This window comes from Dermacentor variabilis, unplaced genomic scaffold, assembly GCF_050947875.1.
Source record: "Dermacentor variabilis isolate Ectoservices unplaced genomic scaffold, ASM5094787v1 scaffold_23, whole genome shotgun sequence".
Lineage (NCBI taxonomy): Eukaryota > Metazoa > Arthropoda > Arachnida > Ixodida > Ixodidae > Dermacentor > Dermacentor variabilis.
In genome coordinates, this window is record NW_027460401.1 from 884,107 (window position 1) to 1,028,285 (window position 144,179).

General features: G+C 48.3%; 1 protein-coding gene, 1 long non-coding RNA gene and 1 pseudogene across 2 annotated transcripts; 1 reads left to right on the top strand and 2 right to left on the bottom strand.

Annotated features, from left to right (window-relative positions):
* Positions 1–47,948: 47,948 nt before the first annotated feature.
* LOC142568604 (uncharacterized) lies at positions 47,949–51,397 on the bottom strand. Its single transcript, XM_075678484.1, has 2 exons — positions 51,035–51,397; positions 47,949–48,254 (listed from the first exon to the last, which is right to left on the bottom strand). Exons 1-2 carry the CDS (start codon positions 51,395–51,397, stop codon positions 47,949–47,951), a joined length of 669 nt encoding a protein of 222 aa, XP_075534599.1.
* A 3,649-nt stretch (positions 51,398–55,046) lies between these two features.
* LOC142568605 (uncharacterized) lies at positions 55,047–57,093 on the top strand. The gene is made up of 3 exons (XR_012825478.1): positions 55,047–55,237; positions 55,399–55,500; positions 56,999–57,093. It is a non-coding gene; the product is annotated as an uncharacterized LOC142568605 (long non-coding RNA).
* A 15,293-nt stretch (positions 57,094–72,386) lies between these two features.
* LOC142568610 (uncharacterized) lies at positions 72,387–118,619 on the bottom strand (annotated as a pseudogene).
* Positions 118,620–144,179: the final 25,560 nt, after the last annotated feature.

Genomic DNA, 144,179 nt, shown 5'->3' on the forward strand with positions numbered 1-144,179 from the left:
GACAGGCAGAAGGCCCAACTTTTGTTGTAAAAACACCCTCAACGGCTTTTTATTCAGACACCCTAAAGGCCCTTATGGGCATTACATAGGGGGGGGGGGGGTTAACAGCAGGATATGTCAAACACAATTAGGGGGGGGGAAGGCAATATAGAACACCGTGGTAAAGAGCACCGAATACAACAAGAAAATATAAAAAGAAAAAAAGGAAAGAGAATTGCATACATGATGAAAACAACAACAACAACACTCTGTACAAAGCATGTAGATACACTTACAATGCGTCAAAGGCATAAAATTCTGCTTTTACACAACATGCGTAAAACTGCGCTTCAAATTACAAACAAATGAGTCATGATCACGTATAGAAGCATACCGTAATTGCCAAGTATCAATTTCTGACACAACAACCCGTAACGGAACACCAGGTTTAAGCGTTTTGGCACTGAAGAAAACTTGTAGATGATCTCGCTTGCTGTTTTCAAATGCTTTGGTTAATTTTTGCGCATTAAGTCTGTTGCACATGCGCTTTGCCACAGCCTTTACCTTGGCCAGCGACACCTCCCTATGACAGTTAAACGTGGCACTGGTGGCTTCTAGAGCCTTGACGTTAAAGTCTTCAGCAGGTAACACAGCTAAACCGCATTCTTTCTCGGCAGGAATTACACACAGCGAATTGTCAACCAGTGAAGAGGCCACCCGATTCACCGAAATCCTCGCCTTCGGTTGCTTGCACCTTTGTAGTACATCAACACCTTCCGATACGATACGGCCTACCTCGTGGTCTGGGACAAGCCTTGAGACACCTCGAACGTAGGACAGAAGTCCTCTGGGGGGCCTCTTGGTTTGGAAGGCAAACTTCGGCCCGAGAGATAGGACCTCTGGAATCTTTTCAGGCAAATCAACAGACTCTGGAATATGGACGACGTTCTGCGGGACCGACCGCTTCTTTTGTGGCTGCTGTTCTCGGTGTCTACGTAGTTTTTGCTGCCATAGGAATTCAGTTGTCTGGTCCACCAACCGAAAGTACTCGCGATGCAGACCATTAGCTGTGAGGCGCCCTGCACCGCTCTGAAGTTGTACCGAAAGGTACTGCCTGTAGAGTCGCGCTTGGTGGTTCCACTCGGAACGCAGGATCTTGCAGATTCTGGTGGAGTGTCCCACTGAAGGAAGAAAGCCTCCCAACAGGGAAACCAAGTCCGGAGGGGTGGTCTTCATGCGTAAACAATAGGAGAGCGTCCGTGCTTTGCAAACGATAGCGGCAATGAGGGAAACAGTGGCACAGGGATCACGAAGAACATTTAGGAAAGGGCCCGTTGAACTACAAATGAACTTAGTCAAGTGTTCGACGAAAACTCGTCTGGCGAGGAAACATAATGGTGCCAAAAAACGTGCACTCACCAAGAATGAAATAAAAAATAAAGAACCGACGTTTCGGGCCCCGTACGGGTCCTTTGATCACAATGAAGATGTAAGCATGGGCGCACGGCTATTTATGGGTGAGGTGGCGCAGTGTTCGGGTAATCTTCCCGAGATATACACCCGAACACTGCGCCACCTCACCCATAAATAGCCGCGCGCCCATGCTTACATCTTCATTGTGATCAAGGGACCCGTACGGGGCCCGAAACGTCGGTTCTTTATTTTTTATTTCATTCTTGGCGAGTGCACGTTTTTTGGCACCACAAATGAACTTAATGAGAGCGTTAGAAACGTTTCAGAAGTGCTTAGTCACCCTTCAAACTACTCATGAGATGCCGGTAGCTCTTCGTTTCCTTGATCTTGGCCTGAGCTTTCAGGAAAGCCACATGTGTTGGTCGTATGAGCCGAGAGCCAACAAGCCACTTATACGTCCGCGAATTCTAAGCTTGTTAAGCGGGCCATTATCAGTTTGTGCTTCAAGAATGCCCTTAGCAAGTCTTGCTGTCATGTAGTGGACGTAAGCTTTGAAAAGCAAACTCTACGTTTGTCCTTGGCTGGATATCCTAGGGTGGTGCTAGTGTCTGTCGCGGAACGCATTTTAAGAGAAGCGCGATCCAGCACGCAGAAGTCAGTTGCCGATGACCCTCCCGGCATACGCCCTAAAGTCAGTGTCATACCTTACATGCACGGGATGCCCCATAACTTGAAGAAGATGACCCAAAGGGCGAATGTAAGAGTCGTTTTTTCTGTTCCCAACAAGCTCGGCAGGCTTTGCAGGCTAACGGATCGAAATGCCGTCCCTTCCGATAAGTGCAGAAAGCGTCACCGCAAAAAAATTGTCGAGTGTGTCCACCGGGTGGTGTACAACCTCCCGCTTTCATGTGGGAAGAAATATATCGGACATACTGGGCGTTGCCTCAATGATCGGCTCTGCGAACACAGCAACAATATAAAAAACGGCTCTGGTGGTTTCTTGGCGATCCACTGTCGCGATCATGGATGCAAACCTCTTGAGGATCAATGCACGATTGTCTCCCGTGGCAGCACGCAGCTCATCCGTGAAATATCTGAAGCGCAGATGATCGCGAAATTGGGTGATAAGTGTGTTAGCTTCCGGTCTCTGGCTCTCACAGAAAAAGAATTAAATTTCTTGGACGCGGCATCACATGACTCTAACTATGTTACATATGAATTCGCAATTCATTTTCTTGTAAGTGCATGCGCGCTATACACTACCTCCCATGTATAAAATCGACGCAGTGGCACAATAAACTTTGCTGAAAGTTTGCGCTTGGTGTGTCATCTTCTCTCACGTCCCTGTCGTTTTTTTTGTCGCGCAATATCATTTAAGTAATGGATTACCAACTTTCCCGGAATGCTGCTCTCATTAACACACGCTAGTTGAGAGTAAACGATAACCACAGTTACTTCTCCTAGCTTGCGATCTTCACGCGTTACCAAGAATCGAACCCAGTTTGGTGCTAGGTTACAGCCGTCGCTTTCATGGGTGCCGCCATGTCTGCTGACGCAAAGCTTTTGGGGCCGCAATTTGGGCTCCCGCTAAATCGGTGAAATAGAGTTCCCAAAGCAAAACCCAAACGCAGTTGGCGTCTCACACATGCGGAGTGGCTTCGACGCTATTTCTTTGGGGCCCGAAAACATTTAGGGCCGCTATTCTAAAACCCTCTATAAACTCAAGCTGATGAAGGAACTTTAGCGTAGATGTACGTGAGCTGCCTGATCGGTCTCCACGGTCCAGCCACCCGTTGGCGCAGAGCTTAACCAGCCAAAGAAAGAGCTAATATTGCTCTAACCAAGTGTAAAACATTTTAAACATTTACAAAACAACGTGTTAACGATTACACTTCTGCGAAAAATTTACACCAGCAGAATATATTTTGTTACTGCTACTGTGTGTGGTTGAGCTCTTAGCCACCAGGTGGCTGCACCGTGCAGCCATTCACATTTGCGCTTCAGTTCATCCCCTGAAACGACACGCAAGGGCACACAGCCAGGCCATGTCCCCTTGCGCTTGCGTTTACCCTAATACCGGACTCGCGAAACGCTATTGCGTTAGTAATCTTACCGGTGTAAAGTGACGGCCACAATCGCGCAGGTCCTGGCGCCGATCGGATATCGGCAGTCCGATGCGCTGCAGCCAGTCCGCTCGTCTATTGGCTTGCAGAGGGACACGATGTCGCAGCTTGACATATTGCCACTCGCTACGTTTGCAGTCCACAACTCAAAAAAGTCGAACCATAGCGCTCGCGAAAACACGGACCGACACTGACGGCGGAGCTCTCCTCAAAGACGCAGCACGTTGTAACACAAGCAGACGACACTACCTGTGTGCCGGAAGTGCTTAAGGGTACTGAAAAATTGTTCTTGTGCATTCTCTTTATGTTACTTTTCTATAAAAACAAATTAACTAACATTGCAACTATTACGAACATCATTTGTTTATCATAAAGTTGGAAAAATTATCTATCACGCGCCCTGGTCAGCCAATCAGATAGCTCGTCCCACTGACGTCATATGGGCGATTTTCGTCATATAGGTAGAGCCGGCTTAAAATTCCGCCGAGCAGTTTGCTGCGATCGGCAGCGATGTGCATTTTTAAAACCTTACAATAAATTGCCCGCTTTACGCCGAGCACTTAGATGTGTCAATTAATGACCAGAAGGACCTACTCTAACGACTCAGTACGTTTGTAGAAAATCGTCAAAATTGTTTAGGGTCCCTTTAAATTCATTTTCCATGACGCACACCAACGTGATATGTGGTGGAGGTCTTGCTGAGGTGCACTATGGTCACTGCTTGAGCGAACATTTCTGTACAACGCACTGCCATCGCTGAAAATTATGACTTTTTTTTGTCGAAATCAGATTCTCAATTAACATATTGTCACGTGGTGGTGACGTTGAAGAACACAGTAGCAACATTGTGAAAGACAAAACTAACTTTTATTGGCCGAGCCTGTACCCACAAGAACAGGCTACACTTATAATACAACGATAGCGGCGAACACGGTCGGTGATCGTCGAAAATCTGATCAACGGGTCAAGCGCGTCGGCTTTTATACATCAATCGTCAAATGTTCCAGACTAATCGCTGGGAGCCGCGTGTCTTCCACAAAGTTCTACACTATTCGCGTCGCGCATACATGTAATCAGAGCCGCTATCTTGTACACGTTCGAAAAGCCGACGTTCGATTTCGCCTCACGCGATTGGACTAGATTGGCCTAGGCAGCAATATCGGCGCAGCCAGGACAATCGCGCGAGGCGAAATCGAACGTCGCCTTTTCGAACGTGTAGAAGATAGCGGCCCAGATTACGTAAGGTTCGGTGACAGACAGCGGATGAAACCCTCGATAACATTCTAGAAACTTCCAATACATGCAGGCGCGTCCTGCGCTGTGTGATCACATTTGTTAAGCGGTGAAACGTGGTCACTCGAGAAAGATAAACATGTGCACCTGTCAATACCCCCCCTCTTAAAAAGCATCGAACCGATGCTGCAAACAAACTAAAGTAACAAACAAAACACCCGTAGCAAAGAAACAACAAACTAAGGAAGTTTGTCAGCGTGCGTTAAAGGGCTTAAGACGCACCACCTGGACCAATTCAGATCGTGCGCGGCGCCGCTGTGAATGCGGAATGCCGTCTGGCACGACCTCATATTCTAGTGTGCCAATACGTCGGATGACCCAGTAGGGCCCGAAATAGCGTCACAATAGTTTCTCACTGAATCCTCGTCGGCGTATCGGGGTCCAAACCCAAACACGCTCACCGGCCGCCTGGTACTCGAAGTAGCGTCGTCGGAGGTTGTAGTGTCGGCTGTCGGTATGCTGCTGGTTCTTGATCCGTAGGCGGGCGAGCTGTCGGGCTTCTTCGGCATGCTGGAGATAGGTAGCGATGTCAAGATTCTCCTCGTCAGTGACGTGCGGCAGCATGGCGTCGAGCGTCGTCGTCGGGTTCCTGCCGTAAACCAACTTGAACGGCGTGATCTGTGTTGTTTTTTGCACCACCGTGTTGTAAGCGAAGGTTACATACGGCAGGACCGCGTCCCACGTCTTGTGCTTGACGTCGACGTACATTGCTAGAATGTCGGTGAGGTTCTTGTTCAGGCGCTCCGTGAAACTATTCGTTTGCGGATGGTAGGGAGTTGTCCTCCTATGACTTGTCTGGCTGTATTGAAGAATGGTTTGGGTGAGCTCTGCTGTAAAGGCCGTTCCTCTGTCGGTGATGAGGACTTCTGGGACACCATGTCGCAGCACGATGTTTTCGGCGAAAAATTTCGCCACTTCGGCTGCGCTACCTTTCGGCAGTGCTTTAGTTTCAGCGAAGCGGGTGAGGTAGTCCGTCGCCACGACGATCCACTTATTTACGGATGCTGGCGTCGGAAACGGTCCCAACAAATCCATTCCGATCTGCTGAAATGATCGGCAAGGAGGTTTGATTGGCTGTAGTAGTCCTGCTTGCCTTGTTGGTGGTGTCTTGCGTCGCTGATAGTCTCGGCATGTCTTGACGTAACGGGCGACGTCGGCGGTCAGACGCGGCCAGTAGTACCTTTCCTGTATCCTCGACAGCGTCCGGGAGAATCCGAGGTGCCCAGCGGTTCGATCGTCATGTAGGGCGTGCAATACTTCAGGACGCAGCGCTGACGGTATAACAAGAAGGTTGCTGGCGCGGACGGGTGAGAAGTTCTTCTCCACAAGCCCGTTGTTTCTTAGCGTGAACGAAGACAACCCGCGCATAAATGCTCTAGGGACAACGTTCGTGTTCCCTTCCAGATACTCGACGAGGCCTTTCAGCTCCGGGTCTGCTCGTTGCTGTTGAGTGAAGTCTTCCGCGCTTATTATTCCAAGGAAGGCGTCGTCGTCCTCGTCGTCTTGCGGCGGGGGATCGATGGGGGCGCGTGATAGGCAGTCGGCGTCAGAGTGTTTTCTTCCAGACTTGTAGATTACCGTGACGTCATATTCTTGCAATCTGAGGCTCCATCGTGCCAGCCGTCCTGAAGGGTCCTTTAATTTAGCTAGCCAACACAACGCGTGATGGTCGCTGATGACTTTGAATGGCATGCCATAGAGGTAAGGGCGGAATTTCGCTGTAGCCCAAATGATGGCGAGGCATTCCTTTTCAGTCGTAGAATCATTGCCGTACGCTTTTGACAGCGACAGGCTAGCATAAGATATCACCCATTCAAGTCCGTCTTTCCTCTGGACTAGGACGACACCAAGGCCTAGGCTACTGGCGCCAGTCTGTATTTCGGTATCGGCGCCCTCGTCGAATGGTACAAGTACCGGCGGCGACTGCATGCGTCGTTTGAGTTCTTGAAATTCGTCGGCCTACGCGTTTCCCACTTGAACTCGACATCGCATTTGGTTAGATGCGTTAGCGGCTCCGCGATGCGTGCAATGTCCCTGACAAAGCGCCTATAGTAGGCACACATGCCAAGGAATCTGCGCACTGCCTTCTTGTCGACTGGCGGGGGGAACGTTGCGATGGCAGCTGTCTTCTGCGGGTCGGGGCGTACTCCAGATTTGCTGATGACGTGGCCTAGGAATAGAAGCTCATCGTAAGCGAAGCAGCACTTTTCCGGCTTCAGAGTGAGCCTTGATGACTTGATGGCCTCTAATACTGTCGCAAGCCGCCTAAGGTGATCGTCGAAATTTCCAGTGAAGACAACGACGTCATCCAAGTAAACAAGACACGTCTGCCACTTCAATCCTGCTAACACCGTGCCCATGATGCACTGAAACGTTGCAGGCTCCGAGCACAGTCCGAATGGCATGACCTTGAACTCGTAGAGGCCGTCTGGCGTGATGAAAGCGGTCTTTTCGCAATCTCTCTCGTCGACTTCTATTTGCCAGTAGCCAGACTTCAGGTCCATCGACGAGAAGTATTTAGCGTTGCAGAGTCGATCCAATGCGTTGTCTATCCGTGGAAGGCGGTACACGTCCTTCTTCGTGATCTTGTTCAGTCGACGATAATCGACGCAGAAGCGTAGGGTTCCGTCTTTTTTCTTCACCAGGACTACAGGAGATGCCCACGGGCTTTTCGACGGCTGTAATATGTCGTCGCTCAGCATTTCATTGACTTGTTGCCTAATAGCTTCACGTTCTCATGTCGAAACTCGGTAAGGGCTCTGGCGGAGTGGTCGAGTGCACTCTTCGGTTATTATGCGATGCTTTGCAACTGGTGTTTGTCGAATCCTCGATGACGTCGAAAAGCAGTCTATGTATCGTCGGAGAAGACTTCTGATCTGTTGCTGCTTACACATAGGAAGACTTGGATTCACGTCGAAGTTTGGTTCTGGGACTATGTTCATCGGGGGAGCTGCGGCAAAATCCGAGAGGACAAAGGCAATACTGGTTTCCACAATTTCCTCGATGTACGCGATTGTCGTGCCCTTGTTGATGTGCTTGAACTCTTGGCTGAAGTTGGTTAGCGTCACTTCCGCTTTCGCTCCGTGGAGTCGAGCGATTCACGGCCTAGCAGTAGAAGTTGGTCGCGCTCGATAACGCCTTCTACATCAGCGTGTGTTTCGGTGCCTACGGAAACAATAATGCTGGAGCGCGGTGGGATGCTCGGTTGATCTTCGAGCGCAGTCAAGGCGTGGTGTCTGCGAGAGCTCTCCGGTGGTAGCGCTTGATCTTCCGACAGCGTTATCGATTTCGACTTCAGGTCTATGATTGCGTCGTGTTCTTTCAGGAAGTCCATGCCGAGAATGACGTCTCGTAAACCCTGTTGGAGGATAACGAAGGTGGCAAAGTCCGTTTATGAATGGTAATTCTTGCCGTACATATTCCAGTCGGCGTAATGAGGTGTCGTCCAGCGGTCCGAATTTGAAATGAAATGAAAGTTTATTTTCCATCTTGTAAGGTACAGATCTTGTAAGATACAGATGGGGGGTGGAGGAAAAAAAGCTGTCCATTGGACAGCTTGACAAGTCCACCATCCCTCATTTGGGCAGAGGCAGCATCGCATTCTTTCATTCATTCAAGTATGCACATGTATACCGTACATACATAATATTGCACATCATATACATTACTGAAAAAGTCACGAAGATCATGAAGGAAAAATATACATATAATGGTCATAGAAGTATTACAAATCAATCACATACATCAGCCGGAGCTCATTGAGGGACGAAGAGAGGAGATTCAAACCAACCGAATTGTAATAGTTTAGGAGTGTGCGTAATGTATACCTCAGACACTGTTTCCCATAGTTTGACTGTGGTGTCGTTACGGCCCACTCTTCGAAGTGTCTTGTGCTATAATTTGGTGCTCTAGTTTGCAATTGGGCGAGTTTATGCAGATTAAAAATATTCTTATTGAAAGGGGGTTTATTGCATCTCGTACGCGGGATCGCAATATGCGTTGATCGCGAGTCCTAGGCGTTCGCATCAGCAGCCCGAGCTCGGGTCTCGCGCCGCAGCGGTGGCAGTCCGCACAGCGCCACATGCATATTGCCCACTACAATTGCCCCCGCGGCGAAGAGGAGCCATCCTGGCGACCTCAGGGGATGATACGATAAGGGGGTCGTCGTACGGCTTCAGGCGGCTGACTTGAACCGTCTCGCGGCCACGGCTGCGTTTGTCCGAAGATGGCTTCACCGGTTCGACCAGATAATTCACAGGCGATGTACACGCGACGACCCGGTACGGACTGATATTTCGGAGCAAGCTTTGGGCTAAGGTCTGGAGATTGGAAGGGCAGCGGAAGCCAGACGTGAGAGTCCACGGCGAAGGACTGTGTGGGCTGCCCGTTGTCGTGGCGATCTTAGTGAATTCCTTGTGTAGCCGACGTGAACGAGCGAGCCAGTTGGCGGTACTCTTCAGCATGCGAGCAACTTCGGAAAGAGGGGTGAATTCAGAGGCATCCGGATGATATGGTAGCACGGTGTCGAGGGTAGTGGATGGTTCACGTCCATAAAGAAGGAAAAATGGTAAGAAGCCTGTGGTAGCCTGAATGGCGGTATTATACGCGTACGTCACAAAAGGGAGGGCATCGTCCCAATTGCAATGAACAGACGCAACATACGTAGTGAGCATGTCACCAAAAGTGCGGTTGAAGCGTTCCGTTCGACCGTTAGTCTGTGGGTGATACGTCGTAGTGGTGCAGTGAATAGTGCGGCAAGCGGCGAGTAGCTCATTAATAACTTCGGAGAAGAAGACACGGCCTCTGTCGCTGAGCAGTTATCGCGGTGCGCCATGCCGTAAGATGAAATGCCGTAACATGAATGCGGCGACGTCACGAGCAGCAGCCGAAGCAAGCGCAGCAGTTTCGGCATATCTTGTAAGGTGCTCTACTGCGACAATTATCCAACGATTTCGGAAGAGGCCCATAAAGGTCAATGCCAATCCGATCAAAAGGACGTGCAAAACACGGTAAAGGTTGCAGAGGGCTTGTCGTATGAGATGTCTTGCGACGCTGACAGGCTACACATGACAGAATGTATTTGCGGACATTAGAATACATGCCGCTCCAGTTGTAGCGCTGGCGGAGCCGCTCGTATGTTTTCAGGACGCCAGCAATTCTGCGACAGCACGAAGTTTGTCAGGGTCGGGAAGGACGCCGTCTTTGGACTTCTGCCTTATAGGCACGACTTAATCGATATTTGTGCAGATTATACGCTGGAATTACACCGGTGTTCATGAAGAAAGTTATTGTCGATGCAGTGTAGGGAGCATTATATGTATGTCGGAGATATTTTTTCTGTACTAACTGAATATGCTCTAGATTGTTGGATGTCGTGTTTCCCCACACTAAGTGACAATAGTTCAAGTGTGAATAAAAAAGAGAATTATATAGCAAGAGTTTCATGCGCGTAGAAAGAATATACCTTAAGCGGCCTATTACACCTGTTATTTGGCTGAATTTGATTACAACATTTTTGACGTGATTATCCCAAGACATGTTCGCGGAAAAGATGACACCCAGACATTTGAAATTCTCAACTATTTCAATACTTCGCGAGTTTAATTTAATACCTTGATGCAGAGGTATATGTTTGTTTTTCGGCTTAAATATAACTGCTTTCGTTTTGCTCTCATTTACCTTCATTAGATTAAGTTTCGACCATTCCTCTAAGGATTTCATTGTACTGTTACATTGTTTAATGAGAGTATGGATGTGATTACTGCGAAAGAAATACTGGTGTCATCTGCATAGATAATAAATCTTGTCTGAGGGTTTATGCTGACGATATCGTTAATATAAATATTAAAAAGTATAGCGCATAAAATACTTCCCTGGGGCACTCCGCTACGGGCAGTCTTGGCTTTTAAAGTAAAAGTATCTATTTTAACCACTTGGGCTCTGTTGAAAGGTACGATTTTATGAGAGATAGTGACTGTCCTCGTTTCCCATAATTCTGTAATTTCTCCAGCAAAACATTATGGTCAACTAAATCAAATGCTTTTGAAAAGTCTACGAAAATACCAACAACTATTGCTTTGTTCTCGAACTCTGTTAGTATATATTCTTTCTGTTCTAGTAATGCTAATTCGACTGATTTGTTCTTACGGAAACCGTATTGATGTGGTGTTAACAAGTTATGTTTTTCAATGAAGTTTGTCATCCTTGAACACAAAATTTTTTCAAACACTTTTGAAAACACGGGTAGGATGGATACCGGCCTGTAATTTCCCAGATCATTACGATCTCCTTTTTTATAAATAACAGTAACCTTTGCACACTGCATTTTCGCCGGAAAAATTGCTGATTGCAAGCACGTGTTAAAAATATGAGCGATTACTGGGGCAATAATGTCAACCACGTGTTTAATAGGGCCAACTTGAAGACCGTCTATGTCACAACTAGTGCTGTTGTTCAAGGCTTTTATAACGGACGCAACTTCATTCAGTGTTACAGGATGAAGGTACATTGTGTTGTCATTATGAGCGCATACGTAGTTACTAGCCTGAGGGGCTGGAGACCGAGTCTTACCGATACTTGTGAAAAAATTATTAAATACGTCAGCGAGCTTAACACCAGATAAATCTTTGCCATTAATGTGTAATTTCGTTAAAGGCCTGTGTGAGTGATTTCGATTTAGGAGAGTATTCAACCTCGACCATATCAAACTATGTTGACGACACTCAATGTCCAGCAAAGATGAATAGTACACTGTGCGTGCGTGTCGCAACTTTTTGTTAGCTTATTGCGATACTTCTTCAATACGACAAGGTCATCGGTTGATCGTGTCTGAAGGAAATGTTGATATAACTTGTCCCTAATTTTCATTTCATTGAGTAATCCATGGTTTCCGCGTTTTCTTTCTTTTTCTACGTGTTCTGAAAGGGAAGCTATTGTGGTATAGTTGGGTCAGTATATCCAAGAACTTGTCGTAAGCCTCATTGGCATCTGTAAGGTTAGTGATAGTGTCCCATTTTGTTGACATCAGGGCGTCGCGAAAAGACTTCAATGTTTTATCTGTAATTAGCTGGTACAATACTGGTGGCAACTTTTTTCCTTTTGACTCGCTTAATTCTACACACAGAAACACCGGCAGGTGATCACTGATTGAACACGATAATGCTCCGAATTTAACGCTTGACCACATGGAATTAGTGATAAATAAATCAAGGGTTGACTCGCCTTACGGTGTAACCCTAGTTGGTACATTAATTAAGTTGGCAAAACCATTTGATAATATACCCATGTTGAAAGCGTTTGAAAAATAACTGTTTATACTCATGTCAATGTTAAAATCTCCACTGGCTATTATTGTCTTAGAATTATGATTATGAGCCACAAATGCTAGAAATTGGTCATAAAACTCTAGAAACGCTGATATATCAGTGGACGGTGGCCGATAACACACTGAAAATACATGCTTATCTGTGCACAATGACAACAGTTCATAGTCTGGAGACACTGATTACGGTATGAGGCTCAATGATTTCACATTCAGCATCACCCGTAATGAGCAGCGCTACTCCACCCCCTCTCGAGTGTGACCTGTTTAAATAATAGGTATTATAATTAGGCAACCTAAAAACATCACAGTCATTAGTACTCCATGTCCATGCAGGGCCTTCCCATGCAGTTTTAACTTTCTTCAACTGGGCGGCGATGTGTCCACTCATTACGGAGTAATCAGCCCGTGTGTCCACTAAGGCGGTGACTGCGTGGCCGTCGAGAAGCACGTCGAGGTCTGTGGTTCTTTGTCTTGCGTTACATTTAGGTTTTGGCGTCGGATCGTGGCTGCGTCGCGTTGATCTGTGGCTGGTATGTTGCGTCGTCAGGTCGTTTTTCGTCGGCGTAGTCTTTGCTTCCTGACTTCGTCGGGACGGTGGCGTGTCGTTATTATGTCGTCGAGATGGTCTCTTCGGCGTCTTTGTCGGCGGCGGAGGATCTTCGTCAGTTTGACGAACATCAACCGCACTTCCATCGGTTGATGCTTTTAGTTTTCCGGATATGGGCTCGCAGACCGGCTCCGGGCTGGGCCAGTGTATGGTCGGTGCTGCCGCGACATGTAGCGGCCTGGTGACGGCGAACGGGCTGGTCGTCGAGGGCTGCACTGAGTAGCGGCGAGGTAGCCGGCGATGTCAGGAGGGCGTTCACCTTCCCTCGGGCGCCGTGCGTTGACGGCGAAGCCTCGCAATCCCTGGTAGCGGTATGGGCATCGGCGGTAGACATGGCCGGCTTCGCCGCAGTGGTAACATAGTGGGCGGTGGTCAAGAGCGCGCCAAACATCTGTCTTCCTCGAGTAGCTGCACTGGGCGACGGGTGGGCGTGCTGGCGACGGCGGCGGTGGTCGACAGAATTGCGGCGTTACAGGGCCCTGGCGCGGTCGCGGAGGGGGACCTTGACGGCTTGCGACGGCGGCGTATGTCATCGCTTCTGGCTGGGGCTGAGGTAATTGTGGTTGCACCTCAGGAACTCCAAGCGATCGCTGCACCTCTTCTTTCACGATGTCAGCGATCGAGGCCACTTGAGGCTGCGACGAAGGCAAGACCTTGCGCAGTTCTTCGCGCAAAATGGTCCTGATGGTCTCGCGCAGATCGTCCGTGGCCAGTGATTGAATTCCTGCGCAGTTTTAGAGTTTGTGCGGCGGTTGAATTACCAGTTCCGCATTTCGAGTGTCTTCTCGATGCTGGTGGCCTCGCGAAGGAACTCTGCTACGATCTTCGGCGGACTTCGCATCATTGCGCCGAAAGTTTCTTCGTTGACACCACGCATGAGAAGGCGGAATTTCTTCTCCTCGGGCGTATCCGCGTCGGCGTGGCGGAACAGACGGCTGATTTCTTCCGTAAAGATGGCAACGTTCTCGTTAGGTAGCTGCACTCCGGCGTCCAGCATAGCTTCGGCCCTTTCCTTGCGCACGACGCTCGTAAAGGTGCGCATGAAGCCGCTACGGAACAGGTCCCATGTTGTCATGGCCGACTCCCGGTTCTCAAACCACGTTCTGGCGGCGCCTTCTAAGGCGAAGTATACATGCCGCAGCTTGACGTCGGAGTCCCAGTTGTTGAAAGTCACGATCCGTTCATAGGTCTCCAGCCAGGATTACTGGTCTTCAGTAGCTGCTCCATGGAAGGTCGGTGGGTCCCGAGGTTGTTGCAGGATAACGAGGGATGCTGAGGCCGCCATTGGGGTTGTCTTGGCCACAATCTTCTTTGTCGTCTCAGGTACAAGTCCGTGCTCTGGGGGCAGTCCTTGCAGTCGGCGGCTAGCACGCTGGTCTTTGGCGACGTTGGTGTTGTCTTTGGGTTTCGGGCTTGGATCGCGACTTTGCTGGGGCGTTCGGTACATGAATGCCGTAGCACCTCCACCAGATGTCACATTGTAGTGACGGTGAAGAAGGAAGCAAAACTGTGATTAACGAAACTAGTGTTTTATCGGACAAACTTGTGCTCTCAAAAGCAGGCTACACTCGAAGAACAACGATAGCGGCGAACAGACTCGGCGATCGTCGAAAATCTCATTAGCGGGAAAGCACGTCGGCTTTCATACATCAATCGTCGAATTTTCCAGACTAATCGCTGGGACCCACGTGTCTTCCACAAAGTTCTACAATATTCGCGTCGCGCATACATGCAATCAGATTACACAAGGTTGGGTGACTGACAGCGGATGGAACCATCGATAACATTCCATAAACTTCCTATACATGCAGACGCGTCCTGCGCTGTGCGATAACATTTTTAAGCGGTGAAACGGGGTCGCCCGAGAAAGATAAACATGTGCACGTGTGAATATTCTCAAATCGAAATAAATCAGGGTATTGCTTGACATATTTTACCGGAAAAAAAATTTCTCCGTAGTATTCACATATTGACATTTTTCAGTAAGATTACGTGATATTTCTGCGATATTTTTTTCCTCCGAGGTCTTCTTCCTGCGATTGTGGCGGTCGCACCCAGCAGGAATAAAAATTCCGCTTTCATCACTCGCTTTAATTACTGTACAGTTCAGCACAAAACACGAAACCGTTCCTTAATATAAGGGTCCTGGAAGCAGCGTTTTGGGTATAAGAGAGAAAAAAATGAAGAGTATGCCGCATTTTCTCCCGGTCTGAATTCTGTTTAAACTGACGCAGGTAAGTGAAAACAAATTTGGCATAGTGCTAGGACGACAATCGGCGCGCAGGACCGAGAATGCGCCCTGAAGCCATATTTTGCCTAGCGAGGTGAGGGTTATGTGTCAGCCTGCCACCAAAATAAGCAACTTTTCTCTTCATGCGAAGCACTCTTTGCCTCAATAGAATACAACTTGCCGTACATACCTATGCACCTTTTCTGGACACGTACCAACTAGCGCCCCAAGCGGCCCCGGCACGAAGCGAGCGCGTTTTCAACGCAACGAGCGGGTTTTTCGCGAATAACAAAAGCTGCAAGTCAATTATCGAAAAAGGCAGGTGACAGACGTGCTCTAGAAGACAATCCACACGAGCCAAATGCAGTGATCATGCTGTGGCAACCAAGAATTCTGTTCCCAGAGCGGTTAAAGATTCTGCAGTGGAAGCCTATGGAAACGACGAAAATTTGTGCTAGATTTTCGAGAAAAAAACGGTAGCTGTAATAAAACTACAGCGTCTATCATAAAAGTCGCTGCAGCGTATGTAGTTCGGAGACTCAGCTTTCGATTGATGCCTATCGCGACTCTCCACACATGGCGTAACACTGTTCACAAAAGCTATTTTTGACAGTCATGCAAGTTCACGTGGTATCTATAAAAATCCGAGCGTATCACTTGCGGGAGCGTTGGAAGCCGTGGCCGAGTTGTTTCATCGCTCGCACCTATCGTTCCGCGTCATACTGGCGGTGGGTCCGATGCGGGAGTGGCTTTTTTCAACGCCACGTAGGACTGAGTTCGACAGTCTTCCACCAGATGGCCGAAACACAGAGCTCATGATTTGGTTTCAGTTTTGTTTCTTTCAGGAGGGTTCTAGAAATATATTTTCTATTTTTGCTTCCAAAAACGTAGGAATGGGTTGCTTATTTGTTAAGATATTGCTTTTATTATATTGTATTCCTTGGGGAACATAACAAGCATGCGCATGTCCTTGTGCTACGTTAAACACACACACACACACACACACACACACACATATATATATATATATATATATATATATATATATATATATATATATATATATATATATATATATATATATATATATATGTATATATATATATATGTACTGTCGTGCCTTGTAGCATGGACATACTCAGGAACTGTGGACATCGCACCTTCACCATGCTGTAAAACTTCACCCCAATGCACAAGCGTAACTGAATGGCCCGAATTTCAAACAATTTTATTTCTATGTAATAGCCGAGTATCAACAAGTTTCAAATGTCTGCGCCAAGAGGGTAGTCCTTTTTAACCACACTTGATGGCACTCAGTCGGAACATTGGTCGTGCGTGAAAGCAGTGCTTCGGTCGGAGGTGGCCGGTTATGTGACACGAAAGGGGCAAATGGTCTTCCACCCCTTCAGCAGATGGCACATAGACTTGAAGAAGCGCGAAATTTAAACCATAAAACGATTTATTACAGCTGGAGTTTTGAACGGTAATTGATGAGCGAGTGCCATTCAGTCTGTCTGCATGCGCATGTATTTGCGAGGCAGCAGGGTAGGAGAGGGAGTGTATACCCGTGTACCTGCATTTGCGTGTGCGTCGGTGTTGGTGTCTCCGTATTTGAATTTGTGTGCACACGAGTGCGTGTATGCGTGTGCGTGCATGCAGTTCCGTGTGCCTGCGTGCGTACATTTTTGTGCGTGTGTGCACGCGTGGACGCGTATAAATGTGATTGCGGGCGAACATGTATCGTATCTCTCTCTCTCTCTGTGTGCGTGCGCGTGTGTGTGTGCGTGCGGGCATGTGTGTGTGGGTGAGAAAGAGAGAGAGCACTTCCCCGCTTACGCCTTGTTAGGGTTGGCGTCTGACACCACGTGCACCGGAGAGGTCATTCACCCTACCCCGCCTGAACCGGAGCCCACGTGCACCGGAGGGGTCATTCACCCGACCTTCTGTGAACCGGAGCCCACGTGCACCGGACGGGTCATTCACCCGACCTTCTGTGAACCGGAGCCCACGTGCACCGGAGGGGTCATTCACCCGACCTTCTCCCCGGATTCGTCGATGAGAGGATCGACCTCTCCCACCCGTGCTTGGTATTGCAGGAGAAGGGGCCCTCTCTCCGTGCCTGTCACGTGTCCTCGATGGAAGCAAGATCCCGCCCACACTTGTAGAGAGCTATTTAAGGGGCTCCGAAATGTACTTTGATATACTTCTTACTTGCGACTTCATACTTGCTTTTCTTATTTTCTTTCAACTACCTTTGAATAAACAGTGCAAGTTTCACACCAGCAAATCGTCTCGCCCCTGCTTGGTCGCCATGATCTACCGGATACCTGCAGCCCGCCGACAACGCCACGCTACCCAATAAGTAATGTCGGTCGAGCTTCCATAGGCAGGCGTCGCTACTTCTCGGCAGCAGTACGGTACGCTACCCTGGAGTACGCAACAGCCTACTCTCCGGAACGAATGGGATACAGAGGTCAAACCCATATTTAAATCTACGAGACAAGAACGAATGACTACATTTATAGTACTATCTCTTTCTGAAAGCGAAATCAACGCAAAAAAAAGAACACCTGAGACGTCAATATCGCCGCCCCAGATTTCGTCACGGTGGCACCATTGATGATACAGTCACCATCGGCACGGCTCCGTGAGCTGTTTACCTTCGTTATCTTCCTTCCCACGGCGACAGCTCATTGTCTTCAAGCCAGCGACGCGCTAAACCTGCACTGTCATTGCGTCATGCGTCGCTTCTACGACAAAGCAAGCTTTCGGCGACACCGTCGCTGCTATATTGATATTAAAACTGAGAACTGGGGCGCTATTCTGGACATTCCGCCATTTTCTTCGATGCGTGACGTAGGCGCGACGCAAACAAAATGGCGCTGGTGGCCCCGTTTTGCTTACGTAACGTGACGCCAACTTGACGTTTCGCCTAAAAACTGAAATGAAGGCACTGAATGTAGCGTTATCGGTAAAGCAAAACAGTTTTCCTCCGCAGTAAAAATAAAGCAGCTATCTCAAAGCGTATAATTATTCCGTCGAAAACGCTTCTCGCTTCCGTCGTCTGCTGCGTACAAGCCGTCGTATGCTTCAACAGCTAGGATTCGTGTCCCCGGAAAATGGAATGAGTCATCGCATGTTGGTGCCAACGCGCTTGTTTTCTTGCTTGAGACAACATACGCGACATACCAGTGGTGATGCGCGCACGTTCTAGGCCACGTTATCGCTATCTCGTGAAACGCAAGTGACTCAGCCCGACTCGGCTGGCTGAGAAACGGCCGAATATCACCGATAGCGTTGCGGGCGCCAGAGATATTCACTAGCGCGACACAGGCGCCGGCGCTGCCATCTCTTGTTCATTTCGCTGGTTACTCGCACCGCGGGAGGAAACTTCAAGGCGCCGCCTTGCATATATTTCTTTTTATAAATTATAAAGAGGCCGTTGTCATAACTTTTGATTGTGCGAAAAGGCATTAATCTTGATTACAATACAAATGCAGCAGTGAAAAGTGGACAACATTGCCGAAAGCTTGCTAGGTTCAACCAATATTATTTCGTATAAGCGCGTTCCTTTAAAAAATGATGGCCCCAAACACAAATGCCAACACCACCCGAGAGCGATGCAAATACTATGAGCACGCGTTACGAACAAAAGATTTTCGTGGCGCCAAACGGCGGGGAAAATGTGGCGATACGTATTCCTCTCGGCTGCCATTGCATATGGCTGCTCATTAGCATAATTCGCGCGGCTCGTCGCAGCAAGAATTATGGCAGAAAATCTCAGCAATGGCGGCCCAGCGCAACGTCACGCATCGTCAAAATGACGTTTACGAAAGAGCCCTTCCTGTGACGCTCCTCACGAGATATTCCTTCAGCCAATCATCAAGCTGGCATGGCGCATATCTCGGATCGCCACCACATATTCGCGCAATTGCACATGCATTGCACTGGTTGTGCAAGCTACCGCTCACATTCTTTTTGAAGCGCTAACATCGCAATACAGCTGCCAAGGACCAAAAACATGTATTAGTCCATAAAATTTGCAGCTCCAAGTCACGTTTCGTCATCTTGATGAAAACGCAAAATTGCATTTTGCAATACTTCCGCTTCCGGGCACAAATTTCAAAACACGTGACCTCTTGACAGCCAATCAGAGAGTAAACATGGCGGATAATGGCGGCCGTGCAGCCGCCATGCGTGTCCAGAATAGCGCCCCTGCTTGTCTTCGAATAAACAGCGTTAATGAAAATCAAAAGCGGACTGGCCACCAGGGTGGGGTGCGATCGGAGATAGTTGTCCGGCGCGTTCGTTCGGTTACCGGCGCGCGCGATTGGCCTACTCCGCGCCGACGTCGCCAGCCGCGGGGCGCGGCCATGTTTTTGGTGACGTCAAAATGACGACACGCTCCTGTCAATCATCCTCCCACCGAGCATTTCGTCTGCTATGCGCCGAACCCGACGGGAGCTGGGAAGCATGGAGCGATCATGCGGCTTCGCATGGCACGTCTGGTGGATCGGATTGGATCCTACCGGCGGCTGCGGCATGACACGTTTGGATCTAATCCATAGTTTAATTCGAGAAAATGGCGCTCCCGTTGGGAACTTAGGTTGTTGCGCTGGCGTTTCCAGAGGAAGGAGGAGAGCTTGTGGCGGTGCGAAACGCGTTTGAAGAAATGGCAGAAAGGGAATTCTGGCATCGTTTTTGTTTATCGAAACAAATAATTCGTTGGTTGTACATAGAAATCGACCCCACCATCGGTGACAGCGAGCCACTGGAATGTTGCCGCTGCCTCTTGAAAAGTGCGCCACTGTTCCCGTCGTTTTTTTTTCTATTTTCATCTCGCTGTGCGCGACACCACCTAGGGACGACGCAAAGAAACTAATAGTTATAAATTGAAGTACTCACACATACTACTATTTGAAAACTTGTTTAGGCTTGAGAAGAAAAAGTACATTTATTAGGTAAAGATTTCATTCATTTATAAGACGACAAACATTTCGTTTTGTAGTATACTGTCTGCAAGCAGACGACAAATGACGGAAGCAAACCAAGTAAACTTCCAGGGAGGTCACCGCTTCCTGACTGGTTGCTCTCTCCGCCCCGCTGTCAAAAATTTTGCATACTGCAACTTTGTGACGTTGCAGCAACCGAACAGAACGCGTATCGAACAAAATATCTCCGATCGCGCCCCAGGAACACGCTCACGGAGCCCAACTTTTAACATTCCAAAAGGCTACGTGCGGTCAGGTTGACTTTACAGGCGTTCATTTTCTGCGTCATTTGCGCTTTCCGAGACCGTTTAATTGGAAAATGTTTGTTCGCATAGCTCTTACAGAAGCATGTATGTCTTCGCTCGGCTAGATCTCGACGACGGGCTCCAAACTACTCATTTTCTTTAGCCATTTAAGATCAATACTTGAACATATAATTAACGCAGCTTCGATAATTACGCACACAACATCTCAACTTACTCTGTATGTAGAGGTCACCAATGAACTCGAATGATAAAATGATATCACCAAGACTTATATTGGCTAGTGTTTTTATTTAGTGCAGTTAAAACCGGCCGACATATTGAAAGTGCAGTAGGCTTGCTATGAAGCAAGTGTGAAAGCATGGACAGGTTTTCTTGGCGCAAATCAAGCTCATGAGCTTAAACGCACGTGCCCAGCCGTGCACTTCTGCCTTTACAATCGATTCTCCTGCATTATACAAGAAGGACCTCAAAGCCGCGGTACATCACACAAGGTGTGCGAGAACATTGTGTACGCTCCCGATTACATTTCTGAGCAGTGCTGGCATCAGGCTTGGTTTCCCGGTGTCATTAAGAATAAAAAGTCGGGGGACGCTTAAGCTTTGCCTTTAAGAGTGGAACGCGATAGCATTCAAAGATCCCCGACTGCTTCTCACGCTTGCCGGCCACTGCAGCTTAGGTAACTTTAATGTTTACCGGGAAACGCTGGCGGGGAACGCTATGCACGCAGGTGAGCGTTCTGATAGAAAGGCGGCCTCTTGCGCGGGCCGCTCCCGGAGGATGTGCTCAGCCGCGCCAAGGAAATTACATCATTTTCAGGTTTCTGGCGTTGTTTCGCAGTTTTAATATTTCAGTTTTAGAATATTTAAGATAAAAAGTATGCGCTATTGGTATTTTGTTTCATGGCGTTTGTTTGTGGGCTGTCAGTCTCAAAATTCCGTGGAATAACTTTGTCAAGACTGTAAGACAAGGTATGAGCAACTTTAGTGATTGAATGTTGTGGCAACATAACACGCATATACCGCATGTCATCTAGCAAGGCATGGTATATACATGTGCTTAAATATGTGCGAAAATTCTTGCTCACTGACAACGCCACCGACACCGACACGAGATTCTTTGAGACACGGGCCACTTAACGCTTTAGTGTTAGAACAGCTGCCTGGGGGAAATGATTGGATGTATTCTTCAGTACTTTGAAACAAATGGAGCAGCGTGGACATGTACGTTAGAATGAAAAGTACGAATGTCCTAGAATAAGTGTTCGCGGTATATATTTTGGCTGTGTAATGATAAGACCTAAAAAATTAAATACCGTAATTTTGTGATAGTTATTGCTGACGTATGTAAAGTCACGAGAAATATGAGCTCCGACTCAGCGCCCGTGATGGAACTGGTCCCTATACTAAGAATACAGGGCTATACATTGACACGCAACATACCGGTTTAATAACTACCAGTAACCTGAAAGTGCTTAGCTCTGGAACTTTTGGTATGTCTGCGCCGCTCTGCAGTCTTGGAGGCCCCTTTTACCACGCGCATTATACTTCAACTGATATTGAAGGAACAATATATAATTATTTTTTTTTACGGGTGAGCTTCCTTTAGCGTCTCACCACCGTTCCAAAGTTATCGCTTAGCTCAAGACGCACATGCATGTATTTCAAGTACCCAGAATGTCGACACAGGTTCAATAGCGAAAGAGAGTTATCTAATCAGATTGCGCGCGCGAAGCGATTACTGGTGTATACATTCTCGATCACATTTCAGCGCCCGCGATTGCGCTGCAATGTACGACCATTCAAATCTGATGAACCGATGCTTTGATTCGTAGATCAGATTCAGAGTAAGCCCTACCCGCCGTGGTTGCTCAGTGGCTATGGTGTTAGGCTGCTGAGCACGAGGTCGCGGGATCGAATCCCGGCCACGGCGGCCGCATTTCGATGGGGGCGAAATGCGAAAACACCCGTGTACTTAGATTTAGGTGCACGTTAAAGAACCTCTGGTAGTCGAAATTTCCGGAGTCCTCCACTACGGCGTGCCTCATAATCAGAAAGTGGTTTTGGCACGTAAAACTCAATAATTTAATTTTAGAGTAAGCCCTATTTTGCGAGCAGCCATCGTTGTGCTTTCAGTGTTTTTTTTCCAGCACAAGCTGGCCTTTATAATGAGTAATATCCGTGACTCACTCGTTTGCAACTGCCTTGTTCTTCACATCCCTACAACTTGACAGTACAGACGTACTACATTGAGTGAATAATGGGAAATTAACTAGGATTTTTGTTGCGTGTGCGTTTACTCATTCATAGAGATATTTCTTTATTCGCAACTGACTTTTTAATCTAAGAATTTGTAAATGGCAGCAACCGGAACACTCACCGAAGGTCTCAAGAATCAAGAAAAATTAAATGCTTAGTGTGCTTTCGCCTGATGGCAAGGAAGGAAATTTCGGTAAAGGATAATCTAACCTTAGGATAATCTAACGTTTCATATAAGTTCCCCCTTATCAAGCTGATACCCACTTGAACGTGTTTCGTATTGTGGGTCGTTGACGTACGTCAAACCCTCGAACAAAGGGTCATTCCTAATTTTTTATTTCGGGAAGGCGTGTTGCCCTCCTGCCTTTCATTCCGGTTCACAACAACGCAAAAGACGGAAGTTCTGGGTGAGTAGCGTCGTTAGTACAGACCCACGAGCTACCGTAACTCACCGCACCTGTATCGCTGTCACTTAGGCTTGGATAGGAATCTATATTTCAAATGGACGCATCAGGAATATGAAAAAACCTGCCCTCGACTAGCGCATAGGTTTCTTTCATTTTGTACTTCGTCCTGTGTGAGATGAGGCACGCCACCGACACAAGAAAGTGCAACATACTAAAGAAAAGGGCAGGTAATGCAAGTGCGAAAGGCAAGGAGTTTAACCATGGACGTGCCCGGTTGGCTACAGTACACATGGGGAGGGAACAAATTTGGTGGTAATTTAGCGGCAAATACGAGAGAAATGCGGTAAGCATTACGTCGCACCTCTGTGAGGTCCAGGATCGATGATTTATGCCACGTTTACTAAATTGCAGTGTTCTTCAGTACTTCACTCGACACACGTCCTGTCTCTTCGAGGAGCGAAGTGCTGGGAAAGGCGAGGCGCGCAAGACGAGGACTCAAGCGACAGGACCGGGCGCCGGTCCTTTGCCTTTACTAACACACACACACACACAAACACACGCACACGCACGCACGCACGAACGCACACACACACACACACACCTTATATATATATATATATATATATATATATATATATATATATATATATATATATATATATATATATATATATATATATATATAATACTTTTCTAAGCGGTCCCATCTCCTCTCGACCTCTCCCACGTGACCAGCTTGCAAACTTCACTCGCTTACATTTTTTTACGCTTTTACAATCCTAATGCTCCGTACTAAAGTATAAACAGAGAGATAAGGAAAAAGAATGAAGAGGTAGCGAGAGTGAACACTGCAGTACACACAGTGCAGGCACTTTCAAGAAGCACAGTTGGTCTTTTGTGGCCTTGTGAATCGAAGAATGCTTAGACCAAGTTCCCAAGATATTTTTCGCCTATAGTGCTCTGCCTTCGAACCGGGTAATGGCTGCTCACGGAGCAGAGTGCTGAGTGTGGAAGTGGAAGAGAAGGTGCTCTATACTGCCCCGTCACCCACCGAAAATTGCATGCGCGCTGCTGGACATTGCTAGAAAACTGTACGTGCGACGCCCAGCCATATACAACATAGCGGCATTGTTTTGCGATAACAGATTCCAGGTGAGAGAGAGGATGAGGATGGAGATGAAGAGACGCTATCTTCTGCAGCAATTTAGGATTAAATTAATGAGTGAATTAATTCATTTAAAAGAAAAGAACCGAACGTCGGTGGAAGCACGTCTCCAAACATTGGGAAAGGAGCGAGGTACAAAAAGAGAGAAAAATAGAGTCCTGGTGGCAGGCGAAGTCGCAGTTAAGGGTCGAGAGAATATAAGCGGGAATTTCTGAAACCAGTTTAATTTCAGTGCAGAAGTGTGATGTAGCGAGCAAATGATTGGACTCACCGCCCAGCATGCGTCCGTTGCGGTAGTGTAAGCACCCGCCGTTCTTGGTAATTACCGCTTAGCAAATACCAATCTTGGCAATTATTCATCGGCCGTACCTCGCCGCGTATCCCTTAGTGACAGGCCCTGTGAATTATAGCTGCGCTGTCGCGACAACTTGCGACCATACCATGACTCTTGCGGTTACGGTTGCCATACTTGTGACCCTTGCGATTGCGGGGATACTATAAACATCAGTTTACTGCACAAATTAGAGAACAGACAGTTTAGAACAGCGTTTCTCGCCTTACATACGCTCAACGCAAGCACCTTTGCAGTATGTTACGGTGCGCGTCCCTTCAAAACAAAAGAGAGTTATTGGGGGTGAGGAGTTACGGAGTCGCCATCTGTCGGAAGCGCCTCCCTTGCGTGGTATGAGGGATCACGCTGCGCGCTCCCCACATGTTTCCGTTACGGCGCTCAATAAAAACACCACGCGGCAGCCCTCCTGGACATTTATGTAGGTACTCTCAAAACGAGGGAAGTTTTTGACTGTCGATGTAATAATCTTGGGCCAATTGAAAGCCCAGAGTCGTTTACAGACGCTATTTCTTTACCGAATACGTACAGTGAACGCCACTATAAGCGCGGTCGCCGCGATCATATCCTGCTTTTCTGGACACGTACCAACTAGCGCCCCAAGCGGTCCCGGCACGAAGCTAGCGCGATTTCAATGGAACCAGCGAGTTTTTCGCGAATAACAAAAGCTGCAGGTCGATCATTGAGAAAGGCAGGTGACAGACGTGTTCTGGAAGACAATCCACACGAGCCAAATGCAGCGATCACGCTATGGCACGTAAAAATTTTGTTCCCATAGCGGTTAAACATTTAGCAATGGAAGCCTATGGATACGACGATAATTTGTACTCGATTTTCAAAGCAAGAACAATGCCCGTGATAAAACTACGGCGTCTGTCGTAATACCCACAGTCTTAGGCAAAGTTACACCCTTTGGAGTGTATCTCTGCCACACAACAATAATCGTCATCTGCCTTGCTTGCGTATCCTTTCTTGAAAACGCCGAGCCCGCTACTTTCCTATTGGGAATGCTATGCCATGCTGATAACGCGCATGCCATTCGTTACTGGGAAGTACTGGGCTCGCCGTATTAAAGAAAGGAAATGCGGGCAAGACAGATGACGATTATCAATGTGTGGCAAAAGGGTGTAATTTTGCTTCAGAGTGCAGTGCAGCGTATGTAGTCCGGAGACAGATTTCGATTGATGCCTATCTCGACTCTCCACACATGGCGTAACACTGCTCCCAAAAGCGATTTTTGTAACACTGTCGTGAAAATTCACGTGGTATCTATAACAACATGAACGTACCGCATGGCGAAGCCTCGGAAGCCATGGCCGAGTGGTAGAATCGCGCGCACCTATAGTCCGGCGTCACGGTGGCTGCGGCTCGATTCCCGCTTCGCACTTTTTTTAAGCCGCATAGGACCTAGTTTTGTAGTCTCTCACTAGATGGCAGAAACACAAAACCCAAGATTTGCTTTCGGTTCTGGTTTTTCAGCAGCGCAGCTTTTTTTTTTTTTTAAGCAGCACAGGACTTAGCTTTAAGTCTCCTACCAGATGGCCGAAACACAAAACTCAAGATTTGCTTTCGGTTCTGGTTTTCCTGTGGTGCTCTTGAAGTATTGTTTTCTATTTTTTCTTCCTAAAACGTAGCAGTGTCGTGTTCATTTGTTAAGTCATTGCTTTTATGAAAATTTTATTCATTGGACATCATAACTAGAAGCTTGCGCAGGGCTTTGTGTTATGCAAAGAAAAAAACTTTCGTGCTTTGTAGCGTGGAACCTGGGAGAACAAAATGGCTATTCTTATTGCTTTCTTCTGGAAGGCCTGTTTTCTTCGACTTTCGGCTGTCCTTAATGGCACACACTCCGAGCAAATCAGGTCCACCTGGGCCACGATGCCACCCGGTGGCCAGTACCATTTCTATGCTACATCCATGTGGAACAAAGGGTCTGCTAGGCTGAGTCGTTGCCCGAACGTTAATTATTTCTAAAGCATCCAAATAAGAAGTGCACCAACTAGGAGAAGATGTGCAGCGTCGGGATTAATAGCTACTGTTAACATATTCCCTATAGCCAAGTGGTATGAATCCGCAGGTGTGGCCGTAAAAAAACCATTTGAATAAATGTCCCGTGATGGGTCTCTCCCGGTCGCTCTACAGAGAAGCTAGCTTCGCTAGCCGTCAGCATTTAGGAACAACATATGGCGTCGCTCGTTCGGTGCATTTGCTTTTAATGCGCAGTATTCTTTGGCGAGTACCCCAGCAATTTGGTAGCAAAATCGTGCAAAATCGTGTCTGTAACGCCAAAAAACTAGACGCATTTCCCACATAGATACATAGGTCTTCATAAAAAGGGTTGTGGTGGCCAACTTCAAATTGGAAGTGGCATCAGCATAACTCTGGGCGTGATACAGGGATGGGCCGAGCTGAATTTGGTAGTGATATGGGAGTGGCCGAACCTAAATTTGGGGTGAAATGGTAGGGAGCCAAGCTGAATTTGAGGCTGATGTTGGGGTGGCCCAACCTAAATTTCAGGTGAAATAGAGGTGGGTAAGCCTAAGTTTGGGTGAATATGGGGGGTGGGCCAGCCTGGATTTGGGGATGATATGGGGGTGGGAGAACCTAAATTTGGGGGTGATATGGGGGGTGGGCCACTCTAACCATGGGGGTGACATGGGGCTGGGCCAAGCTGAATGGGGGTGATATGGGGGTGGGCTAACCTAAATTTGGGAGTGATTTGCGGTGGGGCCATCCTAAATTAGACGTGATAGAGGGGTGGGCCAGGCTAACTTTGGGCTGATATGGGGGTGGGCCAACCTGGATTTGAGGATGATATGGCCAACCTATATATGGGGGTGATATGGGGGGTGGGCCACCCTAACCATGGGGGTGATATGGGGCTGGACCAAGCTGGATTGGGGGGTGATATATGAGTGGACTAACCTTAATTGGGGGGTGATTTGCGGTGGACCATCCTAAATGTAAGGTGATCGAGGGGTGGGCCAGCGTTAGTTTGGGGCTTATATGGGGTGGGCCAACCTAGATTTGCAGGTGGTATTGGAGTGGGTCAATCTGCATTTGGGGGTGATATGGGGTTGGTCCTACCCAAATGCGGGGCAATCTCGGGGTCGGCCAATCGGAATTTGGGGGCGATATGGAGGTGGGCCAACCTAAATTGTGGGGGGCGTCGACTCCAAATTTGGGGGCGATTTATTGAAATTCATGGGTGGACCAGCTTCAAAATTAGGGGTGGCCCAATTGAAATTAGGGACTGAGCCAACTTGAAGTTTAAGGCTGGGCGAAAAGAAAATCGGGCGTGACCGACTTTAAATTTGAGGGTGGGCCAATTTAAATTTGACGGTGGGCCAACGTGAAATTAGGGGGTGGACCTACTTATTTTTTGGGGTGGCCAATTGAAATTTGGGGGCCTGTTTACGAATAGTTAGACAACACCAGTGGTGTTTCTGCATATTTTTCATCATCGCAAAGTACGTATATTAATAATTGTTACCCAATACCCCTCAAGGTGAGCTACAACTCGAGCCTTCCCAGCCCACTGGGCTAATAATGTCACAGGAGCGCTCTCATCGTGACGACTGCGACGTTCAATGTGGAGATCCACAAGAACTTATCGCAGACTGAGCAGACCGTTTTCACACCAATGTCATCGCTAGCACTACTCGCTCGTGCTAGACGCAACACAAGCTTACAACGATCATAATTCAACTTTCAATCGCGCGCTAGTCGACACGCTCTTAGTGCACAATTTCGCCGGATCCTCTGGATAGGAACCTTGCTGGATGTTTTACTGTTATGTTGCGTTGTTTTTCACGATGGCCTTCTCCCGCAAAGAGAATACATTGTTTAAGATTGACGAGGCAAGCTAGTATATAACTCATACGAAGCAAATGTATTTATTTATTTAGCAAATACTGCCGGCCTGTATTACAAGCCTTAAGCAGGAGTGGGGTACAGAAATAATAGGAACGTACTAGAAACTAGAACGTAAATAGAACGCACTAGAACGTAAATAGAAAACGTACATTCTAACAAAAGAAGCAAACAACGAAACTCGACCAGAGTCCAAAACACAGTAGAATGAAAAAAAAAAAACGCTCGACTCAAAACAAATTACATGTGTGCCCTATTGTTCACTCAGGACTTCTAAACACAAGTTCACCGTTTCGGAACTGACCACGTTTCCAGGCAGATCATTCCATTGAACAATGGTGCGGGGAAAAATAACTATTTAAAAACATTTGTTTTACACAAAAATGCGCCGACTTCTTTAGAATGATAGGAACGCGTAAGGCGGTGGGTAAGTGGCTCAACTAAAATGCCTTCCTCTAGTTTTATTTTATTATGATAATATAAGTAAAATAGCTTTAGTCGTTCGCGGTGACGTCGGATGTCCAGCTGTTCGAGTCCTGCGGTGTGCAGCAGGGCTGTTGGGCTTATATTCGGGCTGTAACATTAGCAACCTGACTGCCTTGCGTTGGATATTTTCTAGTTTCACTTTGTTACTTTCGGTCCAGGGACCCCATACAGCCGCAGCATATTCCAATAGCGGTCGTACATAGGTTTTATAGGCTGAAAGCTTTATTTATTTACTGGATTGTGCTAGTGTTCTCCTCAAGTAATGCAGTTGTCTTAGGGCTTTTTTTCGATATACGAGATATGCACATTCCATCGAAGGTCAGAGGTTATGTGAATTCCTTAGTATCTTAAAGTATTTACAGCTTAGAGAAGTTTGTTGGCTATGCGATATGTAAAACTTAAGGGATTATTTTTACGTGTGAAAGTCATTGCTACGGTCTTTTTCGAATTCACAGTCATCTGCCACGTCGAGCACAAATTTTCTATTGTATATAGGGAATCGCTTAAAAGAAATTGATCGTCAGGACTAGAAATTTCTTGATAAATTGTACAATCATCTGCGAACAGTCGCAGTTTAACATGTATGTTTTCAGCAATGTCGTTAATGGACACTAGAAAGAAAAGGGGACCTAGGACAGAGCCCTGCGGAATACCGGAATCCACTAGGACCGCATCAGAAAGGACACCATCGACATCTACACTTTGACGTCTGTGCGAAAGATAGGCTTCAATCCACGAGAGAAGGCAATCGTGTTTTAATATGGGTTTTAATTTTAGCAATAATTTGTGATGTGATACGCGGTCGAACGCCTTCTCGAAATCAAGAAAAATGATATCGACTTGATTTTGCTTATCTAATGCTGCTGCCAGGTCGTGGACAGTTGCAATCAGTTGCGTAATAGTGGAGAGACCGCGACGGAACCCATGCTGTCGGTTATCAATAACGTGATTCTCCTCGAGAAAATTGGTGATGTGCTTACAGATGATGTGTTCTAGCAATTTTACGGAAGTACACAGAAGAGAAATCGGCCTGTAGGAAGAAGGTGCTGATAGGTTTCGTTCTTTAGGAATCGGAGTGAATCGGAGTGAGAGAGTCCAGGGGTTATCTGAGAAAAGCGTTTCGGCGTTTTACATCTATTTGAATAGGCCGCGCCGGAGTTGGGCCCGAGTTAGAACTTCCTCTCAATGGCTTCGCTTTACATAAAAAAAGAAATAAAGAAAATAAATTCCTCAGCCGTCAATACTACCGCCCCAGATTTCGCCACGATTGCACCGTCACCATCGGCATGGCTGCGTGAGCAGCTACCAAGCTGTTCACTTTTGTTATCTTCCTTTTCTCGGCGGCAGCGCATTGTCTTGATGCCAGCGACGCGTTTTATCTGCACGATTATTGCGTCACGCATCGCTTCTGCGACCAAGCAAGCTTTCGGCGGCACACGTTCGCTGCTATATTGACAATAAGAATTTAAACTGCTTGTCTTCGAAACAACAGCGTGAATAAAAATCGAAAGCGGACTGGCCGGCCACAAAGAACATGCTCACGGGGCCATACTGTTGATAACAGCATCACAAAAGGCTAGGTGCTGTCAGGTTGACTTTAGAGGTTTGCAAGTAATGTCTGACGGGCTAGTTCCTTCATTATCACAGAAAGAACAGCGCTTCAAGTTGTTAGCACAGTTTGTGTGGGGTTCCTCCTTTGTGTCCCGTCTTGAAGAGCTTGTTCTGTGACTTTACATATGCTCTTTTTCTGCGTCAGGTACGCTTTCCAAGAGCGTTTACTTAGAAAATTTTCGTTCGCATGCCCCTTACAGAAGCACGTTTAATAGAAATTTCTTCGCTTGGCTGCATAATCTCGAGGACGGGCTCCAAGCTGCTCATTTTCTTCATCCATGTAAGATCACTCACTGAAGAGTTAATTAACGTAGCTTTGTTAATTATGTACACAATTTTTTCAACTTACTCCGCATCCAAAGGTTACAAATCTGAATACTCGCATGATAACATTAGGTCAACATTGCTTGTATATGTTTAATAGTTTTGTTTGGTGCAGTTAGAAGCAGCCGGCATATTGGCGGTGCGGTAGGCTTCTTATAAAGTAAGTATGAAAGTATGGACAGGTTATCTTGGCGCAAATCAACTTCATGAGCTTAAGAGGAAGCTTTAGCTCGGGCCCAACTTCGACACGGCCTATTGATATACATGTAAAACGCGAAAACGTTTTTCTGAGATTACCCCTGGACCAATTATAGTGAAATTTGTTGCATTTGAGAGAGTAAGTTCAATACCAGTGATGGTTGGAAGCGGAATTTCGATTTAGGGTCTGAATTTTGTGAGAAGAATTTTAGAAAATCCGAAATTTCGAAAATAATAGACGCACGAAGTTTATAAATTAATAGCTCTGCATCAAGAACAGATATCGCGGTTTTGTAAACAGTATCGATAAGATCATTCAAAGCGGACAAGTTCTCTATGTCAATTTATATGTTACGCGAATTTGTTACTTTGTGTATGAGGGTTTCGCAAGATCTGTATTTCCATATTACTGAGTTTTTTGAGAGTTATATGTAACAAATCAATTTTGTCCGCATTAGATCTACTATTAGATGCAATTAACAGAATTGTGATATCAAGTTTCATTGCTGAGTCACGGAGTTGTAAATTGATAGCCTCGTTTTCTGAAAATTCTCGAGTTTTGGCAATTTTTTATAAAAAAAAATTGGCAACCTCAATCAAAAATTTGAAACCACCAGTCACTAGATATTAAGGCTTTCTTTTAAATGCAACAGACCTCGTCAAATTTGGCGCAGTGGATGCCGAAAGAATCTAATTCTGCTTTTACATGTATTTAGATAGGAGCGTCCGAGCTAAAGCTTCCCCTTAAGCACGTGTGCCCAACCATGCACTTCTGCCTTTACAATGGACTACACTCAATCACACAGGGTGTGCGAGAACATTGTCCACGCTCCTGTTTATATTTCTGAGCGCTGGTGGCATCAGGCTCAGTTTCGTGCCATCATCAGGAATAAAAACAGCTGCCTGGGGGAAAGCATTGGAAACATTTTCAGTACTTTGTAACATATGGATCAGTGCGGACATGTACGTTAGAACGAAAAGTACTGAAGTATTAAGATGACCGTTTCGCTGCATCTATTTTGGCTGTCTAATGTTAAGATCTAAAGAAAACAATGCTGTGATTTTGTGACAAATAATGCTGACATGAAACATGACCTCCGACACAGTACCCGTGGTGGAACTGGCCCCTGGAATACAGGGCTACATTGAACCACGAAATGCTGGTTTGATAAATATCAGTAATTGGAAAGTGTTTAGCTCTCTAATTTTCTGCATGTCGGCGCCACTGTGCAGTCCTTGGGGACCCTTTTTACCACGAGCACTATGTTTCAGCTAATATTAAAAGTAACTGTATTCTCTTTTTTTTTTGAGGGGGGAGCTTTCTTTAGCGTCTAATCAATGTACCAAAGTTATAGGTTAGCTCAAGACGCACCTGTATGTGTTTCTAATTATCCAGTATGTTGTCACGGATTCAATAGCGAAAGAGCGTTATCTTATGACATTGCGCGCGTGAAGCGAATACTGGTGCACATTCTCTATCGCAATTGAGGACCCGAGATTGCGCTGCAATGTACGGGCATTCCAATATGATGAACCGATGTTTTGATCCGTAGATCAGATCCAGAGGAAGCACTACTATGCGCGCAGCCATCGTTGAGCTTTGAGTGTTTTCCAGCGCAAGCTCACCTTTTATAATATGTTATATTCGTGACTCACTTTTTTGGAAGTGTTTTGTTCTTCACATCACTACAACGGGTGAGAGTATAGACGTTCTCCATCTTCATTGAGTGAATACTGGGAAACGGACTAGGACTCTTCTTGGCGTCTGCGTTTACACATTTACTGCAACAATTCGTTATTAATAACTCACTTTTTAATTTAGAAGGATGTAAAAGACCTTGTATTAACCTTATATTAACCGTTTATTAACATCAGGTCTTCATAACACAGAAAATGTAAATGCTCATTAGTCGGCTTTCACTCATGTTAAGGAATTTCAATAAAGATATCCTTATGATAATTAAAAGCCTATCCGATTGACAACGTTCCATCTGAGTCTCCCTTTGCAAGCTGATACCGACTTGCAGGTGGTTCATATTGGGGGCCCTTGACATATGTCCAACCGTCAAACGAAGAGTTATTCCGAATGTTTCATTTCAGGAAGGCGTGTTACCCTCCTGTCTTTCATTCCCGTTCGAAAACAGGCGTAAGACGCAAGTGTTGCATGAAGAGCGTCGTTAGTCCAAACCAACGTGCTACCGTAACTCACCTCGTCTGTATCGCTGTCATTTAGGCTTAGATGAGAAATATATATTTTAAATCGACGTCTCACGAATTCGAAATGAGCTGCCCCCGACCAGCCCAAATAGGTTTCTTTCATTTCGTACTGCGTGCTAGCGGCTAATAGTAGCTCACGGAGCAGAGCGCTAAGTGTGGATGTGGTACAGAAGGCGCTGTGTATACTGTCTCGACACCCACCGAGAATGGAACGCCGCGCTGCTGGCCATTCGCAGAAAATTGTATTTGTGACGCCCAGCCATTTGCAACACAGCAACATTGTTTTGCGATGGGAGAGTCCAGGTGAGAGACAGGGTAATTATGGAGATGAAGACACGCTATTTTCTGCAGCAACTTAAGAATAAATGAATGAATGCCTTCATTTGTTCAGAAAAAGGAGCAGCAAGCATCAGTGAAAGCACGTCTCGGCACATTGGGAAAGAAGCGAGGCACAAGGAGAGGAAAAGCTGGAGCCCGGGTGGCAGGCGAAGTCGCAGTTTAGGGTCGAGAGAACATAAGCGAGAGTTGGTGAAACCAGTTGAGTTTCAGTGTAGATGTGTGATGTGGCGAGTAAATGATTGGAGTCACCGCCCAGTATCCGTCCTTTGCGGTAGTATAAGCACCCGCCGTTCTAGGTAACAAACGTTCACTGAAAACCAACCTTGGCAATTACTTATTCATCAGCCATGCCACACCGCTGATTCCTTACTGGCAGAGTCTGTTGATGACAACTACGCTGTTGCTTCAAGTTACGACTATAACTCGATGCTCGCGGTTACGCTTGCTATACTCGGGACTCTTGTTATTGCGCGATTACTATAAACATGCGTTTGCTGCACAAGTTAGAGAACAGACATTTTAGAACAGCGTTTCTCGCCTTACACGCGCTCAACGCAAGCACCATTGCAGCATGTTATGGTGCGCGTCCCTTCAAGACAGAGACGCGAACATAAGAACGCGTTAGAAGACAGGGTCTTGGGCCTCGTGCCAATGATATCCAATCCAATAATATATTAGCAGTCATGCTGCCATTTCTGTGCAAAGAGGTTATATATTTAATCTTCTGGAGTGACAGTCCAATTCGCCGCCTACGGGAGCGCGTGAAGCCGCCGGCGGTCATATTGTTAGAGGAAAAGGAGGGCGGCTAGCGTATACGTGGCCGCGGTATACGGCGCGGCACTCCCTGTGCTTGCGGTTCTGCGAGGAAAAATAAAATGAATCCCCTTTAAGAAGTATATGAGTCCGCCGTTGTGTGTCGCCGTTGTCAAAAAAATGTCATGGTGGTGGGTGCCTGGTGTTCTGTGTCTAACAAGTTGCGTGAACTGAAAAAAAGTCACCCCCCATTTCGTGTTTTCATCATTCAGTAACCTGCCGCATGCATCGGCAGTGTGATTCCCTTTCGTCGATACGAGGTGCTGGCCCGTATTGGCAGCGATATGTCCTCGAAATAAATATATCATCCTTATGCAATTTCTTAAAAAAATCCCTGTTGGTGTGAATGAGTGTTTTTGGTTTAAACTTCGCAAGCAAGAAAAAAGTACAATGGTAGGTCTCATTTTTGTCCGGCGTTTCAGTTTTATCCGAAAAGAGTTGGTGAAAGCAAATTTACAATAAAGCTAAGGCGACCCCCGATCTGCACTTAGCCGCAAGCACATGCGCACCAATGAGAGTAACCTGCCAAAGTTAAGGTCATGTGTCACCTGGTGGCTCAAGCAATCTTTACTTTCTTTTCGTTTCTGCGTCCGTTCTGGCTGCGTCTGCGACGAAAACGAGAAGTGGGAGGGCAGATAAACAGAAAATTGTGGAGGGAGGTAGTAGCAGCGTAATTGTTAGCGCGGCCAGCTCCCAAATGGAGGATGCTGGGAATACATGGGCTCGAATCCCGGTGGTTTGTTTGTGAAAAAAACTTTCTGTGCTCTCTGGTGAGGGCGAAGCTCAGAATGAGGTGGCAGCCTGACGACAACGATCGCCGTCAACGAAACAGAACAAGAGGGCGTGCAAGGTCACAACTAAAGCCGAAAGTATATTCAGAGGAAATACAGTATGCTGCTGTCAACAAAAAAGTGATGAGTAACGAGCAGTGTTGTTGAGCGAGGCTGTAGACCGATAACGTCCCGATAGACAGGACCACGCTCCCGGTGCTCAGCGGTACATCGACAGCATGTGAGCTAGCGTGTAATTGATACTCCATTAAGATCGTTGCGTGTTTGTGTTATTTATTTCAAGAATACTGCCAGCCTCTGATTAGAGGCCTTAAGCAGGAGTGGTTATATACATGAAGAAGAATACATTGAGTATAAGGTGCGAAGTGTGAGCAAAATGAAGTAGCACTGAATTTGAAAATGGGAACAGCGTGTCATTTCCGAAAACGTAGCATTTAGCGCTAACAATGTAAAACCATTCCAGAAGAAGAAAATGCAAACTGCTCTTAGCGCTAAGTTGACGAACACTTAAGAGACAGAAAAACAAAACTAGAAGAATTGTAGTGAAAAGGAATGCCCGGCGTTGCAGCCACATCGCCAGCCACAGCGCGAGCTGCTCGGCTTGAGACGCGCTGCTCTCTTGCGCCGCATTAGATTCTGGCGGAGGGGCCGTGGGCAGCCAACGAGATATATGCATACAAAGCGTGGGAAACCATTTCAGAACATATAGACAAACTTAATGTAGTTGTGTGTATAAAAATATGTAGCAGTGGCAGATGCATCATAAAGCACGTGCCTTCAATTACGTGGAAGGACAGGCCGGAAAAAAAAGAAAAAAAGGAAAGTGAAGAGGAAAGGAGGGCAGTGATGTACCCCGCTCATTTATACAATTTATTTAGGCAGTTTTAACAATGATTCAATGGTGTCGCAGGCAACCACCGCATAAGGAAGTACATTCCATTCACTCATGTCTAGCAGGAGCGAGTAGTGTAAGAAATCACACTGGAGAAAAGGCGGTGAGCGAAGTCCGCGAAAAGTACTTGAGGATAACCATATTGTCACGTGGTGGTGACGTTGAATAACACAGTTGCAATACTGTCAACAGGAAAACTAACTTTTATTGGGCGAACCTGTGCCCACAAAACAGGCTACATTTATAGCGCAACGATAGCGGCGAACACGCTCGGCGATCGTCGAAAATCTGATCAGCGGGTCAAGCGCGTCGGCTTTTATGCAGCAGTCATCGAATGTTCCAGACTAATCTTTGGGACCCGCATGCCTTCTACAAAGTTCTACACCATTCGCGTCAAGCGATGAAATCAGATAACACAAGGTTCGGCGACAACAGACAGCCGGGTAGAAGCATCGATAACTTTCCAGAAACGTCGCATACATGCAGGCGCGTCCCTCGCTGTGCGATTACATTTGTTAAGCGGCGAAACGTGGTCGCCCGATAAAGATAAGTACACGTGTCAATACCACCCTCTTAAAAAGCATCGACCCGATGCTGCAAACAAACGAAGGTAATAAACAAAAGCACTCGTAGCAAAGAAAAGAACAAAAACGGTGAAGTTCGTCAGCGTCCGTAAAAGGGTTTAAGGCGCACCACGTGGACAACTTCAGATCGTGCGCGGCGCCGCTGTGAATGGGAAATGCCGTCTGGCACGACCTCATAGTCCAGAGAGCCAATACGTCGGATGACCTTGTAGGGTCCGAAATAGCGTCGGAGTAGTTTCTCACTGAGTCCTCGTCGGCGTATCGGGGTCCAGACCCAAACACGGTCGCCAGGTTGGTACTCGACGAAGCGTCGTCGGAGGTTGTAGTGTCGGCTGTCGGTCCTCTGCTGGCTCTTGATTCGCAGGCGGGCGAGCTGGCGGGCTTCTTCGGCGCGCTGGAGATAGCTAGCGACGTCAACATTCTCTTCGTCAGTTACGTGCGGCAGCATGGCGTCAAGCGTCGTCGTCGGGTTCCTGCCGTAAACCAGCTTAAACGGCGTGATCTGTGTTGTTTCTTGCACCGCCGTGTTGTACGCAAAGGTTACGTACGGCAGGATCACGTCCCACGTCTTGTGTTCGACGTCGACGTACATTGCTAGCATGTCGGCGAGGGTCTTGTTCAGGCGCTCCGTGAGACCATTCGTCTGCGGATGGTAGGCAGTTGTCCTCCTGTGGCTTGTCTGGCTGTACTGCAGAATGGCTTGGGTGAGCTCTGCTGTAAAAGCCGTTCCTCTGTCGGTGATGAGGACTTCTGGGGCACCATGTCGCAGCAGGATGTTCTCCACGAAAAATTTCGCCACTTCGGCTGCGCTGCCTTTTGGTAGAGCTTTAGTTTCAGCAAAACGGGTGAGATAGTCCGTCGCCACGACGATCCACTTATTCCCGGATGTTGATATCGGAAACGGTCCCAACCAATCCCATCCCAATCTGCTGGAATGGTAGGCGAGGAGGTTCGATTGGCTGTAGTAATCCTGCTGGCCTTGTTGGTGGTGTCTTGCGTCGTTGACAGTCTCGGCATGTCTTGACGTAACGGGCGACGTCGGCGGTCAGACGCGGCCAGTAATACCTTTCCTGTATTCTCGACAGCGTTCGGGAGAATCCGAGGTGCCCAGCGGTTGGATCGTCGTGTAGGGCGTGCAGTATTTCTGGACGCAGCGCTGACGGTACAACAAGAAGGTAGCCGGCGCGGACTGGTAAGAAGTTCTTCTTCACGAGCAGGTTGTTTTTTAGCGTGAACGAAGACAACGCGTGCTTAAATGCCCTAGGGACAACGTCGGTGTTCCCTTTCAAATACTCGATGAGGCCTTTTAGCTCCGGGTCGGCTCGTTGCTGTTTAGTGAAGTCTTCCGCGCTTATTATCCCAAGGAAGGCGTCGTCGTCCTCGTCGTCCTGCGGCGGGGGATCGATGGGGGCGCGCGATAAGCAGTCGGCGTCGGAGTGTTTCCATCCGGACTTGTATATTACCGTGACGTCATATTCTCGTAGTCTGAGGCTCCACCGCGCCAGCCGTCCTGAAGGGTCCTTTAAGTTAGCTAGCCAACACAATGCGTGATGGTCACTGACGACTTTGAATGGCCTGCCATAGAGGTAAGGGCGGAATTTAGCTGTAGCCCAAATGATGGCGAGGCATTCCTTTTCAGTCGTAGAATAGTTGCTTTCCGCTTTTGACAGGGACCGGCTAGCATACGATATCACCCTTTCAAGTCCTTCTTTCCTCTGGACTAGGACGGCACCGAGGCCTAGGCTACTGGCGTCAGTGTGGATTTCGGTATCAGCGTCCTCGTCGAAGTGTGCAAGTACTGGCGGCGACTGCATGCGTCGTTTGAGTTCTTGAAATGCCTTGGCCTGCGGCGTTTCCCACTTCAACGCGACATCACATTTGGTTAGACGTGTTAGTGGCTCCGCGATGCGTGAAAAGTCCTTGACAAAGCGCCTATAGTAGGCACACATGCCAAGGAATCTGCGCACTGCCTTCTTGTCGGTTGGCTGCGGGAACTTTGCGATGGCAGCTGTCTTCTGTGGGTCGGGGCGTACTCCTGATTTGCTGATCACGTGGCCTAGGAACAAAAGCTCATCGTAAGCGAAGCGGCACTTTTCCGGCTTCAGAGTGAGCCCTGATGACTTGATGGTTTCTAACACTGTCGCAAGCCGCCTAAGGTGATCGTCGAAATTTCCGGCGAAGACAACGACGTCATCCATGTAGACAAGGCACGTCTGCCCCTTCAGTCCGGCTAACACCGTGTCCATGACGCGCTGAAACGTTGCAGGCGCCGAGCACAGTCCGAATGGCATGACCTTGAACTCGTAGAGGCCGTCTGGCGTGATGAAGGCAGTCTTTTCGCGATCTCTCTCATCGACTTCTCTTTGCCAGTAGCCAGACTTGAGGTCCATCGACGAGAAGTATTTAGCGTTGCAGAGACGATCCAATGCGTCGTCTATCCGTGGAAGGGGGTACACATCCTTCTTCGTGATCTTGTTCAGTCGACGATAATCGACGCAGAAGCGTAGGGTTCCGTCCTTTTTCTTTACCAGGATTTCAGGAGAGGCCCACGGGCTCTTCGACGGCTGGATGATGTCGTCGCGCAGCATTTCGTCGACTTGTTGCCTAATAGCTTCACGTTCTCGCGTCGAAACTCGGTAAGGGCTCTGGCGGAGTGGTCGAGCGCTCTCTTCGGTTATTATGCGATGCTTTGCAACTGGTGTTTGTCTAATCCTCGATGACGTCGAAAAGCAGTCTTTGTATCGTCGGAGAAGACTTCTGAGCTGTTGCTGCTTACTCATAGGAAGACTTGGATTCACGTCGAAGTCTGGTTCGGGGACAATGCTCATCGGGGAAGATGCGGCTGAATCCGAGAGGACAAAGGCATGGCTGGTTTCCAGAATTTCTTCGATGTACGCGATCGTCGTGCCCTTGTTGATGTGCTTGAACTCCTGGCTGAAGTTGCTAAGCATAACTTCCGCTTGCCCTCCGTGGAGTCGAGCGATCCCTCTTGCGACGCAAATTTCACGGTCGAGCAGTAGATGCTGGTCGGCCTCGATGACGCCTTCTACGTCAGCGGGTGTTTCAGTGCCGACGGAAATAATAATGCTGGAGCGCGGCGGGATGCTCACTTGATCTTCGAGCACACTCAAGGCGTGGTGACTACGACAGCTCTCCGGCGGTATTGCTTGATCTTGTGACAGCGTTATCGATTTCGATTTCAGGTCGATGACTGCGCCATGTTGATTCAGGAAGTCCATGCCGAGAATGACGTCTCGTGAACACTGTTGGAGGACAACGAAGGTGGCAGGGTAAGTCCGGTCATGAACGGTAATTCTTGCCGTGCAGATTCCAGTCGGCGTAATGAGGTGTCCTCCAGCGGTCCGAATTTGGGGGCCCTCCCATGCAGTCTTAACCTTCTTCAACTGGGCGGCGATGTGTCCACTCATTACGGAGTAATCGGCCCCTGTGTCGACTAAGGCAGTGACTGCATGGCCGTCGAGAAGTACGTCGAGGTCGGTGGTTCTTTGTCTGGCGTTGCAGTTGGGTCTTGGCGTCGGATCACGGCTGCGTCGCGTTGAACTGAAGCTGGAACGTCGCGTCGTCAAGTCGTCTTTCGTCGGTGTAGTCTCGGCTTCCTGACTTCGTTGGGACGGCGCTGTGTCGTCGTTGTGTCGTCGAGGTAGTTTCTTCGGTGTCTTCGTCGGCGGCGGAGGATCTTCGTCAGTTCGACGAACAGCAACCGCACCTCCATCGGTTGCTGCTTTTAGTTTTCCGGATATGGGCTCGCAGAGCGGCCCCGGGCTGGGCCGGTGTATGGTCGGCGCTGCGGCGACAGGTAGCGCCCTGGTGATGGCGAACGCGACGGTCGTCGAGAGCTCCACTGAGTAGCGGCGAGGTAATCGGCGATATCGCGTGGGCGCTCTCCAAGCTGTGGACGCGGCGCGTTGACGGCGAACCCTCTCAGTCCCAATTCGCGGTATGGGCATCGGCGGTACACATGGCCGGCTTCTCCGCAGTGATAGCAGAGCGGGCGGTGGTCGGGGGCTCGCCAAATGTCCGTCTTCCTCGTGTAGGTGCGCTGGGCGACGGGTGGGCGTGCTGGCGGCGGCGGCGGCGGACGACGGAATTGCGGCGTCACGGGGCCCTGGCGCGGTCGCGGAGGGGGCCTTGACGGCGTGCGACGGCGGCGTAGGTCATCGCTTCCGGCTGGGGTTGCGGTGATTCTGGTTGCACCTCAGGAACTCCAAGCGATCGGTGCACCTCTTCTCTAACGATGTCGGCGATCGAGGCCACTTGAGGCTGCGACGAAGGCAAGACCTTGCGCAGTTCTTCGCGCACTATGGCCCTGATAGTCTCGCGCAGATCGTCCGTGGCCAGTGATTGAATTCCTGCGTAGTGGGTAGAGCTTGTACGGCGGTTGAATTGCCGGTTCCGCATTTCGAGTGTCTTCTCGATGTTGGTGGCCTCACGAAGGAACTCTTCTACGGTCTTCGGTGGGCTTCGTATCATTGCGCCGAAAAGTTCTTCCTTCACACCACGCATGAGAAGGCGGACTTTCTTCTCCTCGGGCATATCCGGGTCGGCATGGCGGAACAGACGTTTCATTTCTTCCGTGAAGATGGCAACGTTCTCGTTAGGCAGCTGCACTCGGGCGTCCAGCATGGCTTCGGCCCTTTCCTTGCGCACGACGCTCGTAAAGGTGCGCAGGAAGCCGGTACGAAAGAGGTCCCATGTCGTCAAGGTCGACTCCCTGTTCTCGAACCACGTTCTGGCGGCGTCTTCTATTGTGAAGTATACATGCCGCAACTTGTCGTCGGAGTCCCAGTTGTTGAAAGTCGCTATTCGCTCGTACGTCTCCAGCCAGGATTCCGGGTCGTCAGTTGCTGCTCCATGGAAGGTTGGTGGGTCCCGAGGTTGTTGTAGGATAATGGGGGACACTGGGGCAGCCATTTGGGTTGTCTTGACCACTATCTTCTTTGTCGTTTCAGGCAGAAGTCCGTGCTCTGGGGGCAGTCTTTGCAGTCTGTGGCTAGCACGCTGGTCTTGGACGATGTCGGTTTTTTCCTCGGGCTTCGGGCTTGAATCGCGGCTTCGCGGGGGCGTTCGGTACATGAACGCACAAGCACCTCCACCAGATGTCACGTGGTGGTGACGTTGAATAACACAGTTGCAATATTGTCAACAAGAAAACTAACTTTTATTGGGCGAACCTGTGCCCACAAAACAGGCTACACTTATAGCGCAACGATAGCGGCGAACACGCTCGGCGATCGTCGAAAATCTGATCAGCGGGTCAAGCGCGTCGGCTTTTATGCAGCAGTCATCGAATGTTCCAGACTAATCGTTGGGACCCGCATGCCTTCTACAAAGTTCTACACCATTCGCGTCAAGCGATGAAATCAGATAACACAAGGTCCGGCGACAACAGACAGCCGGGTAGAAGCATCGATAACTTTCCAGAAACGTCGCATACATGCAGGCGCGTCCCTCGCTGTGCGATTACATTTGTTAAGCGGCGAAACGTGGTCGCCCGATAAAGATAAGTACACGTGTCAATATTGAACGTCGTCGCCGCGTTCAAGAAAGCCTGCGACTTCAGCTGCTCAGATCGCCAGAAAGGCTTGAGTGGTAGCACACCGTTTGGCGTGCTTGGTAACCACAGCGATAGATATACACTTTGCGGAAATAAACCGAGGAAAGGGGCCCAGTGAGTTGGCCGGCCTTTTCGAGCTCTGGCATAGTTTGAAAAATGAATGTGGTGAAGTATGACGCGTAAAATAGTATATGCCAAGCCAAATGAATCAGCGTGGGCATACTTACGCGACACGCCATGGTGGCCTGCCACCAGGACATCTTGAGTTGCAGCGATGACTGTTTTCCTTGGGTGCTTGAGAATAAAAACGAGCGCATTAGAGACGTCCGAGGGACGTTTGTACGGTACAAGAGCACATCGCCCCCCCCTCCCCCAAAAAAGAACACACGAAAATAACCTTGCCAATACGGGCATCATAAGATCGAGCACTACAGCGCTTGATGATCTTGTTCAGGATGACGTCAGCGTTTCATTCAGCGTTAATTTCTGAGAAAATCAGTTGAAGTTACATTTATTTGCATCAATGTGGCGGGCGTAATCAGGCAAACATTGACAGCACTTCATTAGAGGGTACCTGACTACTCTGTGGAGATTACGTACGACAATGACAACAAAGAACACAGAAAGCTTCGTTTACATCAATGCGCACTTACGTGAGATCCGCATAATATTTAAGACTATCAGTTTATATGCTTAAAATTGGCGGTCATTAATGCAATATTTGCATTCACAGTGAGCAAAAGCGGCTGTCGTCTGCACGGTAGAATTGATTTAAACGGCTTTAATGCCATGGACATTATATCGTTGCCAACTTCCATGGGACTGTAGTCGTGAAAATGGGATACAAGTGACAGGGAAACCAGCAGGTTGATGAACGGCAAGAAGGCAGAAGCTTGCACAAGACCTCAGGGAAATAAAATGACTTTTTGAGCAGCGTGGTCAGGGGGCCATGCAATTATTTCAACGTCTATTAAAAATTCCTCCAAAATATGAAGAGGCCGACGAAAATGTGGGCATATTCGGAAAGGTGAAACCGCTGGAAATCTCAGGACAGCATTAGACTAAATATAAAAGATGACCTAAAGACAAGAAACCATTACGTTGACAGGGTGGCTAAATTTTGGCAAAAATAAATGGGCTGTTGACGCAGTTCAGGTGAAACCCGATGGTGCAAAATAAGGAGAGAATGGTGGCAAGTGTTGAAAAGAGGTCAAGTAGGTCCTGTGGCCGACGCCAGCGCCCGACAACTGTCAGGCGACTGCACTTATAAGCGAGATGCCTGGTCGTCAGTTACAGGGTGATACGGGTGTGCAATATTGGACGCGGACTCCGTCACATTAAATACAGTGTATTCTACGCTGTCATTCTTAGAGGGCTGGTACCGATTCTCGTGCAATGAGGATTGGAACAAATTGTCTCACGTGCCAACTGTCACCTACCTCCAACTGCCAACATTCCTTCCCCTCCGTAGTTGCTTAGTTTGCATTGAGTTTGGCTGCTAATCACGAGGTCTCGGGATCGAATCCCAGCCACGGCAGCCGTATTTCGATGGGTGTGAAATGCGAAAACACCCGCGTACTTAGGGTTAGGGGCATGTTAAATAACCCCAAGTGGTCTAAATTATTCCCCGCAAATTTCCACCGCATGTTTATTTACATGACCATTATTATCTCTGAACCCAAAGGCCTCAGGAAGCGTGACTGTGGCCGCATCAACATCGGTATTGATACCATCTCATTTTGGTATGAGGTGTTCCATTGTTTTTACATATTTACCACACACAGTACATGTCTCTTCTTCTTCGTTAAATTTCTTTTTATAGCTGCCCGTTCTAAGACATCCTGATCTAGCTTCAAAGGGTAGGGCACTGCCTCTTGAGTTATCATAAAACGCTTCCTTCCTTCTCTGCTGTTTCCAGTATCGATATAGTTCCACACTATGCTTCTTTTCCATTGAATTTATCTAATTTTTACCTTCCGCGTTTTTAGCCTATCGTTTAATGCTCTGTCTCTCTTCGTCCTCGTGTCTGGCGTACTTACTGGTTAGCTTCCTAGTTCTTTTCCGCCATTGTGAGTCGACGCTCTTTCTGTATAGGTATTTAAATAGCTTAGCTGCCCCCCTGTTATCGTCCAATTTCTTCAGACGTTTTTCGTATAGGATTTTACTCTGAGCTTCCCGTGCTTCGAACGATGCCCAGCCCATATCCCCCCTGTACTGCTTCGTTTGTGGTTTTCCCGTGGGCACCTAGTGTTAATCTTCGCACAGCTCTCTGATTTAAGGCCCCTTCACACTACTACCAAAATTCGGCGAGCGAAGCGGATTCGTTTGCCGGAAAAAAGCGAGAGTGTTCTCATCTGTTGACGCGTGCATCGGCGGATCCGCCGCCGCTTCTCGCTTTTCCGCGACGACAGCGAGATCTCGCGGCAGTTTCTTTTTCGGTTTCGCGACTTCGCGAACGAGACGAGAGTTGACGTGAGTGCCTCTCGTTCGCGGGCTTTTGTTATGTCTTATTGTATTGCGCCGTTGCTGGGCTTCCAGCTGCGAGATACGGAGCACAGCACGATGGCGAGCTTTTCAGAAGACGAGGAAATGTCGGAAGAAGAAGAAATTGTCACGATTCTCCTCTGCAACTCAATGACGGTTATGCTTCAAGAGCTGCGACGGGCTGAGCAACCAATATCGCGGCGGCGGCGGCGGCGACGGTGGTGGGTCCGCCCGTCCTTGCAGGAGCGGGATAGGTTGGGACAGGCGAACAATCTCTTGCCACTGCTTCGCGATCGAGACATCGAGTACTACAGAGAGTAAGTATACGTGTCTTTACATGGTGTTTTATCAAAGTTTTACTGTGACTGTTGCAGCGCTAAACGCACTGCAAAATGCCTCGCTCGGTTTAAACTACTACTTATTAGCGTTTATTTATTTATTTATTATACATACTTTCAAGGCTCTAAGGCACTACAGAAAGGAGTGGTACATACAAAGCAATGTAATATGCAGACAATGGTATGCAGGCAACGTTAAGCGATAGCGTGGTAGACTGCTGTTTTGAATGAAGTTACATCTGTGATCTGAATGATGGAAGCAGGAAGGTGGTTCCAGTCGACGCTTGTGCGGGGTAAAAAAGAATCATGATACTTGTTCGTTCGGGAGGATGGGACGGCAACTTTATATCTGTGGTCTGAATGGGATGAAGTGTAGGAAGGTGGGGTGATAAGTTGATTCTTGAGCACCTGGTTTGAGTGATAAACCTTGTGAAATAGGCAAAGACGAGCACATTTGCGGCGTAAAGAAAGATCTGGCAGATTCATGGTTATTTTCATACATGTAATACTGGAATGGCGGGGAATAGTTAGATAAAATAAAGCGACCTGCTCGATTTTGAATTGCTTCAAGCGTTACGGTTAGTGATGCTTGATTGTTATCCCAAATGGCAGATGCGTATTCAAGTTTTGAGCGAACTAGGGTTTTGTAGAGCGTCAATTTTACCGAAGTAGGAACGGTAGAAAAGTTACGACGAAGATATCCTAACATACGATTAGCATTAGCAGTAATATAATTAGTATGCAAATTCCATGAAAGATGATTAGTTATGTGAAGGCCAAGATATTTGTGAGCGTTAACGGATGCTAATGAAGTGTCATTCAGTACTTATCGACACTGATTGCTCTTGCTGGTTTTACGTGATATGCGCATTGATTTACATTTGTTAGCGTTAAGTTTCATGAGCCATTTTTTAGACCAGAGTGATATATTGTGAAGATCTCCTTGCAGTTTATCTGAATCATCAGGGTTAGTAATCTTTCGGTATATTACGCAATCGTCGGCGAACAAATTAATTGATGATGACTTTACACAGTTAGGGAGATCATTAATATAAATCAAGAAGAGTAGAGGCCCCAAGACGGAGCCTTGTGGCACTCCGGATATAACTGTTAACAATGCAGATGAAGAGTTATTGGTTGTGACATACTGAGTTCGATTAGAAAGAAACTGTTTAATCCAAGACAACACATTTGGGTCAATATTAAGCTGATTAAGTTTATGGATAAGTAGGTTATGACATACGGTATCGAAAGCTTTGGCAAAATCTAAAAAAAATACAGTCAATATCGAATCCTTGATCTAAGGCGGCAAACAAATCGTTAGTGAAGCAAAGAAGTTGAGTATCGCATGAAAAAGTTTTTCTAAAACCGTGTTGAGATGGATGGAAGAACGAGTTGCTTTCCAGGAAATCGATGAGGTGAGAATAGATTACGTGTTCTAAGAGTTTGCATGGAATGCTGGTTAATGAGACGGGTCGGTAGTTCTCGGGACATAATGCGTTACCTGATTTATGGACTGGAACCACCCTCGCCGTTTTCCAGTCTGAAGGAAGCGATGAGCACTGTACTGACTGAGTGTACAGTTTAGATAGAATAACAGATGAAAATAATGGAGTACATTTTAACATTTTTGAATTAATAAGATCAGGACCTGCAGAAGCTGAGATCTTTTGATTATCAATCAAACGGTTAATACCAACCCAATCAAATAATATGGGATCGATAGCACAGAACAAGGAATCAGGAATATTTGGTAAATCGGCAAAGTTATCATCACAAAAGAATGAGGTAAACACTTCATTTAACACAGTGCAACACTGGTTTTCGTCAACATCACTGCCATGAACTAAACATGAACTAAATGAATGGAGTCAGCTTTCTTGTCGCCAACAATACTCCATGATTTACGTGGGTTAGTTAGTAAGAGGGATGGCAATGTGACATTAAAATAGGTTTTTTTGGCATTGCTAGCCGCATAAATGTACTCGGCTTCTGCACGATGGTAAGCATCCCAGCGATCGGCAAGATTGGCTTCTCTGGCACGACGGAAGATACGTTTCTTTTTGTTGCGAAGTCGCTTAAGGTAATTATAGAACCAAGCTGAGCGTGAGTCATAAGGAATCTGCCTTCGAGGTACATATCGGTTAATTAAGTCGAGCAATTTATTTTTGTAGAGCTGCCAGTTTTCTTCGACAGATCGTTCATCGAATTTGATAATGTAGTTGCTGGTAAACGCTTCCAGTTCACTGGTCATTGAGGGCATGTCAGCGCGGTTATAGTCAACAATAATTTTAGATCGTCTCTTGGTAGATACATGCATTTTCAACGTGAAATTAATAATGGAGTGATCACTTACGCCTTGGAGGTAAGTGAGTTTACAAACAAGGTCAGGCACAGTGGTGAAAATAAGGTCCAGGATGTTAGATGACGTAGAAGGTTTACCGGTGGGTTCATGTACTAACTGTGACAAGTTAAAGTCTGAACAGATATTCAGAAATTGTGCATCCTCGGATGAGCTTTTTGCCAGGGTATGGAACCCGAAATCACTTCTCCACAAAATATTAGGAAAATTGAAGTCCCCCAGAATAAACAAAGGTGACGTAGGGTACCGAACAGTTAGACTGTTGAGAACATCATGTAAATCATCGCAGAAAGATTTTGGTGCTGTTGGGGGTCTATAGCAAGCGCAAAAAATGCAGTCACAATTATCAATAACAACACGCACGCACCCAAGTTCTAAAGCAGATACTACTGGAACATTAGATGAAGAAAGTTGATCATTCACAGCAATTAAAAACCCCCGCCAGCACAAACATCACGGTCGTACCGGTAGATCTTGTAGCTTTTTTCACATTCGGAAATCTCAGCATTTCTTATTTTTGCCGAAAGCCAGGTTTCTGAAAGGACAACTATGTCAGCTGAGCATGCGTCAATGCGAGATGATAAAGTTGTTCGTTTATTGAGAATACTGCGTGCATTGGGGTGAAAAAGATTGAAGCACCATCTGCAGACAGCTGCGCATCACCTGTCACGTGCGCTGGGTGCTTTGCGAGCCGCGCGCGCCTCTCCAGGGGACACCAGTTCACAAACAGTGTCAGTGACTGCGCTGTATATGTAGGCTTTATTGTTAATCACTAGTTTATTAAAACGAAGTGAAAAAGGCTGGCCGCTAGACTTGCCGAATTCGAGAAGTTTTTTTCGTGTCAATCGCGTTGCCCTGCAGAAATCTTCGCTAATGGAAACACCTGTACTCTTCAATTTAGATTTCTGTGAGAGAATATTTTCTTTGGTTTTGAAGGAAGAAAACTTCACGATGATTGGGCGTGTCTTTATTTATTTATTTATTTCGTGATTCATCATTAGTACAGAAGGAGGTCCCGGAGTTACAAGAACTGTCAGGGGGACCTCCTATTAGTAATTTAACATTGCATGAATTAATACATTTGGCAACATAGCAGCGACAAACATCAGAAAACGCGAAGTTAATGAAAAAAATTAACAATTACAAAAGGTTGCTTACAATAATTGAAGTTCAAAACAAGCAAATGAAAACGATACAGCGTATGAATAAATAAATATGTAGTATTTGACACATTATGGAACATAGGAATGACACATGTCAAAGAACACGGGGTTAATGTAACAGATAATTAGAAATAAATATATGCTTACAATACGCAAAGTACAAATGTTATATAGACTATGCGACAAAAACTTTGAAATGCCTAAGAAAGGAGAAAAAAGAAGACAAAGGAACATATAGAATAACCAATAAATAAAGGCTGTCGATACAATAGGTAAGTACAAAACCATTGAAAACTGGGAAATAGATTTGTACACAATATATACTTATAGTAATGAATCAGTAGCCAGTAGTGTCGTTAGTAAATATTTCTTCGTCTCTCTCCTGAATGTTAATGTTGTGCGGCAGGCTTTAATATGGGGTGGTAGATTGTTCCAGTATTTAATGGCCGTAAAAAGGGAAGCAAACATTCCATAATTAGTGTTTATTCGAGGAAGTAAAAAATTGTTGTTAGAGGAAAATCTCGTATTGTTAGTGTTGGTGAGAGCAGAGTTATTAAATGCATCTAAAATTATTTCATGATTTAGTGTGCGGTATATTAGTAAAACCAATTTGAGCTGGAGCATGTAACGTAATGGTAGTATTTTTAAGGAACTGAAAATTGGTACAGCATGTGACATGTAACTAGAGAAATTAATGATCCTCAAGGCTTGATTTTGTAAATGTTGTAGATGTATTATGTGCGAGCAATATGTGTTTCCCCAAACTGAGATGCAGTGTTGTAAGTGACAGTGAATAAATGCGTGATAAAGTGAAGTTCTGACGTTTTGTGGAAAATACGAGCGCGTTAGGATTAGTACTCTTATTCCAAAGGCAATTTTTTTTAAACCATGTCAGCATGCAAGTTAAATTTAAGTTGGGGGTCAAGTTTGACGCCAAGGAAGACAACTTCATGTGCAGGTGAGAGAACATGAGTTTGTAAGACGAGCGGTGGCGCGGGAGCGATGACGCGTTTGTGTGTATGAAAAAGCATAAACTGAGTTTTCGAAGGGTTGATCTGAAGTTTGTTACTTGTGCACCACGCAGATAAATTGCTTAGGTCAGAATTGAGTCGTTTTATTACAGTATTTATGCATTTGCTATTAGTAAATATAGTCGTGTCGTCAGCATATAGAATAGATGAAGTACTGGTTAAACAGTGAGGAAGATCATTAATGTACACCAGGAAACGTAAAGGGCCTAAAAGTGAGCCTTGTGGGACACCCTTAGTGACTGGTTTAGTACGTGAAAGTGAACCTCCGAAATTCACAACTTGAGTTCTGTTAGTCAAATAACTGCGGATGAGCGTAAGAGCTGGGCCATGAATGCCCAGAGCTTCTAACTTGTAAGAAAGGATGTTATGACAGATGGTGTCAAATGCTTTACTGAAGTCAATGAAAACTGAACCAACAATATGGGAGTTGTCAAGGGCATGTTTTATTTTGTCAGTGAATGATGTTATAGCTGTTTCAGTCGAATAACCTTTACGAAACCCGTGTTGTTCAGGCGAGAGAAGATTAAATTTGTGAAAGTAGTTTGTTAAGCGGGTTACAAGTAGTTTCTCAATGACTTTGCTAAAAAAAGATAGCATGCAGATAGGACGGTAGTTTGAAATGAATGCTTTGTTACCTTTTTTTAATAATAATAATAATATTTGGGGTTTTACGTGCCAAAACCACTTTCTGATTATGAGGCACGCCGTAGTGGAGGACTCCGGAAATTTTGACCACCTGGGGTTCTTTAACGTGCACCTAAATCTAAGCACACGGGTGTTTTCGCATTTCGCCCCCATCGAAATGCGGCCGCGGTGGCCGGGATTCGATCCCGCGACCTCGTGCTCAGCAGCCCAACACCATAGCCACTGAGCAACCACGGCGGGTTACCTTTTTTTTTTAAATATAGGAGTTATTTTACCGTGTTTTAATTCATCGGGGAAAACGCCTGTTATGAACATGCAGTTAACAATGTGCGCGAGTACATCGGCGATATGAGATGATACTAATTTGATTTTAGAAGGTTGTAAATTATCAAGGCCAGGACCTGTAGTTCGTAAACTAGCGATTGAATCGGATACTTCTTTGGGTGATGTAGGGAACAAGTAAAATGAATAAGGGGTTTGCCTGAGCACTGGCTGTGGTGTACTGTCTAGTGAATGATCATGTGTAGGACAGAAAAAAGTATTGAATTCATTTGCGATATCAGTGGCTTCCGTTACTACCCTTGTTCCTGTATTAAGTTGGCTCAGTGCGTGGTTTGGTGAAGACAGATGAAGAAAGGACCTAATGGTATCCCAGGTTTTGCGGGTGTTAGTTGTGTGTTTGACAATCGTTTTCTCAAAGTAGGAACGCTTGGCTTCTTTCAAGAGTCTGGTAAGTGTGTTAGAATAAGTTATGTACCGCGACTTTAAAGTTACATTAAAAGGTTGGCGTTTTAATTTTTTATGGAGGTTATCACGTTTTTTAATACTTTTTAAGAGGGATCCTGTTATCCATGGGTTTCTAGGGGCGGAGAACCAGTGAGTATTTTGTGTTAGGCTATTTGCAACATAAGCACCCAACCTATGTGCTCTCTCCACCGTGCCATCTGTAATACGCAAATTTAAATGGCGTGAGAGAAGCTCACAGATATGCTTTTCCGATTGTGTCCAAGTCTCGGAAACGCCGTCTGGGATGCCAAAAAACAGTAAATTATGTCGCCGTGACCTATCCTCTAGATCATCAAGACGCGAGGCCAAAGCAATACTTTCAGACTTAACGGCCTGGCCAACAGAACTACTGATATCTGCTGTAGGTAGCGCTGTTTCAAGACATTCGACAGTAGATTCAAGATTTGCCAATCTGCATGCAAGATCTGCGACTGTATGTGAAAGTTCCTCTTGGTTTTCTTTTAGCTCAGCAAATGCATGCATCACCTCTGAGTGGCGACTGTCGATTTTCGTTGAAAGGGCCCCTATGGCGTCGAGCAATTCTTTGTGCGATTTGCTAGAGTCAGCGTTTAGCGGACCGGGATTTTCTTCTATATCCCCGCAAAGCAGTAAAAGTTTCGCAACAAAAATGCATTCGCACAGAGTATCGTAAAGCACACTGGGGCACTGGAGCAGCAGCAGGCAAAGATTGTTCGATCGTTTAGAATTAAGAGATGAAGTACCACCAACCTGCACATGAAAGAAAAAGGGGTTAGTGAGCGACATCATTTTTGCCGCTCTCCCGTGTCCACTGAAGGCGGACAGCCGACGCCAGTCCTTTAAGGGCTCGCCGTGGAGTGATGGCGCTGGTGTTGCCGATGTGCCGCTTGAGTGCAATGCAAAAGCACTGCGCAGGTCACGTAGGGCGAAGCAGTCATCTTCGCTGATTGCAGTCGTGACTGTCAGGGGTGGTCTTGAGTTCAGCACAGGTGACGATAAAGGAACACTTGGTCGACCGGGAAGCAGGGAAAGCCACACGCCGGTTAGGGCAACAAGCTGCACATGAAAGAAAAAGGGGTTCGTGAGCGACATCATTTTTGCTGCTCTCCCGTGCCTACTCAAGCGTTATTTGACTCAGAGATGGCATACGATAGTCTTGCTTTTTAAATATCACGTTTGGGGGATGTACTTGCCTGAATCGATCAGAATCGCTTAGAAATCCGTGTCGGCTGCAGCATCGGAGACCTTAAACAAGCAGCTGTCGCGTATACTGGTGGTGCCTTCCGGGTAACGCTTGTTTTGTCTATTCTGGAACGATTTACCTTTGAAGCTGCAATATGTATAGGCACCAAATGGCACTACCGGCATCAGCTTTGCGTAAGTTGACTGTTATAGGTCGCCGATGCTGCAGAGGGGCCGATTTCTAAGTAATTGATGGAATCAGGCAGGTACATCACCCATACGTGGTATTGAAAAAGCAAGACTGTTGTATGCCATCTCTGCGCAAATTAAGCGCCATTAATCGAGCGGTTTAAGCGAGAGGAGCATTTCACGGTACACGTTTGGCGTTGCAACACTCATGATAGAGCACACAGGGGCGTTGTATGTGCTTTCTTCTCACTGCCGGTTCTCTTTCGGCAGCTTCCTGCGTATGTCACCGAGCAGCTTTGGCACACTGATGGAGCTCCTTGACCCCCGCATCACAAAAAAAGACACGCGGTTTCGCAAGGCTATACGTCCAGACCACCGCCTGGCCCAAGTTATTAGGTGATGGGAACATATTTTTGCTGTTGTGCACGCCCTGTTGTACACATGCTGTAATATTGCTTTGCTTTTTGTTTTGCTCCGAAAACAGACTACTAGTCATATCAGGGATACTGTGAAGCTCGTAACGGATACAGCATAACTTGAAAGAATGCGAGGAATTTAGAACACATTTCCTCTCATTATTTGCGCGCCTGATGACTTGGTTCTTGAACTTCATGTGGATTACGGTTGGTGTTATCATTTTATCCAGTGAAAATAGCTGCTGGAACTGGAGGCGATTGGATCCATCGCTTTGGAACCACAGTACACATGAAGGTTTACTTAGCGAGCGTAGCTGAATTTGTTTGTCCCTTCTCTTTTCCTCTTTTCAGATTGCTGGCTGTTGGCGATACCCTGCGGTCATCTGCCTTTAATATCTTGGCTGGCAGTTCCACAACGTGCAACCTTGTTTCAGAGGTGTGCCTGGCCATTTAGGAAGTGCTTGGCCCTATATATGTTATAACGCAATCATCTCCAGATGAATGGTTGAGGGTAAGTTCTTTGATCTCATTTCCTTGCACATACTGCATGGAGCGTAAACCAGTGACAGTATCGATAAAATATAATTTAGGCACTGAAACTTCGTGACCACTGTCCTTGAAACTAAAGCGACCAGTACAAAAAAGTCTACATAAAAGCATAATTGTCAGAATAAATAATTTCAGTGTCATTGTCGAGGGTACAAATCACTACTACGACTTCTAGGACTGCTATTCTACATGGAGCATCTTACACATCCCCCGCCCGAGGTTATCTTCGAGGCTTGTGCTTAACATATCAATTGCGTTTTTTTTCTGCCTTAAACTTATGTCTCCGAAGAGTTTGAGCGCATCTGGAACATGCCACACTGCCTAGGCGCAATAGATGGAAAGCATGTCAATATTGAGTGCCCGAACAATTCAGGCAGTGTGGACAGAAACTATAAGAATGCTTTCAGCAAGTCGATGCTTGCAATCAGTGATGCACACTACAGGTATGCAAGTACAGTTGCTTTACTTACAAGTTCTTGGAGCTGTTGTATATGCTGTTTGGTTGATTTTCTTTTCTTGGCAATTGCCAGCTTTTTTGTGTGTGGTGGTGGGTCTCAATCCCAGAGAGCACAATGTCATGTGGTAGATGCATAAGAATCATATACAGCCTCTAAGTAGTCATCGGTAGTGTTAATTTCAGAAAACAGCCAGTAAGGGATGCTTTCTTAAGAACTTATAACGAAAACATAGAGATATAATTGATGCAACTTTATTTTACAAAAACACCTTTCAAGTAAAGTTTAAAATCGCTTTTTGTTTTTTACTAACCACTGTAAGTCACTTACGGCTTGACCTTGTCAGATTCTGACTAGAGCCTTTCTAGCTTTGTCATCTATAAAACTCCTCAAAGAATGAGGAAGGTTGTAGTTGTATCATTTAGTTGGTGTTTGAGCTGCATGTTGATGTATGCAACAGTTCAACTGTCATGATTAGTTTTCATGTGAGTGACGTGGCAGCCATAGCAAGTTAAATGTGCCTATGTTTCCTTGAACCAGATCATATGAATATAACAAAATTTGTTTCCACTCCACTCTTAGGTTCTTGTTTGCAGAAGTAGGCCACAATGGCAGCGAATCAGATGGGGGTAATTTTGCCCGGAGCCCATTCTTCAAGAGAGTTGACCAAAGCCTGCAAGGGATTCCTGAAGACTCTCTTTTGGCCGACATTGGCAGCACGCCCTACTTCTTTGTAGGAGACGAAGCGTTTCCTCTGAAAACCTACCTCATGAGGCCGTATGCAAGGAAGAGTAAGTAATACCATTACCTTCGTCATTTCTTGGCCGTTACAGTACTAGCCATTAGCTAGATCTTGAGGAGTGATTTTACACACTTTTAAGGGTCTCGTAATATGATATATGTGTCATCAGCCAGTGCTGCAAATGTATGCATATGAGGGATTGTATACAAGCATGGAAAGATCCTTTTCCTCCATTGACCTAAACCACTCTAAATGTTGCCATCGCAGTTATTTCTGACAGGTAGCGATTATCTGTAGCACATTTGTTGCGGTAAACATGTAGTGTGCTAGATCTTGGGGATAATTTATACCTGCAAATTTACACAACTTCATAAGGAAACTGAAGCGGCACTCCTTCTGCAGTCTACCCCCTTTGTTTGGAAACTGTGTTGACGGGCAAGCTCAGCAACCAGATGTTCAGGGAGCACCAAGTCAGTTTTCACAGCTACAAGAAAAAAGAATTTTCAACTATAGACTGAGAAGGGCTCGACGAGTTGTCGAAAATGCCTTTGGGATCCTGGCTCAAAGGTGGCGCATCCTGCGCCGGCCATTTGAAGCCAAAGATGAAAACGTCAGACGGATTATATCACCGTGTGTATGCATTCACAGTTTTCTGATGACAAACAGCTTCCTCTCGTGCAGTTTACTGCCCACCAGGAACTACTGATTATGAAGATTGGCAGAGACGTCAAACCGATGGAACATGGAGGCAAGAAGCGGATGAGAATGGCGGACTGACTCCTGTGCCTGCCACAGGTTATCACCCAACGAGGTAATCATGTTGTGGAAATATCTGCAAACAAAACTGGGACTGCTGTTTACTTACTATTCCCCCAAATAGCTTGCTTTTACGATTAGTTGTTAAAGTGATGTTAATTGCCACATGTTGGAGCGAGCACTTACGCTTCAATGTTCCATTTGTTTTGTGTTTAGGCTTGCCTACACTACACGAGACAGGCTTTGCAAACACTTCATCGGAAGCGGCAATGTCCCCTGGCAAGAGGAGATGATCAGGAGCAGCAGAGTGTAGTAATGGTAACATTTATTTTACGTACAGCCACTTTAAACACATTTTATATTGCATTGCCTGCTTGCAGTGATGACAGCACCCTCGTACACTTTGCTATCTTCTAAAAGTTATTCTTGAGAGATATGTATGTTGCAGGTACGGATGCAGACAATAGCAAATGGAGCACGATTTTGCCTTCTCATATTTTCACGTGTTCAGTAATTGAAAGTGGCATCTGCGGTATCTGCAGGCTGCTGGTGGACACTAGTGCGCTTCCTCATGGACAAACTGTTTCTTCATGTCAAAAGGAAAGGCCTGATTGCAATTAGAACGGAATAGCATGATCCGTTTACTTGTGTCTGCACCTATATACTTGGCAGCACTTGTGACACACAAAAAGGCACATGCAATCACAGATCATGAAAAGGTGGCAGCAGTTAACCCCATAACAGCTGGCTTTGTAAAAATGTTAATAGTTTTCATTGGTAGTTGCAGGTGAATACCACACCATTTCAGTACTGCACAAACCGTATTTCCTGACATATTCCATATATCAATAAATCTGGAAATGGGCCAAGCAAGAAATGCCAAAGGAAGAAATGCCATCCAAAATGTTTGTTTATTTAAGATACCTTACAAGCCCCTTAGCATTGTGTAAAGGGGATGTTATTAACAGTGCGTTTGTAAAAGCAATACAAAAAGGGAGAAGTTCAGCTCATAGTAACTGACATTTGAACACATGATTACAGATAAAAAGCATGAAGCAATGGACGATACAGTCTAAATCAAGTAAGAGAAAAAAGAAACAAGATGCATAACAGGTAAACAGAAGTAAAAATTACAGTGATACAGTGGTGCAGCAAAGTAGAAATGTGTGGATGAAGTAAGCATATAAAACATTAGTGCGAATTTTGTTCATTCATGGCTCCTTGGAGTCGGTGGTACATCATTGTTTGAATTTCAAATATCGCATCTGACTGGTCTCTCGGACCAAGCATTCGCAGCTGTGCCGCAAGTGCCATGCACGTATGGTCTACGACATCTTGTGGCTCCCGCTGCAGTTGTTGCTTCTGCTGCCTCTCAGTCCGCACCGCCTGGAGGTGCTCCATACAGGCAGCAGTTACAGCAGCATGCTGAGGGGCTTTCAATGGGCTGCAAGTTGAAACAGTTTTTTTAGTATTCGTGTATTATGTAATCATTCTTGATTTACCTCCGTTGTTTCCTTGGTGACCGCCGTGCTTTTTTACGCCTTGGAGTCCTTCGAAAAAATTGAACCTTTCCCAGCAGCGAAATCCATTCACTCCAGAGGCACTATAGCAAGCGGTTAGATGCAAGCATGTGCTACATGAGAAATGAAAAAGCTCGAGTCGCAGTGTTCTACCTACCTATCTGTGTCAGACTCTAAGTCATCTTCTGTTGGTTGGCTGTAAAAATGAGTGTGTAAATGCCATGTTTGTACAGATTGCAAGGCATTTCAGTGATTGCAGTCTTGTATGCCTATATTACAAGTTCTTTACCTTTCAGTTGCAGCAGCTGCTGGTGTTGCTGGGCCACTTGACGGAACTGAGGAGCCAGAAGTTCCTGCCACTTCATCTTGGTCCTGGAGATTTCTGTTTCCAGTGCACAACAGTTATTAAATGAATAAACCTATAATTATTGGACGGCCTAAGTTTGGGCAATAACACTGTGATAAATTCATTTTAGATATAGTCATGGCTGGCAGGAGTCGCAACCTGTACATGATAGAAAGAACATTGTTCAGGAACTTACTCTTCAGGAAGGAAGTCAAGGCTTGAATAGAGCCTGCAAAAATATATTTGCACATAAGGAGAGCACTCTGAAAGGTTACTAACTTGAGAGTGTAGGTTTTGTTCCCTCCTGGGTTTTTGCATGGATAACATATAACAAGCAAGGCTACAAATGCTCGTGTAGATTTTGGAAAATTGCTCCACTCACATTGGCTCTTCTGAAATTGGCTCCATTATTGCTTGCATTGGCAGAAAGTGTTTCCACTGTATAGTGGCGAAGTCTGCGGCACCGGCTCCGCTCTTCATGCTTGTTCGAATTTGGTTTCGAATCTTCGCGAATGTGTCCTTCAGGTTCTTAAGCTTTTTTTTGACACAGCGAACCTGCGGAGAATAAAAGGCTCTTTTGTCAAGTAGAATGAAGCGAATTGATGGACTGTTTGTTTGCTTTCATTCGCGCTCTTGCGAGTCATTCAGCGTAGCACCTCCGATAATTTTTAACGGCTATTTACTGTGCTGTGTTGCAATACCCGACCGCCGTTATTTATTTGGCTGACCACAACACAACCGCCGTTACCCGCGGCAATAATTGCCTGGCATCGGCTGTCGCCGCAGATCATGAATCGTTAGAAACACTTTACGCTCACCGTTGTAGCACAGGAAAGTTTCTATTTTAACACTGCCTTACTCTCGCGGTGCCATCAGTGTCGCGCGTGCATGCCTGCGCAGGCATTCGAACGGCGCATGAGCGGAGCATGCACGGCATAGGAGCAAGCAGCGGCGCGGGAAAAATGTTTGCTGAAGTTTGACGGAAAATATGCATAGAAACAAGGTACAGGCAATGAGAAATTCATCGGTCATCGGGCTCGCCTTCGCGGCGCTGCTCGAATACTTGGACGGCGCCGACCTGTACGAGCGGCTGTAGCCGCCGCGCCTTCCTTGACGTGCCTTAGCGCTCGGCTGTCTTTCTCTATATGCATTATTTTCTCCACTACTCTTTTTATCCCTTTCCCCTTACCTGTACAGCGCTGTGGAGGTGCCCTCGCACGAGAGGCAGTAACGGCGCTGTACTTATCTCTTCTATTTTCTCTTTTAAAACCACTCATCAAAGTCTCGTCGCTCCGGCATCGGCACAAGTAAGCGTGAATAGCAGTCGTACTTACCACTCAGTCCCATTTTTTTCCCGATCTTATCCCATAGCTGCTCTTTGTAGGCAATGTCCTTGAAGTTCAAGTGTCTTTTGTCGTATAGTATGGGGTGCTGCTTAATTGCGTCGATGAGCATTTCTACGGAGAAGATCGGTCGCTCAGACATGCTGGTCGCCATGTTGACATTGAACGGGTTATTACGTCAAAAACGAAAGTTGCGGCTGCGGCGAAAGCGGAAAAAACGGGTCCTGGACCGATTGCCTTCACCGCGCCGCTTTCCGCCCTCCTCGGCGTCAAAAGCGTTCGAATCCGCTTCGCTCGCCGGATATTTCGTGTAGTGTGAACAGGCCTTTACTTTGATTTACTTCCGAAGCAGCCGACGCGGCCGCTGTGTCCACGTGATCCCTCATGCCACGTCGCGCCGACGGTGGCGCCAGCTTTTCCAGTGCTGGAACTCGCCCCCAATAGCTCAGCCAGCCAGCAGGCCAGCGTGCCCAGTGGGCTAGCGTAGACGCCAGTGCGCATGCGCGGTACAACATGCGCAGTAGCGTCTAAGCTGGCTCGCTGTGGGCGATGTCTCGCTGAGCTAGTACTTTCTAAAGACGCGAACGCAAACAGAACGGCGCGTTAGAAGATAGGGTGCCGTCTTGGGCCTCGTGCCAAACATATCCAAGCCAACAATTTATTAGCAACCATACTGTCGTTTTTATGCAAGGAGGTTATATACTTAAACTTCTGGAGTGTAAGTCCCAGCTGCCTCCTACGGGAGTGCGTGAAGCCGCCGGCGGCCATATTGCTAGAGGAAGAAGAGCGTGGCTCCAGCATATACGTGGCCGTGGTGTACGCGCGGCGCTCCCTGCACTTGCGGTTCCGCAATGAAAACTAAAATAAACCCCTTTAAGAAGTATTTAAGAAGTACATGATAAATAAATATCAGTCTGCCGTTGTGCGTCGCTGTTGTAGAAAAAAAAATGCGTCATGGTGGCGGGAGCCTTGTGTTTACACTTTCTTTTCATCATTAAGTAACCTGTCGCGTACATGGATAGTGTGACGCCCTTTCGTCGATACGTGGTACCGGCCCGCATGGGCAGCGACATGACCTCGAAATATAGTATCTTTATGCTATATCTTTAAAAAACCACTATTTGTGTAAATGAGCGTTTTTGAATTTCCGTAACCCTTTTTAAGATCTCGTCGAGCGTGTTTAAACCTGGATTTTCCTCGATGTCACCACTAAGCAGCAACAGTGGACGGACAATGCGGAAGCACTCGCAAACACAACACGATATACACTCAGGGCTTGGTAGCACCATAAAACAAATAGCATCACTTTTGTGACACTTAGAAAATGGACATTTCTTTCTAACCTGTACAAGAAGAAAGTGCTTTTTCATGGCGTTTTTGACGATGCCACCAAGCCCACTGAAGAGGGCCTGCGCTTGCTGCGGCCTTTTGTAGCTTCGTCCGATGTCGCTGCTGTCACTGGTTGGCCGAAGGGACGGCGCAGGCGCGGCGTTGCGATCATACTGGATGCTTGATCCACGGGCGGCTAGGTTGGCGTTGTCAACCGTGTTGATAGCCCAGTGGGGTGCTGCTCATGATGATGCAGGATAGCCAGCGTTCCGGAATCATGGTGCCGAACAATCGAAGACCGGTCGCAGTTCCGAGTTGCCTCTGTCAGTCCGAGCAGCGTCTGTACAAGAAGAAGAGAGTGGTTTCTCATGGCGTCCTTGACGGTGCCACCAAGCCCACTCAACTCCTAAGTTTATTCGACTTAAGGGCAAAATTCTGCAGCAAAGTTATAAAACCACCACAGGTGATAAGGAGCTGAATGCGAGGTATCTGGTACAGACAGACGGGGGAAAACTTACAAATCACAATCGCACACATTCAGGCGAGTATGTACACAGGCGAACCGAGCAGGGAACAAAAACAACATCATCATCATCATCATCATCAGCCTAGTTACGCCCACTGCAGGGCAAAGGCCTCTCCCATATTTCTCCAACAACCCCGCTCATGTACTAATTGTGGCCATGCCGTCCCTGCAAACTTCTTAATCTCATCCGCCCGCCTAACTTTCTGCCGCCCCCTGCTACGCTTCCCTTCCCTTGGAATCCAGTCCGTAACCCTTAATGACCATCGGTTATCTTCCCTCCTCATTACATGTCCTGCCCATGCCCATTTCTTTTTCTTGATTTCAACTAAGATGTCATTAACTAGCGTTTGTTCCCTCACCCAATCTGCTCTTTTCTTATCCCTTCACGTTACACCTATCATTCTTCTTTCCATAGCTCGTTGCGTCGTCCTCAATTTAAGGAGAACCCTTTTCGTAAGCCTCCAGGTTTCTGCCCCATATGTTAGTACTGGTAACACACAGCTGTTATACACTTTCCTTTTGAGGGATAGTGGCAACCTGCTGTTCATGATTTGAGAATGCCTGCCAAACGCACCCCAGCCCATTCTTATTCTTCTGGTTATTTCAGTCTCATGATCCGGATCCGTGGTCACTACCTGCCCTAAGTAGATGTATTCCCTTACCACTTCCAGTGCCTCGCTACCTATCGTAAACTGCTGTTCTCTTCCGAGACTGTTAAACATTACTTTAGTTTTCTGCAGATTAATTTTCAGACCCACCCTTCTGCTTTGCCTCTCCAGGTCAGTGAGCATACATTGCAATTGGTCTCCTGAGTTACTAAGCAAGGCAATATCATCAGCGAATCGCAAGTTGCTAAGGTATTCTCCATCAACTTTTATCCCCAATTCTTCCCACTCCAGGTCTCGGAATACCTCCTGTAAACATGCTGTGAATAGCATTGGAGAGCAATGAAGGGGGCTAGTTGGTGAACGTTCATGGTTATATTGCGCTCAGTTTTACAAACACGATACTAAGGAAGGACAGGACGTGGACGGACGAAGCGCAATAGGAAGGTTAGGGATGTAGAAGCCCGATGTACTCGAAATAACATTTAGTAAAGCAATGAAGGGGGCTAGTTGGTGAACGTTCATGGTTATATTGCGCTCAGTTTTACAAACACGATACTAAGGAAGGACAGGACGTGGACGGACGAAGCGCTTCGTCCGTCCACGTCCTGTCCTTCCTTAGTATCGTGTTTGTAAAACTGAGCGCAATATAACCATGAGCATTGGAGAGATCGTATCTCCCTGTCTGACGCCTTTCTTTATTGGGATTTTGTTGCTTTCTTTGTGGAGGACTACGGTGGCTGTGGAGCCGCAATAGATATCTTCCAGTATTTTTACATATGGCTCATCTACACCCTGATTCCATAATGCCTCCATGACTGCTGAGGTTTCGACTGAATCAAACGCTTTCTCGTAATCAATGAAAGCTATATATAAGGGTTGGTTATATTCTGCACCTTTCTCTATCACTTCATTGATAGTGTGAATATGGTCTATTGTTGAGCAGCCTTTACGGAATCCTGCCTGGTCCTTTGGTTGACAGAAGTCTAAGGCGTTCCTGGTCCTATTTGCGATTACCTTAGTAAATACTTTGTAGGCAACGGACAGTAAGCTGATCGCTCTATAATTTTTCAAGTCTCTGGCGTCCCCTTTCTTATGGATTAGGATTATGTTAGCGTTCTTCCAAGACTCCGGTACGCTCGAGGTTATGAGGCATTGCGTATACAGGGTGGCCAGTTTCTCTAGAACAATCTGACCACAATCCTTCAACAGATCTGCTGTTACCTGATCCTCCCCAGCTGCCTTCCCCCTTTGCATAGCTCCTAAGGCTTTCTTTACTTCTTCAGGCGTTACCTGTGGGATTTCGAATTCCTCTAGGCTATTCTCTCTTCCACTATCGTCGTGGGTGCCACTGTTACTGTATAAATCTCTATAGAACTCCTCAGCCACTTGAACTATCTCATCCATATTAGTAACGATATTGCCGGCTTTGTCTCTTAACGCACACATCTGATTCTTGCCTATTCCTAGTTTCTTCTTCACTGTTTCGAAGCTTCCTCCGTTCCTGAGAGCCTGCTCAATTCTATCCATATTATAGTTCCTGATGTCCGCTGTCTTACGCTTGTTGATTAACTTCGAAAGTTCTGCCAGTTCTATTCTAGCTGTAGGGTTAGAGGCTTTCATACATTGGCGTTTCTTTATCAGATCTTTCGTCTCCCGCGATAGCTTACTGGTTTCCTGTCCAACGGCGTTACCACCGACTTCTATTGCGCACTCCTTAATGATGCCCATGAGATTGTCGTTCATTGCTTCAACACTAAGGTCGTCTTCCTGAGTTAAAGCCGAATACCTGTTCTGTAGCTTGATCCGGAATTCCTCTAGTTTCCTTCTTACCGCTAACTCATTGATTGGCTTCTTGTGTACCAGTTTCTTCCGTTCCCTCCTCAAGTCTAGGCTAATTCGAGTTCTTACCATCCTATGGTCACTGCAGCGTACCTTGCCGAGCACGTCTACATCTTGTATGATGCCAGGGTTCGCGCAGAGTATGAAGTCTATTTCATTTCTAGTCTCACCATTCGGGCTCCTCCACGTCCACTTTCGACTAACCCGCTTGCGGAAAAAGGTATTCATTCTCCGCATATTATTCTGTTCTGCAAACTCTACTAATAACTCTCCTCTGCTATTCCTAGAGCCTATGCCATATTCCCCCACTGAGTTGTCTCCAGCCTGCTTCTTGCCTACCCTGGCATTGAAGTCGCGCATCAGTATAGTGTATTTAGTTTTGACTTTACCCATCGCCGAGTCCACGTCTTCATAAAAGCTTTCAACTTCCTGGTCATCATGACTGCATGTAGGGGCATAGACTTGTACCACCTTCAATTTGTACCTCTTATTAAGTTTCACAACAAGACCTGCCACCCTCTCGTTAATGCTATAGAATTCCTGTATGTTACCAGCTATTTCCTTATTAATCAGGAATCCGACTCCTAGTTCTCGTCTCTCCGCTAAGCCCGAGTAGCACAGTACGTGCCCGCTTTTTAGCACTGTATATGCTTCTTTTGTCCTGCTAACCTCACTGAGCCCTATTATATCCCATTTACTACCCTCTAGTTCCTCCAATAACACTGCTAGACTCGCCTCACTAGATAACGTTCTAACGTTAAACGTTGCCAGGTTCAGATTCCAATGGCGGCCTGTCCGAAGCCAGGTATTCTTAGCACCCTCTGCAGCGTCACAGATCTGACCGCCGCCGTGGTCAGTTGCTTCGCCGCTGCTGGGGACTGAGGGCCGGGGTTCAATTGTTGTATTCATATAGGAGGTTGTGGCCATATACTGCACCAGGGTGGCCAATCCTGCTCTGGTGAGAGAGTGCGTTACCGGTTCTGGTCACCGGGGTCAGGCCGCACTCCAGGCCTGTTCGTGCAATTTTCTCAACACACGGGTTTTTTTTGTATTTTATATTTTCCGGTGGAGAATTGCGCGGCACCGGGATTTGAACCATGGTCCTCTTGCACGGGAGACGGATACTCTACCGTCCCCGCAGGAGTGAAATTAAAAAATTTAAATTATGAGGTTTTACGTGACAAAACCACTTTGTGATTATGAGGCACGCCGTAGTGGAGGACTCCGGAAATGTCGACCACCTGGGGTTCTTTAACGTGCACCTAATTCTCAGTACACGGGTGTTTTCGCATTTCGCCCCCATCGAAATGCGGCCGCCGTGGCCGGGATCCGATCCCGCGACCTTGTGCTCAGCAGTCTAACACCATAACCACTGAGCAACCACGGCGGGTGCCGCACGAGTTGTACGCCTTATTTAACCTACAGTGGTGCCCTATTTGATCAGTCAAGGTGGACCAATCTGAGCTCGGTTATACCGCACGGATGGCACTCGGCTAGAGAACCTGGTATATATGACCTGCACATGTGTGGCCATACATAATTGAGGATATATATAGTTTTTTTAAGAGGGTTCCCGTACAGTGATAAAATAAAGGAAAAGACATTAAAAAGAAAGAAAAAAAAGAAAAAAAGGGGGAGAAAAAGAAGGAACATAGGAGGTGATTTGAAGTCGTCACCCTTGGATGTTGCCCGTAAAGATAGCTCAGTCGGTTGGTTCGTCAAGCCCTAGGTTACTTTCAAGCGCCATAGCTCCTGCTCCGAGTCTCATATTTATGTGGAAAGGGGTTGAGGTTGTCCGCGATAGTTGCTTCTTGCTCCGAGTGGTTGGAAGGCATACTTTCTTGGAAAAAATGGCCGCCCGAGGAGAAGAGCGAACTCGAGCGGCTTTAGAGACTAGGAAAACTGCCTTAAAACATTTAGACTTGAGGGGAAAGCTTCGTTAACGAACAATAACACGGCAATCAGCACTCGAATACGACAAGAGAAATTATTGAGACGAGGAAAATTCCCTTGAAAGAAATATGGTTTGTGAGACAAATGCTTGTAAGTATTGAACCTCTTAAAAGATGAGGGGGAAATATGCGCTCACCGAGAGGGCATCGTCCGCGCGAGACCACCACCAGTCACCTTACTGAGACGTGGAGAGCTCTGCGGCCGGAACAAAGCCTCCCCTCTCCGCCGCCCAAGCGGGGAAAACGCGCTTTCCGATCGCTCAAGGTTGCGCGGACATAGTATAACTCTAGCGTGTAGGAAAAGCTTAAACAGGTGCGAGGGCGGCACGCATAGCGTGGGAAGCTAGCCGCCAGAATAGCTATCTCAAGGACTGCGGCTGACGAGGGCGAAATACCTCCGTGTAATTATAATAACCCTAATAAAACTACTTACGAAAAAGAAAAAAAAGGAAACGGCCCGGAAGGCTATACTACGAGAGCTATGACTTATAATTTGCTATATATATATATATATATATATATATATATATATATATATATATATATATATATATATATGTATTCATCTCATCTATGGGATCGCATGCGCGCGCTGCTGCTTTGTCTCTGCGTGTAGTAGTTAAGAGAGCCAGTTTAAGGGCGGAGAATAAGGAAAGAAAGGAAAGCAAAATTGCAGCGCCGTTGTTTTAAAGCGCAACCGTGGTAGAGAAGCGGAAGGCGATATAAGCGTGCGTGGCTATGATACGCACTCGAATATAATTATAACCCTAATAATAATTGTAAATATTCCTCTCATCTATGGGATCTAATGCGCGCGTTGTTGCTTTGTCTCTGCGTGTAGTAGTTAAGAGAGCCAGTTTAAGGTCAGAGAAGAAGGAAGGAAAGGAAAAGAAAAAAATGCAGCGCCATGGTTTTAAAGCGCACCCGTGGTAGAGAAACGGAAGGCGATATAAGCGTGCGTGGCTATGATCCGCACACGACAAACTGCCTTAAAATATTTAGACTTGAGGGAAAGCTTGGTTAACAAACGTTAGCACAGCAATCAGCATTCGAATATAATTATAACCCTTATAACAATTGTAAATATTCATCTCATCTATGGGATCTAATGCGCGCGTTGTTGCTTTGGCTGTGAGTGTAGTACAGTTAAGAGAGCCAGTTTAAGGGTAGAGAAGAAGGAATTAAAGGAAAGCAAAAAATGCAGCGCCGCGGTCTTAGAGCGCACCCGTGGTAGAAAAACGGAAGGCGATATAAGCGTGCGTGGCTATGATACGCACACGACAAACTGCCTTAAAATATTTGGACTTGAGAGAAAGCTTCGTTAACAAACGTTAGCACAGCAATCAGCATTCGAATATAATTATAACCCTTATAATAATTGTAAATATTCATCTCATCTATGGGATCTAATGCGCGCGTTGTTGCTTTGTCTCTGCGTGTAGTATAGTTAAGAGAGCCAGTTTAAGGGTAGAGAAGAAGGAATTAAAGGAAAGCAAAAAATGCAGCGCCGTGGTCTTAAAGCGCGCCCGTGGTAGAAAAACGGAAGGCGATATAAGCGTGCGTGGCTATGATACGCACACGACAAACTGCCTTAAAATATTTAGACTTGAGGGAAAGCTTCGTTAACAAGCGTGAGCACAGCAATCAGCATTCGAATATAATTATAACCCTTATAACAATTGTAAATATTCATCTCATCTATGGGATCTAATGCGCGCGTTGTTGCTTTGGCTCTGCGTGTAGTATAGTTAAGAGAGCGAGTTTAAGGGTAGAGAAGAAGGAATTAAAGGAAAGCAAAAAATGCAGCGCCGTGGTCTTAAAGCGCACCCGTGATAGAAAAACGGAAGGCGATATAAGCGTGCGTGGCTATGATACGCACACGACAAACTGCCTTAAAATATTTAGACTTGAGGGAAAGCTTCGTTAACAAGCGTTAGCACAGCAATCAGCATTCGAATATAATTATAACCCTTATAACAATTGTAAATATTCATCTCATCTATGGGATCTAATGCGCGCGTTGTTGCTTTGGCTCTGCGTGTAGTATAGTTAAGAGAGCCAGTTTAAGGGTAGAGAAGGAGGAATTAAAGGAAAGCAAGAAATGCAGCGCCGTGCTCTTAAAGCGCACCCGTGGTAGAGAAACGGAAGGCGATATAAGCGTGCGTGGCTATGATACGCACACGACAAACTGCCTTAAAATATTTGGACTTGAGGGAAAGCTTCGTTAACAAACGTTAGCACAGCAATCAGCATTCGAATATAATTATAACCCTTATAACAATTGTAAATATTCATCTCATCTATGGGATATAATGCGCGCGTTGTTGCTTTGTCTCTGCGTGTAGTATAGTTAAGAGAGCCAGTTTAAGGGTAGAGAAGAAGGAATTAAAGGAAAGCAAAAAATGCAGCGCCATGGTCTTAAAGCGCACCCGTGGTAGAGAAACGGAAGGCGATATAAGCGTGCGTGGCTATGATACGCACACGACAAACTGCCTTAAAATATTTAGACTTGAGGGAAAGCTTCGTTAACAAGCGTTAGCACAGCAATCAGCATTCACAATTCACAGCAATCAGCATCAACAAAAACAACATGGCACTGCTTTCATAGGTACCGACTCATCAGAGTTTGGTCAGAGTTGGTGCAAGCGCGCATCCGTAGATAACACGGGCTCCCACCGTGCATTGGCCAATACGTCGAGAACTGACGCCTACACGACCACCGGGGGAGGATATAGAACTTGTTTCTGCTCTGATCGTACAGCGTTCGAATGACGTCGCGACAACGCAAGTACTTGCAATAGGGGCGACGACCTTCCACAACTTCAGAACATCACAATCATAGGCAAAGACCGCTTGCACATGTACTAACCAGCCTAACTAACCACGGCAGCGAATACTATTTAAACCGAACATACAACGCAGAAACACCCCGAAAAGGTTTCAGCCTGTTTCACAGTCGCTCACAAGAAATGTCCGAAGCGCACTACCGCCGCTTTTTAAAAATCCAATGGTAGCCGTGCCAAATTAGCATCAGTTGGCTATTGGGGGGAACGCAGCGAGTGCGTTACAGCGACCTGGTGAACGCAACGCACCCGTTCGAACGAACGGGTACGCGCAACGCCGGTCTGTAACGGTTCGGTTGGGGAACCGTTCGTTTGGCCTCACCTCATTGGCCAACACTTTGGTTACGTTTTGGTTATGTCACAGGTCGTCATAGGCAGCGGGCCGGTATCGCAATTTATGAATACGTCACGCATCTATCAATCATCTTCAAAGCGAATCGGTGGTAGCAAGCGGCGAAGGGGTAGTCCGCTTTGGGTTCCGTTGCTGTGGCTTGTGACCCTGGCCGCGCGCGCCGGTCGCGCGACCCCGGAGACACGCGGGCGCCCGTTGGTTGCTTCGGTGGCTATTACTTGCCTTCGTCGTCTGCTCAGCGTTGCTCTTTCGGTGTCGACCACGGCTGGAATTGCGATGCGCGTTCGAAGAAGTGGTGGATAATTAGTTGCACCGCCCTTGCCGGCTGTCTAAGTAGACCTTCTGCAGATTACGCTCTCAAATGGAGGAAATTGGAGTGCAAGCGTGCCAGTGGTCATTCCACCCAGAGGAAGGAACGTTGAGCCCTGCGGTTCATCGCCACCGGCCTGCAGCTCCGAGAAGTGGGTCGGACGCGAAGCATTCATCGGAATGGCCTAGGTCTCTGATGCCGACACTGTTCACAAAGTTGCTCTTGCAATTACTGTGTTGGCCGGTTGAAGCGCTGGCTCAGCTTTCACGTGACCGCCGCTCCAAAGCCAATGCAATATTTGCATGGTGAGGTCGAATTCCCAGTGCCATCGCCAGCATGAATAGCTCGCAGATCACCGTTCAGCAATCAGAAGGGTTCAACCTATTGTTCAGCGCTTCCTTCGTTCGGCTGATAAAACTATACAGTCAGGACGGGAAGATATTGTGGAGATCCCTTATTTGGCTGCCCGTTCTTCTCTAGTTCCGCGAGTGCCACACTTTGTTCCTGAGTTTCACGGTACAGTACGCACCATCAGCACCGCACTCTTGGATTTTACTTCGCGCAGGCAATACAGGGCCCGTATATCGTGATGTTCGATTTCAACTTCCATTGCTTCTATCACGCGACGCGCCGTGGGGCAGATCGCAGGGATATCGGCAACGCGGCGGCGAGCGGGTCATGTCCGAGCCGATGACCAAGGGCGAAAAAAGAAGGAAAATTGATATAGTCGGCTAGTAAAGGTGTCCCTAAGAACCAGTTAACGGTTGTGTCGCGCTCGCTACTTAAGAAGTGCTGGCAGTGCGTTCCTGTTTCGTGCATCGTGCGAGCTCCTTGTAGCAGACGGCATAGCGCTACGCTCTGCCAACTCATTTACGTTTGCGGTAGAGCCTGTCGGCTGAGAATAAAAAAGAATGACATTAATAAATTACTACTGCATTGCGTAAACACCCGGCACCACACGTTTTACATCAGAACTTGGCGTGTAATATTTAATTTATATTTTACATTTATTTAGAAAGCAGAAACATTCTGCAATTCCTCGATTAGCTCGTCATATAATGGGCGCGTTTAGTTAGCGCGCTCCGAAATCCAAAGGAGCACCCTCGAGTGCGACGCCTTCGGAGCTTAACTTAACGGCCATTTTCGCCGACTGTATTCGGGGGCACGAACGTCTGGCGAATGTTATGTTGCTTCCGCTGTCGCACTTCGCGCGCTTTTTGAAAATGGCCCCGCCGATCGTACTCCTGCAGTTCTTCGATGAATAGGTAGAAGAACTTGACGCGCGGCGACGGAGAGAGCAGCAGCGGCTTACGTATGCGATGCAATCTGTTCGTGCTGTTCTCGGAGGTACCCTATCAGATGATTTATTTCTGCTCCGCTGTATGCCGACTGATGACTCGTTGCGGATCTACTTCTGCTTCTTCTTTCTGGGGTTTTACGCGCCAAAACCAGTTCTGATTATGAGGCACGCTGTAGTGGAGGGCTCCTGATCAATTTTGACCACCTGGAGTTCTTTAACGTGCACTACAACGCAAGCACACGGGCGTTTTTGCATTTCGCCTCCATCGAAATTCATTGCAGATCGCAAGAGGACAGAAGCCGTATGATCCGAGGCATCCAGGATTATGTCATCAACATTTAGCCCAGATACTCGGACACACAATTCAAAGAGCACTTCAGGATGGACAGAAGCACTTTTGAGGTAAGTAGTCGTATCAGTTTCAAACAATACACGTGGTTTAATCTGCCCCCGCAACTGACGCCTCTGCCTTGCAGTCATCGACAGTCTGTGGATTATTTTTGCAGAAGGTCGCTGTACACAACACTGCATTTGTTTCGCGAGGACCAAGGTATTGTATCAGATTTAATGTTGTAACTAGTCTACTAGGGATATTAGTGCTTACTGGATGGGTCTTATTGACGCTAAGCGCACTAACCACAAGCTAGCAATCATAATCAAAACTATGCCAGCTGCTGGCTTCCAGGTCCAGCTGCAGATCACGCAGGAGAGACTCACCACGGAAAGGACACCAAGGATACCTCTTCATACGAAGGTGTTAATGGCTCGGTGGTTGCTCGGCAACCAAGAGTCCTTCTGGGGTGTTGCCGACCGTTTTGGGGTCAACAAGGGCCTACTGCACTACGTTGGCAACAACATCATTGAACTTTCGGCAGGTGCAGCACCAGACTTTATCCAGTGGCCTTTGTCACTGCAGGATTTAGCCCATGAATTCTACCGAAAGTGGCGGTTTCTTGGAGTTGTCGGTGCTGTGGACGGTCGCCATATCGCTATAAAAGCTCCAGAGAACGAGCAGGATGCTTATTACAACAGGAAAGAGTTTCACTCAATCATCCTGCAGGGATGCTGTGATAGCAACATGGCATTCACCCATGTGCACGCAGGCTCTCCAGGAAAAATGCACGATGCCAAGGTGTTCAGTGCATCAGGCCTGAACAGGCTAGTAGAGAAGTTACCAGCAAACTTCCATATTCTTGGTGACTCAGCCTATGCACTGTATGTCGGACTCATGCGTCCTTAAAGACATAATGGCCATCTAAGTGCACAAGAAATACACTTCAATTGAAGACTAGACGCAGCAAGATCAGTAATTGAGCGTGCATTCGCATAGCTAAAAGCTAAAGTCAGGCGGTTGAAATACCTTGACATGAAAGACACTGCACTCATTAGTAAATATGTGCTGGCATCATGTGTTCTGCACAACATCATTCTTATGTCCAAGGATTCCTTTGATTCTGAGAGCGTGGAGGAGGAAGGTGATGACGACGATCCATCTTTTGATGGGAACTCCGCAGGAGTTTCGGAGAGCAGGGCGCACTTTATCGCCGAGCAGTAATGTTGGCTTTCTAGAAAACAGGCATGAAAACCAACAGATACTGGCAGCTTCAGCATTTACATGTTTGTATTAACCACTGTTTATTCCATTTTGGTAAACAATAATAGTCATAACAAAAACATTTCATGGACTGTCCTCGAACATTTTTATGTTGTGAATTGTTGGTATAAATAAAACACATGAAGTAAACTGAGTACTTGCAGCTCTATCATAAAGCAAAATGTGAATACAAATGACACTGCTCCGTGTATGTGACTAGTGTTTGTACTTCAAATAGCATTGCTCTTTCATGTGTTTCCATTGAGATGTGCACCAACATACATGGGAACAAGTGATTAGTCTGTATAAAATTCTTCAAATGCTTACAAGATATACAATATCAGCATAAGGCACTATTGTACATAGAAACCACTTTCGTTCCCAGAAGGCTTTCTGTTGCAACAACGAGCAAAAGATGCTACAAAAAACTTAAAATGGTGGAACCTGGAACCACACGGCAACTATGTGCGTCAATACCTATGTATATATATATATATATATATATATATATATATATATATATATATATATATATATATACAAGATCAACACAATGCAATGCAATGCCACAAGCAAGCAATTTCAGCAGAGAACTATTTGAACCAGAGCAAACAGCAAGCTGATTGTTTTGAGACTGCAAAAAAAAAAAAAGAGCAGGCTGGCCAATAAACCAGGTGTGAAAGCGTTATAAATGTCAAAGACAGCAACCACCAAGCAACGTCTACTGCAACAGAAAGGTAGCGGGGGAAGTATCACCGGTAGAAACTTCAGCACAAATCTATTTTGACACCGAGCCAAAAAAAAACACTTTTCAAAATTGAACAAAGGGCAAGCTGCCATGTATGGAAACAAAAGTATTCTCCAGCATGACAAAACAATGCGGAAACCATAGCAAGGCACAAAAAGAAAAGGCAACCAGATCAGCAGAACAAAGCCCGTTTTCCATTTAAACAAATTGAGATTTTTGGCATCACTATAATCCCACCTGAATTCCGATCAGACACAAATGACAACACACTTGGCAGTGCAGGTAATGCCTACTTATTAATCAGCAGTTTACTGAAATAAACTTGTTACTATTTTAGATTCAAAGTGAGTCAATCCTAAAACCATATTTCTTGTTTTAGAAATCTAGAGTATTGAAATAATTTATATAAGGTTTACATCATACGTTCTGCAAACTTTCTAAAACGCTTTTCATTGAGCATAGCAAAACAAAATTGTCGAATGTACATTCTGAGTGTGCATTCCACAGTAAGACACCTAGGCGGCTGGCAGTAACGCAAGCCGAAAAAAAATAGTGTTCCTGTTTTTAATTAACTCCAGAAAATAACTGATTTAATTAATAAACATCTGAACTGGTGCTGTCCGCAATGCGCTTTAGCGTTTTCAGCTTCATTCTTTGCATTTTCAATGGCTGCGTGTAACTTTGGCGTTCTTCATCCTGCCATGCCTCCATGTTGCTCAGGATGTCTTGCAGCAGAGTTGCTGGTGTTTTACGGAGTTTGCCTCGGCAGCAACTTGTGCCGCATTGTGTTGGGAGGAACGCTAACCAGAAAAACTATCAGTGTTCTCACCAGTGGCTCCATGAGTTTCCTGAGCCGGTGCCAAGAGCTGTACACCAACAGGTGACGCGGCTGAAGTGGAGGGCTGCGTAGGCATACTTGATGAAATTGGTGCTTGGTACTCTGCACTTGAAGACAAGTTCTCCATCTCCCTGTAGAAGGGCCACTCCTTCCTATCCCTTCCGCTTTTCCGCTTGTGTTGCCGATGTTTATCACAGGTTCTTTTTAGACCTTTGAATTTCGTCTCGCAATCAGAGGTTGTTCTCAAATGGCCGCGCTCCCGCATTTCTGGGCTTATTTGAATCCAAATATATTTTCCCTCTTTCTTCTTGTCATGAAAATCTAGCATGTGACGCTGGTAGAATGCAATCAAAAGAAAAACCTCAGTGTGGGACCAGTTTGTGGCATCCCTTGGTGTACCAGCTTCAGCACGGTGAAAGCTGGATAGAATAGGCTACACGTTATTGCTCTAATTTACAGTCATTCAGCGGTCAGACCGAGTGCTTCCATCTTCTTGTCGATGGTGACTCCCGTCTTGCAGGGTTGGCGCCCCTATTCCAGGGCACCACTGAGCGTGACTGCTCGTCGGGCATGGTGTACCAGCCCCCGTTGGAGGCATAGGTTACCGCTGGAGAGCACACTCTCCCACTGCTCCGCACTCGGATTTTCTATATTGTGTAATGTTTTGTTTTTGCTTCAGTCCCACGTGATGTGATAAAGGGTGGGTTTTGCGCCACACCATGGGCATATTTCCCTGTACTGGTTAGGGAACATTTTGCTTACTATGGTGTAGATTTGAGAAGGTGTATGTTTGCAGCTTCCGCCGGCAAACGGCCTCTTGTTGATTAAGTATGTTATGGGGCCGGGAGTATTTCACCCTCGTTCCTCTATGGTAATTTAGTATTTCGGAGTACGTCGGGATCCCCGTCATGAAGTCCTCGGGGTCTCCATTCAGGTCCGCTCGCTTAGTATGCTCGCGAGCGGTCCTATCGGCCCTCTAGTTGCCCTCAATTTCAGTGTGTCCCGGTATCCAGAAAACGTGTCTAACTCGTCTTTCGTGTTGGCCAGCGCGGAGGAAGATTTGGAGCGCCTTTTGGCCAATTCTGCCTTATTTGTAGTTACGGCACGCTTTCTTAGAATCCGTTAATATTGTAAGGGATTTGTTTGCGCGGTAACCCTCCACGGCCGCTAGCGCAACAGCCATTTCTTTTCCCTCAGTTACCGTACAGTGCCGTGCCGACGCGCAAGTCATTATAGTCCGAGCCAATTACTGTCGCGACGACTTCTTGCGCTGTTGTTCCTCGTTTCCGAGGATATACCGCGGCGTCCGTATATACAGTGTTCGCCTTGGTTGCTAGACATTTCTCTACGTATTTTGCCCTAGCATTCCGCCTGGCTGCGTGTAGATTTGGCTCCACGTTTCTTGGCCCCTACCCTGGTGGTGCCGCGACAACACGTTCGAGGAGCTCAAAGATGCACAGTTAGTGTCGCAGATACTCAGACTCCAGGAGCAGAGACTCCACGGGCAGTGCGCTTCTAAAAAGGCTGGGACATCAAGAAATATAAATGGAAGAACAGAGAACGGCAAACATACCAGATGAAAGCTGGAGCCTTCCTTAGGGCCACCTGCAGAAATAAAAGTTTAATGTCAGTATCTGTGACGAGAACTGAAGAGAAAACCGCCCATAACAGGCCTGCACACAAACTTCAACGTGGGAAAAACATATATTTTTCATCAGCAGCGACAATACTCCAACAAGCGTCCAACATTTGTGTTGGCACAGCAGAGGCAGCACAGACAATCGACGTAAATCGCTGCACCTGCTATCTTTGTAGCTGCCTTGGAATCTTCCCTGGCGAGGCGACTGTATCGTCAAGCGGCGGCTGCTGCTGTTTCTGCAGGAAAGGAACGTCGGTGACAGCGCAAGCAAGTTACCGGCATCACATCCGCCAGGGGAAGCAAGCTTAAAAGCCGGTGGCGCTCCAGGATTATGGTCACTTGGCACAGCGGAGGCAGCACGGACAATCGACGTAATCGCTGCACCTGCTATCTTTGCAGGTTGGCATTTTTCGTACAGTATTTCTTTCAACGCAAAATATTTCTGTTACGCTTCCTTGACTGCTGCCAAGTTCCTAGCATTTTTTTTTCTTTTCTCTTAACCATTTACCTGTGTTGTACCATGGCTGATGCTGCTCGGTTCCAGGAGGAGCTAAGAAAGGAAATGAATGACTTTAAGGCTAGGTTGGAGCGTGAATTACGCAAGGAAATCCGCAAACTTAAGTCAAGTTTCGAATTCTTCAGCTTGGAGTTTGAGAAAGTAAAGAAGGAACGTGACGAGCTTGTGCAAGAAAACAGATCTCTCAAAAAAACAAATGAAAAGCTTGTTTTGGACTGCGAGGCCCTTGAAGGGAGGGCGTTTCAGCTTGAGCAACGCATGACTGCCTCGGAGCAGTACTCCAAAAAATGTAACCTCGAGGTGAAGGGTTTGCCTTTCACTCAGGGTGAAAGCATTCCTGACACCCTGAGTCAGATTGGTAGACTTGTTGGTGAGCCCATTTCCGAGTCAGATATTGACGTCTGCCACCGTGTTCAAGCGAAAAACTCGAATGTTGCTCCTAACATTGTTGTCCAGTTTAAATGTCGATCTATGCGTGACACTGTGCTCGAGAAGGCAAGAAAGCTGAAACTTTCGACGCGGGACTTTGGCCATAAGTCTAGCGAACCTGTGTCCATCAACGAGCACCTTTGCCCTGCTATGAAACAGTTGCTCGGAACGGCAATCGCGCAAAAAAAGGCGAAAAACTGGCGCTTTGCGTGGACACGTGGTGGCAAGGTCTATGCGTGAAAAGAGGAAAAATCTCCTTCTTGCACATCCGTAGCGCGCATGACGTAGAAAAGATTGTGTAAACTGCTCCGGTTTTCGCGAGCCTGAGCAGTCTATCTTGAATGATGAACGAGACACCGCGAGATGTCAGCAACATAATTCAAATCAAGTCCGATGTATGCTTTTCTTGCCTACACCTTAACATTAACCCGCCGTGGTTGCTCAGTGGCTATGGTGTTGGGCTGCTGAGCACGAGGTCGCGGGATCGAATCCCGGCCACGGCGGCCGCATTTCGATGGGGGCGAAATGCGAAAACACCCGTGTGCTTAGATTTAGGCGCACGTTAAAGAACCCCAGGTGGTCAAAATTTCCGGAGTCCTCCACTACGGCGTGCCTCATAATCAGAAAGTGGTTTTGGCACGTAAAACCCCAAATATTATTATTATTATTACACCTTAACATTCGTTCAGCTAGACACAAAGAAGATGAGTTATCAGTATTTCTAGACGAGTTTAGTTTCCAGTTCGACGCTATCATGTTGACTGAAACATGGTATACATGTGGCGAAAAAATTTACAAGCCGGAGGGATATCAGAGCTTCTTTGTAAATCGATCCCGTAGGAGGGGGGTGGGCTTGCTATCTTGGTTAAAAATAAGTTCGACTGTGAAGTTCATTCGGAATTTTTATTCAAATGCAACGAAGTTGAATGTTTAACTTTTTTATCACAAAATTATATTTATTCCGTAGCGTACCGACCCCCTAATGCTGACATAAGTACCTTTATTGAATTTCTAGACCGCCTCTTCAGCTACGTAAGCGACAACAAGCTCAATTTAATTCTTGGGGGCGATTTTAACATTGATCTCCTGCGCAGGAAGCTCTTTTACTAACTGTAGAATCGAGTGGTAAGTGCATACTGACTCAGACGGCTACACGCGTTACGATGCAGACAGCCACACTTATTGATGTATTTATCTCTAACCTAAATACTAGTAGCTTACTTTCAGGTGTATTACACAGTTCTATCAGCGACCATTATCCCATTTATGTGCTCCTGAAATGTGCCGTAAATAAACAACACAACCTATCAGGGCAGAATACTGTGCAAAATATTACTCCGGACACCCTCGCGTCCTTTTTTTCTATTCTTTCAAATCAAAACTGGGATGACGTCTTTTCTTCTGAGACTGTAGATGCGGCGTATGAGACATTCATCACCTGTTTTAAACGCGTATACCATGATCATTTCCCTGAGAAAACTGTAAAAAAGTCCACTAGAAGTCGTAAGCCATGGATAAATCGAGATCGCCTTAGAATGATTAAAAAGAAAGACCAGTTATACAAGAAATTTATGAGGACCAAGTCCCTTGCTGATCTAGGCAAGTTTAAACAATACCGCAATAAAGTAACGTCTTTTCTCAGAAACGAAAAAAGAAACTTTCTGTACAATGTGTTTGACAGGGAGTTCTGTGATGGTAGCACACAAGTTTGGAAAAAAGTTAATAAATTATAAAACCGAGCACAGTCTACGTCAGGAGTTACAGAGCTTTGGTTTGAAGGTGAACGTATTGAGGGTGTTGCACTCGCAGATAAATTTAATACGTTTTTCAAAGATATTATAAATACCGGTCTGAGTTCAGATTTCGCTTGCAACACTATACGACGGAATAGCAATAGTATATTTTTGGAACCTACGGATGACACTGAAGTGTGCAGTATTTTTACTTCCTTTAAGAACAACAGGTCTTATGATATAGATGGCGTTCTAATCTCACCTGTAATATTTGTCCTCACTCTAATAGCACCAGTATTAACTTATATCTATAACCTTGCCTTATCAAGCGGGTCCTTTCCAAAGCAGATGCAGAAATCTAAGGTAATGGTATTATATAGAAGCGGTGATAAAAATAGCATGTCAAGTTACCGACCGATTTCCATTTTACCGCTTTTTTCGATAGGGTTGGAGAAAATTATTGAAAAATGGTTAATGAAATTTTGCAATAGGTTTAAATTGTTATCAACAGCACAACATGGCTTTTTGCGAGGTAAATCTACCGAATCAGCTTTATTGTCTCAAAAAGAAATTATTCTTAACGCTTTTGAAAATAAAGAATTGTGCATCGGCATCTTGATAGATTTCTCAAAGGCTTTTGATCGCCTTAATCATAATACCTTACTTAAAAAATGAGACCTTTATGGCATACGTGGCACTCCACTTGAACTACTGAAATTGTACCTACGTCATCGTGTACAATGCGTTAAAGTAGGGCCACATATATCTCCATTTCAAACTATTACTGCTGGTGTCCCACAGGGTAGTATTTTAGGACCTCTACTTTTCATTTTATATATAAATGACCATGTTTTGACTGTTAGCCAGCCGAAATTTGTAATTTACGCGGACGATGCAAGTTTATTTTTCACAGGTAGTTCCATGCAATCTCTAGTTTCTGTTACTAACAATGCTCTTGATAAACTTAAGGAATGGTCTGAAGCAAACTCTTTACTCATAAACACAAAAAAAACTAAAGCGGTTCTATTCAGTACAAGACAGTTTTCCACTCAACCCGATGTACATATATACATAGGCAATTCACGTGTCGAGTTTGTAGACACTGTGAAGATTTTAGGAGTAATTTTTAGCAAGACTATGAGCTGGGACACTGAAGTTCAGTTCATTATGAGTAAACTGGCAAAGTGCACCGGAATCCTCGCAAAATTTCGGCATTTTCTGCCCGAACACATAAAATTATTTATTTACAATGCGCATTTTGTATCCCACCTAAATTATTGTTTCTTGGTTTGGGGTACTACCACTAAAACAAATATTAATAAAATATACATGCTTCAAAAGAAAGCTGTACGCTGCATTGCAAACGTAGACTACCTTGCTCACACTCAGGAACTGTTTGCTCGTTACCAAAATTTTCCGATTAATACCGTGAACGAATATTACTTAGCATTAAAATATAAGCGTTGTATCCAAAATAACCAGCTTAGTTTTCTTGAATTATCCTGCCTGAGTCAAAATCTTTTAGAATACTCCTTTCGCAAGAAAGAAATTTGGCACATTCCCTTCTCCCGTACAATGTACGGGCAACAGATGCTCCGACATAGCCTGCCCACTGCTTTGAATAAATTATTGTCAAGGGGTATAATTCCTGAAAGATGTTCACTAGTTGAAATGAGAAGTGCATTAATTCTCTAATACCTACTTTTTGAAAGCCGCGTTCATGTATTTTTTTTCTCGTATCTTGCTGCGATGTATCCTGTGTAATTTTGTCTTGCTGCGATGCATTTCTGTGTTTTTTTTACTGTTATGCTCTGTTTTTTCTGTTCTTATGCTTTGTTCACAAACTCATGCATATACGAGATATTTTTGCCCGTGTTAAATAGCCAGGGCGTTACTATGACTTTTACACTTTGCGTTTTCGCTGTATGCCTTGTACAGGGGGGCTCGGGCGTCCCTCAAGTGATTGTGTTCACTTTTTGCCCGGGCCTAGCGCCATCGTTGATTTTTTGGCGATGTAAATAAACTTCATCTTCAACTTGATGGCTCTACACTTGCACTTAACAAATCTTTCCTCCCGTCAGCTATTCAAGAGTGGAACAGTCTACCTGCAGCTGTCATTCTCGAGCATGGCGCAGCTAAATTTAGAGTGTCATTATCATCAGCTTTTGTTTGATCCTCACACTAACTAGTCTTTCAATAAAAGCTTGTATGCCTCTCACTTTTTTTAATACAGTATACAGTAAACACCCCGTAGGGGCGTCCGCGTCAGCAGGCGTTTGGTGTGTTGCGACACCACGTACCCGAGCACACGAGGGTTGGACCCTCCCGCGTGTAAACGTGTGCGGCTAAGCCGTGTCCGGGGAAAAGGGGATCCTGGGGGGTTGAGCCGATGCCGGGTGTTCGGACCGTCAAGGCTCCCCTGCGGAGGCAACACACCTCTTTGGCTTCTGCTTCACGTAGACGGCACCCCCGGACTGACCCACCCGGGGGAAATCGGTAGTTGCCTTTTCCTGTCTCTCTCTCCCTCCAGCCTTCGTCTTTCTCTCACTTTCCACCTTTCCTGTCTTCTCCTGGCTTCCCTTTACTTCCAATTTTCCAGGCAGCAAGGGTTAACCTTCTGTGAATAGCCAACCTAGGTTATTTCATATTTGGTTATAGTGATGACGTACAGCTGGCGTTTGCAGGACCTGTTCATACAGTCCCTGTAGCGTCCTCTTGTAGGGCTCCACGGTGGGTGCCTGGCGTTATTGCCTAAATTTCAATTTGTCTATGGCTAGTTCCGTTCCTCGTCTTCCCGATAGCCTTCAGAAAAGAGGGCGCACCGAAGATGTTTTCCAGTTCTTTGGACGTCAAAGACCCAACTTCCCACGGCACCATGTGATCCACTCAGAAAAATCCGATAAACAAGTACGAAACATTTCCCCTTTTCTAGTTTCCAAGTCCTTAACTGATGTCCTTGGTCCAGGCTACAAGGTATCAAGGCTGGCAAGTGCTGATCTCCTGTTAGAGCTGCATGATCAGAAAAAAATACGAAAAGTTGCCCAGTCTAGTGTCATTTAGGGATGTTCTATTGACAGTAACTCCACACCGCACTCTGAACACGACCCGCGGCGTTGTCTGTGATGATGATTTGCTCCAGCTGACAGAGGGTGAGCTCTTGGAGGGCTTCAGTGAGCAGAATGTTGTCAATGTCAGAAGAATTAAGATGAGAAGGGATGGTAAAGAAATACAAACGAAGCACCTAATAATCCCCTTTGGTTCAAGTGCCCTGCCCGAGTCAATCGAGGCTGGGTACATAAAGCTCCGCATTAGGCCATACGTGCCAAATCCCCTCCGATGTTTCGAGTGCCAGCGTTTCGGCCACAGTTCGCAGAGCTGCCGAGGCCCTCAGGCTTGCGCGAAATGCAGTGCCCATGAACACGCCTCTGAAGCTTGTAAGAATTCTCTTCACTGTGTAAACTGTGATGGGGAGCGCACCGCGTACTGGCGGTCGTGCCCATCCTGGAAGAAAGAAAAAGAAATTGTAACAATTAAAGTAAAAGAGAATATGTCATTCAAGGAGGCACGCAGGCGGGTTTCATACCTGCCCAAGAAAAGCTTGGGCAGGTATGAAAAGCTTGGGCAGGCTTGGGTAGAACAGCCGCTGGACGCAAAGGCTTCCAGCGGCTGTCCGACCCACAAACAGTGAGTCGGCAGTTACGCCATCTGCCCTCGCGGCGGTTGCAGCTAGCGCTGCTCCGTCAACCGAGAAGAAGGAAACATCGACCCCGAAGGTGGCGCAGCCGAGGCTGCCTCAACCTTCCAGGTCCCTTCCATCGCTGGCAACAGCCAGCGTGGCCCAATCCCACAGGCAGCTCCATCGACATCCGGGCTGGCGGGCGCAGGGGCCTTGGCCTCCGAGGCGAGGCTCTCTCAGGAAACTTCTCGCTCGCAAGAGCGCGTGTCCGCCGCATCCCAAGAGGCAATGGACACTACACCTATCGTCACGGCGCTCCAAGCGCTTAAGGGGCGGCGAGGTTCCCTCGAACGCTTCAAAAAGGGCAAAATCCCCGTTACAGGGCCTGGAAAGAGCTCTGTAATCTAAGGCATCACTTCTGTTTCTGTATACACAACACCAATTTAATTTAAATATGGATACACAAATCATTCAATGTAACGTCAGAGGTCTTAGAAATCTTGATGATGAGCAAGAACTCATCCACAAACACAATCAAAAAGTGCTGTGTTTACAGGAAATACACGTAAAATCCAAACACAAACTTTCTCCGAAAGTATGTTAAGTTTCGCAAAGATCGCGATGATGCCGTCGCATCATCGGGCGGTGTTGCCATTGTCACTCATAAAAGTATAGCCTGTCAACTTTTACAGCTATAAACGCCCCTTGAAGCAGTGGCGGTTCGAGTTGTCCTCCTAAGCAAACTCATCAGCATTTGCTCGCTTTAGAAGCTCCCACCCTACAAATTAAACAAACATGCATTTCAGTCCTTTATAGATGAATTGCAAGAACGCTATGTTGTTCTTGGCGATTTCAATGCGCACAGCTGCCTGTGGGGTGACTCTCGTATAGATGCGCGAGGCCGTCTTGTTGAGCAGTTCCTTCTTACTTCTGGTGCGTGCCTGCTGAATAAGAAGGAACCCACATATTACTCTCTTTCAAACAACCTTTTCTTCAATAGATCGTAGTATAGTTTCTCCGTCTATGCTGCCCGAACTCGAGTGGGAAGTTACGAACAATCTTTACGGGAGCGACCACTTCCCCATACTAATAAGAACATCTAAAGAAAACGAATATCCTCCACAAGCTCCTAGGTGGAAGATAGATACAGCCGACTGGGAGAAATTTCGAACTCTCACTAGCATCTCATGGGCTGATATGTCTTCTTTAGAAATTGATGCTGCTGTGGAGTATTTTGCAGCATTCATAATAGATGCCGCATCAAAATTTATATCCGAAGTAAGTGATTTGGCATGCAAACGACGTGTACCGTGGTGGAACGACGAATGTAGGATCGCCCGTAGGAAGCAGAACAAAGCGTGGGGATTTACGCGCCTCTCCCACTGCATCTTATTATCTTCAAAAAAGTAAAGTCTCAAGCCAGGAGAACGCGCCGACAGGCCAGAAGACAGAGTTGGCAGAAGTTTTTATCGAGTACCAACTCTTATACAGATGAGGCGAAAGTCTGGAACAGGGTTAATAGGATAAAAGGACGACAAACATATTCACTCACTATGGTAAACACAGAAGGCAATACCTTGCTTGATCAGGCAGATTCACTTGGGGAGCACTTTGAGAGCGTGTCAAGTTCCACCAATTATTCAAAAGCCTTTCTCAAATATAAACAAATAGAAGAATGTAAGCCACTCATAAGAAAGTGTCGGCAGAATGAATCGTTCAACCGTCCTTTTAGTATTGCAGAGTTGAGAGCTGCCTTGAGCGCATGCAAGAGCTCTGCACCGGGATCTGATAGAATCATGTATAAAATGCTCAAAAACTTACACAATGATACGCAAGTTACACTACTTACACTTTTCCACACTATCTGGGATGCAGGCTACCTTTCAACCGCATGAAAAGAAGCCATTGTGGTCCCTGTTTTGAAACAAGGCAAAGACCCTTCCTCAGTGGCAAGTTACCGCCCCATAGCCCTCGCAAGCTGCATTTGTAAGGTATTTGAAAAAATGATAAATCGTCGACTTATCCATTTCCTTGAACTGAGGCAAATGCTTGATCCCTATTAGTGCGGCTTCCAAGAAGGGCGCTCCACAACCGACCATCTTGTACGTATTGAAGGAAATATCCGTGATGCATTTGTACACAAGCAGTTTTTCTTATCGATATTCCTCGATATGGAGAAGGCGCACGATACAATGTGGCGCTACGGGATCTTGAGAGATTTGTCAGAAATGGGCATTCATGGTAATATGCTCAACCTAATAAAAAGCTACTTGTCCAACCGTACGTTCCGGGTAAAAGTCGGCACTGTGCTGTCACATCCTTTTACACAAGAAACTGGTGTACCCCAGGGAGGCGCGCTCAGTTGCACACTCTTTATTGTTAAGATGACCACTCTTCGTGCTTCCTTACCACCGGCCATTTTGTATTCCGTCTACGTGGACGATATACAGATAGGTTACAAATCGTGCAACCTTGCAGTGTGCAAAATACAGGTACAGCAGGGCTTAAACAAGGTGCCCAAGTGGGCAGACCAAAATGGATTTAAAACTCACCCCCCAAAAAGCTCTTGTGTTCTCTTTACTAGAAAGAGAGGCGTGGTCTCTGATCCTTGTAGAACTGGGTGGACAACAAATTCCCTTCATCAAAGAGCACAAATTTCTAGGTGTTATACTTGACTCCAGGCTTACTTTCATTCCTTACATAAAATATCTTTAAAAAAATGTCTTAGAACAATGAACTTACTTAAAACCCTATCCCACACAACGTGGGGTAGCGACAGACAGTGTTTATTGAACATTTACAGGAGATTAGTTCGATCACGACTGGACTATGGTGCCGTGGTTTATCACTCTGCCGCTCCGAGCGCGCTGAAGGTGTAAGACCCCGTCCACCACGTGAGTATCCGCCTGGCCATTGGCGCCTTTAGAACAAGCCCTGTCTTTTACTATAAAGATGTTTTACTAAAAATAAAGATGTTTTACTTAAAGATGTTTTACTCTCTCTGTCGAAAGTCTATACGTAGAGTCAGATGAGTGGTCACTACATTTTCAGAGAACGTACATCAGCTTCACCTATTTTCTCCAAGCGCGCTCTAATCAAGAACATCCGTGTTTCACAACTCCAAATGACTTGACCTGCGAAACACTTTTTCGTGATAGACGCTGCATGAGACTTTCTTTATCACTCCGTGCAAGAGAACTTAGCGAAGAAATGAATGTCCCAGTTCTCCAACATCGCCTAATGCCTCCAGCTAAGTCATTACCGCCCTGGGAGTGGCAGGTGATACAATGCGATATATCTTTCACTCAAGTTACAAAGCACGCTCCAGAGATTGAAATCCAAATGCATTTCCGGGAACTCCAATACAAACACTCCTGCACAGAGTTCTACACAGACGCATCAAAGTCACACGACGGGGTGTCTTATGCAGCCGCCGGTGCATCCTTCTCGGAATCCGATGTAATGCATCCGGAAACTAGTATATTTACGGCTGAGGCCTACGCACTATTGTCGGCTGTGAAGCATATCAGGAAATCTAAACTCCAGAAATCAGTTATATTACGGACTCCCTTAGTGTTGTGAAGGCCTTGATGTCATTCAATGAACCACAAAAATCCGGCAATTAATGAACTCTATTCCGTTCTGCGTAAAGCGTATATAGGTAACCAGCATGTCATCATATGCTGGCTGCCAGGTCGTAGGGGCATCGAAGGTAATGTTTTGGCGGACCAGATGACCACGTCAGTTGCATCGCATTCTGTTACTCTCACCGCTGCAGTCCCTGTCACAGATCTGAGGCCCTTCTTACGCAGTAAGCTACGGAACCACTGGCAATGCCTGTGGGACGCGAAAACAAATAATAAGCTTCATGTCATAAAGCCACAGTTAGGGTTCTGGCCCTCTGTAACAAAATCACGCCGAACAGATGTACTATTCTGTCGTCTCAGAATAGGAGACACATTTGGCACCCATAATTTTCTACTCACCGGAAATGACCCTCCAACCTGTGGTAGATGCGAGGAGAGTATTACCGTCCTCTACGACGTCCTCCTGGAGTGCCGGAAAGCCGAAGCGGAGAGAAAGAAACATTTTCCTCTTGCATACCGTTACTACATTCCTCTTCACCCGGCTATGTTTCTTGGCAGGGAACCGCTTTCTAACATCAAGGCAGTCCTCAATTTCTTAAATGATGTTGTTCTACATGTCATAACCCCCTTAAACTCGTAGAGCATCCTCGTTCCAGAGGATGCCGCTGCGGTAATTGCGTTGCATAGCACATGCCTCCAGACCCTTGTGTTTCAAGGGCTCTAATGAGGCAGTAGTGCTCTAGCCAATCTTATAACCTGATATATTTTTACACATCATATCATTCTTTTCAAATGCATCTTAATGTTCATAGCGCACGTCATACGCCATCGCCATAATCTTATTGTACAGATTTTACGTACTTTAAAGCTACTATTTCTTACGGCCCATTTACAGCCACATCACGGCAACTTCATAGAAGTAATTAAGTATACTGCGAACTCGTCACCATGGACACGGCGCTCTTTGGCCACACTCGGCCCTTGCGCCATTAAAAATCAAACATTCATTCATTATACAGTATACTGTGTCGGGTTTAAAGAATGATTGTAATTTTGTTCCTCATTGTACACACTTTGCATCTCATTGCCTGTAATACTGCCCATACATCTATTATTCAACATTATTTTAAGTCTTCTCAGTATTTGATTCCTTAACATCTTCTATAAATGTGATTAGTACCCATGATACCATTGACAGCAACAATATTGTCTTGTTTGACATTAATATGCCGATACATCTATTATTCAACATTAGTTTTAGTCTTCTCAGTATCTGATTCCTTAACATCTTCTATAAATGTGATTACTACCCATGATACCATTGACAGCAACTATATTGTCTTGTTTCACATTAATTTGTTCAGCTGTTCTGTCAAATATTACATGCGTGTTATGACGTGTCCTTTGGTGTTTCCTACCCCACCCCCATTATGTAACGCCTTGTAAAAAGCCCTTTTTAAGGGTACAATAAATGATGATGATGATAATGATGAGGTACACTGTTTAAAAATTGAGGGTGGAATTACTGTTGTAATTCTGGTCACCCGCCAGGTCCTAGTCGGTACTATCATCGGGCACCAAGAGGTCATACTCGTTCATGTGGTCACATGGGAAATAAAAAAAATGGAACATATGCTGCATCACTGCTATGTTACCATTTTACGAGGTGGCACTACTTAAAGCTACCAATAACAGAAATAACAAATACAAATAACAGAAAAAAGATATGCATTCAGTTTAGCAATGCTGGGTGCAATATCTGCACACAAAGTCTGTAAAATGATAAAGCAATTAACTTAGAATAAAATGTTCATTCTTGATTTACTATAAGAATGCTGGATTTAACAGCGAATTCTACCTCAGGAAACCTCGTTACAACTCAAAGCACACCGATCATGATTGCAAAATCCTGGAGTACTCTGCCACTTAGACGAACACGTATGCTAACTCATTTTTGTCCGACCAGTTAACCATTGGAACAGGCAGAATGAAAAGCAAGTGCACAGTGCAAGTAAAAATGTCTTTTATTCCATGTTGTAACACCCCTGCTCTAACGCCCAAACTATGGGCGCCGCAGGGTAATTTATGAATAAATAAATAATATTAAAATCATACAATCCGCCAAAAGGCAGAAAAAATGAGTGACAAGGCGGCCACTAAATTTAATGCGTTGTCAGCAATCAGCCCGACGCAGCGTCTTGATCAACTTTACTAAAGCTAGCAGAAAAAAAAGGTGCGTGTCAGTTTGTGGGAACGTTTGGCAGCACATGGCCTCACGCGGATACATTATAGTCACAATGTACACGTACAACAAATTATGAATATTAGGTGGACGCGATGCCCTCGTGGAAAATTACGTGCTTACAGTGAAATGTGAAATGAAAGCGCGAAAGCTGGGATATCGTGACCCTAAGAACTGCCAGCAATGCATACTCACAGCTTTCGTTTCCTGGCAAATGGCATTGAAGGGCCGTTAGCATCGGGGAACAAAAAGGAAACATCTTTAGAGGGCATCAGAATGTAAAAAGCAGACAAAGACGGTGCGATTACGTGCAGCGGTTAACTAATTGCACAGACCGGGTGAAGGATAACACAAAGCACTTGAACTGTCTTCGGGTTTATCCTAGTGAGTTATCCTTTACGTAGTTCGCGCCATCCCCGTTAGTCAACAACCGTCCAAATGCACTGAATGGTCCTTGAATATGTTCCTCATTTATTAGTATTCACCCAATATGTGGACTACGCCATCCAAGGGCAAAGACGCTTCCACCGACGTCACTGCAACTGCCCCAACCTCTTCCATGATAACATGAGAACCTGATGAAGTCGTACACATGAATGTAGCGACGAGAAGGTGCCAAATTGCGACTATTCTGTTGTGTACCTGTGTGTCTGGCAAGTAGTGATCGGGCCGTCATTTTCGGTTCGCGCCAAGCTCAAACCGCGCTAACACGCCAAGTTTCCGATCTCGCCTGCTTCAGGAGCCAGGCTCCGCGGCGGCGGGAGGAACGAGTGGGCAAGGCGAACGGACTTGCATCAGTGGAAAGAGTAGGAGACACGTCATTTTTCCGGAAGCCGTAGCAGGCGTGCGCTCTCGCGCACCGTTTCCAGGATGGGTCGCGTAGACCGCGCTCCGTAATGACTGACTTTATTGAAATTTAGACAATATACAGTTGTCCGGGTGAAGGGGGCTAAAGGTGACACACGTGGTCACCTGACTAGGCCCTAGACACCCTGAATTCACGCAGGCACAGTTTCGACATGGTAAGTTACGAAGTACAAACAATTTTTTTTATAGGAAGACTACAATAATTCATATACAGCAATACACATACATTGGACATTCAAATGAAACTAATTAAGAATATATAATAACCACAAACATGTTCAATTGACCAAAAGAAAACAAAGCAAGGAATCCAACTGGATCTCCTATACGACAATAAAAAATTTTAAAAAATGTTCACATGGGAAATATGTTCACTTGACAAAAAAAAACAAAGGAAAAAAATTTCTAACTGGTTTATAGACGATTTAAGAAAAATCTCTTTGCCTGGTTTCGGAAAGCAGGCAAAGAGCAACAGTTTTCCATGATGGCAATCAGAGCAGGATAAAGGTTTAACAGATTAGGAATTTGCCAACTTAACAGCTGTGTCCCGTAATTCGTCCTACATTTAAACTTGATGAAGTTGGTTCTCCTAAACTCGTAATGGGATTCATGCTTGGTATACGTCAAAGAGAAGAGATGTGGATCAATTTTGAAATCTGAATATGCAAGCTCTGATAATCGCTGTTTATATAGGGATTCAATGTCCAGGATGCCATTCTGCGAAAAATATACAGATGTTGATTCACGTTGTGGTAGATTTTCAATAAAGCGCACACTTTTTTTCGGTAATCTATGGAGGCTTTCCATGTTACACGTTGTAATGGTGCCCCAAACAAGCAGGCAGTAATGCATTCGCTTTTTAGCCGTTAAGTTTAAAAGAGCGCACTCTGCTGTCTAGAGCGCGCTCGAGCGCCTTAACTTGACGCGCCCGATGACGTACACTTCAGCGGTGGCACTCTCTCATCTATTGGCCGTGTCCTCCCCTTTTTCCATCACCGGCTTGGCCAAGCTACCCATAGGGCCCATGCTACAGTGTACTAGAATTGCTTCTAGTTCACTCTGGCCATAGAGTTTCTCACTATATTACCTAGAGGGAAATCCGGCGCTGTTGCGCTGTGGTATGCATGGGAATGCCGGTATATTGTGACTTCGGATTGGCATCGTTCTCGGAGAGCCAGGCAAGCACCGTCCCCTCTGTCACAATGACTAATTTTCTGCTAGAACTTCATGTAAAAAGCTGTTTCAGCTTTATTATTACACGAAAACATGTTTTGTTTAATTATGACAACTTGTTATTGCACGTACAATTATACGATGGGTAAAATGTACCAGCGGGCCGCTTAAGTTGGAGGACAAGCGACAAGATTCGTGATCGCTTTGAAACAGTTTGTCGTCTGTTCCTGCTTTTCTTCCCTTCGTCATGCAGTGTGGTGAGTAAAAATGCAATTTGCGTTAATAGAGACATTTTATGAAGATTTCACTTTAAGAAAGCGTTATTTGTATAGCCATACCTACGTTTTATACTAAGCCTCTTACAACACCAGCCAACACAAGCCTCGCCCAGACACATAGTATTCTAGTTCACTATACATATACCGTCATTCCCATGACGGCTAGGTGCCCCTTAAGAAACTCCCATAGACGGTGGTGCCAGATTTCCCTCTAGGTGTTATAGTGAGAAACTCTATCACTGTACCTGTGCATTAAAATCGGGAACCGCAAGAGACGAGCACATCATAATTGCATTTCTCCCCTCTTCCTGCGCATGGGCGAGGAGCAGTGGTTGCGAGAGAGAAATGTGGGGACTTTCGATCCGTGAGATATCTCTTCGCCTACGTTCTACGGGGAAGAAAGTTCGTCCCTAGCCGAGCTGGCAACACAATCGACAGAATGCGCGGCAGGCAAGGCGAAGAAGCAGTGTCCAAGGTTGCTATATTATTGCGACGGTAGCATATCAAAATTTTTACAGTCGCAGGGGTTACGTTTGGAAGTGAGGTGTCTTCTTGGATGACTTTAGTGGCAAAGCATTACATCGTGCCGACGCATTGTTCATTAGTGTAGTAGAGCAAGGTCAGCATACCGCACACTTCAGAAGATTCGCTAGAACGGAAACAGTTAATGCATTGGACTGCCATGCCGATGCGAGTTTGTTGCTTTATTTGCTTTTTTGCTGCGGTTTTATATTAAATTCCAGCCAGCTCTTCCAGATTCAGAAAAGACTTGATGAAAATTTCTAAAGCTAGAAGACGGCACCTGATTTGATAAATCATAGTTTGGATATTTCCAGTAGAAGTACCTGCACCAACGTAAAATAAGTTGCAGTAAAAGTTGCACTTCAGAAAGTAAGTGTGTCAGCATTACACTAACGATAAACGGAATTTCACCACATGGATGACTTGCCTTGTATGAAAACAATGTTTTCACCTTTTGCTCTCCTGTTCGCCACATAAGCATTGCGGATTAAGACGAAGTGTCACTGTTTAGTGCAATGCGTTTGCCACTGGCTGACCACAAATTAATCGCTATCAATGTCGTATAATGAGCATTAAAAGTTCTCTTCAGCTCCTACTTTGTGACTGGTGAGCCGGCTGTGCTTACATAGGTGCGGATCCACCTCCAGAGGGTCATCACTGAATTTCATTTTTTTACAGGAGCGTGGACACCTGCATTAATAGTGTTTTTTGACTGACTGCACATAGGTTACCAGGCTTTCTATTATTCTTTTAAATCAGACACATAGGCGTACGTTATCCTCTTCGTTTAGTAAATATGGGTAAACCTCGACAAAATGACGCAGCTGAAAACGCTTGAACGTGTATGCGTTTTCTATCCGCAGTGACGGAGAAGGTGGCCCGAGCGTTGCATAATGCCGTTTGCCTAAAGTCAGATTCGCCGCAGGGTACCAGTGTCGCGCAATCAAGCATGCGCTGTGTATTGCGGCGAAGTATACCAAGAGTGGAAAGCTTCCACTGTCAGAGGATATAGTGTGATATACGTGCGCACCTGCCGTCGCGTCTCCCGTCGCAGTACAAGCACAAGGACGCCGAACGAGTGTACTGGCAGGCATTCAGAGCTATTTCGCCCGTGGTCGAAGCGATCTGAGCCTTTGTTTCGCACAGATAGAGCGCCTCCTATATGAGCTAGACATCATAGCAGCGGGGATTAGTAATACGCGCTCCTTCATTAATTACCCTTGCGCACAAGCTCCTCAGAATCGCTACGAATCTGCACCACGTAGCCAATATCAGTGTTACTGTACAGCTTTCACAAGGGTCTACTGCTAGGAAATTGCATGACGACCATTTTTCTTTAGCATACATTTTTTCCGTATTCATCCGCAGGGCGTAGTGTTTTGCCAGTGTGTCTGTACAGGTTTCACAACGATTTACGGCTCAGATTGCATGGCGATGCAAGATTTAATACTTTCACATACAGAGTACAAAATGTTCCATTCCCACGAATCTCCAAGTGTGTTGTATGCTCTGTTACATTAAGAGCTAATGCATGTGCACGGCAGTTGAATTCATAAACTGTTTCCGTACCCACGATTCCCCTAAGTGTGGGGTATGCTCAACGACACTAATGAACAACACATCGGTACGACGTAATGCTTTGCCATTAAAGTCATCCGAGAAAACGCCTCACGTCCAAACGTATGCCCCTGCGACTATAAAATATATTATGAAACCGCCGCTAAAAACAAAAAAAGCAACCAACTCGCATCGGCACAGCAGTCGACTTCATAAACTGTTTCCGTTCCCGCGAATCGCCTGTAGTGTGCGGAATGCTGACCTTGCTCAACGACACTAATGAACAATGCATCAGCACGATGTAATGCTTTGCCACTAAAGTCATCCAAGAAGACACCTCACTTCCAAACGTAACCCCTGCGACTGTAAAAAAAATTTAATATGCTACCGTCGCAATAATATAGCAACAAACTCATCTTGGACACTGCTTCTTCGCCTTGCCTGCCGCGCATTCTGTCGTTTGTGTTGCCAGCTCGGCTAGGGACGAACTGAGCTAACAACTTTCTTCCCCGTAGAACGTAGGCGAAGAAAAATCTCAAGGACCAAAAGTACCCATATTTCTCTCGTGCAACCACTGCTCCTGGCGCATGCGCAGAAAGAGCGCAGAAATCCAATTATGATGTGCTCTTCCGCAAGAGCGCCGCCATGTTGCTACGCGCCGAGGTTGCCAGCTCCTGAGACGCTTGCTAGATTTGGTGACAGCAGTCAGTTTTAATCTGGCAACCGTAGCAGCGTAGCAACATGGCGTCTCGCTTGTAGTGTGGGGATGTGGTGTGCGTGCAGCCGTGTGTTATTCTATGTTCGGGGATGGTGTGGGTGTGGTCGATGTTGGCCGTGCAGGTGGCAGTTATACAACCGAAGGATGGTCCTGTTGAAGTTTCCGGCGGTATGCGGTTTTCAGCGGTCACGCCTGTTGCAGGAGTGTCACTCGACGAGGTTACGAGTTTGGAGCTCGAAGCTGCGGTCAGATTCCTCGTTGGCGTTCTGTAATTCTCTTCGCACGGGCGTGGTATGTTGCAGAAGCCGCTGTCGCGAGCTCACGTCGCGACAATAGATCGTTTTTTTTTATTACAAGTGCTGATCCATCTGGTAGGGCACATGTAACCGACAAACGGAAGTCTCAGGAGAGCACCTGACATTATAATAAAGCAGGCGGCGCAGGAACACCAGGGAACCCAAGGGACAGTGGGGGGATCAAAGCTCGAAGCAGAACGGTGCGTAGGTTGGGGTCGCCGAGGCAGGTGTGTACCAGGGAGTGTTCGCCCGGACAGCTACTCTGGCACGCGCAGCGGTGCCTCACAAGGTCGGAATACTTTAAAAGCACCTGCCCCCATGATTGTTCTTTTGCCTCGGTGCAGTGAGCAAGATTAACCAGACTAATATGGAGAGCATCCGGTGCAGTCGCGAATACAAGTCATGGCAAATGTCGTTCGCGTCGTCTGGCGAGAGTAGTAATATCAGAGTTGGTTGTATGAACTTTATGCATAATACGATTTGTTACGGTACCTTAAAGCAATGGGTCTAGAGGACGGTGTTGGTACGTTTTTTCGTACCGCCCTAATCCTATACCCCCCCCCCTTCAAAAACACACGCATACCCCTTTTTTTCTGTATGTATACATACCATTCCTTCCCATGACGGATTGACCTGTTCAAGTCGTCAACTTGTCAATAACTGTCATAGGAATTACGGTAATAAACGCAATTCCACGATCAGATTGTTTAATTTTATTTTATTGTAACATTGAGAACTACATAGAGCCTTATTTTGCATATGTGAGAGAAGTATAGGTCTTTTGCACATGTGGATATCAATGTGCAATACACAGACAAAGCAGCTGCTACAACATGAACTGGATTGAGGGCCACACAACACATACGTAACTAAAGGTGCAAAATATAGATAGAAGCTTGAAAATTCGCTCCGTAGCACTGAAAAGTATAACATGTATGTGTACACTAAGTGTTCAAAAAAGCAATGCATCAATGTCCCATTTGCCTTCAAGTTTATTAAGTTCAAGTTTACTGCAGTTTATTATGAGCATATGTACAAGAGGAATCTGCTGATACACCCGCAGTGAAGGTGGCTGTTCGAGGTGTGCTGGCTGCCTCAGTGTCAGAAAAAGAAAGAAATTCGGTGAATGTCGACACCAGTGCCACTGTTTCAAGCCTATGACCTGCACGTGCCTCCGTGCAGGTCACGGGCCATGTGTGCGCTCAGCTGCGCGTCCATGCACGGGCACTGCCAGGCAAGAGACGCGCGCTCTCCTCGCGCGCGCTTGACCACGGGACGTGGAGGGCGCGCATAGAGCTACCATCCTTTTCGGCTCACCCTTTCATTCGCAATTAACCCCAGCATGTGGGATGCAGCGGGGCACTATAATTTTTATCGCACTTGGACACCGAACATCAGGGCTACGGCGAAAATTCGCCTAGGGTGTCCAAATAATTGCTATCGCAATAATACACTAGAGAGAAAGGTATTATGGAAATTATCTGTGGATGGCTGGAAACTCCCTTGATTTGCCAAACACGCACCCATCCACGGGCTCGCTGCACACACGGATTCCGCGCGGCACGGTGCATCATTAGGGCGTATCGCTCTTCTCTAGCTCTATGCTTATTTCTTCAGTTGGCGAGAAGCGTAATTTTCAACTTATGCGCTAGTGTCGTAACTGAATTTCAAAAGTACATGGACCATATATATGTTGACAAAACAATCGGAACTCACTCAGACTCGCCAAAATTATACTTAGCTGCTCACGTGAACTCATTCTACTCAGCCGGGCTCAATCAGGCTCAAACTCGCCAAAATACTGCTCAGCTGGGCTCACTCAGACTCATGGGACGATCTGGGGGAGTGGACTCATGAGTAAGTTTGCCAGCATATGATGTGTGCTGAACCACAAAGTCGCCTTTCTTGAATAAAAACAGTTGGTCAGAGCAACATACATCCCGATCTGTATAGGGATGCACATATATGTGTAATGCAGAGAGCGTGCCCTTGTAAAGGCTCCCAAAGTTACCATGCCATGCTGCAGGTCGTTTCAATCAAGTCAAATGCAATACCCCTGCCAGCTTTGAGTCAATGGAGCAAATGCGATAGTTATTCACTTATCTCATCACAACACGTGATTTTCCTGTCAAAGACCTTAGGTGAATTTTCCTTTGCATCCATTCTGTTACTTTAACAGGTTACCAGTTATCTGTTGCCTACGAAATTTGAAGTTGTGCACATGTTATGTGGACTCCATGCCAGACTTGTAGTACTGCATGTGTCTTTGCAGTAGGTCTAGAGTTACAGAATCTTGTGTGGGAGCTACTTTAGTTAGTAACTGTAGCTTTGGAGCAAAAACGTGCATGAGAGATTGCTTAAGTGTTACCTGTCAAGACTGGGAGCACCAACTTGTGCAGTAAAGGCAGTGGTAGTACGAGCCCACAGATTCTACTGTGCAGTTTCTCGAGCTCTTTATGAAGGCAGCTATCCATACATTAAACAGCAATAGGCTCAATATGTTGAAATATCTCCGCAGTAGCGTCTCCAGGACCTCCTACCCACAAAACACGCAAACAGCTATTTAATGTCTAAAAGATGTCTTGATCGGCTAATTCAAAAGTCTAGTAGCTGTCTTGATCAAGACATTTTGTAGCCATGGACGTCTAGAAGTACTTCAGTAAACCGTGCTAACGTTACGCTAAAAGTTGGCTAATGGACAACTTGACAAGAACAACTGAAGACTTCTTTTAAACATACTTTCAAATTTTTGCGGCAGCGGTTACAGCAACGCCGAGATTTTCCACAGTTACAATTCGTTTTAAATGAGGCACGGACATGAAAAAAAGTTTATATTGTCAGATAGAGTGATGCACAGGTAGTTTTTCCAGATGTGAACCGTGAAAATAGTGTAGTGCAGTCTAATTGGTAAATTAGTGATTTTTACTTAGACCAATCAATTTAAGTCAGCCTGTCAGAATTATTTTACAAATAAAACAAGATATGTATTGTATGCTGATATCATGCCAATGTTCGCCCATTGACCTAAACAAGAACATCTCTGCATGAAACACGTCATTATTGACAAAACTTCGCCCTGCTGGGTCTCCATGAAATAGTTTCTAGCAGGGAAACATTTTGTCAGTGATGCTGCAGTTCAGGCAAAAATTACATCCTGGTTTCAGCTACAGGGGGCACAATAGCCTGACACCAGTATACGAAAGACAACGCTGTGCTGCAATGAATTAAGAAATGAAGGATAGTACACACCTGAGAAAACACTCTGCGAACCACTCTAACTGGCATTATAAATATATTGTATCTGATGTCCATGCTTCATTTAAAAGTAAATTGAAACTTGCTTTGTGGGTGCCCCTTGTAAGGTAACGCCACATTCTTCCACAGCATCACACAGAAATAATGTCCAGTTCTTCGGCACACCATTCATTAGTGAATTCCTTGCACGTTGCGTGTTACCGGAACTGAAAGGTAAATCATAATATGCTGTTATTTTTTCATACACTGTACGATGAGTTGTTCATGCATAAAAGATGATTGCAAGCGAAAATGCAGCAAGACATCTACTTCCCACCATGTCACATGGTCATACTTTATTACCTATGAAATTAGAAAAGATGCAGAAAGTGTAATTAACAAGAGTGACAAATAGCAGCAAAGGTGATCGTAGATAAATCATGAAGATGTTTGCCACCACTGCCAGAGCAGGCCAGCTTTCGTAGGAGAGCACTGGCTGCCCACAAAAGCTTGCTGCCACAGGCCATGCATGAAGGTTCTTGTAGACATAGGCAAGCCATACCTGTACAGAAGAGGGAAAAAAGGAGAGGGAGGAAACTGGAATGTTGAAATTAGGACTTCAATTAGCAATATGTGCGAACTAAGAAGTTTGGCTCACATTAAAAATAAATATAGGCACTCCTTTCCCTTAAATTACGGGTATCTTAAGGCATGTATGCATGTACGCTTAAGGTATGTGCGCTTAAGTATTTCCTGGCATATAGTCATTAAATTGCATAGCAGAGTCAAAGTCAGCCTTTAAAATAATATATGGTATTTTGTGGCTAAAAAGCCACTTATCAACCTGTCAAACAAGTTTCTGGGAAAACACGAGAAATACGGGAGATGGAAATTCGAGATGATGAGCTTAAAACGAGAACAAGGTGAAAGCAGGGGCCAACGTTTCGACAAGTGGACTTGTCTTCTTCAAGGCGACGTATGCTTTCCTCGCCACGGTATATATAGGTGGGGTTCTTCTAAACGGGTAGAGGGTGTAAGGCGGGTGGGTGTGGCAACGAGGGAAGGTGTGTTAGCGTGTTGAATTGAGAGTAAAGGAACTTAATGAGAGCAGCATTCCGGGCAAGTTGGTAATCCATTGCTTAAATGATATTGCGCGACATAAAAACGACACGGACGTGAAAGAAGACGACGCACCAAGCGCAAACTTGGTGTGTCGTCTTCTTTCACGTCCGTGTCGTTTTTATGTCGCGCAATATCATTTAAGCAGTAAAGGAACACTGTGCACAAGGCCAAGGCCAGGGTCACCCCCCCTCCCGGTCTGTCAATGCACGCGTGTTAGCCGGCATGCCAACCGCGTCTGACACGCCAGCTGAAAAAAGGAAAAACCGAAAAAAAGGAAAGGCAAGGAAAAAAAAGGGGGATACGCCAAGAAATTAAACTAAGTGTTGTTATCTATAGCTTGAAATTCAGCATAGCGAATAGATTCTAAAGCTCCCTTTGAAACGTTTATGCCTATTCGTTGCAATGTCTTGAGCGTATGGATAAGGTATGATTATCTGTATTTTCTTTCTTGTTCAAACCGGAAATTTGACTTTAAGATGTAGAGGTTAAGTTCATGAAAGTTATGATCTGGTTGGTTGAAATGCTCGGCGACGGCTTTGGGAAGCTTTCTAGCTGTGCCCACGCGATGTCCGTTTAATCGGACGTTCATTGATTGTCCTGTTTAAACGATATGTTTTTTTTTACAGTATAAACATTCAAGCGTATAAATCACATCCGAATTTGTAAAGCGAAGCTAGATTTGACTTCATGTGTACAACTATTTGCGGTGCTTTTAATTTTAATGTCACTTTGAAGGTGCCTGCAGGTTTTGTACCTGGGGCGACAACATGCTTTTATTACGGGGCAATGCTGTTGGCTGACTTTTGCGTGCACTAACATAACTTTAAAGTTCCTGTTTCGGTGATCGGTAACCCTGTGAACATCCGGGAACGCTTTTCTCAGACGCTCGTTACTAGATAATATTGGGTGGTATTTTCTTATGATGTTGTTTATATTTGGGAGTGCATTAGAATATTTTGTTATGAAGGCCGGCGGTCTGTCAGATTCTAGTGTGGGCTGTTTCTTCGCCAGTTCCGACTGTCTCTCCAATTTTGACGCGGCATAAGCTCTATCGAGAGCAACTTGGGGATAGTTCCTTTCTGCTGCGTTGTTTTAAGGTCATTTGGGTGGTGGACATAATCGTGGTTTTCGCTGCAGATTCTTCTTATTCGTTTCGCTTGTCCGTCAAAAATTCCTTGCTTGCAATGTCGCGGGTGATGACTGTTGTAGTCTAAATATTTCTGGCTATCTGTAGGCTTCCGGTAAAGTGTCGTTCCCAGTTTTCCGTTTTTTATGTAGACCGTCGTGTCCAGGAAGTTTATCTGACTAGGAGAGTGGTGAGCAGTAAATTTATTACTCGGGTGAAAGCGATTGAAATGGCTAATTAAGTCGGTTAAGGCGCTTGTGCCATATTCCCTTATTTAAATATGTCGTCAGTGAAACGAAGATAGGTGTGGGGTATTAAATGTTAGGATTTCGACAGCTCTGCTTCAAGCTGTCCCATGAAAATGTTCGCATACGGGGGAGTGAATGGCGTACCCATGCTAGTGCCGAAAATTTGCAGGTAGTGCACAGAATCGAATTCGAAATAGTTGAGCGTGAGAACGAACCTAAGGAGCGATAAGTAAACTTCAGGAGCGTGCGCTTGGGGATTGATTGCGAGGGATCTAGGAACGGCTTTTATTCCTTTACTCATGGGAATGTTGGTGTAAAGGGCAGAAACATCCAAAGTGACTAGAATAGCGCGGTCGAAATGGATTTGGTTGGCGCCGATGCGGTCGATAATTCGAAGAAAGTGCAGCGTGTCTTGAAAGAAAGGTGGGAGGGTGGTGGTGATGTTTGACGGGTGGTGATTTAAGAATTTAGATAGTGACTCAGTAGGTGTGCTGTTATTTGACACAATAGGCCTACCTGAGATTTCTGCGGTGAATATTTCTTCGACGGGAACTTTATGTATTTTAGGAAGAAGATAAAAGCGGCAAGCATTCTTGTTCTTGGGCATCATGAAGTGATATTCAGATTGCGTGATTAGTTCCCTGGACAGGAGCTCCGCTATTGTGTTTATCACAATATTGCTGTAATCTGAAGTAGGGTTAGAGTCGAGTTTTCTGTAATGGATGTGGTTGCTTAGTTGTTTAGAGGCCTCATTCTTGTAATTTTCTATAGGCCAGATTACGATGCTGCCACCTTTGTCTGCTGGTTTTATTACAATATCATTCCTTTTCGCAAGTTCTTTAAGGATTTGGTGTTGAGCGGGGGTCAAATTTTCGCGTTTCCGGCAATGCCGCGTTGACACTGGAATTTCCTTTGATATCAGTTTTAATTATAAATCGAGGTCTGGGCACTGTTCGGTTTTCGGTGTCCACGTGCTAGGTGTTCTAAGAGAGTCTCTACCTTCTTTTCCTACATCTGGTTTACCGAAAAATAACTCCTTGATGCGCATGCGTCGTGAAAACTCTGTTATATCTTTGTGGAGTTTGTATTCGTTTACTGCGTTGTTCGTCAGACAAAACGTTAGACCACGTTTCAGGAGATCAACTTCTTCGGGGCTTCGACTCTGCGATATGTCTACTACATTGCTGCAGTGCTCTGGGTGCTCGCCTATAGGACTGTCGGGGGAGCTACGTGCTGCAGGGGTTACATTAGTTTCTTTGGGTGCATCTGCAGCTCTAGTATCTTTGCGCTGGTATTTATCTAGTAATTTTTCCTCCTTAGTGTGGACGAATTGTTTAAGTTCTCTTCTTTCCGGTTCAGTTAACTTTATGTGGTCGAGTTGATCAGAGATTATCATAAGTTGTTCTTTGCAGTGTTCTTCGAGAATGCCAATAAGGGAGAGCGATGCATTTTCTAGGAGAGCATTCCACGTTAATAATAGCCTGGAGGGTAAAGAACCGAGGGCGCATCTAACCTTAATTCTGAGACCTTTTGGGATTTTCCTCTGTTTAATGCAGCTAGTGAAAGTTTTTAGGTGAAATCTGTAATTTTTTTTTTATTTGGCGACGAGTTTGCGGGATTGGAGGAAAGGGCGAGATTTGTTGTTGCGCGTGCTATCCCTAGTGCGTGGTAGTCATTTCTGTTTGGTTCGGGCAGACCTCCGGGGTGAAAAAGCTTCAGGTGGTGTCTTTTTACGCTTAATTTTCTTGTCGAAGCCTGCACCGATGTCTGTCTGCGTATCGGTTTGCTTGTTAGTGTGTTTGCGTGAAGGCTTCGCAGGTGGTGAAGGCTTCCGTATCAGCGGGTGTTGTAATGGTGGTGTTGGTTCCGCGTCCACCGTCTGTGTAGATGCTTCTTGGGTTCTAGCTTCGGTGGAACGTGCGTGCGAGCTGGTGTGGGAAATTTCAGGGGTGTGTTTCTGTGTTGAAGCTAACTGGGACGCAAGATTGATTGGTGTTGTAGGTTCCATCGATCTAAAAGAGTTCCTGAGCCTGTACGTTATGTTGTTAGCCATTACTTTGACGTCAAAAAAATTGGGGTGTAGTGCGTCCCGGGCGAGCAGAATGTCGGGGTCCTGGTGCATTTCAGCGTGGTGGATGACATCGACGTTTTCGTGTTGGTTCCCAATATGAAGAAGAAAATCATTGAGCTTACGTGTCCCTAGTGCGTGAGCTAGGAGTGTCGCTGATTGTTGAAGAAGTGGCCTGTGTTTGTTTGCGATCCTGGGAAGTACTGTTGTCAGGGTGATCTCTGCGTTTGGCCTGTTGGTGTGGAAATCGTTTATGATCGTTTTCATGGCCTCAACTGTGTTGTCACTGGTGTCGTGGTTAAGGTCATTAGTCGCGCAGTGAATGACAAAATGTGTGCTGTGCTGTGGTGCTGCAGCAATGAGGTCTCGGATGGTGTGTATTGTGGCGCCGCTCTTAAAGCTAATGTGTGCTGAGTGCTGCCCTGGTGGGAAGTGTTCGTGCATGTACTTGTAGGGACTGTCGCCAATTAGTGCTACGTGTGACAAGGAAAGCAGAGGGCGCTCACCTTATTCCCTCATCTTCCGTCGTTAGAAATCCAAGGAAAACACGGGAAATACGGGAGATGGAAATTCAAGACGATGAGCTTAAAACGAGAACAAGGTGAAAGCAGGGACCAACGTTTCGACAAGTGGACTTGTCTTCTTCAAGGTGACGTATGATTTCATCGCCACGGTATATATGGATGGGGTTCAAAGGGGAGAGAGTGTAAGGCGAGGGGGCGGCAACGAGGGAAGGTGTGTTAGCGTGTCGAATTGAGAGTAAAGGAATGCTGTGCTAAAGGCCAAGGCCAGGGTCACACACCCCCCCTCCCCCCCCCCCCGGTCTGTCAACGCACGCGTGTTAGCCGGCGTGTCAACGGCGTCTGACACGCCGGCTGAAAAAAGAAAAAAAAAGGAAAGGAAAGGAAAAAAAAGGGGGGAGAATACGCCAAGAAATCAAACTAAGTGTTGTTGCCTATAGCTTGTAATTTAGCTTAGCGCATAGATTCTAGAGCTGCAGATCCACCCAAAGAAACTAATGTAACCCCTGCAGCACGTAGCTCCACCGACAGCCCTACAAGCGAGCATTCAGAGCACTGCAGCAATGTAGTAGACATATCCCAGAGTCTAAACCCCGTAGAAGTTGGTCTCCTGAAACGTGGTCTAATGTTTTGTCCGACAAACAACGCAGTAAACGAATACGTACCCAAAGATACAAATACGTACTATACAAAGAAAGAAGAATGAGGCCTCTGAACTAACTAGCAACCACATCCATTACAGAAAACTCGACTCTAACCCTACTTCAGATTACTGCAATATTGTGATAAACACAATAGCGGAGCTCCTGTCCAGGGAAATAATCACGCGATCTGGACATCACTTCATGATTCCCAAGAACAAAAAAGCTTGCCGCTTTTATCTTCTTCCTAAAATACATAAAGTTCCCGTGGGAGAAATATTCACCGCAGAAATCTTAGGTAGGCCTATTGTGTCTAATAACAACAGACCTACTGAGTCACTAGCTAAATTCTTAACTCACCACCTGTCAAACATCCCCACCACCCTCCCATCTTTCGTACAAGACATGCCGCACATTCTTCGAATTATCGACGGCATGAACGCCAACCAAATCATTTCTGACCGCACTATTCTAGTCACTTTGGATGTTTCTGCCCTTTACGCTAACATTCCCATGAGTGAAGGAATAAAAGCCGTTTCTAGATCCCTCGCAATCAATCCCCAAGCGCAAGCTCCTGAAGTTTACTTGTCGCTCCTTAGGTTAGTTCTCACGCTAAACTATATCGAACTCGATTCTATTCAATACCTGCAAGCTTTCGGCACTAGCATGGGTACGCCATTCACTCCCACGTATGCGAACATCTTCGCGGGACAGCTTGACCAGACCTGCTGAAATCCTACCATTTAATACCCCACACATATCTTCGTTTCACTGACGACATATTTAAATAAGGGAATACGGCACAAGCGCCTCAACCGACTTAATTTGCCATTTCAATCGCTTTCACCCGAGTAATAAATTTACTGCTCACCACTCTCCTAGTCAGATCAACTTGTCACTTACAACTTGTCAAACAAGTCTGACCACTTACAAACCACCTACAACTTGTCAAGCAAGTCTGAGAAGCTTCCCGTAAAATATAATCAGTTTAAAACAGTAATCCACTCTGCAGGTAAATGATGTACCAACTTAATTTAAAAGTTAAATAGCGTTTCATATTGCTAAACTAAAAGCAAGTTTGGTATTTTGCACTGCCTAGCTGTTGCCTTTTTTCAAACTTAAACATGACGCAGTACAGAATAAGCAGGTAGCATGCAAAAGAGCACTGGTGATAAAGTAGTGTTCCAAAGAAACGCTCTTAGCTGGATCAATCACTTGTGTTGATATATTTTCATGTGACCCTAATTGGCTTAGGGCAATGCCTCACACAAATGATGCATCACCTTGGATGATGCGTCATACAAAATTGAAAGTATCTCATGATGTGATCCAACGATATCATTGCCCACTGTCTTGGAAGTGTTTACATGCTGTTTCTGCAAGAAAGTGCAAAGTGATTCATGTAGGTATAAATTCATCAGTGCATCTATTTTCTCAGGTAATTCTGAGCATCTACATTGACATGCAAAGGCTACTGACAGGCTACTGCACACAAAAAGGGGTATTCAAGTAATGGTACATGCTGAATAATTTCCCACGTAGTGAAAAGTCAAATGTGGCAGGTTAATGGGCGAGGGCAAATATATTGCTGAATTCTGATAACACCTTTAATGATATTGAAATAGGTGACAAAAACTGCACAGGTAAAATTATAGTTATGACAAAATTTTAAAAGCACCTTTTCGAACTGCTGGAACCCTCAACATCATGCCTGTTCCACACGCACATATGTTGCAGCACAATCACACGCAGGCGCCTCTACACATCACTGTGTGATCTCCTCATAATAAGGTTAAAAAACAGTCTGGAACAAGCTACCTGATGTGATTCATTGCGCAAGCGCAAGCTAAGTGCTGACGGTGGTGGAACGAAATTGAAGTTCGTCCTTGTATGGAAGCCTCGGCCCATGTATTATACCTTTTACAGCACACATAAATCCTAAATTAGACTTATTGCTGATGGTGTACAGTAAATTCCTGTAAAGAAACTAAATAACACAGAAAACATTTAGAATACAGAACTAATCGCATACTGACTCGAATACGTTTGTGCATTAGGGAAGCAAGGTGTAATGTACACTGTTGTATCAAACTTTTACTGATGTATGGAATACTCATATGACACAACAGAGTTAATTTGTGAGTTCTTGCATAGTAGTGACTAGTACCTACAGGTAAATTTTGTAAGGCTTAGGGAAACTAATTAATAGTAGAACTGTGTATGTACACTGGCACTGAGAAATTGGTTGTAACAGTGGCAGCTTATACGGGACCAGTGCAAAAACATGCCCGTTTGTGAGACACCAACTAGCCATTTTACCACGAAGCGCTCCCTGGCACTAACCCATATAGAACGCACTGGGAATACCAGACAGGATACAGTACACTGATCATGATGAGGTCCCGTTGTCCAGCTAGTGCCAAGGTACAAGAAGGATGTCCAGCCATCTATGGAGTGAAAGGAACAAAATAAGAGAGCATCAAGTCAGTTGAAAGACAGATTTGCAATTACAAATGAGGTGACCCAGACAGTCATTCATTAATAAATGCCAAGCAGTCGTGATTGCGCTCCCAGATGAAGCACCTACTAGGCTAAAGCTTTTGCTGCTTATTTAGAACAAAACACAAGTGAAATTTGTACTTCAGCAGATGATTGCATTTGTAATTGTATAGACGAAGTAAACATTGCAGTTATATTTTTGTTTTGCTACAGAGTGAGAATGCTACAAGCTGCATAGTCACTGACACACACACGCGCGCACGCGACGCTGTAACCCATGTAAGAACAAAAGGACACAAAATAGGGCGAGTTTAGTCTGGTTCAGGATTAATGCCAGCGCGTCGTTTTCGAATGCACTCCCTTCGGTTAGTTCGTGTTACAATAACCACAAAGAATTACAAGCCGGGCAAAGTTCTGACTGGTGTTGCGGAAGTCGTGGAGCGTGGTAGTGATGAAATGCTGAGCACAAGCAGAACCCTCGTATAAAAGTAAAGATGACGAAAACCTGCAGGACAGAAGAGCCCATCCATCAAGAATTGTCGCGGGTAACACCTAAAAATATTCAAATTGTTGACGAAAAACGAAGTGCAATGTCTTTCACTCAAAGGAAAAAGTGTTCTCCGAACGGGCGACGTACAAAGACGCACCGAAACACGAAGGTGGCGAACACAGGTTCCGCCATTGTGGTAGTAAGCCGTCGCCGAACACAAGCAATGAAGCCGATGTCAGGAAGCACTGATGCAAAACACACGGCAAACACCATCAGAACAGCTAAATTACTTGAGTTGATATCCAGTATAAATGTACAGAACGGCTTAGAATGACGCACAACTGGCATAACGAACCCACGACCGAGACTACAGTGAATAGGAGCAGTGTGCTGACTGCCGCATCCCTGCGCCGCGTCGCCGTGGCGCACTCAGCGTCGACTGCTCTGGCGCACGCCAGAGGCGCTGCCGCCTGTTTCTCCTGAAAAGTTCCCTCTCGCTTCATGCGGAGTGCGCTTCAGTTGGTTCTTTATTCTACGCGTGTTCTGTTGGAAAGACGCGCTGTCGAGTGCACGTGCCGCCGGCGTTTTCACCAGTGTCCTCTGTGCTTGACGCTTCGCTCAATGTGAGTGAGTAAGAATGGCAAGCCGCCGTGGAAATTATTACTTTGCACCCGGGTGCAGAACTGGCTAAAATCGTGTGAGAGACGCACCAAAGGCGTCTTTTGTCAGCGTTGCACGTGATGAAGAACGGCGAAAGGAATGGGAGAGGAACCTCCACCATGCAGATAAGACACTGGATGAACCTTGCGCGGTCTGTGTGTTGCACTTCGAACCGCGATTCATAATTAGGGACTTCGTGCACCTTATACAGACGGCAAAGAGGTGCGCATTCCTCGTGAGAAGCCACTGCTATCAGAAAAGGCTGTTCCCACGATTCTTCCAACCACAGTACCTGAAGAAGAGGACACCGAAGCACAGAAACAAAAGGAAAAGGTGTAAAAATGACAAAGCACCCGCGAAGAAAACAAGCGGATGCGCCTTGGACAATAACCATTCGGTGTTTTCACCGGCTGCTCCCGGCGCTTCCGGGATAGACCACGACTCGGCGCAAGAAGAGGGCGTTACGGCAGAGCGTCAACATTGTTCGTAGTTTATTTTTGATATAAAGACTCCTTTCAAGTGTTGGAGTCATCTTCACTGTCATCTTTTATAGGACAAATAGTAATAGTTGTTTGAATTCTAAGGACGCCGGTTGCTTTTTCTGACTTAACCTAGGCCATGCTGAGCTCTCATTGGAAAGGGACAGGTAAACAGCTGGAGGTAGCGCCTGACTTAAGCTTAACTCCGGCCTCGTAGTTCCGCAGTCGCACGTGCGAAGGTGAGACGGCGTAGTCAACGGTTCCAACATCGTGGCTTCGGAGTCACCCGTGCACATGCGGCCATGAACGCGGCTAAATATATACGACACATTTTCGGCAAACTTGAACAATACCTAAATGTAGAGCGGAAGAAAAGAAAATGAGAACAAATAAAAACTTTCAGCCCTCACCGGGAATTCACCTGTAGCGTGTTCAAGGTGGTACGCCAAACAACTCACGGTCTCGGCTCCCTGTCTAATGCAGTGCGCTGCTTCACCAGCAAAGTATGATGATTAATCACCAACTAGCCCAACTTTCCACATTACTGAGCATCCGAGAAGTCTTTCCGAACGAGATCGACCTGGTATTGATGCGCCGCGCAAGACTGAGACGTCGGATATGAGGAGGGTGCATTGACTGAGACTTTCGCTCAAAGGCAAATTCTCAGTGGTGAGAAGGGCCGCCAAACAATAGTTCTGAGCCACGCCTAAAATATGCGACCTTGGAAGCGCCCTTACTCGTTGGTTTAAAAGCGCTTATACGATGACTCCCTTAAGCTACAGGGTAATCTTCTGCTTGCGATCAGTTAGACATTGTTTGAACACTTCGCGCGGGAAACCTATTGACGTCCTGTTTGCCGCCGAACCTGCAATACTTGTAATTTAGCAGTTGCGAATGCGCGCTTGTGATCTCCTTGAGTACAAACGAAAACCCGCGAAAACTAATATAAGTGCAAATGTGAAGTCGACGTTTTGACGGAAGCCCGTCTGGTCGGGCGGCATCATGAAGAAGGGTAAACTCCCCTGACGGGAGCCTTGTCAGAATGAAATCAAGGACGTGCCATCGATACAATGTTTATATGGCTTTAAAATATGACGTAAGCAGTAAGCAGCGCGTGTAGATGGGGGGGGGGGGAGGGGGAGGGTTCCGTCATTCCGGTTGAGGGTGCTATCTGTCATTTGGATTAGGAGGGATTCCAACTGGTGTCTTGAAGTCAAATTTCTTTCTTTTTCTAATATGTTGGCGTTATGCCAATCAATCCTGTGGCCTAAGTCACCTGCATGTTCGGCCAAGGCGTTTGAAGCGACTTTTTTCTTTTTCACATCGTTGACATGCTGTTTCAACCGCTGTTCGAAATTACCTGTCTGGCCGATATATACGCAGTCGCAGTCTTCACATGGAATCCCGTAGACGATGCCAGGAAACTTTGTCTTTGGAAGCTTGCCTTTCACGTCAAGCAAGCAACAAAATCCCAATAAAGAAAGGCGTCAGGCAGGGAGATACGATATCTCCAATGCTATTCACAGCGTGTTTACAGGAGGTATTCAGAGACCTGTATTGGGAAGAATTGGGGATAAAAGTTAATGGAGAATACCTTAGTAACTTGCGATTCGCTGATGATATTGCCTTGCTTAGTAACTCAGGGGACCAATTGCAATGCATGCTCACTGACCTGGAGAGGCAAAGCAGAAGAGTGGGTCTAAAAATTAATATGCAGAAAACTAAAGCAATGCTTAACAGTCTCGGGAGAGAACAGCAATTTACAATAGGCAGCGAGGCACTGGAAGTCGTAAGGGAATACATCTACTTAGGGCAGGTAGTGACGGCGGATCCGGATCATGAGACGGAAATAATCAGAAGAATAAGAATGGGCTGGAGTGCGTTTGACAGGCAGTCCCAAATCATGAACAGCAGGTTGCCGTTATCCCTCAAGAGAAAAGTATATAATAGCTGTGTCTTACCAGTACTCACCTACGGGGCAGAAACCTGGAGGCTTACTAAGAGGGTTCTACTCAAATTGAGGACGACACCACGAGCTATGGAAAGAAGAATGATAGGTGTAACGTTAAGGGATAAGAAAAGAGCTGATTGGGTGAGGGAACAAACGCGAGTTAATGACATCTTAGTTGAAATCAAGAAAAAGGAAATGGGCATGGGCAGGACATGTAATGAGGAGGGAAGATAACCGATGGTCATTAAGGGTTACGGACTGGATCCCAAGGGAAGGGAAGCGTAGCAGGGGGCGGCAGAAAGTTAGGTGGGCGGATGAGATTAAGAAGTTTGCAGGGACGACATGGCCACAATTAGTACATGACCGGGGTTGTTGGAGAAGTATGGGAGAGGCCTTTGCCCTGCAGTGGGCGTAACCAGGCTGATAATGATGATGATGATTCGTGTTTTTCTACTCATTGAAACAACGTGTTGTTATTTCGCATTATTCGCGGCGCCTCCAGGACACCAAAGCGATAACGGGGACACCAAAGCTAGAAGCCGGACTGGTTCATGGGTTGCGGCTCAAAGAGGCCTGCGCGTGCCAGGGGTGTGTAAGATCGGCTGTCCGCTATCCCCGACAGCCGGTTTTTTATGCGAACACTCCCTGGCACGCTTCGGCCTCCGTGGCCCCAACCCACTGGCCGCCCAGCTTCCAGCTTTGATCCCCCCGATACCCCTTGGGTGCCCCGGACATCCTCCACCACCTGCTTTATTACAACCTCAGGTGCTCTCCTGAGGCCTCCGTTTGCCGGTTACATGTGCCCTATTGGAGCAGTGCTTGTAAACAATCCGATCTATCGTCGCGACGAAAAAAGCGACCCGCGACTTACACAACAAAAGTCAGAACCTTGCTCCTTCAGACACAGCGATCACCAAATGGGACATCCGTGCCTACTGCCTCACCACGCGTGCAGCCAGCGGCGGACCGTAAACAAACTCGACCGCAAACTGCAATTCCGGCTTGTCAGGGGACAAACCCATGCAACACGCGCTAAGAAACCTCCTCCATAGTGCCTAGGCAGATTTTAAACAGAACAGCGCGTATTTTGAAAGGGACAAGGAGGGAGACACGACACGGACAAGCGCTGACTTTTCAGTGTTGGTGTCAGTGTCAGAATTTATCTTCAGTAGCTTGAGCAAAAACAGAAAAGGACAACGGGTAGATTCAATGACACAAAAGGAAAAAGAAAGAAAAGACCACTGTAGTGCCTTACATTCATCATGTCTCCCATAGAATAAAAAATATAGCTAACAGAGTGTGTCAAAGTCGTTTTCTGGGCGCTGGATAAGCTTGGGAAGATGTGCAAAAGGGTTAACACCGATTTCGTTCCAAGAGAGTGCTACATCAAACATGACAATCAATCCTTCTCTTGTAAAGAGATGAACTGACAAGGAAATGTCTACGCCATTCCCTTGTCATGTGGCAGGCTTTATGTCGGTCAAACGAGGAGATGCCTTAATGAACGCCTGAAGAAGCACAACAACAATATGTGTACTACTGTAAAAGGGCATCTTGGCATCCACTGTAGAGACTGCGACAGCAAAGCTTGCCACGCTGACTTCGCTCCAACATAGGTTTTAAGTAAACATAGTAACCAACCAACGCGTGAAATCATCGAAGCAGCGCACATCGCCTGGTCAAAAGACGCATGCGTCAGTGGCGCCTCCTTATCGATTTTGTCTGAAGAACTGGCATTTTTAGCGGGGGGGGGGGGGGGGGGGATACGATGATTGCAGTCATCTCGCTTGTTCAGTGTGGCATGTATGATTGACGGTGAATCTATGAATGTATTTTTTTGTTTTCTTATCGTTTGGAGCTGTTATATATTCCTCGTTCCAAGCATTAAATTTCAGTTGCAATTCAGCGCTTGTCTGTTGTCGTGTCTCCCTCCTTGTCCCTGTCAAAATGCGCGCTTTTCTGTTTAATATGGCTTACCAACTAGCCCAAACGCCCGTTTTAACGACCCTAGGCAGAGTCACCCCCATGGCCCAGGCAACGCCTAGCAGTGTTCGGGATCAACCGAAGCGATGCGCGGTGAAACAACGCGTTTGTGTAAATCGAGTTGTGTGAGTGACGCGTGTGTGACACCTTTGTGTGCGCAAAGAGCACGAGGACAAACGAAGCCATGCAAGGTTGAAGAACGCGCCTATGTAAATCCAGTTGTGTGTGCGAAGCGTTTGTGTGCGCGAACAGCACGACGACGACCACGTTGAAGAGGATCGTTTTCTACTACGGCGTGCGAGGCGATTCTTGGGTTCTGTATGGGTACTAGGGGATCACGGGACTGTAGTGATCAGTGAGTGCATACAACCGTACGCACGTATGTTTGCGTTATGTGGCCAACGTTAAAATGAAGATGGCATGAATTACTTCGGTGACGCCAAAGAAATCGACAACGTGAATAAATTTGGCCAATAATGAAGTCGAAACTACCACCCTCAGCAAACCACAAATATCCTTTGGAGGTACCACAAAAGGTAAAATATTCGAGACGTATAACGACGTCTAGTTCTCATTTTTAAAATGTACCACTATTTCGCTCGTGAGCAAAAGCATACGGACCAGGCATCGCGCGATATAGCTAATTTCCTTTTCGGTCTGTGTATGCAACTTGAAATTGATGACTGCAGTCCAAACTGGACATTGCGAATTTGCATTCGACAGTTTCCGTCTACGAGTGTTTATCACAAAGAAATTCTGTTATTCAGGGACCCTGTGGTCCGCATACTTCTGCTCACGGATGTACAGAGCATTCAAGGGTCATCCGAAGGACGTCTAATGTATTTGTTACTTGTACACCTCTTGCACATGCAGAGCTTTCGCGCACCGATAGCACATTGTTCGTCGTGACCAGATGAACGAACCATACCGCAGAAATACAAGCAAATTGTCTATCATGCCAACCATTGAAATGCTGGGAGAGGAAAGGCGATGCTGTTGCCGTTTTTAGCAGTGTGGTGAGGCATTTACCGTAGAATAAATAACCAGGTTTAGAAATGGAAACTGTATTTTGCACAATGGTGCAAAAATAAGCAACGGAAGCGTATGGAACTGATCTAGGAATGAGACAGAACGGCTCAAACAGGAAGCTTAAATTAAATTGTTTTGACAGCAAAAGCTAATATGGCCGCTTTTTACCGGCAGTGAATGCTGGTACGCGCCGTATTCACCCTGCTGGCTTTGCGGCATGCCTCGGTGTCTTTGCGGTCGCGTAGCTGGTGCGTTCTAATTGCCAGGAGACCAAAGAGGCTCTACTGACGCCCATACAAACAAGCCACAAGTGAGTGAACAGGACGTGGGACTTTATTGGCAGAAGACAAGGAGTGCACATTGTCGCAAAAGAGCAGAAATGAAAACAAAGTTAGCATGTCGAGATACGCTGAAACCATTAACGCGAGCTCGTAAACGGCTCACCTTTGTCTTCGCTCCTGACCGACCAGTCACGAGCGACAATGAGCAGCGCAAGCAGATCGGGCGGCGTGTCCCACCTGTTTGCACTGGCAGTCACCATTGAAGACAAGCAACTTGCATTGCGAAGCAAATGGCTTACACAGGCATCATTTGCTGCAGCCAACACAGCGACATGAACTGCCCCGAAATTCAGCGTAACTTCTTTCCAACCTGCACGTTTCTTTTCTTTCGGGGGATGCAAACGTGTAGCTCGAACTAGGGGCCCCGTATTGCGTCAATATAGACAAGTCGGTTTCGTGGGCGTCACCTTCGGCAGCCACTTTCGCGGCCCTTTCCACCCATGTGGCTATCAACTTCATACACTTCGGACCATGTAAGCACGTATGTCCGTCTTGGCTCACGCCAAATGGCTGCCTAAGAAGGTGCCACGAACAATTTGCCCACGGCGGTAGGAAGAAAGGACGAACGGGGCGTAATTAGTAGTTACGGTGCGTACTACTAATTAGCGTACTGCAGGAGCAGGGTCTTACCTTGAGAGACTGCTACCCAAATGCAACTGACTTGGCAACCACATACAAGAAACGTAAAATGACGGCCACAACCAGGTGGGACAGTAGCAAAACCAGATTTTGCAGTCAATAACTTCAGTGTAGTTTCCGGAAAACCCTAGGTTATCGAGCAAGAAGCGCAATCCTGGACGAGACTAGGAATTAAATATGGGAAAGAGGAAAACTTGCATTCAGTAAAAAAGCCACTATGCTCTGGAAGCACTGAAGGTCATAAACTTTAAGAAAAGTCTAATTGTCATAGTCCATGGTGCAAAGGTCAATGCAAGAGACAGGCCGATGCCGCATCAGCTATTTCAACAGAGCAAATGCACATGGCAACGCGTACTAGAAAATACTGCTACAGAAACGTTATGCTACTGGACAGTGGCTGCTATTAAGTATGAGCAAAGGAATCGGTTGATCTTTATGTTTGGTTGAGGAAAATATGTTTGCTAAGAATATCGACATGTGTGCACAGCGCAAAAGACGAGGACTGAGAGAAGAACGCAACACAGGCGCTTACTTCAACTGATCTTTATTTGGCAAATCACCAGAACCATATACATGAGCAAAAGTAATGAAAAACAACTTTTACGTTATGTTACACATCAACCCATATTGCATAGGCAAGGGTCGCAAAACTCGGCTGTGATGCTCCCGAATTGGCTTTTCTGATAGTACCGATAGACCGATTTACATTAACGAACACCCCACAGTCGACAACAAACATTTATAGAGCAAGGCTCTTTCACTAAATCAAGAGAACAGATGGCAGTTTTTTTTAGGCTTGACCTTTTTCTTAATGTAAATCACTGTGAATCGGCATGGATTGAAACTGACTTACAGCTGAATTCTCATAATCGTAAATGTTTTATTCTTGGTTGCGTATACTGCTTCCCTTCTTCAGCTATCCCTGATTTTCTGAATGCACTCTCCATGGTCTTGAAACAAATTTCTCTTGAAAAAAGCAAGTCCTAATTGTCGGTGATATTAACGCCAACTTACTTGACGTCGACAGCGGAAGTGTAACAGCTTATACAGAATGTTTTGCTGGTTTCGGACCAGAATCATTAATTATCTCTCCTACTAAGTGTTCTACTCATGATACCAACACGCTTCTTGACCAAGCTCTAACTAACGTCGTGCCGTCTCCAAGCTCTCGTCTCATATTACAGACCATTTTCCAATATTCATCTCATTTCAGGCTGGAATACCTCAGTCCGAGCCTTGCTACTTCTCCTCCAATTTTGAGCGAGATAGTTTTGTTAACGCTGTAACAAATACTGATTGGTCTGTAATTGACTCCCTGAATGATCCCGATCAAGCTCTTCAAAATTTTTGTTCCATCTTTCTAGAAGCCGTTCGCGCTAACACAACTACCGTCAGATGCAGGGAACATTTTTTTATGTTTCCCAGTAACCCTTGGGTAACGGAAGGTTTACCGAGTATTACGCGAAAAAAATACAACTTATACAAAAAGACTAAAAAGAATCCTTTTAATGTACGCTTAGCGGCACGCTATAAAATTATCATAACATCGTGATTAACTTCCTGAAGAAGTCTAAACGACCGTATTACGAAAATGAATTTGCAAAACACAAGAACAATCCCCCCAAAAATCAATGGCGACTTTTTAATGCCTTCATGAACTTACCTGAGTCCAGTAATACTGCTGATAAAATAAATAACAATAAAAGATACAGATTTTTTTAGCATAGCAAATAATTTCAATGGCTACTTCTGTAACATATACAGCAGTCGTCATATGACTACTGCTTAGCACGTTTGTCGCTGCAATCATTATCTTTTCTATTTCCCGTACCTGTAGATGAGGTACGTTCCATGGAATTAGCACTAAATACTAGCCCTGGCTGAGATAACATTTCTGCATTTCATCTAAAACTTGTTGCACCACTTTTTTCTGATACACCTTGCCTTTAGCAGGAAAGAAGTTTGGGCGTGTTGGTGGGATACATTCAGAGTGGGATACATAGCGCAAAAATTTTTGACACATGGACAACCAGAACACGGGACGATCGCTATGTGTGACGCACGCTCCCCAGCTGTCATCACCTCTGCTGCTTCACTGTGCCCTCTGCCACGTATCACTTCGACTACACGATGTCTGACGCACGCTATCTAGGTGTCCTCAATGCTGCTGCTTGACTGTGCCCGCTGCCACGTCTCGCTTCGACTACACGATGTCGGACGCACGCTCCCCAGGTGTCCTCTATGCTGCTGCTTGACTGTTCCCACTGCGATGTCTCACCTCAGCTGCACGATGGCTGACGCACGCTGCCCAGGTGCCCTCACTGCTGCTGCTTGACTGTGCGCGCTGCCACGTCTCACCTGGTTTATACGATATCTGACATCTGCACCCCTGGTGTCCTCACTGCTGCGGCTCCACTGTGGCCGCTGCCACGTCTCACCTCGACTACAGGATGGCTCACGAATGCATCCTAGGTGTCTTTACTGCTGCTGCTTGACTGTGCCCACTGCCACGTCTCACTTCGACTACACGATGTCTGACGCAAGCTCCTCTGGTGCCCACACAGCTGCTGCTTGACGGTGTCCTCTGCCACTTCTCACCGCAGCTACACAATGTCTTCCGCACGCTGCCCATGTGTACTCACTGCAGCTACTAGACTGTGCGCGCTGCCACGTCTCACTTCAATTACACGATGTCTGACGTATGCTCCCCAGGTGTCCTCACTGCTGCTGCTTGACTGTGCCCTCTGCCACATATCACTTCGACTACATCATGGCTGACGCACGCTGCCCAGGTGTCCTCACTGCTGCTGCTTGTCTGTACCCGCTGCCACTCTCACCTCTTCTACACGATGTCTCACGCACGCTGCCCATGTCTCCTCACTGGTGCTGCTTGACTATGCGTGCTGCCAGATCTCTTTTCGTCTACACGATGTGTGACGCACGCTCCTTAGCTGTCATCACCTCTGCTGCTTGACTGTGCCCGCTGCCATTTCTCACCTCGCTTATAACGTGTGTGTCGAACGTTCTCAAGTGTCCTCAAAGCTACTGCTTGACTGTGCCCGCTGCCATGTCTCACCTCGGCTGCACGATGGCTGACGAACGCTGCCCAGGTGCCCTAACTGCAGCTGCTTGATTGTGCGCGCTGCCACGTCTCACCTGGTTTATACGACATCTGACGTCTGCACCCCTGGTGTCCTGACTGCTGCGGCTTGACTGTGCCCACTGCCACGTCTCACTTCGACTACACGATGTCTGACGCAAGCTCCCCTGGTGTCCTCACTGCTGCTGCTTGACTGTGCTCGCTGCCACATCTCACCTCGGCTATACATTGTCTTCCGCACGCTGCCCATGTGTCCTCACTGCAGCTGCTTGTCTGTGCCCTCTGCCACGCCTCACTTCGACTACACGATGTCTGCCGCACACTCCCCGGCTGACCTCACTGCTGCTGCTTGACAGTTCCCGCTGCGACGTCTCAACTCGACTAAACGATGGCTGACGCACGCTGCCAAGATGTCCTCACTGCTGCTGCTTGAATGTGCCCGCTCCAACGTCCCACTTTACTACACGACGTCTGACGCACGCTACCCCGGTGTCCTGACTGCTGCTACTTGACTGTGCCTACTGCCACCTTTCACTTCGACTACACGATGTCTTACGCTTCGCAGGTGTCTTCACTGCTGCTACTTGACTGTGCCCGATGCCACGTCTGCATTCCACTACACGACGTCTGCGCACGCTTCCCGGATGTCCTCACTGTTTCTGCTTGACTGTGCCCGCTGCCACGTGTCACTTCGACTACACGATGTCTGACGCACGCTGCCCTGGTGTCCTCACTGGTGCTGCTTGACTGTTCCCGCTGCGACGTCTCACTTTGACTACACGATGGCTGGCGCACGCTGCCCAGGTGTCCTCAATGCTGCTGCTTCATTGTGCCCGCTGCCACCTCTCACTTCGACAACACGACGTCTGACGCATGCTACCCCGGTGTCCTGACTGCTACTATTTGAGTGTGCCTACTGCCACCTCTCACTTCGACTACACGATGTCTTACGTACCCTTCGCTGGTGTGCTCATTCAGCTGCTTGATTGTGCCCGCTGCCATGTCTTACTTCGGCGACACGATGTCTGACGCAAGCTCCTCTGGTGTCCTCACTGTTGCTGCTTGACTGTGCCCGCTACCACGTCTCACCTCGGCTATGCAATGTCTTCCACACGCTGCCCATGTGTCCTCACTGCTGCTGCTTGACTGTGCCCTCTGCCACTTCTCACTTCGACTACACGATGTCTGACGCACGCTATCTAGGCGTTCTCACGGCTGCTGCTTGACTTCCCGCTGCGACATCTCACCTCGACTACACGATGGCTGACGCACGCTGCCAAGGTGTCCTCAATGGTGCTGCTTGACAGTGCCCGCTGCAACGTCTCACTTTGAATACACGATGTCTGACGCACGCTCCCCAGGTGTCCTCACCGCTGCTGCTTGACTGTGCCTGCTGCACGTCTCACTTCGACAACACGAAGTCTGACACACGCTACCCCGGTGTCCTGACTGCTGCTACTTCAGTGTGCCTACTGCCACCTCTCACTTCGACTGCACGACGTCTTACGCACCCTTCGCTGATGTCCTCATTCAGCTGCTTGACTGTGCCCGCTGCAACGTCTTACTTCGACTACATGATGTCTGACGCAAGCTCCCCTGGGGTCCCTCTCTGCTGCAGCTTGACTGTGCCCGCTGCCACGTCTCACCTCGACTACACGATGGCTGACGCAACATCCCTAGGTGCCCTCACTGCTGCTGCTTGACTGCGCCCGCTGCCACGTCTGAATTCCTCTACACGATGTCTCACGACGTCTCACCTCGGCTACACGATGGTTGACGCACGCTGCTCATATGTCCTGACTGCTGCTCCTTGACTGTGCGCGCTGTCATGTCTCACTTCGACAACACACTGTGTGACGCACGCTCCCCGGCTGTCATCACCTTTGCTACATGACTGTGCCCCCTGGCATCTTTCAACTCGGTTGTAACATGTGATTCGAACGTTCTCAAGTGTCCTCAAAGCTGCTGCTTGACTGTGCCCGCTGGCACGTCTCAACTCAACTGCACGATAGCTGACGCACTCTGCCCACGTGTCCTCCCTGCTGCCGCTTCACTGTACCCGCTGCCACGTCTCACTTCGACTACACGATGTCTGACGCACGCTGCCCAGGTGCCCTCACTGCTGCTGTTTGACTGTGCCCGCTGCCGTGTCTCACCTCGATTACACTATGTCTGACGCACCCTGCCCAGGTGTCCTCACTGCTGCGCCTTGACTGTGCCCGCTGCCACGTCTCACTTCGTCTACACGATGTCTGATGCACGCTGCCCAGGTGTCCTCACTGCAGCTTCTTCAATGTGCCCACTGCAACGCCTCACTTCGCCTACACAATGTCTGAAGCACGCTCCCCAGAAGTCCTCACCGCTGCTGCTTGACTGTGCCCGCTGCCACGTCTCACTTCGACTACACGATGTCTGACGCACTGTCTTCAGGTGCCCTCACTCCAGCTGATAGACAGTGCCCGCTGCCACGTCTGACTTCGACTGCACGATGTCTGACGCACGCTCTCCAGATGTCTTCACTGCTGCAGCTTGTCTGTGCAAGCTGCCACGTCTCAACTCGACTACACGATTACTGACGCACGCTACCCAGGTGTCCTCCCTGCTGCGGCTTGACTGTGCCCGCTGCCACGTCTCACCTCGCCTTTACGATGTCTTACGCACGCTCCGCAAGTGTCCTTACTGCTGCTGCTTGACTGTGCCCGCTGCACGTCTCACCTCGACTGCACGATGGCTGACACATGCAGGCCCATGAGTCGTCACTGCTGCTCCTTGACATTGCGCACTGCCATGTCTTACTTCGACTACACGATGCGTGACGCACGCTCCCCGGCTGTCATCAACTCTGCTGCTTGACTGTGCCCGCTGCCTTGTCTCAACTCGGTCATAACATGTGTGACGAACGTTCCCTAGTGTACTCACTGCTGCTGCTTGACTGTGCCCGCTGCCACATCTCACCTCGACTGCACGACGGATGACGCACGCTGCCCAGGTGCCCTCACTGCTGCTGCTTGATTGTGCCCGCCGCAACGTCTCACATCGGCAAAACAATATCTGACGCACCCTGCCCAGCTCTCCTCACTGCTGCTGCTTGAATGAGCCCGCTGCCACGTGTCACCACCGCTATACGACGTCTGACGCACGCTCGCCAAGTGTCCTCACTGCAGCTGCTTGACTATGCCCACTGCCACGTCTCACCTCGGCTACACGATGGCTGACGCACGCTGCCCATGTGTCCTCAATGCTGCTCCTTGACTGTACGCGCTGCCATGCATTACGTCGACTTCACGATGCATGACGCACGCTCCCCGGCTGTCATCACCTCTGCAGCTTGACTGTGCCCGCTGCCACGTCTCAACTCGCATATAACATTTGTGACGAACGTTCCCTGGTGTCCTTACTGCTGCTGATTGACTGTGCCCGCTGCCACGTCTCACTTGGTTTATACGATATCTGACATATGCACCTCTGGTGTCCTCACTGCTGCAGTTTGACTATGCCCGCTGCTGCGTCTCACCTCGACTACACGATGGCTGACGCATGCAACGCAGGTGTCCGTACAGCTGCTGCTTGACAGTGCCAGCTGTCACGTCTCACTTCAACTACACGATGTCTGACGCAAGCTCCCCTGGTGTCATCACTGCTGCTGCTTGACTGTGCCCGCTGCCACGTCTCACTTCGACTACACGATGTCTGACGCACGCTGTCTAGGTGTCCTCAATGCTGCTGTTTGACTGTGACCGCTGCCATGTCTCACCTCGATTACACGATGTCTGACGCACCCTGCCCAGGTGTCCTCACTGCTGCGCCTTGACTGTGCCCGCTGCCACGTCTCACTTCGACTACACGATGTCTAACGCACGATATCTAGGTGTCCTCACTGCTGCTGCTTGACTGGTCCCACAGCGACGTCTCACCTCGACTACAAGATGGCTGGCGCACGCTACCCAGTCGTCCTCACTGTTGCTGCTTGACTGTGCCCACTGCCACTCTCATCTCGACGACACGATTACTGACGCACGCTACCCAGGTTTCCTCCCTCCTGCGGCTTGACTGTGCCCGCGGCCACGTCTCATATCGGCTTCACAATATCTGATGCACGTCGCCCAGGTGTCCTCACTGCTGCTACATGAATGTGCCCGCTGCCACGTCTCACCTCGGCTTTACGATGGCTGACGCACGCTGCTCAGGTGTCCTCACTGCTGCTGCTTCACTGTGCCCGCTGCCGCTCTCACCTCGACTACACAATGGCCTACGCACGCTCCCCAAGTGTCCTTACTGCTGCTGCTTGACTGTGCCCGCTGCCACGTGTCACCTCGGCTACACGATGGCTGACGCACGCTGCCGATGTGTCCTCACTGCTGCTCTTTGACTGCGCGCGCTACCATGTCTCACTTCGAATACATGATGCGTGACGCACACTCCCCGGCTGTCATCACCTCTGTTGCTGGAGTGTGCCCGCTGCCTTGTCTCAACTCGGTCATAACATTTGTGACGAACGTTCCCTAGTGTCCTCACTGCTGCTGCTTGACTGTGCCCGCTGCCACGTCTCACCTCGACTGCACGATGGCTGACACACGCCGCCCATGAGTCCAAACTGTTGCTCCTTGACTATGCGCACTGCCATGTCTTACTTCGACTACACGATGCGTGACGCACGCTCCCCGGCTGTCATCAACTCTGCTGCTTGACTGTGCCCGCTGCCTTGTCTCAACTCGGTCATAACATGTGTGACGAACATTCCCTAGTGTCCTCACTGCTGCTGCTTGACTGTGCACGCTGCCACGTCTCACCTCGACTGCACGACGGATGACGCACGCTGCCCAGGTGCCCTCACTGCTGCTGCTTGACTGTGCCCGCTGCAACGTCTCACCTCGTTTATACGATATCGGACGTCGGCACCCCTGGTGTCCTCACCGCTGCTACTTGGATGTGCCCGCTGCCACGTCTCACCTCGGCTATACGATGTCTCACGCGCGCTCCCCAGGTGTCCTCACTGCTGCTGCTTGACTGTGCCTGCTACAACGTCTCACTTCGACTACACGATGTCTGACGCAAGCTCCCCTGGTGTCCTCACTGCTGCTGCTTGACTCTGCCCGCTGCCACGTCTCACTTCGACTATACGATGTCTGACGCACGCTCCCCAGGTGTCCTCACTGCTGCTGCTTGACTTCCCGCTGCGACGTCTCACCTCGAATACAGGATGGCGGACGCCTGCATCCCTTGTGTCCTCACTTCTGCTGTTTGACTGTGCCCGCTGCCGTGTCTCACCTCGATTACACGATGTCTGACGCACCCTGCCCAGTTGTCCTCACTTCTGCTCCTTGACAACGCCCACTTCCACGTCTCACCTCGACTACACGATCGCTGACGCAACGTGCCTCACTGCCTCACTCACGACTACACGATGCGTGACGCACGCTCCCCGCTGTCATCACCTCTGCTGCTTGACTGTGCCCGCTGCCATGTCTCAACTCGGTTATAACCTGTGTGACGAACGTTCCCTGATGTCCTCACTGCTGCTGCTTAACTGTGCCTACTGCCATGTCTCACCTCGACTGCACTATGGCTGACGAACGCATTCCAGGTGTCCTCACTACTGCGGCTTGACTGTGCCCGCTGCCACGTCTCACATCGACTACACGATGGCTGACGCAACATCCCTAGGTGTCCTCTCTGCTCCTGCTTGACTGTGCCCGCTGCCACGTGTCACTTTCGCTACACGATGTCTGACGCACGCTCCCCAGGTTTCCTCACCGCTGCTGCTTGACTTTGCCCGCTGTCACGTCTCACTTCGACAACACGACGTCTCACGCACGCTACCCCGGTGTCCTGACTGCTGCTACTTGAGTGTGCCTACTGCCACCTCTCACTTCGACTACACAATCTCTCACGCACGCTTCGCAGCTGTCCTCACTGCAGCTGCTAGACTGTGCCCGCGACCACGTCTTACTTTGACTAGACGATGTCTGACGCAAGCTCCCCTGGTGTCCTCACTTCTGCGGCTTGACTGTGCCGGCTGCTACGTCTCACCTCGACTACACGATGGCTGACGCACGCGGCTCATGTGTCCTCACTGCTACTTCTTGACTGTGCGTGCTGCCATGTCTCACTTCGACTACACGATGGCTGATGCAACATCCCTAGGTGTTCTCACGGCTGCTGCTTGACTGTGCCCGCTGCCACGTTTCAATTCGACAACGCCACGTCTGACGCATGCAACCACAGTGTCCTGACTGCTGCTACTTGAATTTTCCTATTGCCACCTTTCACTTCGACTACACGATGTCTTACGTATGCTTCGCAGGTGTCTTCACGGCTGCTACTTTACTGTGCCCGGTGGGGCGTCTAACCTCCACTACACAAAGGCTGACGCAACATCCCTAGCTGTCGTCACTGCTGCTTCTTGACTGTTCCCGCTGCCCCGTCTCACTTCGACAACACGACTTCTGACGCACGCCGCCCAGGCGTCCTCACTGCTGCTCCATGACTTTGCCCTCTGCCACGTCCCACCTCGACTACACATTGGCTGACGCAACATCCTTAGGTGTCCTCACTGCTGCTGCTTGACTGTGCCCGCTGTCACGTGTCACTTCGACTACACGATGTCTGACGCACGCTGTCCAGGTGTCCTCACTGCTGCTGCTTCACTGTGCCCGCTGCAACGTCTCACTTTCGCTACACGATGTCTGACGCACGTTCCGCAGGTTTCCTCACCGCTGCTGCTTGACTTTGCCCGCTGCCACGTCTGACTTCGACAACGCGACATCTGACGCACGCTACCCCGGTGTCCGGACTGCTGCTACTTGACTGTGCCTACTGCCACCTCTCGCTTCGACTACGCAATGTTTCACGCAGGCTTCGCAGCTGTCCTCACTGCAGCTGCTAGACTGCGCCCGCGGCCACGTCTTACTTCGACTACGCGATGTCTGACGCAAGCTCCCCTCTTGTCCTCACTTCAGCGGCTTGGCTGTGCTGGCTGCCATGTCCCACCACGACTACACGATGGCTGACGCATGCATTCCAGGTGTCCTCACTGCTTCTGCTTGACTGTGCCCCCTGCCAAGTCTCACTTCGACTACACGATGTCTGATGCACGCTCCCCAGATGTCCTCACTGCTGCTGCTTGACTGTGCCCGCTGCCACGTCTCACATGGGCTACACAATATCTGATGCACGCTGCCCAGGTGTCCTCACTGCTGCTGCTAGACTGTGCCCGCTGCCACGTCTCACTTCGTCTACGCGATGTCTTACGCACGCTTCGCAGGTGTGTTCGCTGCTGCTACTTGACTGTGCCGGCTGCCACGTCTCACCTCGGCTACACCATGGCTGACGTATGCATCCCGTGTGTCCTCACTGCTACTGTTTGAGTGTTCCCGCTGCAATGTCTTCTCACATCGACAACACGACGTCGGGCGCAAGCTCCCCTCGTATCCTCGCTTCAGCGCATTGACTGTGCCGGCTGCCATGCCTCACCTCTACTACACGATGGCTGACGCATGCGTCCCAGGTGTCCTCACTTCTGCTGCTTGACTGTGCCCGCTGCCACATCTAAACTCGGCTATACGATGTCTTGCGCACGCTGTCCAGGTGTCTTCACAGTAGCTGCTTGACTGTGCCCGCTGCCATGTCTCACTTCAACTACACGATGTCTGACGCATGCTCCCGAGGTGTCCTCACTTCTGCTGCTTGGCTGTGCCCTCTGCCGTGTCTCACTTCGACTACACTATGGCTGACGCACGCTGCCCAAGCGTCCTCACTGCTGCTGCTTGACTGTGCGCGCTGCCACCTCTCTTTTCGACTACACGATGAGTGACGCACGCTCCCCGGCTGTCATCACCTCTGCTGCTTGACTGTGCCCACTGCCATCTTTCAACTCGGTTATAACATGTGTGTCGAACGTTCTCAAGTGTCATCAAAGCTGCTGCTTGACTGTGCCCGCTGGCACGTCTCACCTCGACTGCACGATGGCTGACGTACGCTGCCCAGGTGTGCTCCCTGCTGCCGCTTGACTGTGCCCGCTGCCACTTCTCACTTCAACTAAACGATGTCTGATGTATGCTCCTAAGGTGTCCTCACTGCTGCTGCTTGACTGTTCCCGCTGCGACGTCTCCCCTGGACTACACGATCGCGGACGCAACATCCCTAGGTGTCCTCACTGCGTCTGCTTGACTGCGGCCACTGCCACGTCTGACGTCGAATACACGATGTCTGATGCACGCTCCCAAGGTGTCCTCACTTCTGCTTCTTGTCTGTGCGCGCTGCCACGTTTGACTTCGATTACGCAATGTCTGACGCATGCTCCCCAGGTGTCCTCACTGCAACGACTTGACTATGCCCGCTGCCGCGTCTCACTTCGACTACACGATGTCTCATGCACGCTGCCCAGGTGTCCTCACTGCTCCTCCTTGACTGTGTCCGCTCCCACGTCTCAGCTCGGCAATGCGATGTCATACGCACGCTACCCAGGTGCCCTCACTGCTGCTGCTTGACTGTGCCCTCTGCCATGTCCAACTTCGACTACACGATGGCTGATGCACGCTGCCCAGGAGTCCCCACTGCTGCTTCTTCAATGTGCCCGCTGCAACGCCTCACTTTGACTACACAATGTCTGAAGCACGCTCCCCAGGAGTCCTCACCGCCGCTGCTTGACTGTGCCCGCTGCCACGTCTAACTTCGACTACACGATGTCTGACGCACTGTCTTCAGGTGCCCTCACTCCAGCTGATAGACAGTGCCCGCTGCCACGTCTGACTTCGACTGCACGATGTCTGACGCACGCTCTCCAGATGTCCTCACCGCTGCTGCTTGACTGTGCCTGCTGCACGTCTCACTTCGACAACACGAAGTCTGACACACGCTACCCCGGTGTCCTGACTGCTGCTACTTCAGTGTGCCTACTGCCACCTCTCACTTCGACTTCACGACGTCTTACGCACCCTTCGCTGATGTCCTCATTCAGCTGCTTGACTGTGCCCGCTGCAACGTCTTACTTCGACTACATGATGTCTGACGCAAGCTCCCCTGGGGTCCTCTCTGCTGCAGCTTGACTGTGCCCGCTGCCACGTCTCACCTCGACTACACGATGGCTGACGCAACATCCCTAGGTGCCCTCACTGCTGCTGCTTGACTGCGCCCGCTGCCACGTCTGAATTCCTCTACACGATGTCTCACGACGTCTCACCTCGGCTACACGATGGTTGACGCACGCTGCTCATATGTCCTGACTGCTGCTCCTTGACTGTGCGCGCTGTCATGTCTCACTTCGACAACACAATGTGTGACGCACGCTCTCCGGCTGTCATCACCTTTGCTACATGACTGTGCCCCCTGGCATCTTTCAACTCGGTTGTAACATGTGATTCGAACGTTCTCAAGTGTCCTCAAAGCTGCTGCTTGACTGTGCCCGCTGGCACGTCTCAACTCAACTGCACGATAGCTGACGCACTCTGCCCACGTGTCCTCCCTGGTGCCCCTTCACTGTACCCGCTGCCACGTCTCACTTCGACTACACGATGTCTGACGCACGCTCCCCAGGTGCCCTCACTGCTGCTGTTTGACTGTGCCCGCTGCCGTGTCTCACCTCGATTACACTATGTCTGACGCACCCTGCCCAGGTGTCCTCACTGCTGCGCCTTGACTGTGCCCGCTGCCACGTCTCACTTCGTCTACACGATGTCTGATGCACGCTGCCCAGGTGTCCTCACTGCAGCTTCTTCAATGTGCCCACTGCAACGCCTCACTTCGCCTACACAATGTCTGAAGCACGCTCCCCAGAAGTCCTCACCGCTGCTGCTTGACTGTGCCCGCTGCCACGTCTCACTTCGACTACACGATGTCTAACGCACTGTCTTCAGGTGCCCTCACTCCAGCTGATAGACAGTGCCCGCTGCCACGTCTGACTTCGACTGCACGATGTCTGACGCACGCTCTCCAGATGTCTTCACTGCTGCAGCTTGTCTGTGCAAGCTGCCACGTCTCAACTCGACTACACGATTACTGACGCACGCTACCCAGGTGTCCTCCCTGCTGCGGCTTGACTGTGCCCGCTGCCACGTCTCACCTCGCCTTTACGATGTCTTACGCACGCTCCGCAAGTGTCCTTACTGCTGCTGCTTGACTGTGCCCGCTGCACGTCTCACCCCGACTGCACGATGGCTGACACATGCAGGCCCATGAGTCGTCACTGCTGCTCCTTGACATTGCGCACTGCCATGTCTTACTTCGACTACACGATGCGTGACGCACGCTCCCCGGCTGTCATCAACTCTGCTGCTTGACTGTGCCCGCTGCCTTGTCTCAACTCGGTCATAACATGTGTGACGAACGTTCCCTAGTGTACTCACTGCTGCTGCTTGACTGTGCCCGCTGCCACATCTCACCTCGACTGCACGACGGATGACGCACGCTGCCCAGGTGCCCTCACTGCTGCTGCTTGATTGTGCCCGCCGCAACGTCTCACATCGGCAAAACAATATCTGACGCACCCTGCCCAGCTCTCCTCACTGCTGCTGCTTGAATGAGCCCGCTGCCACGTGTCACCACCGCTATACGACGTCTGACGCACGCTCGCCAAGTGTCCTCACTGCAGCTGCTTGACTATGCCCACTGCCACGTCTCACCTCGGCTACACGATGGCTGACGCACGCTGCCCATGTGTCCTCAATGCTGCTCCTTGACTGTACGCGCTGCCATGCATTACGTCGACTTCACGATGCATGACGCACGCTCCCCGGCTGTCATCACCTCTGCAGCTTGACTGTGCCCGCTGCCACGTCTCAACTCGCATATAACATTTGTGACAAACGTTACCTGGTGTCCTTACTGCTGCTGATTGACTGTGCCCGCTGCCACGTCTCAACTCGGTTATAACCTGTGTGACGAACGTTCCCTGGTGTCCTCACTGCTGCTGCTTAACTGTGCCTACTGCCATGTCTCACCTCGACTGCACTATGGCTGACGAACGCATTCCAGGTGTCCTCACTACTGCGGCTTGACTGTGCCCGCTGCCACGTCTCACATCGACTACACGATGGCTGACGCAACATCCCTAGGTGTCCTCTCTGCTCCTGCTTGACTGTGCCCGCTGCCACGTGTCACTTTCGCTACACGATGTCTGACGCACGCTCCCCAGGTTTCCTCACCGCTGCTGCTTGACTTTGCCCGCTGTCACGTCTCACTTCGACAACACGACGTCTCACGCACGCTACCCCGGTGTCCTGACTGCTGCTACTTGAGTGTGCCTACTGCCACCTCTCACTTCGACTACACAATCTCTCACGCACGCTTCGCAGCTGTCCTCACTGCAGCTGCTAGACTGTGCCCGCGACCACGTCTTACTTTGACTAGACGATGTCTGACGCAAGCTCCCCTGGTGTCCTCACTTCTGCGGCTTGACTGTGCCGGCTGCTACGTCTCACCTTGACTACACGATGGCTGACGCACGCGGCTCATGTGTCCTCACTGCTACTTCTTGACTGTGCGTGCTGCCATGTCTCACTTCGACTACACGATGGCTGATGCAACATCCCTAGGTGTTCTCGCAGCTGCTGCTTGACTGTGCCCGCTGCCACGTTTCAATTCGACAACGCCACGTCTGACGCATGCAACCACAGTGTCCTGACTGCTGCTACTTGAATTTTCCTATTGCCACCTTTCACTTCGACTACACGATGTCTTACGTATGCTTCGCAGGTGTCTTCACGGCTGCTTCTTTACTGTGCCCGGTGGCGCGTCTAACCTCCACTACACAATGGCTGACGCAACATCTCTAGCTGTCGTCACTGCTGCTTCTTGACTGTTCCCGCTGCCCCGTCTCACTTCGACAACACGACTTCTGACGCACGCCGCCCAGGCGTCCTCACTGCTGCTCCATGACTGTGCCCTCTGCCACGTCCCACCTCGACTACACATTGGCTGACGCAACATCCTTAGGTGTCCTCACTGCTGCTGCTTGACTGTGCCCGCTGTCACGTGTCACTTCGACTACACGATGTCTGACGCACGCTGTCCAGGTGTCCTCACTGCTGCTGCTTCACTGTGCCCGCTGCAACGTCTCACTTTCGCTACACGATGTCTGACGCACGTTCCGCAGGTTTCCTCACCGCTGCTGCTTGACTTTGCCCGCTGCCACGTCTGACTTCGACAACGCGACATCTGACGCACGCTACCCCGGTGTCCGGACTGCTGCTACTTGACTGTGCCTACTGCCACCTCTCGCTTCGACTACGCAATGTTTCACGCAGGCTTCGCAGCTGTCCTCACTGCAGCTGCTAGACTGCGCCCGCGGCCACGTCTTACTTCGACTACGCGATGTCTGACGCAAGCTCCCCTCTTGTCCTCACTTCAGCGGCTTGGCTGTGCTGGCTGCCATGTCCCACCACGACTACACGATGGCTGACGCATGCATTCCAGGTGTCCTCACTGCTTCTGCTTGACTGTGCCCCCTGCCAAGTCTCACTTCGACTACACGATGTCTGATGCACGCTCCCCAGATGTCCTCACTGCTGCTGCTTGACTGTGCCCGCTGCCACGTCTCACATTGGCTACACAATATCTGATGCACGCTGCCCAGGTGTCCTCACTGCTGCTGCTAGACTGTGCCCGCTGCCACGTCTCACTTCGTCTACGCGATGTCTTACGCACGCTTCGCAGGTGTGTTCGCTGCTGCTACTTGACTGTGCCGGCTGCCACGTCTCACCTCGGCTACACCATGGCTGACGTATGCATCCCGTGTGTCCTCACTGCTACTGTTTGAGTGTTCCCGCTGCAATGTCTTCTCACATCGACAACACGACGTCGGGCGCAAGCTCCCCTCGTATCCTCGCTTCAGCGCATTGACTGTGCCGGCTGCCATGCCTCACCTCTACTACACGATGGCTGACGCATGCGTCCCAGGTGTCCTCACTTCTGCTGCTTGACTGTGCCCGCTGCCACATCTCAACTCGGCTATACGATGTCTTGCGCACGCTGTCCAGGTGTCTTCACAGTAGCTGCTTGACTGTGCCCGCTGCCATGTCTCACTTCAACTACACGATGTCTGACGCATGCTCCCGAGGTGTCCTCACTTCTGCTGCTTGGCTGTGCCCTCTGCCGTGTCTCACTTCGACTACACTATGGCTGACGCACGCTGCCCAAGCGTCCTCACTGCTGCTGCTTGACTGTGCGCGCTGCCACCTCTTTTCGACTACACGATGAGTGACGCACGCTCCCCGGCTGTCATCACCTCTGCTGCTTGACTGTGCCCACTGCCATCTCTCAACTCGGTTATAACATGTCTGTCGATAGTTCTCAAGTGTCCTCAAAGTTGCTGCTTCAAGGTGCCCGCTGGCACATGATGGCTGCTGACCTCGAATGCACGATGGCTGACGCACGCTTCCCAAGTGCCCTCACTACTGCTGCTTGACTGTGCGTGCTGCCATGCCTCATTTCGACTACACGATGGCCGACGCAACATCCCTAGGTGTCCTCACGGCAGCTGCTTGACTGTGCCCGCTGCCACGTCTTTTTTCGACTACACGATGTCGGACGCATGCTCCCCAGGTGTCTTCGCTGCTACCATTAGATTGTGCCCGCTGCCTCATTTCACCTGGGCTATACGATGTCTTACGCACGCTCCACAGGTGTCCTCACTGCTGCTGCTTGATGTTCCTGCTGCCACGTCTCACTTCGACTACACGATGTCTGACGCATGCTCCCCGGGATTTCTCACCGCTGCTACTTGACTGTGCCCGCTGCCACGTGTCACGCCCGCTATACGTTGTCTCATGCACGCTCCGGAAGTGTCCTCACTGCTGCTGCTTGACTGTGCCCGCTGCCACATCTCACCTCGGCTACACGATGGCTGACGCACGCTACCCATGTGTCCTCACTGCTGCTGTTGGACTGTGCACGCTGCCATGTCTCACTTCTACTACACGATGCGTAACGCAAGCTCTCCGGCTGATATCACCGCTGCTGCTTGACTGTACCCGCTACCATGTATCAACTCGGTTATAACATGTGTGACGAACGTTCCTAGGTGTACTCACTGCTGCTTCTTGACTGTTCCCGCTGCAACGTCTCACCTCGTTTATACGACATCTGACGTCTGCACCCCTGGTGTCCTCAGTGCTGCTCCTTGACTGTACACGCTGCCATGCATTACGTCGACTTCACGATGCATGACGCACGCTCCCCGGCTGTCATCACCTCTGCAGCTTGACTGTGCCCGCTGCCACGTCTCAACTCGCATATAACATTTGTGACGAACGTTCCCTGGTGTCCTTACTGCTGCTGATTGACTGTGCCCGCTGCCACGTCTCACTTGGTTTATACGATATCTGACATATGCACCTCTGGTGTCCTCACTGCTGCAGCTTGACTATGCCCGCTGCCGCGTCTCACCTCGACTACACGATAGCTGACGCATGCAACGCAGATGTCCGTACAGCTGCTCCTTGACAGTGCCAGCTGTCACGTCTCACTTCAACTACACGATGTCTGACGCATGCTCCCCTGGTGTCATCACTGCTGCTGCTTGACTGTGCCCGCTGCCACGTCTCACTTCGACTACACGATGTCTGACGCACGCTGTCTAGGTGTCCTCAATGCTGCTGTTTGACTGTGACCGCTGCCATGTCTCACCTCGATTACACGATGTCTGACGCACCCTGCCCAGGTGTCCTCACTGCTGCGCCTTGACTGTGCCCGCTGCCACGTCTCACTTCGACTACACGATGTCTAACGCACGATATCTAGGTGTCCTCACTGCTGCTGCTTGACTGGTCCCACAGCGACGTCTCACCTCGACTACAAGATGGCTGACGCACGCTACCCAGTCGTCATCACTGTTGCTGCTTGACTGTGCCCACTGCCACTCTCATCTCGACGACACGATGCTTGACGCACGCTGCCCATGTCTCCTTACAGCTACTGCTTAACTGCGCACTGCCACGTCTCTTTTCGACTACACGATGTGTGACGCACGCTCCACGGCTGTCATCACCTCTGCTGCTTGACTGTGCCCCCTACCATCTTTCAACTCGGTTATAACATGTGTGTCGAACGTTCTCAAGTGTCATCAAAGCTGCTGCTTGACTGTGCCCGCTGGCACGTCTCACCTCGACTGCACGATGGCTGACGTACGCTGCCCAGGTGTGCTCCCTGCTGCCGCTTGACTGTGCCCGCTGCCACTTCTCACTTCAACTAAACGATGTCTGATGTATGCTCCTAAGGTGTCCTCACTGCTGCTGCTTGACTGTTCCCGCTGCGACGTCTCCCCTGGACTACACGATCGCGGACGCAACATCCCTAGGTGTCCTCACTGCGTCTGCTTGACTGCGGCCACTGCCACGTTTGACTTCGATTACGCAATGTCTGACGCATGCTCCCCAGGTGTCCTCACTGCAACGACTTGACTATGCCCGCTGCCGCGTCTCACTTCGACTACACGATGTCTCATGCACGCTGCCCAGGTGTTATCACTGCTCCTCCTTGACTGTGTCCGCTCCCACGTCTCAGCTCGGCAATGCGATGTCATACGCATGCTACCCAGGTGCCCTCACTGCTGCTGCTTGACTGTGCCCTCTGCCATGTCCAACTTCGACTACACGATGGCTGATGCACGCTGCCCAGGAGTCCCCACTGCTGCTTCTTCAATGTGCCCGCTGCAACGCCTCACTTTGACTACACAATGTCTGAAGCACGCTCCCCAGGAGTCCTCACCGCCGCTGCTTGACTGTGCCCGCTGCCACGTCTAACTTCGACTACACGATGTCTGACGCACTGTCTTCAGTTGTCCTCACTCCAGCTGATAGACTGTGCCCGCTGCCACGTCTGACTTCGACTACACGATGTCTGACGCACGCTCCCCACGTGTCTTCACTGCTGCCCGCGGCCACGTCTTACTTTGACTAGACGATGTCTGACGCAGGCTCCCCTGGTGTCCTCACTTCTGCGGCTTGACTGTGCCGGCTTCTACGTCTCACCTCGACTACACGATGGCTGACGCACGCGGCTCATGTGTCCTCACTGCTGCTGCTTGAATGTGAGCGCTGCAACGTCTCACTTCGACTAAACGATGTCTGACGCACTGTCCCCAGGCGTCCTCGCTCGTGTTTGTAGATTGTGCCTGCTGCCACGTCTGACTTCGACTACACGATGGCTGATGCAACATCCCTAGGTGTTCTCACAGCCGCTGCTTGACTGTGCCCGCTGCCACGTTTCAATTCGACAACGCCACGTCTGACGCATGCAACCACAGTGTCCTGACTGCTGCTACTTGAATTTTCCTATTGCCACCTTTCACTTCGACTACACGATGTCTTACGTATGCTTCGCAGGTGTCTTCACGGCTGCTACTTTACTGTGCCCGCTGGCACGTCTAACCTCCACTACACAATGGCTGACGCAACATCCCTAGGTGTCGTCACTGCTGCTGCTTGAATGTTCCCGCTGCCCCGTCTCACTTCGACAACACGACTTCTGACGCACGCCGCCCAGGCGTCCTCACTGCTGCTCCATGACTGTGCCGTCTGCCACGTCCCACCTCGACTACACATTGGCTGACGCAACATCCCTAGGTGTCCTCACTGCTGCTGCTTGACTGTGCCCGCTGTCACGTGTCACTTCGACTACACGATGTCTGACGCACGCTGTCCAGGTGTCCTCACTGCTGCTGCTTCACTGTGCCCGCTGCAACGTCTCACTTTCGCTACACGATGTCTGACGCACGTTCCGATGGTTTCCTCACCGCTGCTGCTTGACTTTGCCCGCTGCCACGTCTGACTTCGACAACGCGACATCTGACGCACGCTACCCCGGTGTCCGGACTGCTGCTACTTGACTGTGCCTACTGCCACCTCTCACTTCGACTACGCAATGTTTCCCGCAGGCTTCGCAGCTGTCCTCACTGCAGCTGCTAGACTGCGCCCGCGGCCACGTCTTACTTCGACTACGCGTTGTCTGACGCAAGCTCCCCTCTTGTCCTCACTTCAGCGGCTTGGCTGTGCCGGCTGCCATGTCCCACCACGACTACACGATGGCTGACGCATGCATTCCAGGTGTCCTCACTGCTTCTGCTTGACTGTGCCCCCTGCCAAGTCTCACTTCGACTACACGATGTCTGACGCACGCTCCCCAGATGTCCTCACTGCTGCTGCTTGACTGTGCCCGCTGCCACGTCTCACATTGGCTAAACAATATCTGATGCACGCTGCCCAGGTGTCCTCACTGCTGCTGCTAGACTGTGCCTCCTGCCGCCTCTCATTTCGACTACACCATGTCTGTCGCCTGCTCCCCGGGAGTTCTCAACGCTGCGACTTGACTGTGCCCGCTGCCACGTATCACCACCGCTATACCAAGTCTGACGCACGCTCCCCTAGTGTCCTCACTGCTGCTGCTAGACTGTGCCCGCTGCCACGTCTCACTTAGTCTACGCGATGTCTTACGCACGCTTCGCAGGTGTGTTCGCTGCTGCTGCTTGACTGTGCCGGCTGCCACGTCTCACCTCGGCTACACGATGGCTGACGCATGCATCCCGTGTGTCCTCACTGCTGCTGTTTGAGTGTGCCCGCTGCAATGTCTTCTCACATCGACAACACGATGTCTGGCGCAAGCTCCCCTGGTATCCTCGCTTCAGCGCATTGACTGTGCCGGCTGCCATGCCTCACCTCCACTACCCGATGGCTGACACATGCATACCAGGTGTCCTCACTTCTGCTGCTTGACTGTGCCCACTGCCACATCTCAACTCGGCTATACGATGTCTTGCGCACGCTCTCCAGGTGTCTTCACAGTAGCTGCTTGACTGTGCCCGCTGCCATGTCTCACTTCAACTACACGATGTCTGACGCATGCTCCCGAGGTGTCCTCACTTCTGCTGCTTGGCTGTGCCCTCTGCCGTGTCTCACTTCGACTACACTATGGCTAACGCACGCTGCCCAAGCGACTTAACTGCTGCTGCTTGACTGTGCGCGCTGCCACGTCTCTTTTCGACTACACGATGAGTGACGCACGCTCCCCGGCTGTCATCACCTCTGCTGCTTGACTGTGCCCACTGCCATCTCTCAACTCGGTTATAACATGTCTGTCGATAGTTCTCAAGTGTCCTCAAAGTTGCTGCTTCAAGGTGCCCGCTGGCACACGATGGCTGCTCACCTCGAATGCACGATGGCTGACGCACGCTGCCCAAGTGCCCTCACTACTGCTGCTTGACTGTGCGTGCTGCCATGCCTCATTTCGACTACACGATGGCCGACGCAACATCCCTAGGTGTCCTCACGGCAGCTGCTTGACTGTGCCCGCTGCCACGTCTTTTTTCGACTACACGATGTCGGACGCATGCTCCCCAGGTGTCTTCGCTGCTACCATTAGATTGTGCCCGCTGCCTCATTTCACCTGGGCTATACGATGTCTTACGCACGCTCCACAGGTGTCCTCACTGCTGCTGCTTGATGTTCCTGCTGCCACGTCTCACTTCGACTACACGATGTCTGACGCATGCTCCCCGGGAGTTCTCACCGCTGCTACTTGACTGTGCCCGCTGCCACGTGTCACGCCCGCTATACGTTGTCTCATGCACGCTCCGGAAGTGTCCTCACTGCTGCTGCTTGACTGTGCCCGCTGCCACATCTCACCTTGGCTACACGATGGCTGACGCACGCTACCCATGTGTCCTCACTGCTGCTGTTGGACTGTGCACGCTGCCATGTCTCACTTCTACTACACGATGCGTAACGCAAGCTCTCCGGCTGATATCACCGCTGCTGCTTGACTGTACCCGCTACCATGTATCAACTCGGTTATAACATGTGTGACGAACGTTCCTAGGTGTACACGCTGCTGCTGCTTGACTGTTCCCGCTGCAACGTCTCACCTCGTTTATACGACATCTGACGTCTGCACCCCTGGTGTCCTCAGTGCTGCGGCTTCACTATGCCCGCTGCCACGTCTCACCTCGACTACACGATCGCTGACGATTGCATCCCAGGTGTCCTCACTGCTGCTGTTTGACAGTGCGCGCTGCCACGCCTAACTTCGACTACACGATGTCTGACGCAAGCTCCCCTGGTGTCCTCACTGCTCCGGCTTGGCTGTTCCCACTGCGTCGTCTAACCTCGACTACCCGATGGCTGACGCACGCTGCCCAGGCGTCCTCACTGCTGTTGCTTGACTGTGCCCACTGCCACTCTTATCTCGACTACACCATGCCTGACGCACGCTGCCCATGTTTCCTCACTGCTGCTGCTTGACTGCGCGCTGCCACGTCTCTTTTCGACTAGACGATGTGTGACGCACGTTCCCCGGCTGTCATCACCTCTGCTGCTTCACTGTGCCCATTGCCATCTCTCAACTCGGTTATAACATGTCTGCCGAACGTTCTCAAGTGCCTCAAAGCTGCTGCTTGACCTTGACCTTGCTTGACCCTGCTGCTTGTGCCCTCTGGCACGTCTCACCTCGACTGTACGATGGCTGAAGCACGCTGGCCAAGTGCCCTCACTACTGCTGCTTGACTGTGCCCGCGGCCGCGTCTCACTTCGACCACACGATGTCTGACGCACGCTATCTAGGTGTCCTCAATGCTGCTGCTTGACTGTGCCAGCGGCCACGTCTCACTTCAACTACACGATGTATGACGTATGCTCTTCAGGTGTCCTCACTGCTCCTGCTTGACTGTGCCCACTGCCATGTCTCACTTCGGCTATTCGACGTCTTGCGCACGCTGCCCAGGTGTCATCACCGCTGCTGCTTGACTGTGGCGCTGCCATGTCTCACTTCGACTACACGATGCGAGACGTACGCTCTCCGGATGATATCACCTCTGCTGCTTGACTGTACCCGCTGCCATGTCTCAACTCGGTTATAACATGTGTGACGAACGTTCGCAGCTGTCCTCACTGCCACTGCTAGACTGTGCCCGCTGCCACGTCTCTCCTCGTTTATACGATATCTGACGTCTGCACCCCTGGTGTCCTCACTGCTGCGGCCTGACTATGCCCGCTGCCACGTGTCACCTCGACTACACGATGGCTGACGATTGCATCCCTGGTGTCCTCAGTGATGCGGCTCGACTGTGCCGGCTCCCACGTCTCCCCTCTACTACACGATGGCTGACGCATGTCTACCTGGTGTCCTCCATGCTACTGCGTCACTGTTCCCGCTCCAACGTCTCACCTCCAGTACACAATGGCTGATGCACGGTGCCCAGGTGTCCTCACTGCTGCTGCTTGAGTGTGACCGCTGCCACTCTCACCTCGACTACACGATGTCTGACGCACGCTGCCCACGTGTGCTCACTGCTGCTTCTTGACTGTTCCCGCTGCAACGTCTCACCTCGACTACACGATGGCTGTAGCACGCTGCCCAGGTGCCCTCCTTGCTGCTGCTACAATGTGCCCGCTGCAACGTCTCACTTTGACTACACGAAGTCTGACGCACGTTCCCCAGGTGTCCTCACCGCTGCTGCTTGAATGTGCCCGCTGCCACGTCTCACTTCGACTACACGATGTCTGACGCATGCTCCCCGGGAGCTCTCACCGCTGCTATTTGACTGTGCCCGCTGCCACGTGTCAACACCGCTATACGATGTCTGACGCACGCTCCCCAAGTGTCCTCACTGCTGCTGCTTGACTGTGCCCACTTCCACGTCTCACCTCGGCGACACGATGGCTGACGCACACTGCCCATGTGTCCTCAATGCTGCTGCTTGACTGTCATCATCATCATCATCATCAGCCTGGTTACGCCCACTGCAGGGCAAAGGCCTCTCCCATACTTCTCCAAAAACCCTGGTCATGTACTAATTGTGGCCATGTCATGCCTGCAAACTTCTTAATCTCATCCGCCCACCTAACTTTCTGCCGCCCCCTGCTACGCTTCCCTTCCCTTGGGATCCAGTCCGTAACCTTTAATGACCATCGGTTATCTTCCCTCCTCATTACATGTCCTGCCCATGCCCATTTCTTTTTATTGATTTCAACTAAGATGTCATTAACTCGCGTTTGTTCCCTCACCCAATCTGCTCTTTTCTTATCCCTTAACGTTACACCTATCATTCTTCTTTCCATAGCTCGTTGCGTCGTCCTGAATTTGAGTAGAACCCTTTTCGTAAGCCTCCAGGTTTCTGCCCCGTAGGTGAGTACTGGTAAGACACAGCTATTATATGCTTTTCTCTTGAGGGATAATGGCAACCTGCTGTTCATGATCTGAGAATGCCTGCCAAACGCACCCCAGCCCATTTTTATTCTTCTGATTATTTCCGTCTCATGATCCGGATCCGCCGTCACTACCTGCCCAAAGTAGATGTATTCCCATACGACTTCCAGTGCCTCGCTGCCTATTGTAAATTGCTTTTCTCTTTCGAGACTGTTAAGCATTACTTCAGTTTTCTGCAGATTAATTTTTAGACCCACTCTTCTGCTTTGTCTCTCCAAGTCAGTGAGCATGCATTGCAATTGGTCCCCTGAGTTACTAAGCAAGGCAATATCATCAGCGAATCGCAAGTTACTAAGGTAGTCTCCATTAACTTTTATCCCCAATTATTCCCAATCCAAGTCTCTGAATACCTCCTGTAAACACGCTGTGAATAGCATTGGAGGTATCGTATCTCCCTGCCTGGCGCCTTTCTTTATTGGGATTTTGTTGCTTGCTTTATAGAAGACTACGGTGGCTGTGGAGCCGCTATAAATATCTTTCACTATTTTTACATACGGCTCGTCTACACCTTGATTCCGTAATGCCTCTATGACTGCTGAGGTTTCGACAGAATCAAACGCTTTCTCGTAATCAATGAAAGCTATATATAAGGGTTGGTTATATTCCGCACATTTCTCTATCACCTGAGTGATAGTGTGAATATGATCTATTGTTGAGTAGCCTTTACCGAATCCTGCCTGGTCCTTTGCTTGACACAAGTCTAAGGTGTTCCTGATTCTATTTGCGATTACCTTAGTAACTAGTTTGTAGGCAACGAACAGTAAGCTGTTCGGTCTATAATTTTTCAAGTCTTTGGCGTCCCCTTTCTTATGGATTAGGATTATGTTAGCGTTCTTCCAAGATTCCGGTACGCTCGAGGTCATGAGGCATTGCGTATACAGGGTGGCCAGTTTCTCTAGAACAATCTGTCCACCATCCTTCAACAAATCTGTCGTTACCTGATCCTCGCCAGCTGCCTTCCCCTTTTGCATATCTCCCAAGGCTTTCTTTACTTCTTCCGGCGTTACCTTTGGTATTTCGAATTCCTCTGGACAAATTTCTCTTCCATTATCGTCGAGGGTGCCACTGGTACTGTATACATCTCTATAGAAATCCTCAGCCACTTGAACTATCTCATCCATATTAGTAATGATATTGCCGGCTTTGTCTCTTAACGCATACATCTGATTCTTGCCAATTCCTAGTTTCTTCTTCACTGTTTTTAGGCTTCCTCCGTTCCTGAGAGCATGTTCAATTCTATCCATATTATACTTCCTTATGTCAGCTGTCTTACGCTTGTTGATTAACTTCGAAAGTTCTGCCAGTTCTATTCTAGCTGTAGGGTTAGATGCTTTCGTACATTGGCGTTTCTTGATCAGATCTTTCGTCTCCTGCGATAGTTTGCTGGTATCCTGCCTAACGAAGTTACCACCGACTTCCATTGCACACTCCTTAATGATGCCCACAAGATTGTCGTTCACTGCTTCAACACTAAGGTCCTCTTCCGGAGTTAAAGCCGAATACCTGTTCTGTAGCTTGATCTGGAATTCCTCTATTTTCCCTTTTACCGCTAACTCATTATTCGGCTTCTTATGTAACACTTTCTTCCGTTCCCTCCTCAGGTCTAGGCTAATTCGAGTTCTTACCATCCTGTGGTCACTGCAGCGCACCTTGCCGAGCACGTCCACATCTTGTATGATGCCAGGGTTAGCGCAGAGTATGGAGTCTATTTCATTTCTAGTCTCGCCGTTCGGGCTCCTCCAGGTCCACTTTCGGCTGTCCCGCTTGCGGAAGAAGGTATTCATTATCCTCATATTATTCTGTTCCGCAAACTCTATTAATAACTCTCCCCTGTTATTCCTAGTGCCTATGCCATATTCCCCCACTGCCTTGTCTCCAGCCTGCTTCTTGCCTACCTTGGCATTAAAGTCGCCCATTAGTATAGTGTATTTAGTTTTCACTCTATCCATCGCCGATTCCACGTCTTCATAGAAGCTTTCGACTTCCTGGTCATTATGACTGGATGTAGGGGCGTACACCTGTACAATCTTCATTTTGTACCTCTTATTAAGTTTCACAAGACCTGCCACCCTCTCCTTAATGCTATAGAATGCCTGTGTGTTACCAGCTATATTCTTATTAATCAGGAATCCGACTCCTAGTCCTCTTCTCTCCGCTAAGCCCCGGTAGCACAGGACGTGCCCGCTTTTAAGCACTGTATAGGGTTCTTTCGGCCTCCTAACTTCACTGAGCCCTATTATATCCCATTTACTGCCCTCTAATTCCTCCAATAGCACTGCTAGACTCGCCTCACTAGATAACGTTCTAGCGTTAAACGTTGCCAGGTTCATGTTCCAATGGCGGCCTGTCCGGAGCCAGCACCCTATGCTGCGTCGCAGGTCTGACCGCCGCCGTGGTCAGTTGTTTCGCAGCTGCTGATGACTGAGGGCCGGGGTTTGATTGTTGTGTTCATATAGGCTTGACTGTGCGCGCTGCCATATATCACCTCGACTACACGATGCGTGACGCACGCTCTCCGGCTCTCACCACCTCTGCTGCTTGACTGTGCTCTCTGCCACGTCTTGATTCAGTTATAACAGCTATGACGAATGTTCCCAAGTGTCCTCACAGCTGCTGCTTGACTGTGCCCGCTACCACGTCTCACCTCGTTTATACGATGTCTGACGCAAGCTCCCCTGGTGTCCTCACTACTGCGGCTTGACTGTGCCGGCTGCCATGTCTCGCCTTAACTACACGATGGCTGAAGCACGCATCCCGGGTGTCTTCACTGTTGCTGCTTCACTGTGCGCACTGCCAAGACTCACTTCCACTACACCATATCTGATGTACGCTGCCCAGGTGCCCTCGCTGCTCCTGCTTGACTGTGCCCGCTGTCACGTCTCACATCGTCTACACGATGTCTTGCGCATGCGGCCCAGGTGTCCTCACTGCAGCTTCTTGACTATGCCCGCGGCCACGTCTCACTACAATTACACGATGTCTGACGTATGCTCTTCAGGTGTCCTCACTGCTGCTGCTTGAATGTGCCCGCTGCCATGTCTCACCTCGGCAATTCGATGTCTTGCGCACGCTGCCCAGTTGTCCTCACTGCTTCTGCTTGACTGTGGTGCTGCCACGTCTCACATCGACTGCGCGATGTGTGACGCACGCTCCCCGGCTGTCATCACCTCAGCTGCTTGACTGTGCTCGCTGCCATGTCTCAACTCGGTTATAACATCTGTGTCTAACCTTCCCAAGTATCGTCACAGCTGCTGCTTCACTGTGCCCACTGCCCTGTCTCACCTCGTTTATACGGTATCTGACGTCTGCACCCCTGGTTTCCTCACTGCTGTGGCTTGACTATGCCCGCTGCCACGTCTCACCTCGACTCCACCATGTCTGACGCAAGCTCCCCTGGTATCCTCACTGCTGTGTCTTGACTTTGCCGGCTGCCACGTCTCAACTCGACTACACGATGGCCGGCGCATGCATCCCAGGGGTCCTCACTGCTGCTGCTTCACTGTTCCCGCTGCGACGTCTCGCCTCCACTACACGATGGCTGATGCACGCTGCCCATGTGCCCTCACTGCTGCTGCTTGACTGTGCGCGCTACCACGTCTCACTTCGACTACCGGATGTGTGACGCACGCTCCCCGGCTGTCATCACCTCTGCTGCTTGACTGTGCCCACTGCCACGTCTCAACTCGGCTCTAACATCTGTGTCGAACGTTCGGAAGTGTCCTCACAGCTACTGCTTGACTGTTATCGCTACCGCGTCTCACCTCGACAGCACGATGGCTGATGCACGCTGCCCAGAGGACCTCACTGCTGCTGATTGAATGTGCCCGCTGCCAAGTCTCACCTCGTTTATACGATATCTGACGTCTGCAGTCCTGGTTTCCTCACTGCTGTGGCTTGACTATGCCCGCAGCCACGTCTCACCTCGACGACACGAAGGCTGACGCATGCATGCCAGGTGTCCGCACTGCTGCTGCTTGACTGTTCGCACTGCCAAGTCTCAATTCGACTACACGGTATCTGATGTACGCTGCCCTGCTGTCCTCGCTGCTCCCGTTTCACTGTGCCCGCTGCCACGTCTCAGCTCGGCTATACGATATCTTGCGCACGCTGCCCAAGTGTCCTCACTGAAGCTGCATGACTGTGCCCGGTGCCACGCCTCACTTCAACTACACGATGTCTGACGTATGCTCTTCAGGTGTCCTCACTGCTGCTGCTTGACTGTGCCCTCACTTCAACTACACGATGTCTGACGCACGCTTTCTATGTGTCCTCACTGCTGCTGCATGAGTGCGCCTGATGCCACGTCTCACTTCGACTACACAATGTCTGAGGCACGCAACGCCGGTGTCCTCACTTCTGCTGCTTGACTGTGCCTGCTTCCACGTCTCACTTCAACTTCACCATGTCTGACCCATGCTCCCAGGGAGTTCTCACCGCTGCTATTTAACTGTGCCCGCTGCCACGTGTCACATCCGCTATACGATGTCTGACGCACGCTCCCCAAGTGTCCTCACTGCTGCTGCTTGACTGTGCCCGCTGCCACGTATCAACTCGGTTATAACATGTATGACGAACGTTCCCTGGTGTCCTTACTGCTGCTGCTTGACTGTGCCCGCTAACACGTTTCACCTCGACTGCACGATGGCTAACACACGCTGCCCATGAGTCCTCACTGCTGCTCCTTGACTGTGCGCACTGCCATGTCTTACTTCGACTACACGATGCGTGACGCACGCTACCCGGCTGTCATCAACTCTGCTGCTTGACAAGTGCCCGCTGCCTTGTCTCAACTCGGTCATAACATGTGTGACGAACGTTCCCTAGTGTCCTCACTGCTGCTGCTTGACTGTGCCCGCTGCTACGTCTCATCTCGACTGCACGACGGATGACGCACGCTGCCCAGGTGCCCTCACTGCTGCTGCTTGATTGTGCCCACTGCCACGTCTCACCTCGTTTATAAGGTATCTGACGTCGGCACCCCTGGTGTCCTCACCCCTGCTGCTTGACTGTGCCCGCTGCCACGTCTCACTTCGACTACGCGATGTCTGACGCACTTTCCCCAGGTGTCCTCCCTGCTGCGGCTTGACTGTGCCCGCTGCCACGTCTCACATCGGCTACACAATATCTGATGCACGCTGCCCAGGTGTCCTCACTGCTGCTCCTGGAATGTGCCCGCTGCCACGTCTCACTTTGACTACACAATGTCTGAAGCACGCTCCCCAGGAGTCCTCACCGCTGCTGCTTCACTGTGCCCGCTGCCACGTCTCACTTCGACTACACGATGTCTGACGAACGCTCCCCAGGTGTCCTCACTGCTGCAGCTTGTCTGTGCAAGCTGCCATGTCTCACCTCGACTACACGATTACTGACGCACGCTACCCAGGTTTCCTCCCTTCTGCGGCTATACTGTGACCACTGCCACGTCTCAGATCGGCTACACAATATCTGATGCACGTTGCCTGGGTGTCCTCACTGCTGCTGCTTGAATGTGCCCGCTGCCACGTCTCACCTCGGCTTTACGATGTCTTACGCACGCTCCCCAGCTGTCCTCACTTCTGCTGCTTGACTGTGCCCGCTGCCACGTCTCATCTCGGTTATAACATGTATGACGAATGTTCCCTGGTGTCCTCACTGCTGCTGATTGACTGTGCCCGCTGCCACGTCCCACTTCGACTACACGATGTCTGACGCACTGTCCCCAGGTGTCCTCACTCCTGCTGAGAGACTGTGCCCGCTGCCACGTCTGACTTCCACTACACTATGTCTGACGCACTCTCCCGAGGTGTCCTCACTACTGCTGCTTGACTGTGCAAGCTGCCACGTCTCACCTCGGCTACACGATAACTGACGCACGCTACCCAGGTGTCCTCCCTGCTGCGGCTTGACTGTGCCCGCTGTCACGTCTCACATCGGCTACACGATGGTTGACGCACGCTGCTCAGGTGTCCTCTCTGCTGCTGCTTGACTGTGACCGCTACCACGTCTCACCTCGGCTACACGATGGTTGACGCACGCTGCTCATGTGTCCTGACTGCTGCTCCTTGACTGTGCGCGCTGCCATGTCTCACTTCGACAACACAATGTGTGACGCACGCTCCCCGGCTGTCATCACCTCTGCTGCTTGACTGTGCCCCCTGGCATCTTTCAACTCGGTTGTAACATGTGATTCGAACGTTCTCAAGTGTCCTCAAAGCTGCTGCTTGACTGTGCCCGCTGGCACGTCTCAACTCAACTGCACGATAGCTGACGCACTCTGCCCACGTGTCCTCCCTGCTGCCGCTTCACTGTACCCGCTGCCACGTCTCACCTCGATTACACTATGTCTGACGCACCCTGCCCAGGCGTCCTCACTGCTGCGCCTTGACTGTGCCCGCTGCCACGTCTCACTTCGACTACACAATGTCTGATGCACGCTGCCCAGGTGTCCTCACTGCTGCTTCTTCAATGTGCCCGCTGCAACGCCTCACTTTGGCTACACAATGTCTGAAGCACGCTCCCCAGAAGTCCTCACCGCTGCTGCTTGACTGTGCCCGCTGTCACGTCTCACTTCGACTACACGATGTCTGACGCACTGTCTTCAGGTGCCCTCACTCCAGCTGATAGACAGTGCCCGCTGCCACGTCTGACTTCGACTGCACGATGTCTCACGCACGCTCTCCAGATGTCTTCACTGCTGCAGCTTGTCTGTGCAAGCTGCCACGTCTCAACTCGACTACACGATTACTGACGCACGCTACCCAGGTGTCCTCCCTGCTGCGGCTTGACTGTGCCCGCTGCCACGTCTCACCTCGCCTTTACGATGTCTTACGCACGCTCCGCAAGTGTCCTTACTGCTGCTGCTTGACTGTGCCCGCTGCCACGTCTCACCTCGACTGCACGATGGCTGACACATGCAGGCCCATGAGTCGTCACTGCTGCTCCTTGACATTGCGCACTGCCACGTCTCACATCGACTGCGCGATGTGTGACGCACGCTCCCCGGCTGTCATCACCTCAGCTGCTTGACTGTGCTCGCTGCCATGTCTCAACTCGGTTATAACATCTGTGTCTAACGTTCCCAAGTATCGTCACAGCTGCTGCTTCACTGTGCCCACTGCCCTGTCTCACCTCGTTTATACGGTATCTGACGTCTGCACCCCTGGTTTCCTCACTGCTGTGGCTTGACTATGCCCGCTGCCACGTCTCACCTCGACTCCACCATGTCTGACGCAAGCTCCCCTGGTATCCTCACTGCTGTGTCTTGACTTTGCCGGCTGCCACGTCTCACCTCGACTACACGATGGCTGATGCATGCATGCCAGGTGTCCTCACTGCTGCTGCTTGACTGTGCCCACTGCCAAGTCTCACTTCGACTACACGATGTCTGACGCACGCTGTCCAGGTGTCCTCACTGCTGCTCCTTGACTGTGCCCACTGCCAGGTCTCACCTCGACTACACGATGTCTGACACACGCTGCCCATGTGTCATCACTGCTGCCGCTTGACTGTGCGCGCTGCCACGTCTCACTTCGACTACAGGATGTGTGACGCACGCTCCCCGGCTGTCATCACCTCTGCTGCTTGACTATGGCCGCAGCGACGTCTCACCTCGACTACACGATGGCTCACGCATGCATCCCTGGTGTGCGCACTGCTGCTGCTTGACTGTGACGGATGCCACATCTCACTTCGACTACACGATGTGCCCCCTGCCACGTCTCACCTCGTTTATGCGATATCTGCCGTCTGCAGTCCTGGTTTCCTCACTGCTGTGGCTTGACTATGCCCGCAGCCACGTCTCACTTCGACTACACGATGGCTGACGCTTACATCCCAGGTGTCCGCATTGCTGCTGCTTGACTGTGCGCACTGCCAAGTCTCCCTTCGACTACACGATATCTGATGTACGCCTCCCAGGTGTCCTCCCTGCTCCTGCTTGAATGTGCCCGCTGCCCCGTCTAACCTCGGCTAATCGATGTCGCGCACGCTGCCCAGCTGTCCTCACTGCAGCTGTTTGACTGTGACCGCTGCCATTCTCACCTCGTCTACACGATGGCTGACACCCGCAGCCCATGTGTCATCACTGCTGCTGCTTGACTGTGCGCGCTGCCACGTCTCACTTCGACTACACGATGCGTGACGCACGCTCCACGGCTCTCATCACCTCTGCTGCTTGACTGTGCTCGCTGCCATGTCTCAACGCGGTTATACGATATCTCGCGCACGCTGCCCAGGTGTCCTCACTGCTGGTGCTTGACTGTGCCCGCTTCCACGTCTCACTTCAACTAAACGATGTCTGACGTATGCTCCACATGTGTCCTCACTGCTGCTGCTTGTCTGTGCCCTCTGCCACGTCTCACTTCGACTACACCACGTCCGAGGCACGCAACCCAGGTGTCCTCACTGCAGCTGCTTGAATCTTCCCGCTGCGACGTCTCACCTCGATTACACGATCGCTGACGCAACATCCCTAGGTGTCCTCACTGCTTCTGCTTAACTGTGCCCACTGCCGCGTTTCACTTCGACTACACGATGTCTGACGCAAGCTCCCCTGGTGTCCTCACTGCTGCGGCTTGACTATGCGCACTGCCAAGTCTCACTGCGACTACACGATATCTGATGTACGCTACCCAGGTGTCCTCGCTGCTCCTGCTTGACTGTGCCCGAAGCCACGTCTCACCTCGGTTATACGACGTCTTGCGCACGCTGCCCAGGTGTCTTCTTTGCAGCTGCTTGAGTGTGCCCGCTGCCACGTCTCACTTCAGCTACACGATGTCTGACGTATGCTCTTCAGGTGTCCTCACCGCTGCTGCTTGGCTGTGCCCGCTGCCACGTCTCACTCCGCCTACACGATGGCTGACGCATGCATCCCAGGTTTCCGCACTGCTGAGGCTTGACTGGGTCCGCTGCCATGCCTCACTTCAACGACACGATGTCTGACGCATGCTCCCCTGGTGTCCTCTCTGCTGCGGCTTGACTGTGCCGGCTGCCACGTCTCACCTCGACTACACGA

What these genes read in the sequence shown, in the direction of transcription:
- LOC142568604 (XM_075678484.1), bottom strand. Translation starts at nt 51,397, where the DNA reads ATGCATGCATTTGCTGAGCTAAAAGAAAACCAAGAGGAACTTTCACAT. An exon ending in CACATAGGTTGGGTGCTTAT is followed by an intron (nt 48,255 to 51,034) that starts GTTGCAAATAGC and finishes AAATAAATAAAG; the next exon opens with ACACGCCCAATCATCGTGAA.